The following is a 144179-nucleotide window of genomic DNA, read 5'->3' on the forward strand; positions in this document are numbered from 1 at the left end:
TTTTTAAGGCTGTCGAGCTACTTTTCGTACAATACACATGCTTCAGCAGAGCAAAAGGGACGGTTACCAACCCTTTTAAAACACTTTGTTATACCTCGAAACAGACAATTCGCTTGTCGTGTACAAAAGTAGAAACAATGAAGACCTTAACAGGAGGCCATGTAGTTAGAACCTGATAGAAACATTGTCAATTCAAAGCACCTGACAAATGAGTTCAGTCTTCGCTCACACAGGAATGGAACTTATTTATTGCAGGCATACACGATGCTTCTACATTAATAAATATGTTGTCATTTGTGTAAATAGTGTTTTATAGTTTGTGGCTTCACGTGTCTGGAGCCACGCGACTATCAAATGGTGCTTGCCATTAGAAGGGTCTGGAAACCATAAATACGAGGTGCTAGAAAATGTTACAAGCAGTGCTGCTTGATGCGGAATTTGCCGAAAAGAATAATAGTTCTGCACGGGCCTACGTACATCCACGAGGATCCATGGTAAAATAAACATCATCCATCTAGAAATCACTGTTAAAGCTATGGAAGCAGTAGCAGACGAGCACGAATGCGTGCGTGCACGAATGCGTTTTCGTATGCACGCACGACTGCCAGCTGTTCTGTGTGGCCTGCTCCAACAAGATTACCGCCAAATGCCATTTCATGAAGATGGCATGCGGCTGGGGCACAAGGAACGAAACTAAGGCAGGTTACCCAGGTGGAAATTTTAATCAGTTAAACTTTTTTCAGCAGGTTTACGGAACATTTTACAGTTGGTTTCAATTGGAACCAACTGGGAAATATTTTGATGAACCTATAACTTACTCCGTACACTTTCCGAAATGTGGTGCCATCTGGTCAACTGCCACTTTAACAGCCAAAGTCATCAACAAGCTGTCCCGATAAAATGGCAGAAAATAGGAAAAAGGTTGCTTCGATATTTTCGGCTGACGTGGTTGGTATTGTGTAGGTGCAGGTGCACTGTTCACCACAGCCAACTGACGAGGTCATCTAATGTTGACACGTGTGTGTTCTACTCAAAACTGAAATGGATTCGAAAGCAAACAGAATCTGAAAGCAAAACCACAGCGTATTTCAGGCCCCTTTTCTGTAAAATAGGGCATTTTTAGGAACCGACGTCGGAAAAGGCATTTATAGGCATTAACGCTCAAAATAGGCATTTATAGGCACTATAAAAAGAGTATTAAACATATTGTCAACACCTAATTTGTGCTCATATGTAAAAATGGTGCTCCTCAGAAGCGTTGAAAAAAATAGGCATTTGCCTAAAATCCAGTCTCTAGTTATAACTAAACTATGGAAACCAGGGCAACCGAATTTCTCAATTCAAATGCGTTCATCGCTCCCGGTGACTTGCAACCATTTCAAAATGACCCATTCCCATTACCCGAAGCTTTTGTTTTCATTTAAACTTCGAAAAAATAATTATGAAAATGCGAAATTAATAAGGCGTAACCATCAGCCAGCTCCGAGTCATGCGAGTTGCTTTCACCATTTCTTCAGGCAAAAATTTTAGAAAAGTAATGTGACGATTGTCATGGCAGTAAAATATTGTTCGAAGTTAAAATCCTGGCTAAAGAGCATGGAGGTACGGCGTAATTCCGAATATCTTAGCAGAAGCACGTCTTATTAAGCTCAGTGACCTTCCAGCTTTAGCAGCGCTAATGTTCCAGCAAAGCGACTGAAGTTAATTGCACCGTTAGGACTGCCGGCTAAATGAGTCTTCCTTTCGCGGATTGCGCTATCCGCAGCTAATGAAAGTGTCAAGATGCGCTCAGCTACAATGACAGTGCCACTGTCAAGTTCGAGGCAACTGTCACCAAACATGGGATTTCTATGAACTTGCGCACTTCCCGGAAAAAAAACTGTCTGAAAAAAGCGCAAAAGGCAAGGCAAAACGGCGGACAGCGGATACTCTCTTGCAAGAACTGTTAGGTGATTATACGCGTTCAGAGAATTTCGAGGTTTAATCTCGACCTTACTAACTGCGGCCAAGGAATTTGCCGGGACTGCATACTGTAATTAATTTCCTGACTTAAAAGAAATAAAGGTCGCTGCTCGTTCATTACTAAAGGGATGTGCTGTACACATTGCAACCTGCATTGGATCGGAATTATTGCCAGAGAAATGCGAATGCGAAAACTCAGCAGTTGCTTCACACACTGTGATTTGACCTGCGGCTGTACACGCGCATTAGGAGCTTGCAAAGTCCACTGAACGAAGTTGAACACTGACCCAGTGCAAAAAAAAAAAAAACGTAAAACTAAGTTTGTTTGATATCAACTCAGAAGAAACCAAATATAATCTCACCATAGTAAAAATTCCACAGCAGCGGCCAGAATTGGTTCCCGTGGCCTTAGAATGCAGCCGAACGCCAAAGCCACAGAGCCACCGTGAAGAGTCAACGAATCTGATTAGGAATGCCCACCAGAGACAAGTGTAGGAGCTAAAAATCTGTATACGCAGACATAGTCTTTTTCCGCCGCCTCTCTAAACATACGAGGACTTCACATCAACAGGTATGAGGCAGGCTTCCTCGAATGTCTCCCAATCACTACTTTTTTCCAAGTGGACAGAGCAGTGCGTGCTCTAGTGGTTAAGCCTAGAGGTTGTGCCTTGTCGTTTCGCCTGTAATTATAGTAGGTGCAGTGATACGTCTTATTTAAGGATGACCCACTTAAAACCCTGCAGTTGCACTTCCACAAGGCGGTTCCAGGAGGAAAGGAGGGATAACTGTCGCTATCGTTTTATCGCCTCGCAGCAAGGCCGAAGATTCAGGAATATTTTGCTGCTTTCTTCCATGAAGGAATGCACCCGTCAAGTTGAGTTGTCTCGAGGACCTTCTCTGGCAGGTTGTGACTAAAACCGCTAAAACGCGCAGTGGTTTCCGACGTATGAGAGGAGAGGCAAGCAGAGTCTGAAGACAGTCTCCGGTTAAAGCAGATTTTTTTTTTTAATCAGTGGCTTCCACGAACATCGTGGGAAGTAACTTTCGATGCTTAAAAGCTCCTTCATTTCCGGTTGCCAAGATAAAGCACCGCAGGATTTTCGCAATCTCATAGGCTCCGGTAGATTTTGCGCGGTTTAATCTCGTCTGAGCGTTTTCTTGCTGTTTCCTGCGTTTTATGCTGTCATGGCAGTGTCGTTAGAAGATTACCGTAGTTACGCAAAACATTTGCGCAGTCGCCGTCCGCCGCCACAAAGAGCACTTCCAGACGTGGTTTCCACTCCACAATTCTGGAGCGATTTCTTCGACAGGTAGCCCTCTGGAATGGGCTTTACAACAACCTCAACTTGAGAAAAAAATATTCTTGAAATGTTTCCACACGGGTTGGATTCTTTTCCTGTCTATACGAAAACCTTGTGAGCTAAGCGATTCAACCCAGCTTTTCTCCCGCTGACTGTCAAGGTTAGTTTAATCTAGCCTCTTGGCCACATACAAAGAAGAGGTCAAAAACCCGTACAGTCGGTTAAACACTGCGTTTCTTGTAATCGTGGAAGCCCATTTTTAATGGGTTCAAATTCACGCGAATAGACTGGCGCACACAGATCTCTTAACTTCCCGTTTCGGTCTATACTCCACTCAGTATGTAGACAGAAAGTGAGAAAAGTACCGAGCAAGAGAGCGAAGGAAGAAAAAGAAGGGCCAGGGAGGCTAAAAAGATTTCGAGAAAAGAGGCACAAAACTCTGCTTACTCCGTCTGAAGGCGTGCGCTGCAGTGTTGGAATGGAATGGAATAAAATTGAAATGAAGCTTTCCGTTTTAATTTTTACTTTTAAGCAACCAAACCGGTCTCTTGGTTGCCTGAAGTGTTTTAAATTTTATGCGGCTGTAGCGAAATTATAGTATCTGACAGCAAAGCCGCCGTTGATGTAATATTCATGCCTGGAGTACAATACAGAGCGCTATGAACTCAAAACTTCTGACTACATCTAGCTACGGCAGGCTTACATTAAGATAAATACGTAGGAAGGGTAGTGAAGAGTTAGAGAAGCGTCACGTCGGCGCGAGGAAACGCGCCAAAACGCTGGTAACGCCTTCCGCCTCAGAAGTTGACTATAATAGGCAAGAAACGACTACAACTTCAACTTTCTGGCACTCAAAGCCGTCGGGCTGAATACGAGGTGTTTTATGGCCGCTTCTTTCGTTGATTGGGTAAACCTGGAAAGATTGCCTCACGAGCTTTTCTCTGGGCAACAGACTAAGTAACCCACGCAGTATATGACGGTAGGTGTCCCGGCCCTTTCATTTCCTTCCGAACAAACCCAGAAACTCTGGCTGAAGTTGAAGTAAAATGATGCGAACTGTTTAGAAGGCTACGGAAAAATTCACAGCGACACCGATTTTCTTATGTGTTCGCAACGTGATAGCATTAGAAGCTATTTATGCCTTTACTATAGGTGACGCCACTTCCTGTCTGGTAACGTCACTTGCTTCTAGGCAACTGGCTATTCTTATGATCAACGACACAATTTTTTCCCGATGAAGCTTTAATTGCTGTCGCAATAAACGACGCAACAGCTCACAATGGAGCGCTGCTAACATATGATTCACTGCATGTCTAACCAAGTGCCCAAAGTGCATGATTTGCTGTCGTTGGTGAAGGTCCCCGTGAGACCTTAACCCTGCAAACGGAAGACAATACGGGAAAGATTGAAGGCGTAATGACCGTTTCTACATTCTCTGTGTACACGCATACTCGCTGGCAGACCAGTGGTTTCAAAATTAAACCGAAGTGGGACGCGAATTAGGGTCGGGGACAGGACGTGCAACCTTTTCGCACTTTGGCAGTCCATGATGTACAAACAGACATTCTTCGCCGGAGTGGATATTATTCAGCTTGTTCTCTCTCGACGCGACCACATCTTCGCGCGACCGCCATCAACAAGGCCCCCGTGTGTCGTTCTCACGCTGCTTCGACACTAATCAAGAACCTCAGGAACGCGGTCAGGGCGACGTGAATTGGTCGCAAGGGTGCCCGAACGGGGGTCCACGCAAATAAGTCAAATGTTTTCGATTGTTCTCGCTACGTTCCGTAGCGTTAAGCGTTGTTCGCGTGTCAGCGCGCGAACCGGATACCGCAAATTTACCGTCGACCCAGTGACCCGGTTGCGGCGGCGCACAACGCGCGCGCCCACGGGTTCTCGGGCGTTGCGCATACTAAGATGCCTCCCTTGCCTCCTTCGGCCCGTCCCCAAAGTTCCTGAGCGTCTCGTGCGATGAAGACCTAGCCGTGCCACGAACGCTGGAGAAGCGTGGTAAGCCGAGCCAAGCATGGCGAGGTCGATGGAAAATCCCTCCTGACCCGATGCTGTTGCAAGGCTACGGTTATTTTTTAGGAAGCTGTCAAAAGCTTTCCAGTTACGGCGGTCGGAAAGGGTCAGGCTACATGTAGGCACACACAGGCTGTCACTTCTCCGTCACTCTGCCTCGTCTTGATTCATTCTTCATTCAAAACATCGCGTTCTTTTTCCTACCAGCTATATATAGGCTCAGTTCGTTGCTTCACTCGTTGCTCATGACGTGAATGCACATGTGGGTGCTGCTGACAGCCCCTGCTTGATGATATCGGAGATGATAAACGACTCTTGCCTGGTTTTGTCCTGTTCAGACTGCGCCAGTGCTTTTGCCTGATTAGTCCTAATTCATAAAGCTCGGAAAATTCCGTGTCCACCCCAAGGCGGCCACGGTACGCTCTGACATGCAGAATTAGGCCGGTGTGCTTTTGTTGCTGCATTCACACGGACAATCCGTGAGCAGTCAGAGCCATTTTCAAGGCTCTCGTTGCCTCAGAGTGGACGGATTGGTTGTCATTGGACTTTTGACGCGTAAGCTCTGTTCTCCGGGAGATGATGCATTGTGATGAACGTGACGTTACTGCAGTGAAGCAAACGCAAATGTTAGCTTTGCGTGTCCTATTTGTTGCACGGGAAAAATTTCCAAGCAGTGACAGGATCAGTCGAAATAGGTCGCGAAGCAGAGGTCTGTGTGCGGTAAGAAACCAATTGCAGCCAACATCAACCTGAGGACATTGGATTGTGAGAACATAACATAAAAATATCAGATAAGAAATCCTACATTCGTACCTTGCTACCCCTTCTACTCTCAGCCCTCACCCCTATCACCGGTCCTTCCCCTAGGAGGGAAGGAACCATTCAACCTCTGGCAATGATGAACGCATTGCCCAGAAGAAGAAAAGACCTCTTTTCGGACTGTGTGATAGTGAACTTAGGCTCTCCCCACTCCGCCGACCCTGTTCCTTTCTGTGTCTTATATTACATGCGTTAAACAAAACTAAACAGCGTTGTGCTTTTTTCAATAACATCAACAGCCGCATAAAATATTAAAATTTAGATTTTGGTTTCAATACAGCCCCGCCGCGGTGGCTCAGTGGTTACGGCGCTCGTCTGCTGGCCCGAAAGACGCGGGTTCAATGCCGGCCGCAGCGGCCGAATTTCGGTAGAGGCGAAATTCTAGAGGCCCGTGTACTGTGCGATGTAAGTTTACGTTAAAGAACCCCGGGTGGTCGAAATTTCTGGAGCCCTTCCCTACGGTGTCCCTCATAGCCTGAGTTGCTTTGGGACGTTAAACCTCAATAAACCAAACCAAACCAATACTGTTCTTTTCAGCTTTCTTTTCGAACTGTCCTTAAACTTCAGCGTTAAACTGCTAGCCGAAGCTTGGAGGACTAGTTTTTTCCATGGCTGTGAGGTTACAGCGCCTGTCAGGACGTGCACAGCTAGAAAGAAAATATGCTTTAAAAGCATACTTATTCTCGCAAATCACGACTGCACGTAGCGAGAATTCCTGGACTGCTCTTCATGATACTATGAAATTATATTGAACTGATGGAGCAAATTTCTGCGCAATCTGCCGGATGCCAGGCTTCCGTCTACTATTCCTATGGTTACTTTTCGGCACTCGATGGCTTTTGCACATGTCCATTTCTTTCTGGGTGCTATACGGGCCGGACTTCTTTATAGAAACAAAGATTATTCTCCTTTGCCATTGATTCCCGTTAACGCTGAATGCGGCTGACTTGATTTCGAAATGGTGCCAGTTGAGGTCCACTCCGCTTCTGTGAAGCTGGTGGAACTGAGAGTGCAAAAATTTCGAGTCTGAAAAGCTGAGTGTGTAAGAGGCAACAATCTTCGAGAGGAGAGGAACGAGTTAGAGGTTTGATAGAGTGAACTCGGATAAACACGCTATTATTCTCGCCTAATTACATACGTCCTCGTCACGTGAATTGTTTTTTCTTGTCACTTCCAGTAAACGTAACTCATCGCTCATCTCCTCAGGATCGCCGATGGGTTCCCATGTGCCCCACATATAATCCTGGTATGCGGCCACATGACGCGCAACATAAATCCGAGTACGTGGCCTTCCTTACAGCGCGCCTTCGTAGAAATGGGGCCGCATGCCTGGATAATACTCGCCCTGAGGGAAAAACTGTGCTGGCTAAAGCACAGCTGTTTGACCGTTTAGTTAATTACTCTTTCCTCCTGTTTTTCTTTTAAACGCTGATTAGTAGCATGCCAGAACAAGAATGAAGTGTCAAACATGAAAGTCATGTGTCATGTGTGTCATGCGTCATGTGTGTGTCATGATATAAATGTCTTGTGTCATTCATGTGTCAAACATGAAATGATCGCTTTTCTCCCTTTTCATTTTCGTTTTCAGTTCTTTTCTGAACGTTTCCGCTTTCCTGCACAAAAACAAAACGAAAATAATATATAATAAATAGCCAGGCGGGACGTTACAACGGCGTGCGCTGCTAGCGTCCCTTATCTCAGGAATGTAAAGACCACTGGCGCGTGTCAACACAGTGATTAGTACGCGTGTGCATTCCGTACTTTCATGACACTGATTTCAGGTCGAATAAATGACTGTGAATAATGAAGTCCGCGAAAGCTGTATACATCTTAAACAACTGTGACATGAGTTCCAGCAAGCCTTCGATACATGTTCGAGAGCACAGGCTGTTTTATCCTGCGTTCATCTTAGGTGTTTTAGCATGCCAAAGTGTGGTGGACAGCTTCGAGATCATGTACGAGGTCTGTTAGAAAAGTATCCGACTTTATGTTTTTTTGCGAACACCTGATGGATATGAAACAAGCGCGCTTGCATCAGCCGACCTTGAACCTTCGTGCGCATGTACGAATTTTTTCCCGCCTGCCAATAGCGTCAGTCGCTGGGACACAGCGTTTGAGTGAGGCTGTGCGCAGTGCTCTCGTCGGTTTTTTTATTGCAAGGAAAATGGCGGAGTGACAGGAGCAGCGCTACTGCATCAAATTTTGCCATAAACTGAGCGACAGCCAAGTGGAAACCATTCTGAATATTTAGACGACTTTCGGTGACGATGCTAGGAGCAGCACGCAGGTTAAGCAGTGGTACAATTGGTTTAAAGATGGCCGCACATTGGCGGAGAGCGAACCATGCTCCGATCGGCCAAAACATGCCCAAATGACCAGGTCATTGCCGAAGTGAACGCTGTGGTGATGCGGGACCGTCATGTGACTATCTGAGAAATTGCGGAAGAGGTGGGCATGAGCAATTTTTCTGCACATTCCATTATCACAGAAGATTTGGCCATGGAGAGAGCTGCGGCGAAATTCGTGCCGAAGCTGCTCACGGTGGAGCAAAAGCAGCTTGGTGTTGAAGTCTCACAGGACATGTTGGATTCCACAAACAGTGACCCCGACTTCATCAGCACCATAATCACTGGTGACGAGTCTTGCGTGTACGGGTACGGCTCGGAAACCAAACACCAGTCGTCACAGTGGAAGCATTCCACGTCACCAAGACCAAAGAAGGCCCGCCAAGTGCGCAGCAATGTGAAAGTGATGCTGACTGCTTTCTTTGACTCCCTCTGTGAGGCACACCACGAGTACGCACCCAACAGGGTCAAACAATGACCAAAGAGTACTACAGGGATGTCCTCCGTCGCCCACGTGATGCTGTGCGGCGCAAGAATCCGGAGCTGAGGTCAACAGGAAAGTGGCGCATCCATCACGACAATGCTCCTGCTCATTCCTTGCACTTGATTCAGGTTTTTTAGGCGAGAAACTAGACTCCTGTAGTTCAACAGGCCCCTTACTCTCCTGATATTGCCCCCTGCGACTTCTGGCTGTTTCCCAATACCAAGAGGTCATTGAAAGGAGCGCGATTTCAGACAAGAGAGGGCATTATGGCTGCAACGACAGCTCAGCTAAACTCCTTTCCGAAAGGGGCCTTTTCGGAATACTTCCAACAATGGCAACACCACTGGGATAAGTGTGTGGAGTCCCAAGTAGTCTACTTTGAAGGTGACTAGGTTTGCAACGCTCCAGTTATGCCAGATTTTTTTCTTCGGCCAAAGGTCGGATACTTTTCTAACAGACCTCGTATTGTGGTTTTGTGTGTGGTATATCGAACTTACGTGCCTACGTATGTGTATACATGCATGTGTTTTGTTCTCTGTGTTTTATTATCGTTGTTTTTGTGTTTTGGAGCGTTACAGTATCAAACATTAAAGTCATGAGCTTAGTAACTCATAACTACCAGTACCCATTCAATGCATCAGAGTGTCGAGACACCTATAACTCTTTTTACCCCCCCCCCCCCCCCCCCCCCCCATCTTTTTTTGGTGTACCAAGCGGCCTCTGGTAGGCTTCGAAAAGTCTGAGCGTTTCTTTGTCCGATATATTTACACTTGAAGTCACCCAGCCCGACCCAAGAAAGCTCTTTCAAATGCCGGAAATTAAAAACAGCCCTCCGGCGCGCGGGAAATCGAGCGCAGGTATTTTATCTTCACTCGACACTAAGGTGCATCGGTTCTTTCTTTCGTCCGTTTCATTTCACCTCGACATCTTTCTCCATTGCTCTAAGCCATAGGTGTGCACGACTTGCTCCATATACGGCGTCAACCCGCGAACGGTAGCAGTTCTGTACAGGGGAAATGATGCTAGCAGCTACCGAATTTGTCCTGAAGCTGCCCGCAAAGTGGTTTTACTGTGACCCACATCTCGCTGGAAGAATCTTCCTTATTGCGGAAGCTCGAATAATGGCAAACTGGGGCAGGATGCCGCAAATGACGGCACGTATGTCCCCGTCACGTCTTCCTTTTTTTCCTTTTTTTTCTTCGCGTGCCTCCTTTCCCAATATTTGGTTGGTAATGCTTTCCTACTCTGTTCCGGTGTTTCCTTCTCCTTCGGCCTCCCGTAGGTCTCTAATGTATAGCGTGCGTCCCTTCTGTCATCAGAACTCTCCCCGCATTACCCTCACCCCAGCGACGCTTCTTAAGGCGGTAAAAGCACGTGGACTGGAGAATAATGCCAGTATTTTTCGACAGGGAAGAGTGACGAGTCTAAGAAAATCAAGGCTGGCGTGACCCGAATTACGCTCTCTTTAAAGGCAGCGAAAAGTAGGGCGCTCTTTCACTCACCGAGATAAAATTCAAACATTGATTGATTGCCCCCCCAGAACGGTACAAAAATGCGAGTCCAAAAGCCCCAGATAAGAGCAAAACGGAGTTATAACGTAAGTTCACCAATCGTAGGAAATGTTCCTGCCATAATAATTGCCTGAATGGAAACAAAGCGAATAAGCAATATCCTTATTTCCAAAGCACGGAGGCATTCGTTGTGCAGATGACGACCACCCGCAACTAATTACCCTAAATCAGCGCTTGATTACAATTAGTTGATTATCCTAAATCAGAGTTCTCGTAGTGCAGCACCAGCAGTCAGAGGAGTTGTCACTTTCCGCTCTGCATATTTTCTCTCTTCACTGCCGAAAACTTTTTCATACCGACTTAAAAAATAAGGCTCGACTCCTTAGGATGAGTTCCGCTAGGAAAAGTTACTCGAGTACGTGAATCAGAATTTTCGTACAAATATTCTTCACTCGGAGGGCGTCATATCACGAAATGCTTTGAGGATTCATATCCTGACCTGGGATATTTATCACAATCGTTATTACTTTCAGCTCGAGTCCTAGTGTGAACTCTACGCGGCCAAAATAAAACAGGCATTTCATTCTGCTTGATTACTTGTGCTCGCCAAGGAGGCGGAAACTTGGAGGATAACGGAATGGCTTAAGATGGCAATGATGACGACGCAGCGAGCTTTGGAAATAGAAATCTTTAAGTAACGTTAGGAGACATTTAGAGAGCAGAATGCAATGGAGAAAGCACGTGAGATAATGATATGCGAAGTCAAATCGTGAAAGAAAAACAGATAATGAGAAGGTAAGCAATGCGGAGATCAGTTAAATGACAGAATGCTTAGGTTAGCGCTTTGAATTACGGGAAGAGGCAAACGTTGCAGGAGGCTGCATGGATTAGCAGGAGAGCGGATGAGGTTAGAAATTTTGCAACGGTAAGATGGGCGCAGTTGTCACAAGACAGGATGTATTGAAGGGCACTGACAAAGACATTTGTTCTGCAGTGGATGTAAGCGGGTTGCTGCGGCTGCTGATGATGATCATGGCGATGGCTACCGGTGGTTACTTGATTCCTTTAAAGAATCTGCGATCAATGTCGAGCCTTTTCACGTCAAATAGCAGATACGTAGGAAGGACAGATTCAGAGCACTTGGATGTCTTCAAAGGATGTACGGTCTTCTTCAAAGGTCACCACGCCTCATGGTTTGTTTCTCAACAACATAATGAAGCACCTCTGTTACCCCTCAAGCTCTAAATCTCTGTATAGTAAGGATAATCCTTCTCTTTACCATTCGAGAGCTTCTCGTGTATACGGAAGCCGTAGGGGCTCCACTATACGAATTATAAGCAAACCCTGCAGCCTGGTTATCTTTGGTAAAGACGTTAGCTAATCCTAAGCTAACAGCAACAATAAGAAGTCCCAAGAACTTGCGTGCCGTCCATCTAAATTGTATTAGAAGGTACAGGAAATAAAAAAACGAGGTAGCACATTTTATGTGGAACCGCGAAGTAGGTCAACCACGCCGCGTAAGGGGCGGCAGCCATCGTGAAATAAAGCGGAATGTCCACAACAGTTGTGCACTGCTTTAAGGTGGTCTCCAAGCAAAAAACCTTGATGTGAAGTGCATCGGCCTTTACTCGACACCGATGCATAGCGCCTGAAATGGCTGGTGGCTGTTTTACCCATGTGCCAAGTCAGACCACACCAGTAGTGTTTTTTATCGCTTTGTTTCGCTTTCATCTTTTCCGGTCCTCTGTCATTACCGTCGTTAGTCACGGGATAAGTCACTGGAAAGACGCGACCAATGACTAAGCCCAAAATGCGAAAGAGGAACAAAACACTACAAAATACGGCTGCCGTTCTGCAATGCGTCCGTGTTTCGTTTTGTTCTGATTTTCAGCTAACTGAAAGAGTAAATGTCACTTGCCAAAATACGCATATCTTGAAGCGTACAAAAGTTGGCTTTGAGGGACGAAGAACGGAAGCATAACCACAGTGCACGTGAGGGTACGACCAAATAGAGTCCCATAATCAGACACCACGCTATGAAAAGAAAGGAAGGGGCATGCTCTTCCGCTTGGCATCAGAAGCGTCTAAAACGCAACAGAAGAGGCTCAGCGCGTTAAGAAAATCTGCTTTCAGTCTCATGATTTGTTTTCAGAAGGCAGGCGTGACCTTGAGCACTGTTCTCATGGGGCACATGGTTAGTTGACAATGCGGTGTTTGGAGATCCCTTTTATTAATTTTTTTGTCTTCTTTCTTTTTACCTTGTCCAGAAACAGTGCATCTACGCAAATGGTTAAAAAAAATGTGTCAATTTGATAACTCTGCCATTTTAGGAATCAATTGCGAGCGTCGCAATTCCTTGGTTTTCCCCTCAGCCAGAAGTGTCTGAATTTCACACTTCTTGTGGTCGAAACAATGTACTAGCTGGGCCTACAAAACATTCTATGAAGGATACAGAGAAAATATTAAAAAGAAAGAGAGAGAAAAATAACTTTTTTCTCTTCTAACACGTACTAACACTGTAGTGCTACGCAGGTTTCGAAACTGCGCTCTATCGAAACAGGTTCACTTTGTAAGCGCATGGATGATCGCGAACGTTCGTCCCGAAGCGGTTGCGAAAGTCGGCAGAAAGAACACGAGGCGTATGGGTGCTGCGCGCATCACGTACGCTGTGAAGCAGCGTGTGTTGTCCACGTGCGCCGAAAACCGACGTGAGTTTTACACGGGGCTACAAAACGTGACGACCAGAGCCGGCCTTTTCCGCTCGTAGAGTATGAACAGCCGAAGACTAACCGGAGAAGGAATAAAATACGTGAAGGTCGAGAAAAAAAAAAGATTCTTGCGCATAAAAGAGCTATCTTTAGTAAAAACGTACATGACCGAGAAAAAGAAACTAAAACTTTGCCGGCACTGTCTGAAAGGGTTGTCGGTATTGTTGTTCAAGCCCTGAAAACAGAACACATGACGGTGTTTACAGTGTTAGATTGCTTGAAAGGAAGCCCAGACAGAGGCTCTTAACATGTCGCCAGAAAGTGAGTTTCCTGATATTAGATACACCGAAGAGCCAAGCTTTCCTTCAGTAATGTCAGCAAGGCGGTTTTAATTTTGGGGGCTTCAGTGCTCTTCTGCTGCTTCATACAAGAAAGTTACACGTATTCGCGTGGTGGTTAAAAAAGTAACAAAGAAACAAAGTTGACAAGTATAAAGTGACTCTGCCGACTTACTACATTGTTCGCGTAGGAGAAAAAACTGTTGAGATAACCTTATAAGGTGAGAAAACGAAAAAGGCCGCGTTCGCTGCTGCTTTTTTTTTCCCCCAAGTGTCAGCCCTGGATTAGAAAGGGAGATGCGGTGTACTGTGAGGCAAGTTGTGACGTCGCGTCTTTGTAGCGTTTTCGTGGAGTTCTGAAGACCCATGACGGTCGTTCACTCCAAGCACGCGCTAACTGCAGCTAATGGCAGAAAAAATTTATCATCTATAACATAGAGGTAAAACGAAAAAACGTCCGCAGCACAGTTGCACATATCAGGCTGGAAACTAGGCTCAGTTGCACATTTAAGAAAATAAGTAGTTTGGAAGGAAGTCGCACTGAAATGCGCGAAATGATATCAAATGTTGCGAGCGGAAATCGCCAGTGAGAGATTATGCCTATAAAAAATTAACCCTAAGGGTTCTCTTAGGAGCCAATGCAGTGGTCGGAGGTGGAGCTTATGTACGCTAATACATACTGGGCTATGAGGCTCTGGTGTGTTGTTCTTGCATTTCTTTATTTATTCAAATTTCAGACACCGGGTAAATAAAGCACACACGCGTGGAAACGAAGGATCTCTGCAAAGCAAAGTGTTCTAATTTATTAGGATGTTTAGCACATTACCGAGAAATCAGGCCGCCACCATTTTCATAATCGAGCATTTTCGAAGAAGCAGAGTGCTCTTAGATTCAAAGCGTGTTTATATTAAACATTTCCCACCCTTCTTTTCTTCGTTCGCGAATAAAAAAGCTTGCTGTCCAATCGTGAGTCATCAAACCACATTTATCAAGAAAATAGCAGACCGTTCTGAACTGCTTCTGAGATTACTTTTTATTATGCTTTTGCGATGTTTCAGGCAAAGAGCAGGTGATTATTAATTTCTAATTGGCAATGGCGAGTTTACTTGCGCTCTCGTTATGGTAAAATATATTGATGATAACTGTACTAGATATCCACAGTACAATTTGCGCCCTCTTTGTAAACTTCTGTGTTATTGAAATTCTTGTTGAAATGTTTTCCGGAGGGGGGTACTACACTGATATGACTGCTCCAATTTCAACTCAGTCCCTGCAATCATTTACTGACATCTCCTAAAGGAATCCGCATTATTCCTCTTAAAACTTTGCTCATTGCATGTGAATACGAAGAAAATATTGTTCCAATTGTATTTCTTATCATGGCTTACAGCTATTTGCTTGTTATAAGTCTTTCAACTAATGATTGTTACACACCTAAGGTGGCTTAATACCAGGTGTGAAAGTCTACATATATTGATGTAGGTTTTCTCCTGTGAGAAAAACCGAAGCAATTGGAACTAGTCTTTAACGGCGCTCGTGCACGAATAGTGCAGTTTAAGCTGATTGTTTTTTTGTTTAGCACAGAAGGTCACTATTTTTATGGCATCATTTAGCACCCAAACCAAGAAAATGCCATATACGCAGTTGATAAGATTAGTTAATCGAAAATATTATCCACTTCCCGCGTAATGTCTTGTGAAATTTTACAAGGCACGACCTTCTGGACATTTCCAATAGAACATTCCTCTTGAGAGTAACAGGGAATGACGTCGGGTTCCGACCATAAAAGGAGTAACTTCTATTCCGAACCAAGCTGCATTACTCTTCTCTGATCTGTCATCTCTTATTTAGCAGTGATTACAAAAGGTTAAAGCGCACTTCATGAGCAAGGAAATGATATCTTTTTAACATTATCAGTGAAGGCACCGGAGCAATGAAAAGGACACCGACCTTCATGTTGAGTACGCAGAAATTGCTGGCGCGTGAACAAAAGATAAGGAAACGAGGGATAGAAGGGTTCGTAGGTTAAACACGCAATAATGCAGCGACGGCACCGCCCTGTCGTCCCTGTCAGTTTAATTACCGGCACTCTTCAGTGTGCAATGAAGGGAGCACTTTGCGCTCATTATCGTCTATCCCAATAGGGGCTTATCACGTGGCCTCAGTAGGTGTCAGGGAGTGTCATGAGCAGCCGGGCTTAAAATTTACTCTGAGAGGGATGTCAACGGCGCTCGAAGAGGTGGCGTTCCGGGGTTTGCTGCCTGTTCGCAGGAAGCGGACGTCGTGAGCAAACAACAGACTTCTTCCCGTACCTCATCGGGAGGTAGAATGAGCTGACAATATAGCGTTTGCCGACCGTGGTCTTTGAACTCCTGCGTGATCGGGGCTGTGTCAAAGACCGCCATATGACGCACTGCTGTTTGAAGTCTGTTCGAGGGAGAGAAGTTTCTCTTCCTTTCCCTTCGTTTACCATCACCTCCCGAGTGCTACCGTTCGTGAGTTCCATATCGCTTGCTGCTAGTTAGAAAAAAAAAGCAGGTAGAAAATAGTAATTAGGCGAATTCTGCTGACTGAGCCGCTGTCTAGAGGAAATACGAAAACTACCGAAAAAATTTCCGGACAAAATGACATACTGCTTTTTCTTTTTCTTTCAGACACAGCATGTTAATTTCTCGTACGCTATCCGGCTTCCAATTGCAAATCAACGTTTAGGAAAATATTTGGGATAAGTTGTAAACTGTGGGGTTTAACGCCCCGTAGCGACGAGTGCACTATGAGGGACGCCGTAGTGGAGGGCTCCGGATTAATTTGGACCACATGGGATTCTGTATTGCGCGCCAACATTCCGCAGCACACTGGGGTCTTTAAACGTCCATGTCGAAACAAAAAAATTATCCGGCGTCGATGTTGGCGACCGTTTGAGGGCTCGCAACCGGAGCGGCCAGAGCAATTCCGGCAACCTAGTTGGACGACCTTGGTCACGTGACCTTGTGATGTCATCACAAACTGCCGAGCAAACTGACTTACATGGCAGGTGGCGGTTAAATTAATGATTGGTAGCGAGAGGTTGTTCGGGAATAAAAACCTGGGTCTCACATCCACCATCGGTGCAAGCACCTTTCAACGCACGGCACATCGCTTAACCGCTGCAGCACTGTGCCAGGAGTGGTATGGGGACTGCGAGGGATCTACGAATGTAAAGTAGAGAATGACCTATTCTGCATATATGAACATTAAGCCATAAAAGCTATCGCGTCATACCCTTAAGGCGGAGCTTATCTCCTTCAGTTTTTATATTTCATCTCCACCGGAATACGGCCGACGCAGCCGGAATCGAACCAGCCACCTTGGGATCAGCCGGTGACGCAAAAGCCACTGGGGCACTGTGGTTTATAAAACCATGTAAATTTAGGCTCGTAATTCACTTCAAATTTTTTCCTGCGTTAAATTTCGGTTGTACTTACTAAAAGGCCTCCGTTTTAGGGAGTGTTACATATGATGCCTGATTACAGCTGAAAAATACAGGAGACCCTAATTCCATTATGTGTTGTGAACGTGACAGCATTAGAAACCATTGATGCCTTTGCCAGAAGCGATTGGTGCGCTTGTGAGACCCAGGTCGCTCCTTCTGAGCGGTGCTCTTCCTGTCAGCCCCCTGCCACCTGCCACGGTTGGCAGGTGAAGAGTTCACAGAGGAGTGCCTGGTATGATGACGTCATCGCCAGGCTGGTGATGTGGCGTCCCCCCAACCAATGAGATTTCTATTATATGGGGGATTACTGATGACATCACTGCCCACCAGCGAATAAGGATTTTTCCGAACGAACCCAGACGGTTATCGACGGATTTTACTTCGGTAAGGTTCCTACGCTATCCCATCATAAAAAAAACAAACAGTGATGGTTATTTAATATTAAAGATAATCAGTTAAGCATTCTTGGAAAGCAGATGATGAAGCAATGACAAAGGTGCCACATCGTAGGCCATTTCAGCTGTAGCTCTTTGAGAAAAGAACAAAGATGAAAACGTGGTAGTGTGCGATGGTGGAAGGGCATAGAGTTTCTTACTATTACCTAGAGGGAAAGCTGGCAGCCCGTCTATGGGAGTTTGCATGGAGACCCCTCGTGACCACTTCAGCCACCATGGCCGCTCAAAGCATCATGGGGCGGTGAGCTACTGACTGCAGAACTAAAACTTTTGGCCAAAAAATAATGCAAAAATAAACGCTATTCGATAATCAAGAATGTCCTAACGTTCAATATCATGTCAGTAAATTGCAACAAACGAGCAGAAAAGCATTTAAGTGCAAAGTTTGCCCAAAATAAGGGATGGCTAGCTCTCCTATTGGTCAATTAATGAACACTACAAAAACTAATATTTCGTAATTAATAGGCGCACTTTTAAAAGTAAATATGTTTTCAAAAAAAAAATGTTGTTGCTTAAACACTATAAGAGGTTTTTAAAAGCATTTCAGAAAAGTGAAACCTTTTATTGGCGTCGTGTGTCTACGCGTTTTCACTACTATGGGTTTTGCACACTGCGTTCGCACGAAAGTCGTCTGCGCACACACGAACAGCGTTTTCGGAATGAAACATCTTAGAGTGCCACTTCGTGTTCCCGAGAAAGTACGACTGACCCGCAACAAGTAGCTCACCTCCCCATGATGCTTTGAGCGTCCATGGTGGCTGAAGTGCAGCGCCGCCAGCTTTCCCTCTAGGTAATAGTAAGAAACTATGTGGAAGGGGAAACTGAAGTGCATTCTAACTAATGTGAGCGGTGTCCACTTTTTATTCTTCTTCCTCTTCTACTTCACCCCGGTAAACATGGCACATACCTATGCACGGGGATGGGCCTCTTTTAGCCTTTGCAAGTGGTTTTCTTTTTCTTCGCCTCTTTCTATTATTAGCGCTTTCAGGATTCATCTATCTTTCCTATACAAAATATTATTTTTTTTCAGGGATAATATTCCAGCTTTCAAGAAAGTAAATCTTAAGTTTTCCAACTGAAGACAGCAATGCTTTGTTTTACGGGCACATTAAAAATTCTCTAAAAACGGGCAAGATGTTACAAAACTGAATTATAAAAAGCAGGGCTTATGAAATCAGCACCCTAGGTATTGTGGAATTATTTTGTGCTTCAAAGATGCGCATGATGCAAGAAATAAAGTATAAAAACCAACGTCAGCACTGGTGGCAAAGTTTGTCAAGAGTAAAGACTGACGAAAATCGTGCTATCAGGCCAACTGTTTTGCAAATTATTTTTTCTTGAATTCAAATCTGGCATTGAAAAGTACCCTAATTTAAAGGTGAGGGTTGCCAAATTCTCCTTACATGAACAAATAAAACCTAGACATAACGCACAATGAGAAAAAGCTGCTAACTCGCAATGAACAGGGTTGTGTAGAAAGTGCTTAAAGGCTAAACTAGAGGGAAGGTTTGGCATGCTGCAGGGTCACTTGCAGTATCGCAGATGTGCAGCAATGTGACAGAGCATTTGCACCATACAGAGAACCTAGAGACTTGTGCAGGGCGAGTAATCTAGCGCCACACATTAACTGAGGCCTGCAGAAATGTAGATTTGCCGTAATAGCGGCTTGAGCATGCTGGTTATCCATTTGGAAACGAACAGCGCAGAATGAAGGGGCATCGACAGGAGACGTCTCAGCTGCCTCAATGATCCCTGACTTTGTCCGATGGAACCTGCTGGGTAAATAGAGAGAATAGCTCGTCCGCGAGATAATCGAGGTCACTGAGATAGCTAAGCAGCGTCATCAGTGTGTCAGCAGGCCGTTCGTGTCGTTAACGAAGATAGAATGTGATCTCTTCAAAGTTTTTTCTGATTTCTGATAGTAGAAAACTTCCTGTGTCGCTCCCCTTGGTCACCGAGACGCGGCTGTGACGCGTGTTGCTTTTTTGCCTGTAGGTAGATAGTATAAAAAGCCTCAGCTTTTTTCCGGACATACATTGTTCAAAGACTGCGCTTGTCTCCTGTCTCTTCGCTCTGAGCGCTGTTCACTTCCGAAAACAATTATAGAGCCAGAAAGAAACGCCCCCGAATTTAGAAAATCAATGCTAATGTCCTGCTTGTGAAGCAGATGGAATCCATCACTGAGCCTTCTTCTCGCGGAACAGATGAATAAGCAATCCTAAAGAAAAGTAGACAGGAATAAAACATTCCACCCGGGAAACAAGAGCACAATATGAATGGAGTTTTTATCACTCATTCCGAAGAAGGTTAAGCCAAAGAAAAAGTGTCAATTCGCTTTGGAAAAAAAAAAAATAACACGTTGAAGCATGTATTTCAGGTGCAGACAGTAAAAATACAAAGCCCTCATAAATCCATTCTGTAAACATGATTCCAAAACCAGTTCATTCCACGTCGTTGTTCTTTACTACGTCTGCTTCTCATACAAACGAAACACGGAATGTATTAGCCTGTATCGCTTTCAGACTGCAACGTGGCCCTTCGTCTATTAGTAAATTCGCTAATCTCGGGAAAGCCAATCCCCGGTACTGCTTGGCACAGAAAGGGCATGACATGCAGCCTCGTAAAAAATACAAGAAAAAAACAAAACAATACAAAGGAAGTCACAAACATCGCCACCACCGATGGTAAGCAAATCTACCCCGAGCAGAGAGTGCACTGCCCGTTGATCCAGGGTAGGAGACCGATTGATTAGCAGGGCCGTTACACGTGGTCCGTGTTATGCGAGGGCAACGGGGATAATGTCTGAGCCGTGGAAAGCTCTTTTCGCTTGCAATGAAGCACAGAAACGAAAGAACGCCGGGATACCGACCTAGAGCGGTCGTTTTTTTTTTTGTTTACTTTCTTTTTATTTGTGTTGAGTTAATTGATCACCGCCGCACATGAGCGAAGGATATGACCGGTCGGACAGCACGCCGTGTTCTCGCACATATTGCACAGAAGCAGCATCGTAATACAAAACATTGCAGCTCACCCTCCTCTACACAATCTTCGTTAAGGGGAGGCCGTATTTCGTGTCATGACCTGTTTTGGTTCTACAACTACACTTATCTACTTCCTTTTTTACGTTATAGTTGCTGTTGTAGTCGGATACAACTTAAGACTGCAGTGAAGCTCCGCCCACATTCAGCCTCCACGCACAGAATTCCTCCACGACAAAAAGTTATCCGTTTCTTAAACGTTTCTTGCAACCTAAACGGGAAGCTTATCTAAAGAAAAAAATTATGAGCTCTAGAATTTTGATACGTGGATTGTTTGATATAGTGAAATAATAAAAAGCTGATAACGTTTACTGTTGCGATTGGCCAGCGTAGTAATACCGGACGCCGTGGACCGTGGCCGAGTGCTAGCAACTGCTGTTTTTTTTTTTTTTAAGTTGTATCCCACAATAGTTTTGACCTTGCGAAACCATGCATTTAAAACAAAAAAGGATGGACGCTGTCAGGCTTAGTTATTGTGGCTCTGGTACAGAAACGTATGACTTTTATCAATAGTATTCGTCCTTTTCATTTTTATGTTTTATTTAAATAAAATAAAAGTAAATCAGAAGCAGGGTTCAATTTAATCAGAAAGATAGCCAAAAAACGAAACTTCTTCAACACTAATTTGAACGCGCTTTCCGAAAGGTATCGACAGATTACAGTAGCAATCACGATTGCAAGATTGCATGAAACACTGAAATACGGAAGTCGAGCGGCGCATTGTCGCTCTTATCAACGCGCTGTCAATGGGCACCAAGGCGAGGCCACGTCGAAAGACGAACGCGGCTATGCGGAAAGTAAAAGCAGGGCAAGCAACTTTGTCACAAATGCATCTAGTGGCTAAAAAATGCCTTCTCTCTGCAGAGCCTGCACAGTGCAAACGGAATTGTCCTTGCAGTCCTGGAACAAATAAGTAACGACAGGAAACGTCACTTACTGTTTGCGTGCGGACACCAGGAGGGATTTCAAGTTGTTCTCGCCCTGTTGCCTTGTTTGGTTGCATACGGTGAACGATGAGCGGAAACTCTGGGCAATCGCCGAAGAAGAGAAAAGCACGAGGACAGGAACTAGGCACAAGGAAGTAGCACCTGTCCTTGGGCTTCTTTTCTTTTATGCGTACCATATTGCAATCTTTCAGTTCAGCCCTTGGGCGCGGCCGGGCAGCCACCAAACCACGTGACGTGACGTCACCAAACCACGTGAAAAAAGGAAAAAAGAAGAAAAACAAAAAAGAAAGAAAAGAAAGAAAAAAAACAAAAAGAAAAGAAAAAGAAAAAAAAGGACGCCTGAGCATGGTGGCGGTTGCCACCGCCCCGTTTCAAAGGGGGCGCTCCTATCCATCCATACATCCATCCATACGTCACGGAGGAAAAGCTGCTGAGAAAATCGAGTGCCGCCAACCAATACCTCGCGCAAAAAGACCGCGCAATATGCAACGCATTCTTGGCTTAACCAAGCTAAGCCTGGGCATTTTTTTGTGGATTGTGTAGCTCTTGCGCTCATTGTTCACGATACGAACACGTTTAGGTTTAGGGTTATGGGAGTTTAACGTCCCAATGTGAACTGCGGGTATAAGGGACGCCGTAGTGAAGGGCTCTGGAAGTTTCAACCACCTGGGGTTCTTTAAAGGGACTATGAAACAAATTAATTGAGATTACGTAAAGATAGGCAATCCATCACTCGTCACCCCAGCGAAAGAATTTTCGAGCTAGCATGAATAACAACGAAGTTATAGACGATTAAAAATCACGCTCCTCCTCTCCCCCCTCAACTCATACACGCGGAGCACCAAGAAAAAATAAAGAAAACAGCTCCGGGACTGGGCTCCGCCCATGAATACGTCATTCGCTGACGTTCGGTTTACGACTTCCGGTTGTCGCACTCCCGAGGAGCAGCGTGCGTCGGCAGCGTCTCTCCGGTCTCGGCGCTTTCTTTGCTCCCGAACTCCCGGCAGAAAGAGGCGGCAGAGGTAAATTGGAAACATATGCGTGAAGGCAATGCCCTGGCCCGCGCTTGCCCGAGGGGGTCGCGCGGCGCCTCGAGCAGACGATTTTCACCGCTACCGGAAGTGTGCCCGTGACGTCGTAGCTGCCGCGGCTCGAGCGAATGACAGCGTGTGGTGGCCTACCGACGTCATGGGACTAGTGACGTCTGTTTTCCCTGTTTTGGTTTCAAAATCGCTCCCTACGAAGACACCAAACGGCCCGCGAATTTTAAAAAACGCGATTTTTAAAAAGCCATAATAAATTGCCGGCTCAGTTCCAAAGACTCATACTTGGTGTCAGTGCTTCTGAGCATAACTTCTAACATTTGCAAGCGGCTTCTAATTCTTTTCATGGTCCCTTTAACGTGCACTGAAATCGCACAGTACACGGGCCTCTGGAATTTAGCCTCCATCGAAACGCAACCACCGCGGCCGGGATCGAACCCGCGTCTATTGGGGCAGCTGCCGAGTGCCGTAACCACTGAGCCGTTGCGGCGGCACCATAAGGATATCTTGCCCAGCGAGCCCCTACCGATGTTTTATTGTTTCGTTACGTTTGTGCGTTAAAGTCTACATCTTTATTCATTGCAAAAATTCAGTATAAAAACAACGGAAATTTTTCTGCGGTCACAACAGATTTTTCGACATGTGTTTGCTAATAAATTTGTAGCAACAACAAAAAGTTATTTTTCTAACATAAAATGGCTGAGTAGTTACTACAGAAAAGTATCACACGACAACAGACTAGAAAAAGAGTACCGCTGGAAAACTACAGCACTACAGTATTTTGTTGAAAAATACTAGAACGGAAAGTTTTCCGTCGTGAAAAAACATTTAGCCTCACTTATAACACTAGCCGCCGCGGTGGCTCAGTTGTTATAGCGCCCGACTGCTGACACGAAACTCGCGGCTTCGATCCCGTCCGTGGTGGTCGAATATCGATGGAGACGAAATTCTAGAGACCTGTGTACTGTGCGATGTCAGTGCACTTTAAAGAACCCCTGGTGGTCGAAATTTCCAGAGTCCTTCATTACGGCGTCCCTCGTAGCCTGGGCCGTTCTGGGATGTTAAACCCCCTAATAAACTAAAAAATTGTAGCACTATTCTTTGATTTTTTCCACTTCGAAAACATCAAATAAAACAGTATGTAATCTATAATGGCTTGCATCTGCAGCCGCTTGAATTTTTTATTTATTACACATATTATAAAGCCTCTATAAAGTGTCGTCGTCATTTTCAGATCAGGTAGAAGGAAAAATTTCTTACAAAGAAGAATTCAGCGCTTGTAATTAAAACATATGTTGCAAGGAAAAACACTACTGCGCTTGCTTGGCGAGTTGGTGATTAATGATGGTAAAACAGCGGTTAAAAAATACGGGAGAAAAAAAGAACACATGACAACAAGAGCATTGACGGTCAACTGTTTGTTTCTTGCCATTGCCACGTATATATGCATACAGGAACCGCCAGCAGAAAATGCAAAGGGGCAATCAGGTCAACTGATACACACTGATAAATCTCAGCCCTTCCCTGGTTGCCAACTATGTAGAAAGCAGAGCTCTTCCTCACAGTGTCAGTGACGCCACGCTCACACACCTGTTGCCTGCATTTGCATTCTTCATAGCCTCGATAATTTCCAATAGCTGCTTGCCGTTGCAGCGGTTAGATTTGTGGAGCATTTTTTATCATCATTAATAACGCCTATGAAGATGTTTACAGCGACGCTGCAAATGTGGTTGACATCTTCAAACAGCCTTTAACCGCATTATTTTGACGCTTGAGCTTCCTGGCAAGAATTATATTAAGTTCTTAGATCTGAGACTTAAATTTCATGACAACCGCATCCTTTTGGGCTATGCACCTCGCGACAAAAAAAGGCCTTTCTACCGGCGTTATTCTAAGGTGGTCAAGAAAAGCATTATCAAGCACTGCCTGAGAAATTCGCTAAAACATTCATCCATGCACATGATTCAAGAAAGCTTAGCATTAGAGATTAGACGACTGTCTAATTCTGGGTACCCTGGGTAACTAATGCATGCTGCTAAATGTATGCTGCAAAAAAAATGAAAAAAGAAAGCATGGTGATCAGAGAAGTAGGAAGATACCTGGGGACAGCAGTATCGTCGGAAAGTAGCTGTCATTCCTTACAATCACCAGACCCCCTCAACCAAACGAAAATTGGAAAACTAGCAAGCGTTGAACTGGTGTTTTCGGCGCCCGTCATACTGTCTATGCTTTTGAAAAAAAAAAAAAAAAAGGGAAATCCGTGCTGTAACCAAGAAAAAAAAGTGTGCAAAATTGATCATGATGAACGATTTGTCACTTGGGATAAGGGTGCTGTTCACCGCATACCGTTATTTTCTGGTCACGAGTATAGTAGGCAGAGAGGCAAATGCATAAACAGCAGGTTAAAACAACGTGACTGCAATGTTAATGAGAACAAACAGGGCCACCCAAGCCTGCACTGCCGAAGTCAATGTGTCCCCTCGTTTGTAAGCTATTATTACAGCTTATGTTGCGCAAAGAATTGTACGTTGAGGACGCAGGAGCTGTAATACGAAACCGCTTCTATTGTTCGTCGCAGACGCCTTCCCTCTCCTACTGGTCGCCAGCTGGCGGCGACCAATAGGAGCGGGGCTTTTAGAGTGACCTTAACTGCACAGCGGTATCGTAATACGACTCCAGTTGACGAATGAGCCCGGTTGAAAATTGCCTACGCTTACGCTATGGGCCGAAAGTTGCGAACCTTGCGATAGCGATAACAACTTGGCGATAACTTAGTGACAGGGGACTCAAGGCGTCGAATGGCGTTTGTATAAATCACACTGGTTGCCGTTTTAGGTAGACGTGCATTGACTCGTGACAGCCAAGCACTGCAGCTCTGTAGCTTCGCTCTACCCAAGACCAGCTAGCCAAATCATTTGGCTTCCAAGTGTGCGAACTGAGGACCGCCGTTAATGCTCACCGGTACAAGCGGATGCAGAGCAACCACGACAAGACACAGCGCCATAACAGCCCCATGAAAACGACGGCCAGGCATCAACTGCTTGAGATTTGCGGCCAAGAGCGACATCTGTATAACTTCCTACCATCTGCCATTATAGGTAGGCATTATTATTTAATTCAATGTATTTGAACGTTGTGGCTACCACTCTCAGCTATTTTTACCCTATCTTTACTCAAATCGCTAGAGACCAGTGTACGTATAGTTCACGCCTCCCTAAGATTCACGCGTCCCTAATTTTGGCCCTAAAATCGACGACGTATTGACATTGTTAAAAAGAAAAGAAACGGCACGCTTAAATAACAACGTCTTTAAGAAAAATCATACAATGAGTCCACTACATAAATTCTCGTACCTTCTCTACTGGACAAAATTTCAACATTGCACTGGAGCTCAAGAACGGCTTTGAACGCCGTGACAGAAACTGTCTTGTTCGCGAGGCCCAAACAGCGTGCACGTGCTGGCCAAATGATCATTAATAAGACTTACGCCCTCCCTTGCCGCTACTCGCTGTCACTCAACCGCAGAAAAAATTGCGCGGTTGCTTCGAAGGAGGTCATGCATAAAGGGTGTTTCGCCTTCACTTTACTTCACGCGGTTATCCTCGGCGCTGTAGCTCAAAAATTTTGACCATATCGACGATTTACGTGCACTGCATTGGTTGCTTTGCCTGCAAGCTTATCCAAAGCACCTGCATTTTGGCGCGATGTAGCCAGAATTTCTTGCACAACAGCGCCGAGGGTAACCACTGCTTCGAAATTTTGAAAACTTATATAGATATTACTCACGGTGGGCTACACGAATCTTAATAATGAAGGAGCCAAACACAAACAGTTGAAAGTTAACTACTCAGTATTCGTTACCAGCCTGATAATTAGCAAGTGTTAGCTGTACTGTGATGCATTATACCGCTGACAATGTTATACAAAAAAAAAGCTCTCTCCTAACTATAAAACTACAAACACTCTTAGGTGGAACACTCTCGCTGCAAAAACAAGGGTAAATGACATTCCTGCCCTCCCAAGAGAAAGTGGGCGCTGTCATTGCACAAGCACGTCTCAATGTCTGTATCAATCAAGGGATGCCTCTTTAGATAGAGCGGCCGTCTGGTATATCATTATTTTTTTTTTACGATCCTCTTTGTTGAGTAGAACAACGTATATCAGCATATGTCAGTCTGCCCGACTAATCGGCGCTCTCCAGCTAAGGTTATTTGGTTACAGACTTGATTCTGTTTGGTTTCTGAAGAGATAAGATATGGTCGACAAAAGGCTTATTCTTGCGATACTTTTTTTTTGTTTTGCCAAGCAGCAATATTGCAATCCTCTTTAAATTCCGGGCTTTAACGCGCTTACGGGAGAAGGCGCTTCCGTTGGAGAAACATTCCCGCAGGTAGATGAAGTCGGAGAACATCTTCGGTGGTATCGGCATTTCTCGGCCACGGCAACCGAATTTCGGTGAAAGCGTAATGTACAATTTTCTCGTGTGCTGTGTAATGTCAGTGCACACGTTAAAGAACCCCAGATGGTCTAAACTGCCCCGTAGCCCTCCACTACGGCGTCCCTTATAACGGATATGTTGCTCCAGAATTTCAAACCCCGAATACCGCACTCTTTGGAAGGAAAACCACCGAAGATAAACCCGCGTTACAGGGCAACCACCCGGATAAGGGCACGTTACCATAAAAATATTGCTTTTACTCGCATAATGAATTCCCTTGCCTAATCAACGTGTCCCGTCTACTATTCACTAAAACAGGGAACTTGAACTCAAAAGCGCACCTCCCGAAGAGTCTTTTTTTTTTTCTGACCAAAAAGTACGTACTTTATACGATGAATTTTATATTCACCACATATAAAACTCAATTCACAGTTGAATGTTTGGCATACGACTAAAATGAAGTAGTAGTAGTAAGTGGTTGTTTTAATGACATAATAAATGGAAGAACAAGATTTTTGCTTGCCCCGGCATCTGCTATCACTGCTTGAAGCTCCTGAAGCTGGGACAGCGGAAATAAAGGATAACAGGCAGTGTGTAGAAGTGAAAAGAAAGGAGTGAGGGGATAGCAGAAAGAAAAGGGGGAGAGATTACAATGAACAAGGATATGTAAAAAATCAATACGAAAACAACACTACCCTGCAGCACGCGTGAGAAGCTGTCATGTGATGAAATCACTGACATCTAAGCACAGCCCAACTCGTGTCGCTAGTGCAACGCATGCAACGGCGCCAGTAGTTAGTGTACGCGAGCCATGGTCGAGCCCCCTGCATCATCACGCAACGCGACAGTAGCTCGCGCACAGACGACCTCGCGTGTTTCGCCGCGCCGTCGAGGTCTGTCAGCGCGAGCGTAGCTCGCTCGGCGGCTGAAAGACCTCGAGGCCCGAAGCCCCGTCGGGGCCGGGGCTGATGTGGTCCGGCGAGTTGCGTCGGCCCGTAGCTGGCGACAGCGAGCGGCTAATGAGAGACAAGCACGCCCTTGAGAGAAGAAACGCTTCGCTCTGCGGAGCCATAATGTGTGTGGCCTTTGCGTTTGCGTTTCGCGTTGTTCTATTCAGTATATCTTTTCCCCGAAACAGAGCCGGCATCCATTATACCGAGAGGACTAAGGGGAGAATAGGGATAGAGAGAGAAAGAGGTCGCTGGGAAAGACAGCCTTGCTGGAGCTCCGCTCCCTATTCTTTTTGTATGTACTCATACGAATAGCTAGATAGCATGCTGCGAATGCAATGCAAGAAGTAAGATATTGTTTCTCCTACCTTTGTCGCAGTGATGCAAGGAACAGGGATAATGGCGTTCCTATGTTACCGCGATAGATATGTCAGAGATTTCGTGATGGCAAAGAGTTTCGCAGTCAGTTCAGCGCGTCATATCGAAAAATTTATTTTCCTCTTGTAGCGAAGGAGAATGTTGGTTAGTTTTGGTTAGGTCAGGATACGCCTGGTCAAGCTAGCTTATGTTAGTTTCTTGTTGGTCCGGAAGCAACTGCATAGAAACAGCTGTAGGGGGTGGGTGTTCGCTGCAGGCTCTTCATCGCATTCAAGAAGCGTAGGAAGTCCGAAAAAACTTTTTGCGTGCGCTTTGGCGGAATTACTCAGTGAGCCATTTTCTACATGCGCAACACAGAGCAAGTCACTAGGAGCTTGTGTGCACTTCAGGACATCAGAGGAAACTAAAATACAAACGAAACAAAACCGAAGACATGTAGCTGCATCTTCGCTCACTGTTCTGGACCGGCGCTAGCAAGCAGGAACTCCTCTATGGGGGAATATTGCTACATTCAGTCACAAGTACAAACTTTTGCATCAGTTATTCGACTGATGTCCAAGTCAAACTCCTATGTGCGATACGTTTGCAGATTTTGAAGCCGTTTTGTATGACACAGCGCTATCCAGACTAAAATGGTTGTACCAGGATCTTTATTTTCTTAACGTCACATGCTAACATACTGTGCATAAGTTCTTTCCTCCCTATATGTGGGCCCTTCGCAGTGGGTACAGACTTCCTTTTCTTCTTCCCAAGACTTCTTGGATGCCCGACAAAAGTACGTTGGCTGAATAGACTTCCCTGTATACCCTCTCTTTTTATCTATCCCCTAGTTTCGAACACAGTCGGCAGGTGCTAAGGACAATCGCTTTTAAGATCTCTGGGGCACAAACGCAGACGGTTGTAGCTTTCAAAGCACATATCGACTCACATAAAAAATTTCGGTGCATTACTCCTACGGAAGCCCTCGCTTATGCCCTTAGCATTTAAGAAGGACCAGTAAAGAGTAGTTCGATAATACCTAGTTAAAAATAGGCAAAAGTAGCAAAAGCTCAGGCGGCTCCAGCCTGAAAGGGATCAAAGAATCCAGAGGCAGTTAATTACCTTTTCGTCGCTTGTGCCAAGCAACTGGACAGGGTTCACTCGATTACTTACCGATTGAAAAATGGAGTTACCATTCGGGCCAATTGAAAGCCATTAGTGAAAGTACTAAACCCTTCAGCATTGTGTTCAAGCATCATTAGTGAAAATATAAAATATAAACACGCAGTACCCACCCAATAGAAGAAGCAGCAACAAGAAACGAGATCTTGCAATATTGCGGCAGAACTTACGACAAGGAAATGTTAAGTTTGGTAAGAAAGTTTCGTTTCCTGTGCAATGCCAGTTAATGAGAAACAGAACCTTATTTCGATGTGAATTATATTTTCAGGCTGGGGTTTTAGCTCAACGCATCCTACTAGGCTTTCGTGCCATAGAGCCTGTGCTTATCAGCAGAATGCGCTAACCTCATTTCCCGTTCAATTTTCCTGATGTCTGTAATTTTCGTTTGCCGCGCGTTTTCCTCTGTGTATTTCCCTCTTAATATATTCCGTTGTATATGGTGAGCTATGCGTGTGTGATCAGATGTGTCTACTCTCATCGCAAGGTGAAGCTCAATTCACAAAATATATCAACTTCTAAGCCCGGGACCCTACGCCTGCAGAGTCCATGAATCCATCTGAAGATGCATGTGAGGATGCATTTTCTTTTGTCTACAACCCGAGTGAAAGGGAATATCTCTTAGTTTCGAAATTGAATAATCTACTGCCTCGGAAACCTTGGGCGCTTTGGTTTGATTTAGAGGTGGTTTAATGCCCCAAAGCGACTAAGGCTATGAGGGACGCCGTAGTGAAGGGCGACCATCTGGGGTTCTTTAACATGCACTGACATCGCACAGTACACGGGCCTCTAGCATTTCGCTCCATCGAAGTGCGACCGCTTCGGTCGGGATCGAGCCCGCGTCTTTCGTGTCAGCAGCCGAGTGCCATAACTACAGATCCACCGCGGCAGCTTTCAGCGCTTTCCGTAAAAAATAAAATAACATAAAATGTCCTGCTCTATTCGGTCTGGTTTATCAACACGAATTGAGTAAGCGAACATGCGTGTGCGCAAAAGCATTCCAAGAACAATAGACGGCTGAAAACAGTACCAACCAGGAACTCTGGAGAGCGCACATGCATGGAAAGATTAACGGAGAGTGAAAAACCCAGGTTCTCCACAGGGAAGCGCAGCTGTTCTCTCCTGTGTCCGAGAGATGGCGGCAGCCTACGGGCGGAACCGCCACCAGCGCCGGCGGACCCGGGACGCGTTGCCGTGGCAACGGACCGGTGTCCGATGCAGCCCGGGACGGGAGAGGGTTCGACGCCTATAAGACGTCCACTCATGAGCCGAACACGTTGCCATTCGCGCTGAGGCTGAGCATCGCGAAGGCGTGCTCATGGAGCTCCCGCAGCCTGCCTGTCGGACGCTGTGGGAACTCGGAGCCGATTCCCGTGCGTCAACGCACGTCCAAGCCAAGGCGGACCGCCGGATGGCTTTTCTCCAACAACCCGGTGGTTTATAACTTGAACTGGACGTCGCCTCTAGGAAGTCTCGGAAGAAAGCGTCGTGTTTTCGAACTGTGCCATCGCATCGACACAGTCATCTGGATGCGGTTTCGACAAGCCAGCCACAACCCCGACATCGCTTCCTCGTTGTCTACAAAGACAGTGCAACGTCTTCTTCCAAGTCGACGAAAGTCACCGTCCGTGCAGCCGCTGTAGCTTCTCACCGGTGAAACTTGCGACGCGAGATTTTGCAAACGTGTCGTCGTCGGGGGCCAAGGGACTGCCAACTTGTTGAACTTCGGCTGTGACCGGGTGTCGAAACGCGGGGGGACTGCCGAATAGTGCCTGCATCAAACCATCGGTTGTTTCACGTCTTTGCGAAATCGTCGCAATCAAAGGATATATTTCCAAAGCGCACGCTTTTGCGGTGTTCGTCGTTTTTCGAGTTGTGGCATCCGGCGCATTGGACTTCGTCGGTGTTTGAAAAGCTGTGATATCCGTTATAGGACTGAGACGTTGAGTTTTCCATTAACTTGCCCGCTTGTTTTCGACTGACAAGATCTGCGCCGGTTCTAAGAGCATCAGAGGTAAGAGAATGTTTCTGCATTCCTTAAAAATTTCGCGTGTACATTCAAAAGTTTTTAAATGATTTGCAAAATTACGCAATATTTCAGGTCACTACTTTTCACTCAAGAAGAAAAAAAGAAAAGCCGTAGTTTGGAGCCCGTTATAGATCAAACGTTTTTGTCTTAAAATGTCGCAGCATGGTGTAATTGCTGAAGGCCCATAATTCATTTGCGATTGCACTAAAAAAGAGGCAATGTTTTGCTAGAGTAGCACAAAAATATTTATCCTCAAGTTTTAGGGTTCGAATTCGAATGCGCTGATAACATCAAAAAAAATTACGAAACTACTTCAATCGCAAGACAGCCAAGGTATACTCTGCTGTATTTTTGCCAAAATAAGCAAGTTCGGGAACCTATGATAGAAGAAAAGAATTCTCAGTTATTTCTATTCTTGATGCAGCCTGTAAAGCAGACTTCGTCTGCGCGAGGTTTGCATTTATGGAGCAGTCTTTACAATAAAGAAGCACTCCCTGCTGCGTTTTTTTTTTTCCGTCTTTAGGCAATACTACTATTTTTTCAGGCCTGTTTGGATAGTCTTTCCGATAAACATTCGTAAGCAAAGTTTTATTTTTTCCTTTTTAATTCTCTTCAAGGGGGGCAGCATTTTGTCGTTGTTCACGCACGCAATCACGAGACGGCAAGCCGACGTCGTGTTTTATGGGCTGTCTCAAAAACTGTTTTTTTTTTCTAGAATAACCATATATATTGTAACCTTTGTTCCTTGCTCGTTTCGTCAAATGAAAATGTTATTTTCCTGACGCTAGAGCGAAATCTGTTAGAGCATATCACTTTCAGATCTTCAACGTAACCCTTGATTGCGGTAGTGATCTACTTTCGCGGACCTAGTTCCCAGGAATGTAATTTTTCTGTCTTCCTAAGTGCCAGATGTGCTTTAATGAAATTGAATAATGCATTAGCAATGCCACTAATTCCAAGCGCAATAAAAAGAATAAATTTTTGATGCAATCGCTGCAAAGGACAGTGAGACAAGCGATGAGACAGGCTCTCTCTTGGACGAGAAATACTATTGATTCGGTTGGGCCACTGCAAAAAAAAAAAACTGCTTTCGAACATAACCGCTAGTAATATTTCTTCTTTCACCGGATTCATTAAGGTTTTACCTTGTTAACGCGCATCAATTTTAATTTATAAATGAACCAGCACTGTCACACGCATCTAGCTTTTGGAGTGCAGAAACCTTGCGAATGCTCTTTACTCGAAAGATCTAAAAAAAAAAAAAAACTCAAAACTTACTGAAAAACTATTTTTTTTTCTTTTCTGCAAAGAGTGCGCCGACTTCACCTTCAAAGACTTTCGTGCCCTTGTCCACCTCAGCGAACTTCTGCGGTGTTTTTTGGAGTATTCGCTAGTCTTTTTTTTTTTAGACTCACTACTTCTGGCTACTCCAGTTTCCATCCACAGGCTTCCTTGAATTCCCGTATAATTCACTAGCGTATTCAGTCCATCATTTCCTAGAAACAATCAAATCGAAAGCGAACAGCGGCGTTTCGCAATGATGATCAATACGCAGCTGTAAATTTGTCCGCAGACCTAGTCCTCTAAAGTTTCGATTCGGGACCAGTGTGCACGCTATTGGCATTGCAGTTTATAGGCAGTCTCAAAACCCCGCCCCTTCCCGCAGAGAGGTTTCGATCCTCCAATATGCTTCTGTTTTATTTGTAAGAAGTCCGTATAGGTACATTGAATGAGGTATTGGAGAATCTGCAACAAACTGCAATAAAAATTTCGACTCCACCATAGCTAAAGAGAAAGAAAAAAATCACATCTGCAGGTAGAGCCAAGAGCTAAACTCTCAACGCTATATTAGAATAAGCGAAACTGTATTGACTCAGTAACTAGCACGTGATAGTTAGCATATGCTCTCGCTGTTGAAATAGCGTACGGTTCCCGCTGAAGATTGAAGAAAACACTCAAAACTCTTACGAGAAAGAAAATATTCATCACTGTGAGCACGCAGTCTGTTAAAACAATGATGGCGTGATTTAGCTCTAAATTCAAGCATTTTTATTCAAAGTTTTGCTTGTGGTTGAAAAGTAGGCATCAATATGTCTCTTGTAGCTTTCCGTTTTTAACCTTTATAAACTGGACTGTTGAGTAATTTTGCGTCTCAAAAATTTAGGACATCTCTCTGTCGTTTTGGTCGCACAAAAATGACTACGACAGTAATGACCGCCGATTCAGGGCTACGCGATTTTATGCTCCCTATTTTACGCAATCAATGCATGATGTATGGGAAAGATTTGCAATGATCGCTCGAGCTACCTCTTTTCTCTGGCTGTCTCCCCTTTATTCATTTTCCTAGTGCGATCGCTTTGCCAGTGAGTTTTGATTTTTTTCTGTGATATCATTTCACGCTCAACAAAGAATCAGGAATGGTTGTTTTTTTCGTTGAAACGGGCCGCGAGTTTCGGCACCTCTTGAGCAATGAGGCATTGATGTCTGCATAATCTTGGAACGGCAGGCATGAACTTGATTTCGCAATAGTTTTCGGAAGGGGTGAAGGAACGCGAACGAATTGCGGTGAAAAAAAAGGAAAGACTCTGGGAATAAAATACAAAAAGCGAGACGCTCAGTTTATGGTTCGCGGAACACGGGAACATTTTCCGCAGCTTTCAATTCTGGGCAAGAGGGCATAGATACTTACTCTATCTCTAAGTGTCCGGCTCCGCAACGTTTGCGGATGCTATTTGGTAGTTCTTTTTTTTTTAACAATAAGATTTGCAATAAAATAAAACAAACTATAAAATAAGGCCACAGTGGTGGCTCAGTGGTTTAGGCTCTCGGCGGCTGACCCGAATGACGTGGATTGGATCGCGGCCGCGGCGGTGGAATGTCGATGGAGGCGAAATTCTAGAGGCCCGTGCACTGTGCTATGTCAGTGCACGTTGCGATGTCAGTGCACGTTAAATAAACCCAGTTGGTCGAAATTTCCGGAGCCCTTTACTGCGGCGTCCCTCATAGCCTGAGTCGCTTTGAGACGTTAATCCGCAAACACCATAAAACCATGCTATGAAATAAAAAATCGCAAACATAAAATAAGCTTTTATGCAAGACATCGTGCAGGCAGACCCAAAAATACAGAATGACATCAGAACACCAGTTGCATGACAGAGTAGAATCCAGAAAAAAAGTTATTCCAAGAGGTGAGCGCTCATAAGTAACATTCAGAATAAAAAATTAATTTTCTCCTGCTCTTATATAGTTATGCATGAAGTATGCACCAGCACAATAAGGCGAAATCAATACAAGAACTGATTCGAAAAAGTAAATAAAAATTTATTGCCCGCATAGATTGAAACTACCAAAAAAGCTTGAGAGGATCTCGCTGCCTTTCACAATTTGTTCACAAAAGCTCACAGCTACTTTCCAGGTGGCGCTCAACGTCCAAATATCCAGCTTTCTCGGGCAAAAATATTGAAAGTTTGAAAATTGTGAAACACTGTTATCGAAATACCGAAGACAATGGTTCGTTTCATTGTTCTGAAATGTAGCAAAATCTTTCTTTTACAGTGTTTCCATCGATCACATAAAAGGGTTAAGACCGCCATACAAAACCAAAGTAATTACTCCATTATTACAAAACCAATGGGGAACGCTTTTGACGACAGAAAAAACGTGAATAGCAAGAAAAATACAAGACTGCCGTCGGGCGATTTAAGGATATATTGATTACTATGGTGAAATCTTACATTATATGAAGAAATTGCGTTCATATAACGTTTCCCACTCAAAAATGCTTTTGTCCAGAACTGCTTGTTATGATACTTTTTCCCTGACTGTCGCGGTGACTGCGTAAACTCATGAGTGCGTAGCTGGCGGCCGGCTGGCTTTGCCATAACGGGCATATTCTTTACAAAAGGACGAAATTTATCCTCTTGTTTTTCTTTTCTGTGTGCGCGAGTGCACATTTTTTGTGTGCGTGTTTTTTTTTTTTTTACTTTCTGGTGGTTTAACTGCTGCTCCCGTAGCGGCTGGGAAACAAGACGCGACCGTGAAATGAATAATACCGCTGCATGGACGATGTCCGGTCCGGCGAGCGTTTACAATATGCAACGACCGGCTGTCGAGCGGGCCACGGCGGCGCCCAGTGAATTATTTAATGCCTCGGTACTCGCTTGCGACGAGTGCGCCCGCCGTGTAATTGTCGCGAAAGGGCTGTTGTTGCAGGTGCTGCTGCTGTGTCGTTGTCAGAGCCGTTGCCGTTGCAAGCTCCTAAACCATTCATGTTTCTCGACGCCCAACACTTATTTGTCTAGCGGGGGCAGACGTCGTCCACAAGAGTACTAAAAAGATATTGCCACCCCTGAAACTGCGCACTGGGTCCGAGCTCGCGCTGCATTTTTTGTCCTACTTGACACCCTTTTGATCTGCAGTGGAAGCGTCAACACAGGTAGCTTTTCATATTACATTAAGTGCGCAATAACATTCAAAGCAAAATATCTAAATTATTCAATTAAAGTTTATTTACATCTATACATGTACAGATCACGGGAGTGCAGACAAAAAGCCAAATAAATTCGGCTTGGCAGGGTCTGTAACCCCTACAGAAATGGCACTATGCAGAATAAAGAGAAGACAGAGATACAATAATGGATAGATGAAAAAAAAAGCATTGGCGAACGTTCTATAACCGAAATACATGCGGGTAAAAAATATCAATAATAGGATGCTGCAAAGAATTAAATTACAGAAAGCGTATAGTATAAAATGATACAAATAAAACTGGTTTTAAATCACTTGTATAAATAATAAGTTACTTATATGCAAAGAAAATTCGTTACGCATTCATGGCATCAGTGTATACTATACCAAAGCAAACATGATTGTAATGAAAGTTGTGAAGGAGGCAGCATAGATGCCAGCAAGTCTATGACCCATCAGTCATCATGTAGATATAAAGAAACATTTCAGCAATTTATTGCACAATGCAGAAAAAAAAACACTGCAAAAAAAGTCCAAATTCGGCGGCTTAGGAAAGCGTTATAAGTATCATATGATCAGTTGGTTTGCATGAAGTGGATCGTCATGTGACGTGACTCAACATCTCAACGATATGCTGCACCTTTGAGATGAACCTGCGTTAGCAGCGAGCGGTTGTGAAACCGACTTGTTTCCAAATTCGGCAGGCGTTGTCGCTAACCGCTTCCTCTACGGGGACCCCAGAAATAGCTCTCGGTTCTATACAGGTACATCACAAGAATTACCAACCACCGCCCTATTCTTTTTAAAGAAAATTACGTTAGCTGCATCGCCTAGTTACACAACTATAGTCCCGTGAGGAGAAAGCCGAAGCGCGCAGCCAAAGGTACAGCTCACAGGTAATGTATAGCACCGCTATCAACTAAATTCGTACCTTTCATGCTTTATTTTTTTCTTGTCTTTCTATTGAAGGACGTCACTGACTCCAACCGCAAAAATAAGTAAAGAGAAACGATAAAAAAAAAGTAAGCTGCTATCGTTGAGAAACGCTACTGCGTTCGATCAGATTGGCTGATTATATTCCTTTTGTTATACTGGGAAAGCCACCTGCCAGACATATTGATGTTTGGCGCCAGACGAGTGCTTTACGAAGAGTTGACCCTGAACCGACTGACCTCAAACCCAATGACGCCCCGCGAATGTATTCGGAGCAGTGGCGACACGAACGTGACGGGACTGCGGAGGTGATGCCTTGATGGGCGATGGGCGTCAGCTTCGCGTACGCCCCGTCTGATGGCAAATGATTTCACCCCAACTCCTTTTACGGCTATCGGTTTCTGTTGAAAAAAACGCAAAACAAAACAAGGCATGCCAAACAATCAAAATTATGTGCATAGGGGATGTAGGCAGTTTGGAATGGTTTTCCAGAAAAAGAGAAGATAAAACAAGCCTAAATATTTAGAAAGTGCAGTTGAAAGCAGTTGTGTCTGCCATGTTAGGCAACAATCTTCTGAACTTGCCCGGAATGCTTTTATTCGTGAGTAACAAAAACAATAAAACTTACCAGTGCTTACTTTTCATGGGCAAGACGCAAAATGCAGCAAGAATTGTTTTCGCTGCTGCTGTTGTTGTTGGCATTTCTTTTCTTTGGGCTGCACGAGAGGCTGTAGTTGCAACTTAAGAGACAACGCTGTGGCCGTTGTGCCACGGAACTGCGTGTTCTTGCCCTGCTTAAATATTCCCCCACCAAATATGGCGTCGAACATGCCGTCACTATTCACGTGACGTGTCACATGACCTAAACCAAAAAGGGCAATGCTGACCCAGTTTTAACAGGTCCTAGAAACAGTTTGCCTGGTAAAACATGTGAAAGATTCCTTTAGGTACCAAGTTCCACCAGCAGGCTATTTGGTGCATAACGCGTCCACCACTCTCTAATTGTCATGGTGCTCATTACATGGGTACTGCGGAGTCTGTACGGTTATTTGATATCCGTTGTTTCTTCATCTGCCCTCGCCAACGTCCGTATCTAGCCTATAACTTTAACGTAGCCAGCCGTTTTCAGCGTTTGTTTCCTGCTGCCACCTTGCTTCACTTTTTCGTACAAAAGTCGGCTCCAACTAGAGAAGGAGCCGTCTGGGAGGAAAAATAACTCGCGAATACGCTTCTAATTTTTTTTTGCTCACAAATATCTTGTTTATCGCACTAGTACAGGCTTGCTTCAAAAATGAGTGAGAATCGTTCTTACGTTGCTACAATGCGCTTAAACACAGTTATTTCTCTTCTCCTTAAGCTTCATTTTATATGTCAAAATAATTATTCGCGTTATATTTATTAAAAAGTTCATTTATAGTTAGAAAAATCACTAGTCGGCAATCGACAAAAAAAAATAATCCTTACCTAAGGGCTCAATAAGGATTTATACGTACAGACAATGACGAATTTCTAGAAAGCGTGCGCAGTATGGAGAAAAGATAGGCGCACTGTTAGTCTTAAGCGTCCGGCGAGTGCTATTCAAGAAAGCAGATTTTTTAAAGGAATGTAAGCGAAGATGGCACAAAATAATGGCAAAAGATTTTTTTCTTCTTATTTCGTAAAGAACCTTTATAGAACACAGCTGGCTATAGATATGCCTGCCACGTGATGCACGATACAAAGAAAAAAAGTATTCTTATGAAGAAGATGAAACTGAAGCCAAAAGTTAGCCACGTCCCACGCTGTGGAATTCGGAGCTACCCCCCCCCCCCCCCCCCCCCCATCTCTCCCCCCTTTTTGCGACCAACCAGACTAATGACGGTGACTTTTTCTGGGTGGGTGGAAATAGGTGGGCTTAAAACATAAAAACTTCGTGATCTCGCAGCAGTTTTAAGGATCAAATGGTGCTTAGAAACTCAAAAAGATTTTATTTACTAGAAGCTTCATGCCACTAAGTGCCCGAATACTACCCACTCACTTTTAAAGCTCCTTACGAAGAATTGCTTCGCGGCTTTTTCTTACATGGCTTTTCGTGCTTTTTTCCCACGGCGTGAAGGCCACTTGTTTCATCTAAAAGTTGCTCCTCTTCAGTGAACCTTCCTCGAACTGAGGCTTATCCATTCAGTGGAAAACTTGACGTTCGTTCAAGAAACAGGATTTCGTAAAAAAATTGACAAATCTACACGACGAGATAATTTTTTAGACTTGTTTTTGTTGGAACACTAGGATCGAAAGGCTCTAACACTAGGTGTAGTTTTAGAGCGTTAGCAACATTGGTATCACTCAAGGTCGCGTTAGTATGAGACACAGGGTCATTCAAGTGGGACCAGTGGTTGGTACAATTGGTACACAGATTGTGAACCACCTAATTGGCGTAGAATGTTCGGACAGGTAGGAAACGATTCAGCGTGTTACGGAACTTAATATTATTAACGAATCAAAGTGTATCATAGGGAGTCGCACCGACGACTTTTGGTTCCCCAAACCATGGCTACTTGAAACTTCAAACTTTCATTACGGCCAAACTAATTGACGTAGGACATTCGAAGTAGTGTCAAGTGCTTTTTTTGCGCTTTATACGTTGGCATAAAAAAATTATATATCCGGATATAACGAATAGTTTGTACCCGGCATAGCGAAGATGGTTAATGAAGCGATATTTGTTCGATATTGTTAACGCTTGATACTCAAGCGCTTCCTCGGCGTTTCCGAACACTTTTTGCTTTCCTATGCTTTATTGCACACATGAGTATTAACGCCACTCTAGCAGAGTTCTGTGCTCAACCGACTCAAAAAGCCTTAGAGCCACCATTGATTTTTGTTAGCCGACAAGGCCGCATGGTATCCAACATCCAGCCATAAATGCAAAATCGAGCAAGCACCACTTTCAATACAGTTTCTTATTTTCTTGAATGGTTTGGTTTGGTTTATTGGGGTTTAACGTCTCAAAGCGACTCAGGCTATGAGGGACACCGTAGTGAAGGCCTCCTGAAATTTCGACCACCTGGGGTTCTTTTCTTTAACATGCACTCACATCGCACAGTCCACGGGTCTCTGGAATTTCGCCTCCATCGAAATTCAGCCCCCGCGGCCGGGTCAAATCCGCGTCTTTCGGGTCAGCAGCCGAGCGCCGTAACCACTGAGCCACCACGGCGGGCGTTCTTAAAAGGATTTCTTTCTTTAGTGAAGATAAGATAAATACTTAGCAGTAGACAATAGGGTGCTTTTCTTTGAGCCTCCCTCGCACACAGAAAGGCAAGACTGAGAAACGACGAAGAATTCATGTGGGCCGTGGTCTTAGCAAACACAGAGCATGTGTCGGGCAAAGAAGAAGCCCGCTCGCTGTGATCGCAAAGTAATTGCCCTTCATTGATGTTTCTTTGAGAAGGTTTTCTCAAATCCATAGTATTCCGTTAGCCTTGCGCAAGAAGTTTAATTCAGTCGAGTTTCTGCCAAATACTTATAACCCGTTATAATCTTTTCCTTTTCGAGGTAAATTTTCTTCATTTTCTAAAGTAGAGTCGCTTACTGCAATTTTTTTTAGTTTTGTTTTTTCACTGTACAAAAGAGGACTGGCTTAGGTTCACATCGGCAGTATAGAGGGAGACAGTTTGATGACGTCAAACATTCTTTGCTTATCTTCTGCCTGTAGGCTCATTAAGAGCAATACTATTCTGAAGAAATATTACAAGCACGTTTAGAAAAAAGAATTTTGCCCTAAAAATGTGAATACATGAAATTCACGTTGCAAACTGGGGCAATTAAAAAGCGCTGGCACCCCCGCTTGCACACACGTAGCGAGTAGAGCACCACTCACAGTACCAACAGTCGTCACACCAAAGGTTTTGAATTTCTGCACAACTTCAAAACACAAAATGATCCTGATGAGTGCGTTGTTAAAGTAAAGCGGGCAAATTAAATGAGAGTGCAGCAGGTTGACATTAACTTTAAAATTAAGAAATATTATGAGGAGTTCTTGAGGAACAGTAAAGAACTCCTGCAAACTTCATAACACCGTCAAATGCCTTGAGATCGCGAGACACATGAGCACGTTTGTACCTACCATAAGCAGAGGGTTTTAAGGAAAGGGCATCCATTTGTATGACGAATAAACATGGCTATATGTGTTTTCTCCCTTAATATCCCGCCGAAACTGATCCCCATTCTCCATTATACACAAAACTCCTGATCACTCAGCTTGCCGGCAATTATCAAAATCAGTTAAACTTGGATGTCATCCAACATGATCCGAAAAAAAGACAGACGTGCGAATGTTACGTAAATTTTGTTTTAGAATGGTGGACAAATATGCTCAAACATTATACAACCTGTATAATGCGTTATTGCTATCACTCCAGCATCACCCACTTTCCAACTCGGTAGGCTCTGTTTCTTAACGAGCTTTATTTCCCGAGCATCTGCGCTGTCATCTCAACCGCGCATTCTCGTTACCGCTACGCCACTACGGCCATTTCCACTGAAGCTCCGCCTCATTACACACCGTCATTGGCAGGAAGCCGACATGCAACGAAAAAAAAACAACGGCAACGACGAGTCGGCTCCTTTGCACGGCTGCGTTCCATGCGTGTTTTGCTACCACTAGCCCCCCCCCCCCCCCCCCCTTTTCGCTCGCCGCTCACAGGCGAGACAAAGCCAGCAGCGCAGCAGGGGGTCGTTGACGTTATAAGCCTCGCCTGGGGTGTGCCACTGGTGATTACAACACGCTGCGTTACGCCTTCACTCGCATTTGTTTCGTGGTTTGTTTGTTCTTTGCATTTGGCACTCACAACGCAGTCCCGGCTTGTCTGTGCCAGCTGATCGCTCCTGTTACCACGGGCCGCTAGGGAACGCGGCGAGAGCGGTGCGCAGACAAAACAGACGAGCGTTCATTACCACGCCTGCTTTATCCGCTCCCTAGCCGCAAACTCCTTTTTTTTCTCTCCCTCTCTTTGTTCGTGCTTGTCGGAGCATACCTTTAGGCACCTGATCCCTGGTCCCTTTTTTGACAGTGCTGATAGCTTTGTTTGCACAGCACTAGCCTTTATCATTATTATCGCTGTTTCAGTCTTCGTGTATTTCCTTTTATCTCCGCAATGTATCTAGAGTGCCTGCAGGGACCTGATGACTGGTTGATTTTCTCGCCTTGTTTATTTTCAGCCCTCTTATTCGCTCTTCTCGCTTATGGGGTCTTTATTTTGCCCTTCATCGAAGCACGTAAGAAATGCGCAGTGCAAAGGAAATTATTGCTCTTGTCTGACTTCGTTACCGATTGCGGTGACTGGAACCGCGATGAAGCGGCAAGGGACACGTTAAGAAAGCCGGGTGAACATTGATCTTTTGTTACCTCGACGGCATTGATCTTGCAAAGGGGCATCGATTTGGTCAGTTGCAAGTTGTGGCTTGTGCAGTATTGTTTTTTTTTTTCATTCGTTGAACAATTCTTGTTTTCAGTTCTTCATTGGCAAGCTTCGGTGAGGACGCGGTACAACTGCGGACAGCTCCTTCCTCGGGGGTAAACTTTGGGAAAAAATATTTTTTTTTTACAGCGGTAACTTTCCCAAAACATAGGCCCCCGTTGGCGTACATGTTCACTAAGAGAGATAGGTGAGGGCAAAATCACCCCTCCTCTCTCATCAATAGGGAGCAGGCTGCAAGAAAGGAGGGATGACGGGGTAGCCCTGACAGAAAATTGCATAGGCTCCTCCGCGTCATTTCGAACGCAGGCGACGGTGAAGCGGCACCATCGAGAAGCATAAACTTCAGAACAGCCATTTGCTGTACATTTACATTTGTTTGCTTTTTTTACTTGATCCTCTCGCTGCGTTTATTCCTATCTCCTGTCTGTGCATAAACAGTCGCCCTTATCGCTCCCCGAAGTCCAAAACCAAGGTGTCTTGTTCAAGTGTCGATGGTCACTATTTTCTTTCTCCCAAGGCAAGTGCGCGAATTGCATGCGACCATACAGAGCACACGCATGCTGTATCTCCGCGAAGTTTTTCTTTATTTCGGTTTTGTTTTCGAGCCTGCCTACTTCACTCTATAGTGTTACGCTAATTGCGGTTTCCAGCTCCATTAATCGGGTGTACTCATGGTGCAACGCCGTAACAACGTTTACGTTTGCTCTAATGCCGTAAAGACTGATAAACCATCTCGGTAAATTCAGTACCTGAGTACATGGAGTTCAACGTCTTGACGCTGCACTTTGAATAAATGAGATGCTGTAGTCGAAGGCTTGTGATTGATTTTGAGAGACAGAAGTTGTTGTTTTTTTTCGTCTGTACCGATATCGCACAGCACATGAGCGTTATCGAATTTCGCCTTCACTGAAAATCGGCCGTCGTGGCAGCAGGAATTCGACCCCAGAAACTTAGCCTGAGCAGCTTAAGGCCAAAGGCACTGAGCCATCGCAGCAGGAACCTCGTTTATGCTGTCAATACAATTTGCCACTGTCAGTCGCTTCTGCCTGTTGTCTAGCTAGACCGACTGTTACGCCTGCTCAATTGCATTTCTCGACACGCCATTTTGGCGATAGTAACGCCTCGTTTCCTAAACATCACTCAGGCCTACCCTGCCTGTAACTGGGGAATCCGTGCGAAGGAAACGGAAATTCTCAATTTTGTGGGCGAAAGCGAGAGATGCGCGCACACACCGTCGTTGCCTGCCTGCCTTCGATCGTTTTCGTCGACGTCGTGCTCGTATATTAGACGCGAGCTGCGCGGCCTCGGAGCGACGGGAACTGAATATGGCCGGGCGAATTTTTTTTCCCGTTGTTGTGCATCGATCAAATTCATTGCGCGAGCTACGGCGGGCGCCTTATTTTAAACGAAGCGATGAGGGCCGGAGATTGGCGTGCGGGTTGTCGAGCTGCACTGGAGCGATCGATTGGCCCTGGCGTGATCCTTACAATCCATCAGGCATTGTCTCGCATGAGGCCCTGCAATGCCAGGGGCGATTTCTTCTTCGAGGAACGCCCTTGGAAAACGCACAGACCCCCCTCGGGTCTCTCTACTTTTATACCCTGTCATTCGTCTCGGCAGATCAAACAAACGTAGAATGCATTTTTGTTTAGTCGTGTGTCGCGCGTACTTTTTTACATTTTCTGTGCTTCGCGTCTTCTCCCCATTTTCGGCGACCTTTATAGAAGTTTACAGAAATGCTCTCGGTATGGCTTTCCTCTGGTGCTTTCGAACATTTGTCGTTCCTGTATCTTCCGCTAAACCTGCGTATTCAATGTGCTCAATAATAAAATATGCAGCTGCCTTGTGAACAAAGCGCCAAGCTTCATGCTATGGCAAAAATCGCGACTGCTTTTGTGTTGTATCTTTTCTTGCATTGCTGGTTTGAGCTGGCAAGTGTTCCTGACAGGCAGTAATTAAGAAATCAAACTAGGGCGTCGGTGCAGAAGGGGCAGAAGGATAATCCGTTCGATCAGCTCGGAAACCTGCCGAGCTCGATGGGCAGCACGTCACATGACGTTAGCAGCTTGTTTACGTTTGCGCGCCAAACGGATTTTCTGAGGCCGGCCGGCGCTTGCGGCAGTCACTGACCTCGCTGCCTATGACTGCTGCAAAACACCCGGGGTGTTGACACCGCGTAAACCTCACACAACCTGTCGGGGAGCACCTTCCCTTCTGTCTCCTCCTGTACTTCTATACCTTCACTACCCAAGAGAAGGTAACCAGCGAGAACCTATAACAATTTTCTTTCTGACCGCCCTTTTCCTATTCTTCATTCTGTTCCATCACCATCTGTTGGTCATCACCATGATCATCACCAGCCTAACTACGCCCACTTAAGGGCAAAGGCCTCTCTCATATCTTATAATCAACCCTGTCCTTTGCCAGATTAGGTCACCGTATCCCCGCAAACTACTTATTCTCGTCCGCACATATAACTTTCTACCGTCCCTTGCTACGCTTGCCTTCTCTTGGAATCCACTCAGTTACGTTTAAGAACCAGCGGTTATCTTTCCTTCGGGCTACATGCTCTGCCCAAGCCCATTTCTTCCTCTTGATTTCGACTGGGTTGTCATAAAGCCGCGTTTGTTCCCTCACCCACTGTGCCCCCTTCTGATCTCTTAACGTTACATTTATCATTTTTCTTTCGATTTCTCGCTGCGTTGTCGTTAACTTAAGCTGTACCATCTTTGTTAGCCTGCACATTTCTGCCCCATAGGTGAGTACCGGTAAGATACAGCTGTTGTATACTTTTCTCCTGAGCGATATCGGTAAACTGCCATTGATGATCTGAGAGAACCTGCCATATGCGCTCCACCTATTTGTGGAACAAGTAAAATGTAATTTGCCATAAATCTGAAAATGAGCTCTGGCTGTGCTCGCAAGCACGGCGCTGCTAGCAAACAAGCTTCGAAAGTGTTGTATATTACCGAAGCAAAACGTACGGCTGCCAAGGGCAAAGTGGAAGCACATGGCCGTGCCTTTCTATGTCTAGCTTGTCAAAAAGGAGGCTGGCATGTTTAGTCATTCCTATGAAGCCACATTTCTGGCCTGTCAGACGAAAACCAGCCATTGTGCATGGAGCTCATGGCTGGCATGGGAGGGAGGAAGGAAGAGATAAAAAGAGTGGGAAGGGGGGGGGGGGGGGGGGGGTACGACCAGAGCCTTAATTGGGGGGGGGGGGGGCACTGACGTCATGGTCTCTCTGGCGTGACGTGCAGAGCGTCCTTTGCAGTCAAAGTTACTATACGGCAGTCCCTGTATAGAGTTTTGTTGCCTGGGCATCACCTCGCGTAACAATATTTTTACAAGGTCAAGCAAGTTCAATCATAACTTCATAGTTGTAAATTCAGATGCTTGAGAAAAAGTAGCAATAACTACATTTTTGGCTGAAAGGTAGCAATTATTGTTTGGCCTGAAACTAGCTTTCGTCACGGGCCTGCAGACTGCAAGTCTAAGGGACTTCAAGGCTTTGTGGTGCGTAACAAAATTACAAAAAGAGAAATAATTATTGAAGTGAAGAAACGAACCGACCCCTTCACTCTGATAACCCTCACTTTCTTTGAACTCTCTCAGATCGCAGTAACGATGCAGACATCTTTATTTTTGCCTATTTGAAAGAGGCATTTTGGTTATTGAGTAATAATTTTTGAAGAAACTAACCTTAATCTTAGTCTGCATTCTTGATTTTACCAAAAGGCCAATAAAAAATTCCTAGAATATGCTTAACGCGTTGATTCGCTATCATTCAGAGCACACGCAGACCCAGTTTATGAGCGGATAGAATTATTCAGTGACGCCACCAAAACTTCAGACGCGTTCATAAAATTTAGCAGTTATAATACGAAATTTTTTGCACCATCGAGCACGAAAGGAGTTGGGACCACACATCTGAAGGAATGGAGAAAAAACGTACCATGCAATTTTCATTCCCTTTTGTTTCTTCCTGGGGCGTGCACCGCTAGGCTAAATCATCCCTACCCCTGACGGCGATGTTCCTTAGTTTTGTGTTGTATTTATAAATTTACAAAATCATATATGAGACACTAGCTGGCCGAAGGGCTCCGCTGTTTCGTAACCAGTCTGCGGGATTTCACACCGGCGCCACGGGGTTTTAGCGCGTCTGCGCAGAACCCCAGTGCCATTAAAATCTTACTCCGGGAGCAACTGCAGCCAAGCTAGTAGTTTCTACGAAACGCCGAAGACGGTTCGATAACTGCTCGCCATCACTTGGCTGTCTCGAGGACGCGCTGTCTGCTCTTTGCAGTTGCCCCGCATCCAATAATTTGATTTCTGGCTGGCCTTAGGAGCACGACTTTGGTCCGCTGCGCCCCGAAGGCGCGTTTAACGCGCTTTTCGTTCTTGCGCAAACGGTCCGCCATGAGTGCCGAGAACGGTTCTAATAAGGAGAAAAACAGAAAATTTGGGGATTCCCCGCAGCTACATGAGAGGTGTCTTGGATGCCGTTCGCTCTTACAAAAGCGCGTGCCTGTTCGACCATGGACAAACTGCGTGGGAAGGACACGAACGGCCAGACATTGCAGAACAAGAAATTATGTGTCCATAGCAACGACAGCCATGTTTTTGTGTGAGTGTTGAATCGACGTGCGGTTTAGATCAGAGTTGCAAAATATGAAGCAGATATATGCTTCATACTTTGCGTGTCGCGAAATGAATTCATCATGGGCATCTTTAACTCTGCATTTTGTGATTAGTTCTTCTATGTAATAAATGTTTCCTCTAGCTTGGAACCTTGAAATACGTTACGAATTCTTCCGTCTTCAACGCTCGCGATTAAGATTGCGAGCTTATATATTGTCACGTTGTAGTAACGGCAGTCCAGCGGTCAGGAAGACACCAGAAATACTTGCAAACGAAGCTCTTTATTTGGGCTGACTTGCGCCCGCAAAAGAACTGACTCACTCGGTGGCGGCGTAAGCAACAAGCGTGCTCGTCAATCGTCGAACTACGAATGCCCGCCGCTCGCGGCATCGCTCAATTTAAAGCCGGCAAAGAAACTTCCAGATAGCAGGACAAGATCATCTACAGTAATCTGGAAAAACCTAGATGCAGCCTTTCATGGCTGCGATCAATCGAGATTAGACTGGTCGCTTCTCGCGTCACGAACAAAAATGATAACAGCCCTTTCCTGCAGCCTTGAGCGTGAACGAACAAACACTACAATGATACGTGGCAATATGAAGGTTTCATTCAGTCTGGGCGATTATGGTTTGCTTACACAGTCTTATGAATATTGTTACAAACGAATCAAATCCTGCAATCTGTGAGCCAACCTCAAATCCTTACCTTTCTTTAAGCAAATAAACTAGGCATATTTAAAATAATGCATAGGATTCTAACCGCTTAGCAACAGCCTTGATTACGAAGGGCCATAGTTAAGGCAACCTGGACTAATTTCACAAAAAACAACCCCTAGTCAGTTAGCGAGAACGCCTCAAATAGCTACCAGTGGAGGGCAAGTTCCTAATAGAGACCCCAGCAACAAACGGTTTATCTTTTAGTCTCTTCTTCGAAGTCCTCAGCGCTCTCAGTGTGATGCTTCACCGCACTTCGAGTGTGTTTATTTGAGTCACTGCTTCGAGCATATATTGAAGGCAGCCGTCCGGCACTGTTTAGTCGTGCTCTTGGCTCCCGTTTTTCTCAGCGTGGAAAGGGGGGAGGTTTGAGCGTCTAGGATTCTTTCTTTGGGTTGCTCGAACAGCACTGACGTTTAAGAAACACGTCACGCGCGCAAACAGCGCGAATTAATCCCTTGAAAAACAGAAAGATGTTGCAGTAACAAAGGAAAGAAAAAAAAAAACGTCTGGTGGCGCCTCTGGTGGTAGTTCCCCGTCCCTGAATTCCTCGTGCACATTGCACCGGCGAATTCGGCCGCGTCGGGTCACGCTTTGTTTATACGTGCTGTGCCAGACTGAACGAAGTGAAGAAAGTGAGACTCTCTCGACTGCCGGACGCAGGTTGTGCGCCTCCCACAAGCGCCCCTTCGTATCCAGCTCCCCCACTCCTCATCGGCTGCCCCTGCTGAAAGCATGCGCCATCCAAGAATAGAACCCGTAGCTGGTGCGGCCGGCCCCGTGCCCTCTTGCCTGTCCGGCAGCGGTTTCTCGGAATCAGCCTGCCCCCTGGTGGGAGGTAGCCCTGTTTTACGGAAGAGCAGTGAAATCGCTACCGAAACAAAGGAAAGGCGCTTCAGAAAAAGCCGCTTTGGGCCTTCACCACCCTGTAGAAATATGTTTATGACCAATTCACGAATGGCAAATCTAGAAGAATAACTAGAATAATAATAATGATAAGAACTATAACTAAAACTATAATAATAATAATTTGAAAAATAAGAATGGGGTGGAGCGCATTTGGAAGGTTCTCTCCGATAATGGATGGCGGTTTACCAATATCCCTCGAGAGAAAAGTATACAGTAGCTGTATCTTACCGGTACTCACCTATGGGGCAGAAACGTGGAGGCTAACGAAGGGGGTTGAGCGTAACTTAAGGACAACGCAGCGAGCTAGGAAAGATAAGTGATAGGCGTAACGTGAATAGACCGAAAGCGGGCAGAGTGCGTGTGGGAATAAACGCGGGTTAATGGTTGGTTGGTTTATGGGGTTTAACGTCCCAAAGCGACTAAGGCTATGAGAGACGCCGTAGTGGAGGGCTCCGGAAATTTCGACCACCTGGGGTTCTTCAACGTGCACTGACATCGCACAGTACACGGGCCTCTAGAATTTCTCCTCCACAGAAATTCAGCCGCCGCGGCCGGGATCGAACCCGCGTCTTTCGGGTCAGCAGCCGAGCACCATAACCACTGAGCGACCACGGCGACGGGTTAATGATATCCTAGTCGAAATCAAGGGGAAGAAATGGACTTGGGCAGAGCATGTAATGCGGAGGTAGGATAAATGCCGGTACTGAAGGGTAACGGAGTGTATTCCAAGATTCGGAAAACGTAGCAAGGGGCGGTAGAAAGTTAGCTGGGTGGACGAGAATAAGACGTTTGCGGGGATACGGTGGCCGCAGCTGGCAAAGGACATGATTAATTGGAGAGTCATGGCAGAGGCGTTTGCTCCGCATCAGGCGTAGTCTGGTTGATGACGATGACGCGTATTCCTTCGTTTTGTCACGATCATCGCAATTTCTTTTAATCTTTTGCCTTCCCCCGGCATTGTCTTCTGTTTATTCTCTATGTTTCCTCTATTACTCTTTTTTTTTTACTCTCTCCCTTTCTAACAACAGAAAGGCTGCAAGTGTAAAGGGGCGCGCTGTTGCTCTTGGGTTCTTTCAAGCAGAACACTCAGAAGATCACACTACTAATTGCAAGCTGATTAACTGTGCTGCCATAGGATAACTATGGCTTCAAAGGAGCAGCGCGACGCCTGACCTATTTCATTAATCTCGCTCGTGTCGAGACCTACTTTGATAAGCGCCGTTGTCGAGGCTGGTACTCGAGGCCGCCCGATGACCGACTGTTATCTTTCGTCCTATCGCGCGGTGATGACGAACATGCGACGACGAGAAATAATAGATTGCCACCTTCCGACTCACTGTTAGGCTACCAGCATGTAATCTTTATAGTGGGGTTCGCTTTCCAATCTAGGAAATATAAATGAGCGGGCATTAGCATGCGAGACTGAAGAAAAACTGTTCCGACGCATTTCTTCGTAACCTCACTCCCTGAGGGACCGGTTTTCATAGTTGGAAAAGGCATTGCAAAGTCATATAGCATCGGGATAAGAAATATAAAATAATGAACAACCTGGTTAACTGTAGAACGCATGACATATTTATTTAAAAAAGGCGCAGCTAATGCGTATGCCTAATCAGGCTTGGTTAGGTACTATCCGCTGCAATCCATTCACTAATACCTACAGAAAACTCGAAAATTGTCATTACAGTGTGCCAAATAATTTTGAACGCTTGCCTAAAATGGTTGCACCTATATCTCTTTAGCTCTGCTCGATTCACATCTAGTTCTTTCAATGAGAACCACCTCCGGTCGCAGGGGGGGGGGGGGGGGGGGCGGACTCAATTTGCATTCCTAGCAGGAAGAGATTGTTAAGCGGAAAGGCTAGACGTGACAACATGACGGGTGCACCTTTGAACGATGGGCAAGCTAGGACTCGGCCCTGGGTGGAAGCACCATGCGAGACAGCGAAGGTCGACATTTTACCCCTTCAGTTACGCACTCTCGCTCACTGGCCTTTGTATATGTGCGAACCACTCTATTGGGAGACTAGTGCGGACAGAGTGAGTGGAGCAATGGCCCACTTTTTCCGCGTGCGCTGCCACCTTGACCCTCCCCTCACGACCACCCCGGTCGTTAGAGCCCCACCGAGCCGAGACAGATGGCCCGTGGTCGCTCTCGGACGGGAGGCTCGAGGGAGAGGGCGCCGTCCATCGAACGCACCTCACGAGAAGCCGAACAGTGATAGTTCGTTTCTGTTCGAAAACTGATCGACCAATCATTTTGCTTCTTTTTTGCTTGATCGCCTTCTTTTGTTTTTTTCAATGACGTTTTATTATTCCCAATGCCTCTGTCTGGTACTGCGATGAGGGCGCGTCGAGTAGAAAAAGATTCTCTCTTCCTTGGGTGGCACACGGTTCATTGCTTAATTGGGTGAAAAGCGTCGATAGATTCTGAAAGACAAGTAGGTGTAACTATTTATAAGTGATAACTGAAACAGAAGTAAAAGGTCTTTCATGATGCAGTGGGCTTACTGAGCATGTCTCTACGATACCCGTTGAAGACTGAATTATTGTTAACGGTCTCTCTAGGCAAAACAATATACTCCCCACGACGGTACTAACAGGGCCTGGCTGCTAGCAATTCGAATAATTTTATTAAATCCCAAAGAACTGCGTAATCTAGTACATTAAAGTTACCAACTTTCAGTTCGTTTGTTCCTTGGAGATTATTTGTTGTAAAGTTATCTTACACCCTCCAAACAGTTGAATACATATTTTTGCATAGAGTCATTTGAAACAACCATATAACGACTTCTGTAATTAAGCACACAGAAGTGGCCTATCTTTAGGCGAAAATTCGTGTTTATCTTCAATTAACAATCAACGAACTTTTTGACTGAAAGCTTTGCTGCTACCAGGGTTACACTTCAGCAACACATCTACCAATTTTTCAGAGTTTGGAACCAAATATGGGTCATTAATATGTAGGCCGGACAAGAACTTTACTAGATAGCTCGAGATGGCATGTTGCCATGTGTTTCTTTCTGTAACAATCACACGGAAAGGGATATCTGGCTTGTGCGTTTTCGCCGAAAAGAACATATCTAAATGAGTTCTTTTCGCATTCGTGACTGCTGTGGCAAGTCTGTGCAGGTTCATGCCCAGTGCGCCCAGTGCGTGCCTGAACAGACTCGCCTCAGGTGTGTAGAGGAATGTGTCGACGTGATTGCAAGAACTGACCCGGGGACACGACCTTGTAAGTCTGATCCAAGCTATGGCTTAGCTAACTTCCTTGTCAATTCCGGGCTACGGTTACTTCTGTCGGATAAAGAAGGCTTCTTCGTTGTTATTCCCGAGAGCATGCATGCAGTCAAAGGACAGGAGGCGATCGTAAAGAATTTCAACGCTGTAGACGTGAAAGCCTCGAAGGTTAAAAAGCAAGCTATTGAGCTACTTAAAGGCATGAACCTGCACAGACTTGCCACAGCAGTCACGAATGCGAAAAGAACTCATTTAGATATGTTCTTTTCGGCGAAAACGCACAAGCCAGATATCCCTTTTCGTGTGATTGTTACAGAAAGAAACACATGGCAACATGCCATCTCGAGCTATCTAGTAAAGTTCTTGTCCGGCCTACATATTAATGGCCCATATTTGGTTCCAAACTCTGAAAAATTGGTAGATGTGTTGCTGAACTTTTTGACGAACCTCTCATTAACTAACATTATACGGAGACAGTTCGCCTGGGAACTCTGGTCTACTTCCAGACGGCGTGCTTTGCTCCCAAAAGAAAAAAGAGCTACTCAAATTTCTGCCGCTTCGTTTTGTTACATAACCACTCTTTTCTATCCCACTTTAATTGGAAGCGCGCTCCGCTGAGGCATACAGACCGTTTAACCTCCTGACCATACAGTTACTGGAGACAGTAAGCCTAGTCTCGCTTAACAATTGAGCCTAGCCTACTTCAGTCTGTCGGCATCAGAATCCCGAGGCCAATCAGCCGATCCATGTAATTGCGGGGCTCGTACTGAAGACAGCTGTGGGAGTACACCGAAAGACAAGAAGAGAATGCCAGGTTGCGACACGTTCAGCGTCGCGACGGAAGACAATGCCCGACGCTGAGGCAGAGGGATTTCTTCGAACCAGAGCATGGAGACACGAAGACGCCTGGAAGGCCTACCAAACAAAACCACCGGGCTCACTTGAATGCGAGGGTGCCATAGAAAGCAGCATTGATGTGTAGTAGCTCCTTAGAGTGTCGCGGCAAGGCTGGTATCCTTGGCTTTTCATGCGAATGGCCGACTGAGAGCGAACGATAATTGGATATGCCTGAGGCTCGTCTTAAAGAGAAAGAAGACCTCAATTAGACCAACGGAGCGTTCGGTATCCACGAGGAGATTGGGTCCTTTGATACGTGCTGTCTTAGTTGTCCGAGTAATCGTAGGTTTTCCAGTCGAACTCGAAGAAATACCATCTTGATTGGGTAGTTGAGGCCGAGTAGCGTGCCAAGTTAGTCTTGAGATTAAAGGTTAAGTGGATTCACAAGAATTCTAACTATGTTCAACGAGACAACGACCTAAAACAGTGGCACAATTGCTTTTAAGTGCCTTAAAAAGAAGAACAAATGTTTTCCCCCAAAAGGGTCACCTAAAGGCATTACCCACAGCTCAAAAATATTTAAAAATTTTAACTGGAGGAGCATGTCACCAAACAGCACTTCCAAATCACGTGAAATTAAACTTAGTCAAATCAAATTAAAAAGTGTATTACGCACGAAGGAACACACTGTATTCATCTTAAATATGAAAAAGAAGTCAGGGTAATAAGGGAAGAAGAGCCTTCATGATCTAAAAAACACGGAGTATTTTGGTATTAAAAACATGCAAATGCGAACAACAACTATTAACTAAAAAAGTTCACAGTTCACAAGAGGAAAAAATAACATGTATAAACATGTTTTTATGAAGTATAATAAAAATACACTAAGTGAAAAAAAAAGTTATACATTGCACACTTTGAAATCAGTAATTTATGTCACCAATGAAATACGTTCATTTTTACATCAGGAATTCACAAGGGTTACGTTTGCAAGTACGAAAGCCGGTTGATTACTTAATGCTTAAAACACAATTTCCGCAATCGCTCTGAACTGCAAAGGACTTTGAGGCATGAATAAAACACCAGCTAGTGCCGACGCTGCAACCTGAAATAATCCAATTTCTCACTGTGGACTAGTGTGGAGTAGTCTATGAAGTAGTCCATAGAACAGCATAATCAAATAACAGAAAAGAGAACAACTTTTATTCAACTGCGCTCAACAAGAGCTTATGTCGAGCCACGTTTCCTCTTTTTTAAGTCGCATGCGTACAAGGAAAGACGTCCACTTATAGCAGGTTCCGGGTCTAGGCCGTGCAAGATGTCTGAGAGGTGCCTCTCTTCCTTCCTATCCTTGTCTTGGCAAGATGAATTAGTTAGCAAGAGCTCACCTCACAATTCTGTTAACCACGCTCAGTGATAAGTTTTTTTTATTAAGTTCTTTGTTTTTCTTCTCATTTTTGTCTCCCTCTTTTTCGCACGTCTGCCGGAAAACTACCACTTCACGACATGTACAGCCAAAGCCTCTCGAAGTGTTCGATAGTACTTATGTTCCTGGTTATGGTACGATGGTTAGATACGGAAGAAACAAAACCTCCTTCAGAGAAGAGAAGTTCAATAAAGATGCGGCGCACTGGGCTCGCCACGTGACAAGTGGCGTCTCCAGAGACTGTCCCCTTCTTTTTCTGCCGTAACGCAGGCCACCTTCCCCTTTTGGTTTGCTGGGGAGCAGAAAAAATACAAAAACAAAACGCTGATAAAAAACAAAACAAATAAGACAGGCAAGGGCTTATCATAGGCGCTAGAATGTGAGGCATGCCATAGGTAGGGACGGGCATCCGGACATAGTGGAGCGGGCGGCCGAAATCAATTGCTTTACTCAGTGCCTGTGTCGCGAAGAAGGGGCGTCGAGAAAGAAGTTTCTCTGCAGAAGCTCGATAGCGGACCCGAAGACCCGGAGAGCGACACCTTCGATGAGCGAAGGCGGACCCAACGAGCCAAGCGAGCTTTGGCTCGCTCGCCTGCGGAGTACTGCGCCATCCTGCACGGGGCAGAAGACCGGAACAAACCGAGACAGTGGCTGGAAGGACAATACAAAGAGGAGATTATTGATTTCGACGTGGAGCAAGACGGAGGAAATTGAATGCCGGCCACGCGCCTAGAATTGTTGGACCAACACTCCGAGGAGAATGGACCAATTCTTCTGGGCTCAATATCATTTTCTTTTCCTCCACAGTGCACACCTGTCTGTTTAAAACAAAGGGCACAATCACAGACGACAAATAAGAAGCAGAAGTGACTCAACGGAGATTTCAGCTATGGGCAGGAGAGAGTCTCGGCGGCGGTTTTCTCTGGCAGCAATTTTCACTTTTCCTCCTAACGTGCAATTTCTTCTGGAAATGAGGAAGAAAACAAACAAAGAACAATAAGCGGGTGAGGGCTTCCAGCATGGGCACCCACCAAAGTGCACTCCTAGGTGCTTCTGCTCTGGATGTTAGCTTATAGATCCTCCTCAGGCAAAGCGAGAACCATTGGACGTGACGGAAAAAGATGAAACAAACAGAAGGTGGACCTACAACAACAACCTCAGTAAGGTAGAAGAGTCCCTGAGAGAACCCAGCCGCCTCTCCCGGCTGCCTAGGTGAAACGAAGAGAAGATGGGTATCGCTACATGACACGAAGCGACAGCAGAGACCAGATCATGTCCAGAGGAAAGAGTTCGAAAGAGAGAGAGTGTGTGTGAGAGAGGACATTGATGGAGATACGGCGAAGAAGCTCAGAGCGCGGCGGCGCAAACAAGCGAAACACCAAGTTCACGGACGCCAACACTAGAGGGCGACTTCCGCGTACTCTGACAGCAGCGCCTGAGTAGAGTGAAAATGACATCACGCCGTTCATCCTTGCTGCGCTGTCAACTTGCCTCTTTTCCTCTCGCCTCCTCCGCATTGGCGGCGCTCTGAAACGTGGTGGCGGCTTGTCGAAAAAGCTGAGTTTCATCTCAGATAACGTGACCCGCTGAAAGGACTTTTCGAGGGTTTCAAAAATGAACGCATCCCGCTTTCGGCTTTTTTTTTGTTTGTTTTGACATAAAGGCGCCTAAAGTGGCCTTCTAGAACACGACAGGGCCTAAATGAGAAGCCGAACAGTTGTCCGCTTTTATTTTTGCTTTGAAGTCGTCGCCAATGCCTTCTTCCTTCTGCGTGCCCTACATTCTCAGCTGCGCGCTTTGAAAGCACTTTGTGTCAAAGCAAGGAAAATGGGAAAGACTTGGCGCTTCCAGGAATGCAGCAAAATAAAATTGTTTTAAACTCGAAAAAATATTGCAAATGCTGGTGTGTGGAAAGCCAGTAAAAAAGAAAGACATTCCAGATCATTACGAGCGTACAATTTTTTTCTTTCCAATGATTTAAGAAAGCACCATAGAATTGAAATCAAAAAGAGCAAGCAATTTCTGAAAATTCCTGGCTCTCTCAGAAAGCCAAGTGCGCGCTTCGAAGGAAAGAATTTTGCAGTGATTGCGTTCATGGCTCTAGCAATACAGGCATTCTTTAACGGCAGCTATGGGCGGCAATGGTGTTTTCAGTGAAGCGAAATTCCCACTCAGCAGGTGCTTTCTTACATGCGTGTGTTGGCATTTTACGACACTAAATCGCGTTCCACGGGTGGGCGGTGATGTTGCATTGCTAGCCATTGGTTTTATGAACAGCAGGGAAGAAAATGGACAAAATCCATTTATCAATGCACTGTCTGCGGGGTAGTACATCAGAACACAGCTACGAAGTGCTAACTAGCAGGCTGGTTAACTAATATTGAATAGTTAGCATTTTAACTGTTACTTTTAGGCTCCTTAATTACCAGGAGGTGTGTAGCACACCGTTAGTAATACCCAAATCAGTTTCTAGAACTTCTAAAACGCGGTTACCGTCGGCGCTGAAGCCCACGAGATATGGGCTGTTTCGACGAATTACGTGCACTGGTGAGGCTGCTTTGCCTGCAAGCTTCTCGAAAGCGCATGTAATTTGGCGTGATTCAGAAAAAATTTGTTGAGCCACAGCGCCGACGGTAACCACGCTATCGAAATTCTTAAACAGTTCTGGATATCAGTTACGGTGCGCTGCACACCTCTCAGTAATTAAAGAGCCTAACAGTGGTAGTTAATAAGTTCACCATTCAATATTAGTTAACCAGCCTGCAAGTGAGCACCTCTTAGCTACACTCGGATGTACTACTCACCGCTGACAATGCTGTGCCAAAAAAAAAACGCCCTCATAACTCCGAAAGCCTATGACTAAAAATTGTGTGAAATCTTAGGTGAAACACACAGCATGCACAAAATCCGTCAGCGCTTGAGTTTCTGAAAGCATTAAATAAATATTGTGTCAATGCTTCAGCAACCTTTTATCGTTAGCCTCGCTTTGTTCCTTGAAAGATCTCCTTTTTCGATTAATAGTCGAAAAACAGGGGAGGGGGGGGGGGGGGGGGGGGGGGACGTTTTGGTAAAGTTCTAGGCAGCGAGGGTTTAACAGAACAGTTTCCTGCAACCTTCCCGTCAAAGATTCAAACATGCTGTTTGACATGCATTCGGACCAGTTAAAACAAACCACCCTCCAAATCCGCACATGGCCGAGCTAGTCTAACACACTGACTAATAAACAAAGGATAGTAAGGAGAACATTTTTATAAAGTAAAAGTTAGATTTCAACGTTCACCCGTCTCAACTACAATCTTTTTTTACAGATACGCAGGCTTTCGGAGAAAAACGGCCAAACGTAAGCCTAAAAGAAGTCATTCAGCACATAGAAGTAAAACTGCTTTTACGTGTGATACGTTCAACGACAGAAAAAGGCATCATCTTTTTTAGTTTTATTTTTGGCTCAGCAGTGCGGCCTTTCAACGATTCTTTGGCCTTCTTTGTTTCGACCGAGCGTTTGCATCCGAGTGCAATATGTGGGGCGCAGAATTGGCGGCCTCGCATTCGCGAAATTGGCCTATGCTTCCCCCGAGATTCCAGCGCCTTCCTCTCAAAGGCATATAGAGAAGACGGCGCCAACCAAACTAAGAAAGCAAGCCAAGCTACACGGCATCGCGCAATCTCCCAGTGGCCCATTCTGCCTCGCCTAGTTTGGTTATGCGTTGTCAGCATGAAGAAAGCCTAAGCAGTAAAAGTAGCTTCGCGAATCCCGGCCACTGGCGCTTCGCCGGCATTCACGTCGCAGCGAAACTCCCATTCAAGGAGATGCGATCGTTCGCGCATTCGGTTTCACTATCAGGAAAGAAGCTTTGTTCATATGACTGTCCAATGCTTCCATCTGATGATAGGTGTTTCAATAAATGAGAAAATCAGTGAATCAATAACTTAATTCTACGAGCACTAGACAAGTTACGAGCAAGCATTGCTTAGAAATGCAACAAATGCGGAAATTGTTGCTAGGTTCCTTTTTCTTTAACTTCCGAACCTTTTATCCTCCTATAAAGTAATGAAGCCACTTCATGATTTAAATCTTGCAGGCCTAGTTGAACTCATGGCGCGCAACAATTACTTGACATGGAACTGTTAAGCAGTCTCACTTATCGCCAACGCTCAGAGGTCTCTTATTTGCATTAGCAAAAAGATGAGATGAAAGGAGGTGCAAGAAGAGATATATATATATATATATATATATATATATATATATATGTTTGTGTGTGTGTGCGTGTGTGTACGTTGCGAGAGCATGAAGTGTTTTACTCCTTAAAAAAGTATATAGTGAAGTAAACGCTTTGTTAAAGGAAGCATATTCATTTGTCTGGACCTTGACAATTTGATCGGAGGACCAATTTCTTCAAGAGTAATATATATATATATATATATATATATATATATATATATATATATATATATATATATATATATTACTCTTGAAGAAATTGGTAATTGGAAGAAATATATATATATATACTATGTCTTCAATGAAAATAAACCCAGGTGGACTAGAAATCCGACTCACCGCCACGGCATAAAGTTGAGACCGACCGCAAACTAAATAATGAATAAAAATACTCTGCCACGAGCCCTGCGAAATGGTATCCATCTTTTTTCGCAAGCTATTATTTGATGCTGTTATATCTGTCGCAGAGGAAATGCAGGCACGGATCGCGCATTCCTAGGATAAATACCGTCTGCCACGTGTTCAGCTAATTATGCAAATGTCTTGTGGAAGCAGTGCACTTTAAATACCTGAGTGGTGATCCAGCCTCGTCTGTGCGAGCAGCGCTGTTATTCCCTCTTCAAATGAACAGCGAACTGGCGGTGCTCCGGTTAGATTTTCATCCTGCCTTCGGAATTAAAATAGAAATATGAGTACGGTCCGCACGAAGTTTGTGTACGACTCACTTGATAGCTCGGGGCAAAAATAATGGATCGTTTATTAGCTTCGCTTCGAAACAAGCCGTTTGAAAACACTCCAGCTCACCGGCGTCATTCTGCAAAAGTATTACTGTTCCATGGTTCGGAAAGAGAAGCTTTACTTCGACAATAGAACCTGTACTGTTTTAGTGTAAGGGCTTTTTGTTGAAAAATTGTGAGAGCCCTTTGATTTCTGTCACATAAAAGTTCTCGAAAGTAACATCTTTTGTCCAGAGCAGAGGGCCACCACGTTTTATTAAACAACGTTTGCTAATTACAAAAAAACCTATTCTTTGATATTTGGATATATACACCAATCACACCAAAATGAAATGTTCCGCAGTATTCTAAATCGCAGATTATGAAACTCTTTGTTTTTGCTGTGCTTATCACTACTAAGGTGTTCATTTATCTTTGGTTTACCTTTAACTTTACCATTACGAAAACCATATCAGTACCTTCCCCTTGTAGTTCTCCATCTATCATTAACTGCGCTGTGCACCACATTGCATATCTTCAACTACAACTAATAACACGTGCTGGGCAAGGAAAGGTGTCTGTTCAAATCCAATTACTATGGTTCAGCAAGAACTCAGCCTGGACCAACTCGCCCTTGAGTTCGTGCTTTCAGCATGGGCGGTCCTTGAGCGCGAAAAGTAAAAAGTAGCAAGAAAACCTTCACCACCTCCTGCAAGAATTATGGAAGATAAGAAGGTGTTTCATGTAGAGTTGAAATATGCTCCTTTTATTTCCGTGGCGGCGCTTCTCGTTTTCACACATTCCTCTGCCTGGCTTATCCTACGAAAGCACGCTGCGAATAAGGCCTTTCATATGTTATTTATTCTTTCTCTTTTTCTTTGCTGAGGGAAGGCAGGACATACAATAATTGAGATAGCGCAGGAGCTTGTTTTTTCTACTGAGATCGCCATAAAATAAGATATCCACTTGCTCTTCTGAAGATATCAATATGAAAGAAGAAGCAAGCGTTCATGATGAACAGAAGACATATTCATAGTCGACAAGAAAAACGGAAATGTTTCTCGCACGAGTCTTGGCACAGTCCCGGCAGCCCGCTGAGTAGGATTCAGCGAAAATTTCCAGAATTGGGAGCTACGATACAGAGTAGCAGGGCGATGGCTTCTAACGCTCAGCTGAAAGCGTCAGGCCTTGTGTGGATTCCCAAAATTTTAGAAAGCTATTTGGGATGGCTTGCTGTTTTTGTGTGCTCGTCGTCACGTTTCAGCTCCCTTAAGCTCAGAGCAGCCCCGATAGCTGAAGCCAGGAAAGTAAAAAGAAAAAAGAAACAAAACAATACAGCTAATGATGCCGAAAATCAATCGTGAAGGCGCTCTTTTAGTGATTTCGTGAGCTGTGCGAATGGGGTTTGGCGAAAAAGCGAGGCCCTAGTGAACTGGGGAAAGCAATCAGGTTGGGTGTATGCATGATCTTTTTTTTTCCGCATCATCCGCGCTTTTTGTTCAGAGTTAAAGGAACAATTCAGGAAAATGAAATCTGACGTTTCGCGAAGATAATGATACAGTATAACAATGACTGGAAGGCACCTAGGCTTGATTGGTCCTTCCCGGAAATCAGTAGTATTTGTCGTGGGAAGCGTGCTCGACAGCTATGCGTGATGCGGAATTAAACTTTTTGAACGGTCTGATCTTTTGATGGTCATGGCGGCAACGAAAAGCAAATAGCCGCTAAAAGCACTGCGTGGAATTTAATTCAGGATAACTACCTTTAAGAGGTGCATTATAATATTGGCCTTGTTGTCCCGTGTTGTAGTACGGTGATGCTGACAAAAGAAACATGACGCCTGTTTAGAAGATTTCATTGGAAAGGGGGAAGAACATATTTTCTTTATTACTGATTTCTGAAAGCCGGTGGTAAATATAAAGTCGCGCTGTTATATTTAAAAGCTGTGTTGTACATTGGTTTCGCCTGGAGGCCAATCCCTCGTATCAAAGCCAAACATTGATCAGCTTCGGTGTCCTCAGTTATTGAAAGTATCTTAGTATTTGGTTCTAAAATTGTATACGGGGGAGGCATACAGGCTAGTTTAGTGGTTACCGCAATAATTGCTCTTCTCGATGGTATGGTAAAACAACAGAAAAGAGACAACCCATGAACCACAACAACTGTGTTTTATGTCCTTCTAAATGCGTCTGAATCGCGAATGGCGGTGCAGATGTCCTGCCGTAAGGTTTGTCCAAGCCACTTTCAGATGCATCGCAGAGAACCTTTTCCCTGTCCTAAACGTATCCAAAGCTAGGGCTTATTCTGAATGCATTAGAGCTGTCTGGCATGCAAAAAGCGGCGCCTCGGGATGCTATCAATTAGGCGGGGGACCTTTCCCCAGGGCTCTATTTCGGCTCTCACGGCCTTGGCCGCCGAACTCGTGATTTAGTGCCCGGCTTTTCGGACGTACAACGTGAAAAAATATATATATATAAAATGAGGCTTTGACTTTCGTTGAAAACCAAGTGAGTCGGCCTTCGCTCATGACTATTTCTTATGCGGAAAAACGGGGATTTCGTACAAAGCGAGGACATGACCTCTTTTCCTTCCTGCCTGTTTTGGCACATTAGTCAATGGGGTGTTTAGATTCTATGGGGCACCTTCAAGCCGGAGAAAAGCTTTCTCTTAATCTATGAATGAGGCCAAGGACTCCTCCTAAAGAATACACTGTGACACCTTGGAGAGGATTTTATTTCCAAACATTGCAAGCCCGAACAACTGGTCTTACTTGCCTATAGCTATAGATAATGGCAGCACTCTTATCTGTCTCCTCGGAACCTAGTACTCAAACTGACAACTCAATAATATGGGCTAAGTGTTTACGAAGATTGACATTGGCCCCAATGAAAGACAATAAAGGGGGCCAAACATGGAGAACGACCAAACTAAATGACACGAGTAAAGTTGCAAATGACCTATAGGTAACTGTGGCCATGGCTCAAGACCTGCTTCAAGTTAATTTTTCATCGTCTATTATTATATTCAGCTTCTCATCACGCAATTTTCTGCAGCTGCTATATATTCAAGAGGTGTTTACTGATGCTCTTCAATCTGGGGCACATTACCATTTTTCCCATTCTTATCTCAGTGTGGGCGTCTTTTTGTGAGAAAAAAAGAAAAATCACTTAATCAGAGAACAGCACACGACGCGTCTGCGATAAATTTTTCGCCTTCCCGACACACACAGCCGCACAACCCGACACAACCCGCACAACGCGCACAGCCCGACACCTTATCTCTTTCTTTTGTGTTCATCTCCCAGCTAGCAGATAATATGCCGTGGCTTGACACGCCATCATATTTCCCTTCGGCGCCGCTTTCAATAGGTGGCGACCAAGGCCCGCGGCGGTGGTTTCGTTCCTGTCAGGCTCCCGCGTCGACGTTATTACGCGTCCTGACGTACACGCTCGAGTCTACGCTGCTCCTGAGAAGTTAGCTGCAGCGTCGTGGAAGCAGGCTCTGCTTCTTATGTAAGCTAGACTAAAGAGAAGCTCCAACTCCGTTCCCTTCCGATGCGTATTACGGTATATTTTCAAGACCGCTGTCCTGACAGCATGATGAGCGCGCGGATAAATCTTTATTCTTTGATGAAAATTTCTATTCCTTTCAACTTCTCTAGCTGGGAGGCAAGTAAATGTCAAACAGAGATGTAAACAGCACCGCTGGCTTCGCGGCGGTCGAATTTTTCGCGTCATTGCAAGCCCTCGTTAGTTCTGCTTTACTGCAGGCAACTATCAGGGCAGGTTCTGGATCGCTTTCGCTTGTCAAGAAAACCGGGCGCCAGGAAGGCAAATAAAATAAATGGGATGTGCACAGACAGGGTTGCGTTGCGAAACGCGGGAAAAGGCTGCGTGGGAAAAAAAAGGAAGAAATGTTGTGGAGGCGGTCTCGGGGAAACTTAAATCTCACCGCGTCGCTTTCGTTCAAAAGATTTTTATGGTGAGAAGCAGGAGACCTTTCGCTCTGCTTGCGGGAGCGGCGCATGCTTTTAGCAAAGGAAACATACGTGTTCACATGCAGTACTGTTCTCTGTCGAGCGCGAAGCGTGTTTTTTTTTTTCCCCCTGAAGTTGCTGTTGGAGGTGACGAATAATGGAAAAAACGCTTAGTGAGGATGGCAGTACCGGAGCGACACTTTGTTTTAAAGATAAACAGAGCACCATTTTCCCCCTTCTCCCCCGATTTTTCATTATTTCTCGTTTCTTTAGCGTATCCATGGTTTTGACAAAACAAATTAAAGAGGTGTTTATGACAGGAATTGAGTCTCAGCAACTTTTAGGTCATAGTCATCTGCAGCCAATACACTTAAGACGTGATAGGAGTAAGGTCTCCGTCCTTAAAATACTCCGACTGTGTCCAATTAAGAGCTGGGTAACTAGTTGTATTTTTTAAAAATATATTCACATAGTCAAAGCCAATGTTTACTCAGAAAGTAGTTCAAGAATTACCATGCAGTGTAGAAGAAAGAAATACAGTGTAGTAGTGGCATAAATATTCGAGTTAGATGAATTTGTTGCAATTCTGGGCCTTAAAACACATTTGTTCTCTCAACAAATTAAGTTACATTTTTTTTTGTTGCACTGGACAGGAACGGAAACCTAAACTTGGACTTTAAAAATTGAAGCTCCAAATTCCCACGATACAGGAAAGAGCCTGAAATATAAACAAGTAGTACCCCTAAGCTCCACAATCAGCATCTTACTCTTGCTAAAAATGGTTTTAATTCATAGCTTAGCGCAATATCAGCTCTCCTCAGCTAACCGCATCGTACCTCATCTCGGAGACACTATTCAATTTCACACTTTCACGCAATTTAGGATCAGTGATTCCTTTTACGAATTGAAACATATCAGCGGTTCGAGAACACTAAACACCAAGTAACATAAAAAAAAATAAAGCAAAGAATGTACTGCTAATCTCCAAGCAACCAACACTAGGTTCCTGAGCATCCCGCAACACCACTGCGCCAAGCAACTGCCTTACTTCGCTTGTTATGGATATACGTCGCTCCCTTCGTCCGCTCGCTATGCATAGCCGCCTTACCGCGGTTTCCTCACGAATCCCTGACCTTCGACGTTGAAGCTATAGCCACACGGTCCAAGCAAAACCCGAAGCAAAGCTTACCCGCACGTGGCAATAAGGAAAGGACGGGGAGGGGGACCCAGAAAGGCCTCCACCACGTCTAGAGCGGCGCCTTCCGGCGCTAAAGCAAAATATTTACCCTCCAGCTGTTGCTCCGCTGTGGGGCGCTGCTCGCCGGATAGTGGCTTACGGAGGACGCCAGAAGGGCTCGGTCTTATAAAGCGCCCCATTAAACGCGCCGCATCGCGCGCACGTACATACAAAAAAAATTAAGGGAAACGACGACGGAGGATAAGGGTAGGAATTAATGCAAGAGAGAGTGGCAAGTCTCGTCGTTCGCTCGCGCTAGTTGTGTTTGCCGAAGCTTGCCATGTGGGCGTTGCTAGGGGCGAGGAACAGTTTGTTTATTGCTTCCCCGCTGAGTGCCGCGCAGGAGAAGGAGGCGGCGAAAATTATATGACTTGGTAGGGACCGGCAGGCAAACTGTGTCTGTGGCATCGAGCACGTTATTATGTAAACAAGAGCGACGGAAAACCGGCGAAAGGGATGAGAAATTGCCTTACATTGAAGATAAGAAGGATTACATGCGCAGAGACAGACGCGGTAGCTCCGGTCCTTGGGGTGCATAGGCTCTTTCTTTATAGGCATAGCAGCGAATGAGGGAGTGACAGAGCGCGGCGTTACGAACAGTGTGCGGTCCTCGCCTTTTGCGTTAACGCCTACAAAAAGCTTCGTTGGCTTATAGAGACATAGAGTATGAAAAGCGACCCTCGTCGAAGGCCATCGTGAGTTCCCCCATGTTTGTTTCCTCTACGTCCTTGATGCCAACATAGTACCCCCCTCCAGCAAGCCTGTTCTCTTCTTCACTTCTTTTCCACAATCAGGACCGGCCGTGCGCCGAGCCTCGGACCTCGGCCCTAGTGACACCGACTATTCCTCATTCTGAAGGCCACCTGAGGATTAGCGTTTTGACCAGAGCCCGGCTCGCGTCATGGATTTGTGTGTATACCCAGAAGCTCCCGGAGATTCGGGTTGTGCTTTGGATAGCGGCCGACGGCTTCTCCTCCGACTATGCTTTCTTTTTCGTACTCCGATTTGGTTGTTTCCCTTTTACGAGAGTATTTTTATATTCTCTCGCCCTCGCGTTTTCGGGCTCGCGTGTTTTGGTTGCTTCCGGAACGACGGACTCGCTTTCTCGAAGGTCGCCTGCTTAGAACGCTGATAGCGAGGCATTAATCTTGGCGCGTTCTCGGAGCCGTGTCTTTGAGGCGATCGACGAGGGGGCGCCATTTATTTCGCCGCGCTGTTTATTTGTGTCACCGTTATATGCTGCCTTAACTGATAATACGAAGACGGATCAGAACAACACGCCTCAATTAATACACATATTAAACCACAGCGCATGGTATGTAATGCATGTACCGTAATCGTGAAAAGATTTGATTTGCTTGGCACAATGCAATGTCAAGGTTATCACCGAAAGAGCTAACAAGTGAAGGGCTTTTGTTTTGGGCAATGTATGCTGAATGAGTGGCATCCAGTTATCTTCTAATGGAGGTTGCGTAGAAATCAGTGCAGGTGACTTTGTGGCTAGAGTCGTCTACACTGCGCAAATAAAATAGACGTTTGTATAGCTTTAGAGCTCAGGCAAAAAAAAAAAAAAAGAAGGCATGTGTATGCCTTCATGTTAGTTGGAATAAAGACTGCCATATTTTACGTTGAATTTTACATCCGAATTTCCTCACTGCTGTACATGCTTCACTATAGTTCCAAATGAGGTGATGCGAATGAATTGAAAACAAACCATCCTTTTTACCCCACCAGTACCAAAGTCTTCGGCTTTATGTCTAAGGCGGCTGAAAAAACACGTTCAATTTGTCGCACAACAATGTCTCGTGGTTATCAAGGTGAATCTTGTGATATTCATGCGGGCAAAGAATTAGCGCCTTCTTTTCTTAACTGAAACCGCAGGCTCCCATTGTAAGCCTCTGGACGCATTGTCTGGAAGAAAGCATGAGCGAGTCTTCTTTGCAAAAGGCGTTAATCAGTAACCCATTCAGGCGCTAAAACATTAAATTACTGCGTTCCAGGAGGAGTCATTCTATGACGCCTTCGGGGACTTAATTTTTACCTCAACGTGTTTTAATACGATGACCCATAGCTTACAGACCAGGCAGGAATTATGGTCGGTAATCTTGTTAAAAATGCGCACACACAACACTGCAGTGTGCCCCAAGTTAATATATACAAAGAGTACAGGGAAGAAATGGCCGGCTGCCATTTTAGCCTGCTGGTTCTTCACTCTGCGTGTTCTGAGGCGCAAAATGCCCGTTATTGGATAATTTCATTCAGGCATGGCACATACCGACGACTGGTAAGCAGCTCGGCTCTCTGTTCTGCGTTTGATCTGATCTTACCTATCTTTGATTGGTAACGCTGCCATTTATTGCCTATTGGCCCCTTGCATGTATGAGAAACACGGCGGTCGTCATTACCGGTAAATATTTTCATATTCTTAAGATCAAGAGAAAATTTGCTCCGGTTATATAATTCAAACTTGCCGCACGCTGTGAGAACATCATTTTCAGACACGCAAGGCCGCGAAAATTAACCTTTGCTTTTCCATTTGCTTTTTTTTTTGGAACCCACATACACGAACCTTTGGGGTGAAAGAAAAATGGCCTCAGCGACTTTTTTTTCTACCACGTGGTGTGTAATGTGATTTAGATATGTGCACCTAATAAAGCCAGAAGTCACGCATAAATCAATCGATTGGCTTTATTGAAATCCATTCTTAAGTTCACGAAATGGAGGACAGCAAATTAGAAGTAAAATCGTGAGCTCTTTTACCCTTTAATTCAAGGAAGCAGTTTCTTAGCTCTATGTCAATTTACCGGGCCTTCATTTTATACGAACGTGCTAATGCGATAGATTTTATAATTCCTCCCATAACTGGAGCTAAATTTGCGTGTTTTCTGTCTTGTTACTTTTACAGGTGAACCCAGCAGCAGATCGAGACGTGGCATAGTGTTTTCTGACGCCGGCCTCTTGCGTTCCTGATCCGGAGAGGCCATGGAGCTGCACGTTGACGGAGATCTGCAGGTGATCCCACGTGTAGGACCACTCGGCACCAACCTCACTGCCCGGAGCCAAGCTCCTGCCTTCCCTAGCTCCATTCTCCTGGACGAATCATCAGGCACCTTACGCTTCGTGCCCTCCGCTGATGCCGATGCCGCTGCTTCGGCCTCCGAACCTGGTGGACATGACGACCAGTCCTCCTCTTTCAACTACATCTCACTCGAAGTGCACTACGTCCTCTTGCTCATCATTATGGTATCGAGCGTTGCCGTCAACGGTCTTGTGTTTGTGCTCTTCTACCAGAGGCCATCTGTGCGCATGACGTCCAACAAATTTGTCCTCAACATGGCCATCGTGCACCTCCTTCAAACATTCATCGTGCTCCCGTTCGTCTTCGTGTCCGTCATGTTCCAGGAATGGATATTCGGCGACGTGTGGTGCAAAATACACGGCACCGTGTCCGTGTGCCTTACCATGGCAAACGTCTTCTCCATCCTGCTTATAGCCGTGGACCGAAACTGTGCCGTAAATAGCCCGCTTCACTACTCCATGACCATTACGAAAAAGCGAACGAGCGGCCTCATAGTGTCTACCTGGGCCTTCGCTGTGATCGTCTCGCTGCCCCCGCTGGTAGGCGTGTCGGACGTCCAGTTCCAGGAGAGCTGGGCAATGTGCACTGTCACGTGGTACGACACCAACCTACTCACCATAGCCTACTCGTGTGTCCTGTGTGTGGTGGGCTTCCTTCTGCCCTTTGTCCGGATAACGTGGATCTACGCGTCCATGTTCCGGGCGGCTCGCAGGAACAGTGCCCGTGCCCGCCTCCACAACATCAACACCAGCAGCAGTGAGATGAGCCCACCCTCGTCTGCTGGACCAGAAGGCGGGGGACATCCGCCTCTCTACTTGCACCGGAGAGTGGCTTGGTCTAAACGGACATCTTCGCTTAGTCAAGCATCTTCGCTCTTTGGCGACGAGTGGAAGGCTGTGCGAACGGGCGTCTTGGTCGTGGTGTCCTTCACCGCCTGCTTCCTTCCATTCTTTTCCATGACTCTCGTGGAGCCCCATGCGCGGACGCGCAACACTGCGCTGCGCAACCTTCCGGCCATCTCGATGTTATTCCTTTACTGTTCTTCGCTCATCAGTCCTTATCTTTACGTAATCAGGAACAAGGCAATGCGCAAGCATGTTCGCAAGATGTTCACCTGCCTGAAGCGCAAGCCCAGCTTCTTCTCTCCGCGCGGCTACCATTACAGTCACCAGAGCCCACCTCAGGAGCGGAAGTGCTCCGACGACTTGAGAGTGCCTGGAAGCACCGTTTCCTTGCGCTCCGGTGGCAGCGTCGACTACCAGCGGCCTCTGGTGACGCACTCCCTGTACCAGAACAAGTCGGGAGACTGGAAGATCGTTAGCGTCACAACAGACCCAAGGCGGTCCCCAACCCGACGGTCATCTCTGATCATGCAGCAGCCACTGTGCGTAGATGAGATGGCGCAGCAGCAGCAGCATCAGCTACAGCAGCAGTCATACTACCAGCATAAATGTGGACCAGGCCTTCGTGGCGCCGCCATTAGGAACGGCTTCTACCGAAGGGCGTCCCTGGATAGCTCGAAGATCATGTGCGCGCGGTTCCCAAGCGCACTCGAGCGAGACCCCGACATCACATCTGTGAAGTCGACCGCTGGATCTGCCGGTGACCGCAGCATGTCATTTCGCATTCGCGGCCGCTTCGCCAACAGGGAGGAATCGACCGAGACTTGTGACACGTCATGCCACAGCAGCTATGGCCAGGAAGACTGGGGTCGTCACTTCATCGATTCGTCGCAACACCGGCGGGCTAGCAATGCTAGGCGCGAGTCTCAGAGTAGCGTGTCGGCTTTGGTCGGAGCCGTTGAGATCTACCAAGCTTCACCTGCAGCAGCCAGCATTGCTCAGATACACCACTACGGCAGCATGTCCTGCGCTTCTCCGGCCTCATCAACGAGCGGGTACCCGTGCCGACCTATGCTGAAGCGGGGCCGATCCTTTGCCTATGACGAGCACGAGATGAGCGTGGCCTTTCCTCCGCAAAGGATTTCCCAGTCCGGAGGGCTCAGGAAGTCCCACTTTGCTGTGGCAAGGAACTCTCCCAAGCATGGCTCCAGCGATACCACTACGACCACGCTGGAGTCGCTGACGTCGACCGAGTCACAAGACCTGCCCATTATCACATCTCCGCGCTCGATGTCACCCACTTCGACGGCAGCGTATCACTACCCGCCCGCACATATGATGCACCAACCACACCATCACCAGCACTCAGCGCCGCACAGTTGCACTTCCACACCCCTACCTGTCAGCATTATCGCACAGCAACAGCAGCACACTCAGTTGCCTCACGAGTGTCAGGATCGAAGGGACTCTGGCTTTGAGGACACTATGCTGGGGAAGTGTGACATCTGCGACACAATTGTGAACGAAAGCGGTTCTATCAAGGCTGTGAAGTTTATAGAGCACGTATAACAACTGCAGAAGTGCTGAGAGGTCTTGTTCGAACGTTGCCTCTTCTGCTACCTTCCTTATGCCTGAGAACTAGAACTCGATCAGTGCGCGGGCGCGTTTCGACTTCCTTCAGTGTCTCCGCGGCGCGCACCAGGCCTATCATGAATGCGCCAAACACTTGAATGAGCTGTTTTATTAACTGAGTGCATTTCAGAGTATCTGCCTGTATATGCGTGAGATTAGGTGATGTTTCTGGAAGTTTGCGAACTACGCTACAAAGCAGGCTGATGGGTTTCACGATGTGAAAAAAGCCTTCTATGTGCCCTGAATTGGTGAGTGCGGCCTGAATAAGGCTCTAAAATTTTAGAGGCGTTGCCAGTAAATATAATCGCAGTTGATTGAACTAATTAAAGAAAATAAAACATGTGTAACGTACGGCCTTAGGACCAAGTGGGAGGTTGCGTGGGACGACATGCTTTATATAATTTCGAATTCGAATAGAGCCCACCGCCGACGTGGAAAAATTTTGAGACCATCTCGCATTTCACTGACAGGTATTGAGCAGTGCAAAGAGAGCACAATATTCGCTTCCAGATGAGAATGTGCGATTAATTATTGTCAACACCCGAAGACGTTTGTTCGAATGGCATCAGTGTTTTTGTGTCGGTGCGCAGAACTTTCGGAAACCACGGCTGTGCACATAAAGACTTTGATCAAGCAAACTACAGACCTTCATCAAGACGCAAGATGTGTAATTACGCGATATTGCTTTTCTTTTACTTTGGAACTCATATTAAAAGTGCCGTGTACACTATCTCAGAGCGTCCAGGTGAGGAAGCCTTCATAAAATCAACATGGCATCTTCGGGAAAGACAATTGCGCTCCTGTGCTGCATTTCAAGAGATGATGATGTGCCTAATGCGTCGCATGGAAATGTGCTGGTATTTATGTGAATGTTGGACCATTGTGCAAAGAAGTTTATGAACGTTGTTGTGATCAAGTAAACTATATGTTATTACATATTGTGTAAAGCATAATTATAAATCTACTTATATAAAACGACCTGCCGTGATATTTTCTCGCTAGAATATTGCTGCTATTAGAGAATTTACCTATACTACGCGTTACTCATTGCCAAAAAATCTACGACAGAAAATATCAAATCCACTAGTTTTCTGGCACTTTTCTATAATATTTGAAACTATAAGAGGTATGTTTAAATGCATTGTGTTTTTTTTTGCGTTTGATCTTACCTAGCACTGAATGCAGATTTTAATTTGCTGGTTTTGAGAAGCTGCTGCTGTAACTGCCCTGAAATTAGTGTGAAACATTCAGAGGTTCCATGGTCGTGAAGTTTCGTTTTCTTGCAAAAATTAAGAGTTGTAATATGTTCTCAATAAGGAAGAGATGTCATTTAACTAAGCGAAGTTGACAGTAGCTCATATTTAGAGTTCTTAGCAATTGGCTAGCGCGGAGCTCGTCAAGGTATTATTGCGGCATTTTCGTATTCTCTACTCCGCGTAACAGTTTCTCGGTTTTATGCTTCAGATGATGGAGTTTAGCGCTGTCTTAAACTTCACTAGCATTTTGTCTACAGATTGTCCCCGATAAACCAATAAGGAGCCATCGAAGCGTTTCTTAGGTTTGCTGAAGCTATTATGGCTTGTGGTAGGAAAGCTGCTCGCAGAAACTTGAAGAACAATCAAAATCGTTAATTTTTATTTTGTGGAGCTTTGCTTGCCCATAGGAAAGATCGCCGGATAACATCTCTGAAGCATCTCCGAAGTCGACTGCAAATTTCTTTTTTGGTTCTCTTCTGTAATAATAATTACTTACCCTGCCCCTTTCTAAAAACGCAAGCTTGAAAAAAGTAAAAACAATAAATTACAACTTCACTGAACACCAAAAACCTACAATCATCGCATAAATTGTTGTGTTTAGTCTCGTTACAACCTTATGCAAGGCTGACCTTTCGCAAAGTTCTTGGGTTAACGTACAGGGGTAGGTTGAAGGCCAACAGGGTGATACATTATTTATTTTACAGATGTCGTCTATCCCCCGAGGTTGTTATGAATGAATGAGAAGTTGGCTTCACCTCTTTATAGCTCACCAGCTATGTAATGTTCATAGTATCTCGTTTTGGTTTCGGCAACCTTTGTCTTTCGTGGCATTCCACTGCGGCTGTCTTAAGCTACGCTGTTTTCTAGCACCTGCGATTGTACATAACGCGTGATAGCGTGTAGTCTTTTCTTGGTATAATGTTAGGTGTCGTATTGTTGCTGTGGCTGTGTGATTTCTTTTTTGTGCTTGTATATATATATATATATATGTCTTGCTTAAGGTGTTCTCAGTTCACAATGAAAATTCTGATAGCAGTTTTGTGTATATGTCTTCGTGGTGTAGTTGCTTGTGGACTCTTGTCATTATCTTTACCTTCCGGCCCACGCAGAGTAGTGCTGTGATGTGTACCATGCTTTTGTGCAGTAGTTTTTGTCACTCTTGTTTAAGCCAGTGCTGAAATACCTTGGTTAACTTTGAGTGTTGTGGTGTAAACGAACAACAGTTATTTCCTTTTGCACTCCGAAAGCACTATCTTTTTTTTTGTCTCGTGACAAAGTGCATATGTGCGCACAAAAAATTGCAATTTCTACCTGTATGTAAACGCTCTTAATGTTTACGACATAACTTTCTGGAAGCGGTAAAGTCCCAATAATGAAGTCTCATGAAAGCAGCATAATTTCTCGAAAATATTAAAAGGCTGCTAATCAAAATAATAAGAAAAATATTTAAAGCTAGATTGATGCCCTAAATTAATTGACTTTCCAAAAACACGTTGAATTGCCGGAAGCAAAGCCATTTTTAATACCGCTTTGTCTCTGCGGAAAAGGATAAAAAAGAAACAAGAAACGAAAATCTAAATTTAACAATCATGAAATAACAAGAAATTACGCACTTCTTTAGCACTTTTTTGAGCAAGAACCAAGCGAAAATGAAATCGCGCTTATTTATGTCCTCAAATATCCCGATAGCCTTGGCAGTCCTGACTGAATTCGTATCTTCTTGCTATTCCACCGAATGCATGAGCCGGGATCTTCATAATGAAAATCTCTAAAAAAATTTCAAGATTAAGAAAGGCTGATTCCTGCTCCATAGCCGAAAAGCAGTGTTCTTGAAAGCAGAGATTCATAAGCTCTACCGTGGTTCTCAGCCCGTCTACAAAAAGAAAGTCGATAACAGCTTTCTTTTCCGAAAGTAAAGTACAAGGATAGAAAGCATAACAAAAACCGCCACGTAACTGCATAGAAATATAGAATGTGAAGTTCCGTTTAAAGAAGCCTTTACTGAATATCACACTCGACGTAATGTTCAATACTATGTTCCCGACTTAAGGTTTGTTACGGTAGAAAGTTGCCGGAAAATAAAAATAACTTGTTCGAGATTAAGTTCAGTGCTAATTACTGCCGAGGAACAGGTTAAGGACATATATGCACAAAATATCCTTTTTTCGAATTCCGCCAGGGCATACGCAAAAATGTTCTTATGCGTTATTTATTGACGTTAAGTCAAGAAAACAGCCGAAAAGGAACGGAGCAGTCTATTTTTCACTTAACGGAAGAATTTAATATGACAGTCAGTAATGAGACAAATGATTTCGGAGTTTTAACATATTTCGTAACAAGTTCCATTTCGAAACAGGTAGAAGTTAGAATACATCCACAATGTGTAAGCGTTAGTGAAACAAAATGTGGCTCAGGGATTTAAAAGGAGATCGCGAAAATCTTGAGTCCAAAAGTTATCGATTGCGATTAGCGAGAAAAGCTAAAGGCAAATTTCTGAAAATAATCAAAGCGTACAAAACACTAGAAAATCGGTGAAAATTGAGATTGCGGTACAGACAGACCAAATACGGCGAGAGTAAAAACGCTTCCTTTTTGTGTGTGAAAAAGCGTCGACTGTACGAAGAAGGGGCCAAATTCGCCACTCACTGCCGAAGTGTTCACGAGCTTTGAGCCTTTCATTCATTTCCGCGTTACCGTGTTTACACTATAATAACCGCCCCTTTTCTCTGTAGTGACGCACAATTTTTTGTGATGCATGTTGTCTTGCACGGGGTTCTCTACACGTGATATGGCACCGGTAAGATAATATACGAGCACGACATACGGAATGTAGGACTAACGTCCCAGTCGAAGCACTGCGGACAGAACTCACTCGTTTTCTCGAGCACCAAGACCGTCGATGCTAATGTCAGTTTCTAATTGTATAGGGCGTGAGCCCGCTCACATACAGAGAAATTTTTCGAAATTTCAGGCTCATGATTCGCATTAGAATTCAGGACAAAATGTTTCCACACGGAGCCTGAGATTACATAAAACAGGTATGAATAGCCATATTTTTGGAGGGCTTATGTCACTATGAAAGCTGCGTTTAAAAATTACACCGGTTTTCAATCAGGCACAAAAATTGACAGTAGCTGCACCTCTAGTTCTCATTCACCGGAAGGTCTAGCCACTACGTCATTTTCTAAAGTGAGGAGGTATAGAGGAATAATGCTTATAAAAGTAAATTTATCATAAACGCAGAGGTTGACAGCGGTTTGCATGGTGTTGAAGCGGCCAATGAAAATACGTCAAACGTATGATGTGATAAGAGAGCTTGTTTATGAACAGAGTTGCCACATAAAGCTTTGCTCCCATTTTATGTTCGTTGTAACGTTCGTTTTACTCACAAGAACTAACTTAGACGCTATATCTTAAACATTAATTACCAATAAAGCGAAGGCGCCAGGCAGAAGCAGTCGTAGTCCACGTGGCCCTAACAAATAAAAGATGTTTTAAGACTCTCAAATAAACACGTCTGACAATCTGGTCATGCCGAAAGGAAATATTTACAAATCCTATATTTATAGGCCACTGTTTAAGACAATGCAAAGCTTAACGAAATCGGTCTCTTTAGGATTGTACAGCAGCAATGAAAATTCCTATTTCACTACAGAGCGAGACCTGAGTAGTTTTGGTGTAACACGAGTAGTACACAAATTTCGTTGAGTTAGATTTTTTTAAATGTACGTGATCATCAAAAAATAATGATCGACTTGGAAGTAGCTTTAGATCTTCATAACGTTTTTGTGTACACATTATTTGTTTCATCATTTTTTCTGTTGTGTGTGTACATGTTGCAGAGATTTTTTGTGGCATTCGTGGAGTCGCTCATATAAGAGACATGGATTGTATATCGCTTTTTGCGCGTTGGACTGTGAACGGATTTATGACAGATGGTGCCAGTAGCATATTTACAGTTTACACACATGCCATGTGTTTTTTGAAGTTTTAACAACACAATAAAGCTATTTGTTTTCAACGTTTGACCAATCTGTGTGCTTGCCTCAAACTTTTAATGTGTCCCTTTTTCAATATTTTTTTCTCAATGTCAAGCGCACGCCATCTGTTTGCAGTGCGACATTTGGTCGCTCGGCACAGAATATTGAGTTGATCAGATGGCGCTGGCAGTGTGGCAGTCAGTGTATTGTGTATGCTCTTTCATCTTTCTTCTAAAGGAAATTTGTCTTTCACTCAGTAAGTAGAGAATAAGTGATGAAAAAATAAATCTCAGTAGCCATGAAGAAAAAAAAAACAAGATAAAGCAAAGTGCGGAGGACGGCTCTACAGCTTAAACTGCAGTTGAAGCCTAAGTAATGTGAACACACAAAATAAAGCTTAAGTTGCAATAAAGAAAACATCCCGCACTTAATTTCTTATTTTTCGAGGGAATGAATTCTAATATATGAACTGGGTGATGGTGAAGGTGTAAAACCTTGCTTGGGGCCTAATATAGCGAAGTTCGTGCCGTCCGGGAGGGGCCCTTCAGTGGCTTCCGTCAGCCTGGACTGGTTTACCACCTTGCTCGCTCTGGTCATCCGGGGTCATAACTGGAGAGTACGGCATCCCATTTGGGGGGGGGGGGGGGGGGGGCTGGACTCCAGTCGAACATATACGCCCTGTTTCCTGTCCTCATCAGAAGTGCGTCATCTGGCGGCAGGAGCCGCATCACATGACTGCATAGGACATATCCCCGAGAGCGCCTATTCCCCAGCACCTCGTGGTCCTTATGGTCAGTGCTCACGGCCAGTAATAAAACGCCATAATTCGAGGCCATGAGATACTACTCTCGGCGCGATGACGGCTTCGACGGAAATGCGCCTACCACAGAGAATTTCCGGCGTAACGCTGTTAAAATCTAGGCGCGGGTGAACAAATTTACTATAAGCACAGCAATTTATTCCCTAACAAAGACTAGTGAAAATATTAACATTTTCACATTGTTGCTGCATATATAACATATATGCACATACGAGAAAACCTAGTTGTATTCTCTGAAATGCTCGTCAAGGAAGTATGGAATACGGTGGACCCAAATGAACACACAAGCACTTGCACAGAAATGTAGACAATGCGTGCAACACAAGGTAAGCTTCATGCTGAAAATAAATAAGCGCAAGCCGCTTGAAGGGACATGAAAGTGAGGAGCTATTGCTTTATCCTGTACTTGCATTAGCGTCCTCTTCTGAAATATAAGCCACTTTCTCGCTGCTCGAATTAGCGGATGTCTAACTTTGCTTTCGCAAGCAAAGCAGCGTCTGGCGGATTGTACAGTCGTCCACACACGCGAGCTCTACTCTGCATTGGTGACAATCACCACTGCCTGACGAGCCTTATGCAGTTCTTAAAGAGTCGTGGAGTGAAATCCTTATATTAACTTTCACTTCACTTCACTTCATTTTCCCTTCAGATATTACAAACGTTTTCAAAAACTGCTAGACCAATAGTCGAAGCTAGTATAGGTCCAATGTACACATTTGTTATTACAGCAACAGAAGACACGAACATGAAACTCGGTTATAAATGATCAGTGAACAAAGTAATATTGAGCAACACTCAACACCAGTCATAAAAAGATTAACAAACATAACGCCCAATCTTGATCACCTCCAACCAAAAAATTAAATTAAATTAAATCATGGGAGTATGAATGCACGATAAGGTCGTGTTTAGAGCCATAGGGCACTTGTAAATTAGAAACCTGTACTCCGTCGTGCACTGCTTGAGCGCTCAAGACAGGTCTGTAGAGGACTGTACAAGTTTGAAAGGTACGATCTGCGAAAAAAAATCAGCAGTAATGTTTTGTCGGAAGTGTATGGTAGTGCTGTAGAGAACTTATTAGATTATTCTCTGGCTTCGAATAAGTACTCTAAATTTGCTCACGAATATACTTTCCTTAAGAGGATTGAAAATGGAAAAGTTTGTCAGGGCAATGCACAGTGAAATGTGAACAAAGCGACAGAGTAAAACATTGCGTTACTAAGGGCATTTTTGTGGTGATTGAGTACTCTTTGGTAAACCTTGAAGCATGGTCCAAAACACCACTTTAGTGACTTGTAAGCTTCAATAAAAGCGTAATAAAAAATCTTTACAGAATATAAAAATCTGAAATAAGTAACTTTCTTTTACGGTATTCACTCTCAGTGTCAAAGCAAGAAAGGTGTAGGTGGGAACGGTCACTAAGATGATTAAAGAAATTAGATTAGTAACTGAACAAGTACTCAAATAAAGGCGGCTTTAATTTCAAAGTTAATAAATCACTTGAATCTATGATAATCAATAGCTAATGATTGATTTACAAGAACCCGCCATTACCTCGAATATGAAAAATGAAGTTCATGAAAAATCTTATCCGGGTAAACGAGCATCATGAGGAGTGGTAAACAATTGTCTGGTGGTAGCACTGCCAGGTACGAATTATTGTGCGCGAGCACAGTTTTTTGCTGGCGGACATCAACTTCACGTACCTGAAAGCGCAGTTTATGTATCCACTGACCAATAGGGAGCCAGTTATGCGCGTCTTCAACTTTTCCATCATCTATGCCAATTTATTCAATGTACGCCTGCGGCCTATACTCCAGTGCCTTGTTTCTGCAGCAGTGTCGTCAATGCCAACGCGGTTTGCCCCATTGCCGTTTTTCTACCAGAACGTTGCCCACGCCAACGCATGCAGCGCACATCTTTCTGTCACTACCACCACGTAGCTCAAAGCGCAAATGCTAGTTTGTTAGTAGTATTAGTTGATGATAGCAGTATTAGTTGATAGGTGAGGGTGTGTTGCAGTTTACCACGAAGTGTGATCGGCTGAGGCGATAGCCTAGTGCGTTCGTGTTGTGCGCGTGGCCAGCGATACAGATTTGTTCTCGTCGCCGTGGGTTCGAGACCCAGTTGTGGCAATATTTACTTTATGTATTTAAAAATTTTTATATTTATGGTTTGCCGAAAGTAACGCTCAAGATCAGGCATCGCACAAATCGGTGAGCCAATTTTACCTCGTGAAGCATTGCTTTCGCACTAAAATATGCCCGACTATTTATCGTGGTTAGGCCAAATGCAAACTACGTGCGCTAGCAATTCGGTTTTCACTTCAGTTTCGATTTCGGTTCGATGACCGGTTTAAGAGAGCAATAGGGCAGCTGTCTGCTCTGGATCCAATGCGTACAGATGGAAGTTGCTGATGACGACGACATCCTAAGCGCTGCTCGAGAGAGTGGCCGTTAAACACGCGATATTTTCGGCTGCCGCGATGAAGTAGTTATCTAATGCAGTGACCAGCGAAGCGGATATGTTCGCGCCGCCGCGTGATCGAAACGCACTTGCGGCCGTGCAGTAATTTTCAATAAAGTGTTTTGCATAGTTGGCACTATAGTCGGCAGATTGCCACCTGCCCACCGCGATAGGTGGGCCACTGTCAGAGGTTTCTGACAAACAAACATCTGTGAAATATAAAATTGGGGTTGTAAAGCTAACAGTCTAATAAAGTGTTTAGAAGGTAGAAAATAATCTTTCGTGGAATGAAACTGATAGCAGGTCGGGGGTATGATTTCTTGGTGCCATGCTTTCGATTTTTTTCCTCACTGGCGCTCAAGCTAAAGCGCAAGATATTTAATAGATTATAATAATGACTGTTATTCTCTGGAAGTCAAGTTACACAATATTACTGCATGTAGGTGGCTTTAAAAGTTTAGTGTTTTGCTGAATACATGCCACATTTCCTAAACTCATGCAAAAAATAACGTGGAAGATGCAATAAAATTCAACTCCTTCCGCCGATCATGCTTTCGGCGACATTTCTGATGGGATTTATGAAGAAATGCGAATGTAGAGATAGGTGAAAAAACGCATTAATTCTGAAGCAATTTCTTTTGTAGAGTGAATCGCAGGTCATAAAGAAATGGCCTCCGTAAATCATTTTACATTTATTATTCTCAATTTTCCTGCGCTATAAACAGAAAAAAACTTCAGACTGCATAATAGTCTCTACAGGGCTTTGTTAGTTAAGCATGTCTAAAAAAATTACTGGTCAAGAAACCTACTTTGTGAAACGTATGACAGGTGCGTGTATAAGTCACAGCCATGAGTGACTTTTAGTGGTCGTGCTGAAGAAATAAACCGCCTGTTGAATAAACACTTCCGGAACTATTTATCGAAAAATAGGAGTAGCGCTTATTGCTCGGAATAACTTCCACTTAAATATTCCAATAATTTCCTTATGTTCACCGGCGTTACTGTTCTTCGGTTTCAAGCGGGAATCACGCTCACGGTGTGCATTCCGCTACCCGTATATATGTTTATTTTATTCTTCAAGCAAACAAGACAGTGTTATTAATCGTATGCAAGAGAAACTAAGCATGCTTCGCTGACGTAAGAAGGAAAATATGCACAGGATAGAGAAAGGTTAAGGAGAGATAAAAGAGAGGGTTTGCAGCTATATATCCTGAACATAAACGTGCGAAGAAGATGGGAGGCAAAATGAAGACTCGCTGAAAGGGCAACAGCACGAGAGGCTAGTGCGCCACAAGCTACACCAGTTAGAGGAAAAGAAAGTTCTCCAAAGGATTCCGAAGCAGGAGTTTTTGGAGCTCTCGCTTGCAGCGTGAAAGGCTGGAAGATGCCGCAGCAAAGTATCGCTTTGGCACAACTCGAGAAGCTCACACGCACTTCAGCCACTAGAAACAAGTTACAAGCAACAAACTCGCTTTCATTTCGTCCGCACCAGCACGGTTAGTAAGAACATATAAAGAACATGTTCCTAAAAACGGTTACGGGTCGCTCACGAATCGTTCGCAGCAATGTTATCGTCGAAACGTGTTATGGGTATATTGTACAAAATGAGACGCACGTTGAGATATAGGCTGTGCGTTTTCTCAGAGAGCGGAGATTTACATTTTTAAAAGTGCAAGCGAGCAAGAAGAAGAAAAAAAAAGACATCGCAATGCGCGATAGTCTAGGAGGTGCTTTCATACTTCTCTGACATTTAAATATTTGTTGTTTTATTTTTATTTTTACCACTTTTCTTGGGGTCTTGAGGTTCAGCTAGTGTCCAGCGTCCCAACTGAACCTGTCGGCCGGAGGCTGCACCTGTTGAAGATGTCTCACATTTCCTTTGCAACAGGCACGAACAGTGAGCATTTCTCTTCACATTTTCATACCTGGATGTCGTGTCTATTAGCGCAGTAGTTTTAAAACATATTGGTTTATTGGTTTATAAGCGTTTCGCGTTCCAAAGCGACTAAAGCTATGAGGGACGCCTTAGTGAAGGGCCCCCGAAATTTCGACCACTCGGGGTTTTTTAGCATGCGCTGACATCGCACAGTACACGGGCCTCTAGAATTTCGATGGAGGCGAAATTCTAAAGGCCCGTGTAACAAAATCTTAGTAATAGCTACGTCTGATAGCAGTCGCTATGCGACTTCTCCTACCGGCAAGAACTGCTTCTAGCAGGTTCCGCTACCCTTCGTACAGGCCATATGGATAAACTCTTGGTCGGAACAGAAAAGCCTCTAAATATAACATCAGCCGAAATGGCACCTGCTCTGGCAATAAGTGCCATCTACGCGTAATACTTTTGTGAAAATTGTGAACAAAAAGTTATCAGAGAATGACACAACCTAGTCGAAGTGCGTAGTTGTTTAATGCCTACCGCTTTTTCCCAGATTAGAGTTTGTCTCCCCGCCTGGCACCACCACAGTGTAGTCATAAACACAGCGTAGTCAAAATCAGCACTGCAACTAACGCAATTACTCTAAATGCCGTCGAGGCAATGGAAAGAGAAAGCAACTTGAATAGTGTCCATAACATAAGAGTAGCGCAAAACCTGGACGACGGACACAAGGGGAGAGAACACACACCAACAACACAGGCGCTAACCTCTGACTGACGAAGAAAACCAAACCCAACCAAGTGAATGGAACCTGAGCAAAAGTAGCGCATGCGCTGACCTAAGATAAAAAATCGAAAAAAAGGTGCGAAATATGCGATAAAAAATGTGAGATTACGGATGTTTTGAACCCAAGAAGGCCAGCTCTCGTTTAGACAAGGAAATGGACGGAGTACTAACGCAGTTATCTTGTAAGGCAGCAATCTGTGCAGCTTCCACAATTTCGCGAGTTAGCTTATCTCTACTCTTAGCAACGACTGAGCATTTGTCCAAAAAAGGCACGCACTTGCAATCTTTGCAGTGCAAAGCTAGATTCCTGCCGGTATAAGTCTTCATGTTATTATTGTGCTCTCGAAGCCTATCGTTCAGGCACCTACTGGATTGCCCAATATACTGCTTGCCACAGGAGAGCGGAATGTTGTACACAATGCCCTCAGTACATTTAACAAATCTTTTCCTGTGGCGGATGGTACACTGCTGCCTTTGGGAGCTATGTGCGGAGGGCACGGACCTTTTGCATAACACACTGAGCTTTTCTGAAGCTGAAAACACCACGCCAGCGTTTGCCTTTTTCCCTATTTTCTTGAGATTGTGCGCGAGACAATGCCCGTAAGGAATGGCAGCCACCTTGACTCTCGTTTCTTCTGTAGTGTTAGGTTCTTTCCGGAGCTTCTTTTTCAGGAGGTTTTCGGCGACTGAACCCACGAAATCTTTAGGCTACCCTGCTTCGAGGAACCTCGCGAGTTGTTCATGAAAGCTAGATGCGGATTGATGGGGGCATGACTTTTCAAAGGCGTTTTCCATGCAGAGGTTAATAATGCCTCGTTTCACGAGTTTAGAATGAGCTGATGTGTAAGGTAGAAGCGGTTTGTTGGCGCGAGGTGAATAGCACCAGCAAGCGTGGTTGTCCATGAATTTAAGCCGAATATCGATAAACCTTATCTGTGAGTCAGTAGGCATTTCGCTAGTCAATAGTAGCGGGTTAAAACGCCCTTGTACAATGGTCAAAATGCCTGAAGTAACGGCCTCGAGGTTCGAAGGTGTGCTGTTAACAAGGAAGAGAAAATCATCAACAAATCTGAAGATTCTAACCACACAAGAATTAGCAAGTCGGTCTTGGAGGATCCTGTCAAGGTGTGCAAGGTATAGGTTACTAAGTGCGGGGGCCAGGCAGGACCCAATGCATAATCCCTGCTTTTGAATGAACGGAACGTCTTGAAAATTTATGAAGGTGGAGCGCAGAAAAAACAACAGCAATTCTAAAAAACTATCAACAGACAGCCGTGATTCATTTCGAAATGACACCGCACCGTAATGAAGGATCGATTCTTCAACTATGGTAAGTAGGTTATCATGAGGCAAGGAGTAATACAAAGCTTTAACGTCAATGGAGAAGCCGAGAAGGCTCTTGTCGGACAACAATTTCACAGCATTAACAACTTGTTCTGAATTTCTTACAACAAACGGGTCACTGACAGGCAAAATATTAAGTTTTTCTTGGAGAAGAAACGAGAGGCAAGGTGGCTGTGATTCCTTACGTCCATTGTCTCGCGCACAATCTTAAGAAAATAGGGAAAAAGGCAAACGTTCGCGTGGTGTTTTTAGCTCCACAAAAGCTCAGTGTGTTATGCAAAAGGTCCGTGCCCTCCGCACATAGCTCCCAAAAGCAGCAGTGTACCATCCGCCACAAGAAAAGATTTGTTAAATGTACTGAGGGCATTGTGTACAACATTCCGCTCTCCTGTGGCAAGCACTATATTGGGCAATCCAGTAGGTGCCTGAACGATAGGCTTCGAGAGCACAGTAATAACATGAAGACTTATACCGGCAGCAATCTAGCTTTGCACTGCAAAGATTGCAAGTGCGTGCCTTTTTTGGACAAATACTCAGTCGTTGCTAAGAGTAGAGATAAGCTAACTCGCGAAATTGTGGAAGCTGCACAGATTGCTGCCTTACAAGATAACTGCGTTAGTACTCCGTCCATTTCCTTGTCTAAACGAGAGCTGGCCTTCTTGGGTTCAAAACATCCGTGATCTCACATTTTTTATCGCATTTTTCGCACCTTTTTTTTCGATTTTTTATCTTAGGTCAGCGCATGCGCTACTTTTGCTCAGGTTCCGTTCACTTGGTTGGGTTTGGTTTTCTTCGTCAGTCGGAAGTTAGCGCCTGTGTTGTTGGTGTGTGTTCACTCCCCTTGTGTCCTTCGTCCTGGTTTTGCGCTACTCTTATGTTATGGACCAATAACGACATGCCCAAATTTCCACCCTGTTGAATAGTGTCTCGCAGCGGCTACGCTAATAACTTACGTAACCTAAGGAGCGCCCGACTTTATTGTATTATGGCTGACGCCTCAAGATCATTTCATTAAAATGGAATACGTAGTGTTAAGGACTAAGTTGAAATAAAAAAAATAGGGTATATAATAGTAAAATCAATGGCGATACGCAGAGAAAACAGGTAAAATGAAAAGAAGAGGACGACATCGCCTGCAGCGCCCTCTAAGCTAAACGAACGGGCCGCATTGTCATTCTTTCGACCTTCGGCTTTACTTACGGGAATGTCTTCGAGGTATCTTGGCTTTTACTTAATAGTCTCTAGCTTTTTCTGAAGTTCTTGAGAGTGGTTTCTTCTCTTGTTTTCGTGGGTCGTATTCAGAATTGCAGCGCGTTTTGTCTTCGTAAATCTCGTTTTTTATTCTGTTCGTAAAACTGTGTCCCATTTCTTCCATCCTCTGCTTCATCGCGCATCTCTTTTTTCCCCTTCGGTGCACAACCACCACCGAGAGGACCTGGCAACAGCATCAAACCCGACACCCCGACAGGCGCCCACACTTGCCGCGGTCGGAATATGGACACCATCACCACTCTTCGGCGCGAGATAACGTCCTCGTGGTCCCGTGATGAGTACCACGCCTCGCGAGAGGAGCGGTGCGAAGCCGTTAAATGCGACATAAATCAAGTGTTCGCCCCAGTTCTTCTGGAACGCACGGATATTATTGATCACCCCCCCGGTCGGTCGTGCCTTTGCTGCTGCCCAGCGTGCCAGAGAGTTCAGCCGGGCGGGTGTTGCTTCTTTCGTGGCTTCACATCATGTCTTGGCCGACCTACATTCGTGGCACGTGCAAAAATCCTTCTCCGGTCAGGCCCCGTCGTCCACTAGCAACAATGACAACGCCCTTCACCCTCCTCCCCCTGCCTCTATTCATATTTCCTTCGCCCCACTTTCCTGATAGTACTTTTCATCGAGAAAACTTAACGCTTTTGAGGGACAGGGCGAAAAAAAAAAAAAGAAAACAGGTCCCGTGGGTAGATGTAAAGTGTGTACTGAAAAGATGGAAATGTAGTACAGGCCTAAGTGGTCGTAGACGGTTTGTTTCTGGGGCGCTAGAGAGCCTCCTGTTGCTGCTGCTGCTGCTGCTGCGGCTCCTGATTGAGCGTTGTGTGTTGAACAGTTTTGTATCGTGTAGTGGGGGCGCCGCTCGTAAAACCATCGCTGCATGGGACGCGCCCGGCGACACCGCGGGCGAAGTACCTCATCGTGCGACGCTGGGAATTGCGTGTAGGCGGATGTGTGTACCACATCGATCGACGTAAAGCGCGCGGCTCAAGTGGAACATGAAAATGGCCGTAAGTAGGGCACCATAAATGACCGGGATTTTTTCGTTCTATTTTTTTTTCTAAGGTTGCCTCACTTATTTAAATAACATGGAGCTCGCTTATGCAGGATTAAGAGTGCGTTACGTTTCTTTTTTTCTTCCGCTAGCAGGCAAATTTAAATCTTTCTTTGTACGAAGTCTAGAGATGTATGACAACGTAAACTTCAAAAAGTGACACTTTACCATACAAGACCCATAATGCTTCCCTATCCAAGAGCGTCATCTTGGTTATTTGCGCTATGATGCATGCCGAGGTAAATAGCCTCGATAAAGGAGCACTATATGCATTTGCAAAAAAAAAAAGAAACATTTTGTTAAGTTCTAACTTGTGTACTAAACTTCTAAAGAATTGAGAACCGGAGGAGAACATCGGGTTAGCAGAGCATCTGGTGGTAGACCAGTCGTTAAGATCTTTGCGGACGCTTCCCCTGACCCACGCTTTCGTGTTTTCTCGACTTTGCATGCAGCAACGTGCGGTTAGTGCGCTGTTGCGTATTTTGGAACGGCAGGGGTTTTCATTCAGGAATACGAGCTCCAAATTATTGTAAATACAATCCACCATGAACTCTCCTCTAAGCCGAGCAAGATATCTTAACCGCAAGTTTACTCCGTGAACGGGTTCTTGTTCAAGAGCACTCACAAAGACTACACCACACGGACATCGTAAAAAGTGTATCATTCAAAACTGCCAATACATCTACGAGGCAGCGCCACTTTCCCATCCCACTTCCTTTGCCCCACCCAGCAGGATCTACCCCTATAATAGACAGGTTGCTGAGAAAAATCCACTTCTATACGCTCCGAACCCGGTGCGGCCTTCATCTCTACGGCTACCGCTCGTGACCCTGTTTCCCTAACTGTGCCTAACACCGCGCTGCTCTCGAATCCTACCTGTTTCCCTGCTCCCTAGTCTCTTTGTCCATCCAGCTCCCCCAAGTCCCCTCTCCCCACCGACTCACCCTCGGCCTCTCAAATTGCACCGGCGAACAATACCCACGATATCATTGGTGCCCAAGTGATAGGATCCGAATGAAGCTCTCTCACTCTCTTTGTACACCACTAAGCTATGGAAGCAAAAACTTCTATTGTACAGTTTTTATTACCGCTAAGAATATATAAAAAAAGAACAGAGGCACTAGAATAAGACGAGAAAAAAAAGTCAAAGCGGTATTGTCTATTTTGTTGCTGCTATTTGGCACTTACATCACATTTCTTACACAGCAGGTTGCTACAGTAAGGCTCCTGGCGGCGAGTTGCAAAATCATTCAGCACTGAACCCTCTCCTGTATGCCTCATTCACAGAGGCCATGAATTTTGCACGCCAGAGATACTTCTTCTGATTGAAAAGAGAATTTATTTTCTTTTACACTCGGTTCTTCTTGCAGAGTACCCGCACTTTCATTGCTTGCTCCTTTCATGAGCTCGCAAAGCTTTCTACGAGTGCCCGTCAGGTAACGCCGTTGTTGCGAATAAATATTTAAACTGAGCAGATGTTACCCATGCAGCACAGGGTCTCAATTTGTGGCTGCTGCCAGCTCGGTGTACAAAGAACTATAGGCAGACACAACTGATGAATAAAGCCGCAAATCTCCTGTGAACAAGGACCTCCAGCTCCAACGGCGCTCCGTTCCATCTGTTTCTCTTTCCTAGTCTCTTGCTGATCGTGCGGTTACAATATTCACTCATGGGCGTTGACGGTCAGTCGCCTGACACTTGCCAGCCACCTCCAAGACGCCATGGTTGGTATAAGGCGGCCTAACTCGACGCTATGGCAGAGAAGCTCAGTGCCATCCCATGGAGGGTTTTTCTTTGAGAGGAATTTGCTACGTACATCTTCGATTCTGTCCGAAGAAAAGTTTTTCATATTTTTTTTTTTAATTTTATATGCGAGTGGGCACTGGCACCGTGTATCGAAAAAGACAGCTCTAAACGTTGATTTGGTACCGACGAAACAAAAATCGGTTATCGTTGAAGGTATTTGTTTATATATTTATATCTAATAGTGCCACTCTGCTAAGAAATTTAACCCAGGGCAATGAATACATTTTTTCCTAGGTCACAAATGCGATTTAGAGACACAGATTTTGCTTTATTTATTTATTTACAGATACTGCAATCCATAAGAGATTTTAGCAGGGTGGGAATATAACGCAAACGTAATCAAAGGCAACACAACAAAGGGAAGGCAAAGTACACTGCCAGGTGCAACAACAAACTCCATAACAATCGCCATTTTTAACACAATGCACTATGCTCGGCATAATGCTCGCAAGCTATCGACAGTGCACATGCAGCTCTAAACTCGTGTTAGGAGACGGCCATCTAGCCGCGGAATTGCTTTGCCAGGATTCAGAGGGAAAGGAAATCCTGCAGGATAGGTTGAGAATCTGGAACCAATACTGAGCGGAACTCTTTCGCCGTTACTGTCACCTACGCTGCGTAGTAGCACGGCATGCTTCAACCGAAGCCTGCTTAACCATGGAAACTTCCTGCTTGAGAAGAGAGCATAAAAACACTCTGAGTGCGTGGGATACCACGACCAGTTACGAGTCAAAATGGCTGAAGTGAAGCAGGAGCAGGGGAACACTGAGTGAAAAGTACCAGAAAATTTCAAAATTAAATCACAATTTCCATGTCAGTGGAGGAGCCGAGTACTGCTATTGGTCAATAATATCCGTTACCTTGATTTTTGGTCCTATGAAACATAGACGAGTTGTAGTACAGCAGTTGGTGTTTATCTGAAGAAGCCACCCGAGATAGGCTTAGAGTAGGAGATGAGTGTCTGTCTTTCGGAGTGTATTAATTGGCTTTTTTTGTACTCTCCAGCGTTGAGCTCAAACCTTTATTTTTTCTTTTGTTGAAAACTAAAAGGTAACATGAAATTATTTTGACACAGTTGAATACATTTTATTTAAAATACCTGTTTTCGCAAGACTTACATGAGCCACATTAGTTTACTAGTCCTTGATTTTTGAACAAGTGTTTATCTTGTGAATGCTTCAGCTATAGTCACAACACTGCGTCAAAAAGCTCTCCATAACTGTAAGTAATCGTTCATCTTAATACAGCGCGATACACAGGACGAGAGAAAGAAACAAGAGACGACACGAGCGCAATCTAACAACTGAGTTTTATTTCTAGAAGGGTTACTTATATACGCACCAAACACAACGATAAAACACAGACACATCGCGATAGCCCTCACAAACCCGTACACGCATGTAGCGGACTGCAAAAACCGCCTCATCCCAACAAAGCCATTCAGCATCTTAGCACATGACAAGACCCTGCAATCAACCTGTCGCCACACATTCCCCCAGAGCTCAGTTGTTAGATTGCGCTCGTGTCGTCTCTTGTTTCTTTCTCTCGTCCTGTGTATCGCGCTGTATTAAGATGAATCCGTTCCAACTTGCCCAGTTTTCTGTTCTAAGTAATCGTTGTTTGCTAATGTCAAAAAGTGTAAAGATTGATTAACTCCATGCACAATTTTCCGAGGGAAGCAAGATGTTACCCTTCCAACGAGGCCGTTTAATGTCGTGCGTATCTGTCCAAAAGGGCAATATTAAATTTCTTGCTTTCCTGGAAGCAACGCAACTCGCATGGGACGCATCCGATGGAGCTTGTTTGGAGAACAACTTCCAGAAAGAACAAGGAAGCTGTGAGGCAAGTCAGCTGCGTCACAACAAAAGCAAGAAGAAAAATAGTATTATCGATCGAAACTCGAGGAACGAAGGAGAGAAAATGAAGGAGAAGTGAAAACAAAAATAACAGTGCATAGAAACTGTTGAGCAGAAGTGAAATGACCGGAAGAAGCTTTTTTAGCGAGGCGTGAGCAGCATCTAAGCGCCACTCACACTTTCGTCAAGATATGAGCTGCCTTTCCTGGAAACAATAATCGCTCTAGTAAGTTTTCAATAAAAATTCATGTTCGAGTTGCCTGTACTCTGCGTGCTTACATGTAAAATGTATTCGGCTTTGTTAAACTTTTTTTTTTGTTTTCGGTAGTGTTGTGCGCTGTGGACTCGGTTGCTTTCAACAGGCTTATGTGGCAATATTGTTACAACTATTGCTCGATGTATGAAGTCTTTCTCACGCTTCTCAACGTACTGGCCTTCCAGAGAGCTATTTCTTAATGCTGACCCTTGACTCCCTTCCTCTTCCTGACATCCGAGAGAAGATCGAGTAGGCAGCGGACTGAATATCGGCGGGTCGGTGGCCATAAGTCTACACTAATAACCAAGAGATGGAAACAGATGTTTTTGTAAAGCATGCTCGCCACTTCCGACAGAAGGCTGATGGTTGTCAGGTTTCCCGGTGTCTCACTGCCTCGGCGGTGCGTCGGCGGTGTTGCTCTGGTGCGCTCGTTTAATATAAAGAAAGTGCAGCTTCACCTACTACCAAAGGCGGGCAGCCAAGTGCCGGTATATTTAGAGTGCTGCGCATGCAATAACTTTTTTGTCTCCCTGGAACTTGAGAAATTAGTACTACGCCTGCCTGTAACCTATACGCTGTCTTTTACAGGTCGTGGAAAACTTAATGCTTCTCATATACTTACCTGAGATCAAAAGTGGTGACCGCGGCATTGCAGACTTTCAGGGCACACCAGGAAGTCGAACCGCGCGCGTGACGGCCCTCAACGACCTCTATGGCTCTCGCTACGGAGTCTTCTACACGGATGCGGCTGGCCCACACCACGGGGGATGGTATACAGCTGCAGAAATCCATCAAAATACGTAAGTTCAGACACATATTTTCCGTGCCCCCAACATTACACACGCGGAGGAGGACGCCATAGCAATCGCCACTGCAGAACCAGGCTTCCGCGTTATCATTACCGACTCCCGGGAAGCTTGTCGAAATATACAAGGACGTATATCTCAACGCGCCGGCAAAATTTTACATAGATCACTAGGGCCGCCCGGTATGCGATCACCGGGATCGCTCGAACACACGTGTCGTCATCTGGACTCCAGCACATGCGGGACTAGACGGAAACGAGGCAGCAGACGGCTCAGCCCGCGCGCTCAACCCCCGAACATCGCCTCGACACTCGCCGCCTGAGGTATCAGAACCTAATCCGGCTATCCCCTACGCAGAAAACTGGCAGTGGCCTAGCTCGGCTATGCCAGGATATGCGCAGCGAAACCTAAGTAGACTTGTCGCCGTCTATAGTGCCGCCTCAGCTGTGGTTGCGCGGCATGCGACCTCTCCTTTACAATCCTCCGACATGTTATCAGGCATGCGAAACAGCTGGCGAAGCGAGCGGAGGCGTGCACAACGACGAGGCAAGCGGTGTGACGTCATACCAAACGGCAGCGGCAGCTCCGGGGCGAGGCGCGCGGTGTGACGTCATGCCTGATGGCGCGGCGAGCGCGCGGCATCCGCCAGGTTCGGCGGTTGCTAGGCAACGGCTCAAGGTCGGTCTCTGTGCCTCCTCGGAGCACCGCCACAGCCATATCGCAAGTTCGTGGCCCATCTTGGTGGTTGTGGTGAAAACTTTATTTGAAACTGGGGAGTTTGGGACACGTAGGTCCTTGGGCCCCCGCACGCCCCACTGCACTGCATGTCCCGGAGGCTCATGACGCTGGCAGCCCGGCATACGGCGATGGCTTGTTTGGCCGGGTCCTCGGAGCGCAGTAGGGTCTCTCGCTACAAAATTATTCAATTTTTTCGAACACAGCATAGCCGCTTTCATCACCCTGCGAAAGGGCTAACCAAAGACGAGAAGCGTTGGCTTCTTCGCTTATATTCCACCACTTTATATGCCCGGCAGTGCTGCAAAATTTTAATCCGGCTTTTGACGAGGAGTGCCGCATCGTGGATGCGCGTTCTCGGACGTGTACCACATTGTGTGGGCATGCCCCTCTAGCATTCCTTACCCTCCTTTCACCTCACCGACCCGAGATAGCTGGGAGGCTGCCCAGCGCGGCTGCTCTACGTCAGAGAGCCGAAAAAGCCCTCACCGCTAGGGCCTGAGCTGCCGCGGAAGCCATAGGAGGGACCTCTCCTAGAATTTGTAAGGGGCTGGCCCTAAAAGCCAGTCCCCTCTCTCTCCTGCAAATAACCCTAAATAAATGTTTTCCACTGCTACCACCACTTCCTTTCCTTAAAATGATCGGAGTGTATATGTTGTCTACACCAATGCCAATGAACATAATGAAAGCCGACGGCCTACGGCTTCAGCACCGTGTTTTTGGCACAACTTTGTCAAATCCTGCAGACCACATTTCTCTCTCATCGCCCCACGCCCGATTCAGGCGTGCACTGACCAAGGAAGTCAGTTATGCGACCTACCTTTCATTAAAATGGCACAGCGTACTCAATTCCAACATATGCAGCGCACATTTGTCACTACCACCACGTAGCTTAAAGCACTACTGAGGTGTCCGCTGTTCCATGAGGGCAGTTATGCGCCTTTCCTTTGTTTTAGAAGCTACCGCTCCGTTGGTTTCGCAGTCTAAAGCGTGACTAAGGTGTCCACTGCTATTTACAACGGACAACGGCAACGGCGACGCCATGAAACGCAGACACGGGCGCCTAAGGGCTGCGCTGTAACATGCTCCCCTGATTTCCGTGCGAGCCTAATACCACTGAGATATGTGAGAAAGTTAGTGCGTATTGTCCTTTCGTCAAATACAATTTTCATTCCGGCCCCTCTTTCTCTTTCTTCTTTCACTCCCACTTCCTCCCTTCCTGTAAGGTGCGGTTCGAGTGTATACCGAGATGACAGATAATTACTGCACCATTTCCTTTCCTCAAAAAGGGGCCTTCGACAACGTATCCCACGCAGCAATCATGGAAGGCATCAACGCCACTAACTGCGGAAAGAAAACACACGACTACGTGAGAAGCTTCCTCACAAACAGAACTGCAACGGTGGGTTTGGGAGACCTACGAAGCGAGGTCTTTCAAACATCATGCAGGGGAACTCCACAAGGCTCAGTGATATCACCAGTGCTCTTCAACATATCAATGTTCATCCTAGCCAAAGAGCTCAGCCAGATACTAGGGATCAGACACGCAATGTATGCGGACGACATCACCATATGGACCAGCTAAGGCTCGTTAGGAAGCAAACAAGAAAGTCTACAAGCGGCAGCCACCTGCATTGAGGAATACATGAAGAAGAGGGGACTAAGGTGTTCCACCGAAAAGTCCGAACTTCTCAGAGTAGGAAGGCACCCTACAGAGGCTAACCTCGAGGTGAAACTAGAAGGAAAGAACATAACGGAACAAAGAATGATAAGAATAGTCGGTATGTGACTGCAAGGTAGCAGGAAATGCAGCCACACACTCAGCCTGCTACGCAAAGCGGCGGAGCAAGTAGGCCGAATGATAAATAGAGTAGCCAGCAAAAGGCATGGCATGAAGGAAGAAGACACAATCAGACTGGTGAACAGCCTGATAGTCAGTCGAATAACATACTCACTACCATACCACGTAACCATCAAAGCTGAAAGAGAGCAAGCAGAAGCTATCCTTCGCAAAGCATACAAGATAGCCTTATATCTACCAAGGAACACGTCCAACGAGAAGCTAATGCAACCAGGACTTAACAACACTTTTGAAGAGCTGAGTGAATGCCAAATAAAGGCACAACTTCGAAGACTCAGCGACACAAGAACCGGAAGAGCACTTCTGACTAGGTTGGGTCGGGAGACGGAGAACCATCAGAACAACAGGGCAAACATACCAGACGCACTAAGAAGAAACATAAGCGTACAACCCATCCCCCGCAACATGGACCCAAACCTCCATGCCAGCAGGAGGAGAGCCAGGGCAGGACACTATATATGAAAAAACAATAGGGCACAGGGACAGCACGGTATACACCGACGCCTCCCCGTACTATGGTGAACGAGGAAATAACATGGTGGCGGTAGTCGTCAACCACCAGGGAGAACACATAACGAGCCTCACGGCCAGGGCATCAAATGTAGCAGAGGCGGAGGAGATAGCGATAGCCCTAGCAATGAGGGAGGGGGATAGAAAGGGGAGACCCCTGAATATCCTAACAGACTCACAAGAAGCGTGTCGAAACTACACAAAAGGAAGGGTAGGCAAAATGACACTCAGGATCCTCAGCGAGGGGACACCCTCGGGGAGGAGAGAGAAACATAACATAATTTGGATACCAGGCCACGCGGGGGTCTGGGGCAACGAAAGGGTGGACGAACTAGCTCGAGGGCTTACTATCCGAGCTGGGGGGTCACAAGCCCCGGAGGAGCTCTGGACTAGCCTAAGGGCTGGGTACCCTGAAACACTAAGTTTATACAGGGGGCTAAGATACAAATACCCCCCACCACACAAAGAGCTAAGCAAGGAAGAAGCCGCAAAATTGCGGAAGCTACAGACAGGCTCCTTCCCCAACTTATATATACTAAGCAAGATGTTCCCGACACAGTACCGCGCCACATGCCCTTGGTGCGAAGCGAGGCCAACACTATACCACATAACGTGGGAATGCGATAGAAACATATCGTTCCACAAACACGACACACCAAGTGCGGAGCAATGGGAGAGCCGGCTCACCAGTTGCGGCTCACCAGCACACGCAAGCGAGGTGGCCAGACTCAGTGGAGCCCTGGACTAGGGGACCACCCAAGGCTAAGGAGGCAACCTCAAGACTTCAAGACTTGAAGACGACCTCCACTGCAAGCTACATCTTAGAAATCAATAAAGTTTCTACTCTACTCTCCTCAAAAAGCATTGCGTTCAAAGGGCAAGGCATCGCGTCGAACGGGTGGCGGAGTTCCGTGGACTCCCTGGCCGCGCTACAACACGCTGTCGCGTTCCACTCCTAAAGGGGAAGCTTAAGCGTCAATAATTAGCAGTTAATGAGTAAGTAGTCATTAATCAATAATTAGCCATTAACACTAATTTGTCATTACTTAGCAATTAGTCATTAATTATGTGTGACGTCAACCAGTGGTGATATCACCAGTACCACAGAGGCATTCAAAAGGGTGCGGAAAATACTTTAGCCTCTACGCACTTTAGGACGCAGCTATTATTCAACCGCAGAATAGATGTTTTGTGCCCGACAATAACCAAAGAAGCCACCCCTTCCCGGCATTGCCCTGCTAGATGAAGGGCTATTTAGAAACTCGTGCAAAAGGTTCTTCGCCTATTTCTTTGAGTTAATTTTGAGAAACTCTCTGGTTTCGATAAACCTCAAAATCATTCTTACGCTGCATGGTTGACCTTCCGCATTATTCGGCAATAGTTAGTTACTCGCTCTTGCAGTCTTTCCGCAGACCGTTGAATGCAATGCAGATAAGTGGCGAAGCGACAGAAAGAGACATGACACGGCGCCGCGTTATGCATAGTTTGCTTTCCTCCTCTCCTGCTCTGCATCGAAGGCCCTCAAGTCTTCCCCAAATCCAATGAACCTATCACGGCGCCAAGTACGAAATCAGCCAAAACTGAACTTGTTATGAACGCAAGCTGACGTCCATCCAGACGTACATTCTTTGCCAAAAGTAGCCGGGCAACAGTAGTTCCTTTCTTAGGAGGACAGATCTTTGGGCTAGTTGGTTCATAGCTGACATGTACAAGCGCAAGTCCAAGTCCCTTTCTCTGTGCGTGTTTTTTTGAGCTTGTACGTCTCTGTTTCTTTCTTAACCACGTAGCGAAGCACTTATGGCAGCCCTTAAGCTCTGAATATGTGTAGAGTAAGGTGAACCCTTGTCCTCACGTTTTGACACCTTTCGGTCTTTAGGTGGGCCGTAAAGGATCCGTTAAACGGTTCAGAAGCAAAAACCAGCTGCTCGGTTACTTTTGGTAAAGCGGGTACATGAACTTTCCGGATGCACGCAGCTTTTCACAGCGCTATCTGAACAACAGTGGCGAGGCGGCTTTCATACCCTCGCCTCTCCTACTGCTATGTTTCGCCTTTGATGGCTCGTGGGTGCTGTAGTCGTTGTCCTAGCGTTCAACGTGCGCCGCGCACACTGGCCATGTCTGAGCTTCCTCCTTGCAACTCCAGGCGCTGTGGAGATCCTAAGTTACTTAAGAACGGACTTGGAACTTGCCTGATTGAGTATCCTGATTGAGCTAAACTTCTGCGGGTCCTCATTTCTTTGTTTCTTTAGTATCAATTTCTTTTTCTGACACACTGGGCAGTACCTACATTCATAACTTTACTGAGTATGACAGTAGAATATGTACGGCTTAAGGGTCCCAAAGCTTCAGATGGGCGCCAAGGGACGCTGCAGTGGAAGGCTCCGCATGAACTTCAGCCACATGGCAATTCTTAATTTGCACTGACATTGCACAGCACATCGACGTCTATACAGTTTGCCCTCGTAGATACTCAGCGGCCTCATCCAAGAGTTGATCCCGCTACGTTGGGCTGAACGGCTGTACGCTGTACTCACAAAGCAACCTCAGCAGACAACTTTTCTGGGCGAATTTTCTTCTACACGGGTTTTACTGACACCTTAATTCTATTAATACCTTGTCCCCTTTTCGAAACACGCCCTGGCGGGGTTAATTAACAACAAACTATCTCAAGCCTCCAAACAGGCAGATCTGAAGGTAAAATACTGACATTAAAATTTTGTTTCTCGCGGAAAGAGTGATCAAAACACTGAATTTGTGAAGACGCTCCATATTTTTACCTATAAAATTTTTCGTCCAGTTCAACCCAAAATTATTTACAAAATTCCCAGAAGGGCCAGATACAGAAGCACTCCCAACGCAACGAAAATCGTAGCGCTAAACAAACTGCTGCTTCGCAAGAGCTCTCCAAAGCGAGCGCTTTACCCGCAACCGGTTTTCAGCCAGCTTTCACCTCCAATTTCGCTTCCCCGGCCTGTCACGTACAGCGCCACCTTAATTGCACGGCACGTTCCGTCTTGTACCGTAACTCGACAAGCTAGCTGAAGCTCAGGCGCATAATCAAGTTCTTCACGCTAACGAGTTTATCCGTGAGTGAGGTTAGGCTGTTTGGCACAATAACACGCATCAAAAAGAAATAAAACCTCACCAAAGAAGCAGAAAGAATGTTAGTATGAGAAGCGGCTCATGCTCGTTTCCAAGTATTGCGTACAAAGTGGCTCGCGGTAAATAACTTAAATTCAAACAAGAAACTTGTTTGCGCACTCTATGAACCCTGCAGCAGTTAATACAGCATCAGCTAAAGGAAAAAAAACAGCATCAAGAAACAAACAGCTGCGCAATCTAAAGGACCGAGAAGGCTTTTCATACCACCCGTCATATTCTATTGTCCCTAAACGTTTTTGACGGTGCGACGACAGAATTATTTGTTACCTGTGCATGAAAAAATGATTGGCAGGCTCATTAAAAATGAATTAGTGAGGCCAGCTTCTACAAGTCTGAGGAGAGCTGTTTACGCAAGAGTAAATCTTGACCGGAGCAGACTCCTGAGGTCTACAGTCTAGATTGCCTCGTGCTATGCTTCAGTTGCTGTGATTTTTCGCAGGTTGAGGTTTAAGTAGTTGCCCAGAATAGTAACAAAACAGGTTGTTAGGTGCAAAAGTAGTATGTTTTATTTCTGGTATGGTTTTCAGTTCATTTTTACTGTGCATGTGGTCTAAGAGCTCCCGACTGCAGAAGTAATCACTATTAAAGAATTTAACCCTTAAAGAACCAAGCACCAAGAATTGCTAAATGTCCCCAGTTGGTACCCCTTCCGCAATGTTGAATTTAAGTGCAAAACGGTTGGTTGGTTGGCTAATTGGGGATTAACGTCGCAAAGCGACTCAGGCTATGAGGGACGCCGTAGTGAAGGGCTCCGGATAATTTCGACGACCACCTGGGGTTCTTTAACGTGCACTGACATCGCACAGTACACGGGCCTCTAGAATTTCACCTCCATCGAAATTCGGCCGCCGCGGCCGGGATCGAACCCGCGTCCTTCGGGCCAGCAGCCGAGCGCCGTAACCACTCAGCCACCGCGGCGGGGTTTAAGTGCAAAACGATCGGGATAGGATGCCCTCAGGGATAGTAATATAGTTTAATGCAAGATATTAAATCTTGCTTAAATATTGGAATCTTATAAGAATCAACCCATTGCTCCTATTTTTCTTGCTTATATGCTTAACAGATTTTTGTTTGAATACAGCCAAATAGGACTGAACACAAATGAGCTGCGGGAGACCTGCATGGCCAATAAACTAATTTGGAAACTCTCATTGCCCCACACTATGAATTTTCAAATTCGCGTGACGATTATTTTTTACATTGCTGATTGAGTGCGTACACCCCTGACGTAGTACAAAAAACAGAAAACGCACTCTCTTTCATGCAATTAAACCTAAATTCGTACACACAAACGCATAGAAGGTTGCGTATGTTCATGCGTGAAGCAGATTTTTGAACCCACTTGTCTAACACTAGATCCGTAAGATGTGTACTTTGATAAAACAATGAAGAGAATAATGAAAAGTGAAGTGTTAGGATTTCGCTAGAGTCGTAAAGGAGAATTACAGAGCCACTGCTACGAAACAGAAGCTTATTAGGAGCCTCTTCAAACGGGACGGCAAAACTTGTATTGAAGTTCCCGTAAACGCTTAATGAAGAAAAACTAAATCACAATATGGACAGTCAGCGCTAAGCATCTGTGATCTCTGTTAAACTCAGAAAAAGATGAGGATGGCCTGCAGCCTCATGTTTGCTCTCGAGGGCTCTGTGATACAGATGCACTAACGCTCTCATCACATTTGACGACTGTGCGCCCGTCGGATTGTACGCGTTAAAAGTGGTGTAGGCGCTGGGATACTTGAGGTGCTGGGTTTGCAGAATGAATAAGTGTGCATTCTAAAAAATTTATAATACATTTACAAGATAAATAATTATACGTATAAATACGTCAGCTACGCCCCAGGAAAAATTCCGCTTGAAACTGTTTTTTAATGAAAACTTGAGGAATAAAACTGCATGGCTTTCAAAAGCGCGGCTGTGCTTGAAAAGAAACAAACTCAAGCTTCTTATTTATTGTCTCTGTTAATTTCATTCGTATCACCCACCGGTGATACAATGGACACTAGCTTTCCTCTGGCCTGGTGCTGGGTTTCTTTAGGGGGCTTGGGAAATTGTTCTTCGACCCCACCTTGAAAAGAAGAAAAATATCGTATGCCATGGTGCACTTTGGCCCTAGATGCCCTTGCGCCATAAAAAAAAACACACACAATCATCATCTTCCTCTTCTTCACGTGTCACTACGAATTAAAACGTTACACCCGGGCGACTTCCCCGCATTACAGAAAAATTTACACGTCAAACTTGTTGCTGGGATAGTTGCTGCATTATCCTCGGTAGAGGTTAGCGCAACAAAAAACAATGCCGTCCTGCTTTCCTTCCACGTGATTATTTTAATGTTGCGTTAATGTTCACCGAATAACAAAAAATGGGAATGAGAGTCGTATACGAGGATATCTAGTTCAAGCAGGTGCTTTTCTCAATCCAGTTAGCCGCGCAGTTTGCAGCGTAGGATAGTACGCCGTTGAAGTAGGCGTGTTAAGACATGGCTTATGTTAAACAGAAGAAAGGGGTGCCGTACAGTTACCGCGATCTTTGCTGGCCAAGAAGGTAAGGACGAGAAACAGCTGTATTCTAAGCGCACGCGAAAACTGCTGTCCAGCCAATTCGTTAGTCATAATTCTAGAAATGGAGCAGGGAACAAGAACGGGCAAGAAGCAGACGAAAAAGAGTGGGCGTTTTTTGTTTTGTTTTTTTTCACTGAGAAGCCGGCTTTAAAAGAACATCTCACCTGACGTAGAACTTCAGCATGTGCTGAAGTCGGCGTAAGAAATAAGAATAACATGCACTTAGGTACCTCCTGACCGGCAGTTGACTGGCAGGAAACCAACAGGAGAAAAAGCCTATAATGCGAACAGAAGCATTCAGAGAACCCAGAATGGCAACCAGACGATCGGACAAGGCCGTGTTATTTCCATCTATGCTCCTCACGCTACTCGACCGGCGATCGATACGCACTCGCCACAAGGTCCCTCAACACGCAGGAAGAAAACAATTCTCGTTAGGCATTCGATTCGGCTACCTATTACAGGCGGCTGTTCACGTAACGGAAATCTGTTCACTTGATGTGCCTCTACGTGACAGCTCTGTTAGCAAGTATGGCCGCTGATGAAGTTGAAATGCGATGCCGGAGTAGAATCCCGAAAATGCTGCACAGGTGTCGGCCATACACAATGGGCGTATTGAGTGATGAGAAGGATAAAAGGAGCAGGTGTTTCAAACACCGATTCGGCGCAGCTTATTTTTTGATATAATAAGCGTAAGGTTAAAATACAGGAAAAGCGCAGAGTGGGTCGGGCATAAAACACCGGTTAATGACACCTTAGTAAAAATCAAGAGGAAGAAATGGGCTTGGGAAGGGCCTGTAATGCGAAGGCAAGATACCCGATGGCCCTTAAGGGTAAGCGATTGGATTCCATTGCAAGGGAAGGAAAGCGTAGCAAGAGGTGGCAGAAAGTTATAGATTGGCGGGTGAGGTTACGAAGTTTGCGAGGATAGAGTGGTCGTATATAAAGCGAAATGAAAAATAGACGAATTTATATATATTTCCGTCTTCATACATTTCAGCATCTAAACTATACTTGCCCTATGCGTACGCTTCCTTGCTATGTGAAGTTTATTACAGGCATAAAGTCCTGAATAGTATGCTGCCACATCATCTACTTATGCACACTGCGCTCTTCTTCAATAGTCAATACCGGAGAGTGCGCCGTTTTTCTGGTCACGTTTTTCAGCAAACTGAACACATGCATGTTAAGCTTTCTGTCTTGTAAATTTAGTATATAGCTTCACAGATCTGTGTACCTTTGCCAAGTTTTCGCACCAAGTTACAGTGTCGCATCCTAGCCTTTTATTGGCTTTGAACTTAAGCTCCATGCCCGCGTGGCTTTTCTGACAAACATTCAGGCTATCTTGTGTCAAGTTTTGTTGTATTGTGTAGCTCTCCTTGACTGTCCTATTTACCGACAACAAAAACAAAAAGAGATTCAAAGGAAACATAAACAAGCGAAAAAGTACCGACTGAGACAGGGCAGTTTATATTAACTCCATATGCCTAAGATCGCTCTACTACGTAGATATTTTACTTGAAGACTTTTTAGAAGCTCTTGCAGCGTGGAAAGCACTCAACAGGCTTTCTGGAATTTAAGCTGTCTTCAAGCAAGTTCTTGCACTTTGCTTTTGTATTCTTTTGAAGTCTTCCCCCTCGTGCACGTTTTATCGCGGCAGGATCTTATGTTTCCAGGACTTTCTCATCCACTTATAATCCCCCTAAGTCGTTTTACGATAGAATGGGCTTCTGCTTGAGGAAAAAGAAAGTTAGAAGTAACAAGAAAATACACCTTAACCTTACAGCCTTCACCCAGGGGTGCAGAGAAGATAGCAGCAAACTTAAAAAAAAAAACTCTTTCTTGCGGATAACACCATAAACAAATGCTCAGAACAAGGTCGTGACTGCAAGATAGCGTGGCAGCAAAATCTCCGTGGTCGGAGGGACCGGAAATTCAAGTCATGCGAGGAAATTCACTGCCGCTTCTGCCCGCTACGGTCGCTGGCGCCAAGCCGGAGACTCTATAGGGCGGCGACAGGTTGTCTTGTGTCCGCCCTCCGGAAATTAACCCTCGGTCGGACACACAGAGAAGGCTTCTCATATATCAACAGGGATTGCTAGCGCTCACCTAATCTCACGAAGGATCATACGCTATCGCGTGTACGTACAAATGCACGCACGAAAACAGTGTGCAGTGTGCGGGGGCTGCTAGCTTTATGTAATACCCGCGTAATCAGATCTTAGCCTTTTGCCAGAATTTTCAGGCCTTAGCAGCAGTTGTAAGGCTCGCTTTTTATCTTTGTAGTTGATTTTCGTTCGTATAGAAAACAATTAGTTTCGCTTGTTTTCATTGCTTCACAGTGAATGCAGTGTGAGAGCACTCTATGCGTTAATATTTAGATAGCTGTGCATTGCGTATCTAGTAATATAAAGGAGATGACAAGATGTGTTGAGGGGCGCAGTGGAGAGGGCAGCTACAAATTCTGGAAGCCAGAAATAGCTTCCCGGGGTTTAACAAAGCAGCTCAGGTTTTTTTTTTTTTTCAGATATCTTGATATATTGATAGACGTTGTTTCACGTTTACAATACACGTAAAACAAGGTACGGATAATGCGCTACTTGACTATTTTGCGCATTTCAATATAAAACAGAATCTGAAGACTTACGCGATGTCGCTCATTGCAGTAAATAGCGATAGAAGGCCCGTCCTTTACCTTATGCGTCGAGGTTTTCAGCGAAACGCGCGAAGGTCTCGAGCCGGCAAATATATAGTCTTTCTGTAGCGTAAACCTACAGATAAATCAGGATTTAAGAGCCGGGTAAACCTAGCGCTCTATTCAGCTTACCTCATCATCATCATCACACTAAGTACGTCTACTTCAGGAGAGACGCCTCTCCTTTTGAGTTGCATTTTACCTTGCCCTGCATCACCCCACACAGCCTTATTCCTGCAAACTTCGTAATCGCCCAAAAAAGGAAGTAACGAACGCGAACAAGACGAGCACAGAGAAGGAAGGCAGACAAAAGCAGCATGCCGATACCGAACCTAATACACGCCAATGTTCTTGTAGCCCGGCGTTGCTCTGAGCCCATGTGCAGAACTACTTATTCCTTCATGTTAGCCACAGATATCTAATTCCCATTTCTTCAATGCCCGTGTGACTTCGAAGTCACTCCGGAGTTTTCTCCTGAAAACTGATTAGGTGCACTAATTAGCGTAGAGCAAATCAGTATACTAATACCGCTCACTAGTGCACGTGTCTTACGCTCACGCAGAGAGCGCGGCTAACACTCTGCTAATAGGGCAGTCCAGCCGAAGCGGCAAAGCTCTAAGAGCCACATAAGCGAGTCTAACTTCACGCGACTATGTCTATTCCTTCCCCCTCCCCCCACTCCACTCATTCGATCCACCGCCATACACGCCGACACCGTTTCTGCCCCAGGAAGCCACTGAAGGAACATGATTGGCCCAGAGGTCGTAATATGGAGATCGTGTCCCAGTTACACGTATTCAGGATTCGAAGCCGAACAAAGTCTCTACGGGCAACGACACCGGGCGTGACTGCATGAATGGTCCTCAGTGGCTGTGCATTCTGCGGCGCTATTGAGACAGCATTAGTGAAAACATTTGTAGGGCACTGAGTTGTGACCCACTGTTCGTAGCGTAGAGACCTCTTGTTCGGTTTCAAAGGCCTTTTATCAAAAGTAAGACCGTTGTGCGAACTCAGTGTCTGAGCTGTTATGCGCTTTCAACCCGAGGTTTGGGCGATTTGATGGCGCGAGTATGAGAGCACAATGCCCATTCGAGACAGCCCGTCCACAGTGGGTGTCGTCAGGGGAACTCGATGTGTCCCTTGAACGCTTTGTATTGTCCTTGACTTGTCTTTTTTTCTTTGAAGGTGGCCTAGGCACTATGCTTTATTTTCTTTGAAAACTCCTCCCCAGCACAATAACGACCGTGCACAAAATGTCACATTTGTTGAAAACTGCAGAGAGACACTGAAAGCCAGAAAGTGTGGCTTTTAAAGTGCTGCATTTTTTTTCTCGGCTACTGAAACGTACCGAAGCACTCTCCGCCCTACTTTTTCTGCTCTGTAAAAAGCAAAAAAAAACAAGCCTTACTTCGGTGAATTTGGCGATCAATTGAAAACCTTCGTTCTAGACAATAAATCTAATCATATTGGCTCTTCATGCCACGCTGGAATCCTCTTGCGTACTTTACTACTCCCTAAACTTTATTTAATTTCATTTCATTTATTTTCCTTAAAGGCCCGGTGAGGGGCATTACATAAGGGGTGGGTACAATATTCGTTGGCGGCAAGTGTTAACACGATGACAAATGAGCATGAAGATTATCAGCGAAGGTCGCGGAGCACATGATGGCTGCAATGTCGCTGGGAAGGCCGTTCCAGTCCACAATGGTACGGGGGAAAAATGAGGCTGCAAAAGTAATCGTGCGGGAACGTGGTCGAGAAACTTGGAAAGGATGAGAAGTGCGATGAGATATGCGGGTTGGCGGGACGATGTAGGGTGCGCAGGAAAGTGAACTGTGGTAGAATTTGTAGAATAAGCAAAGGCTGGCGATGCGACGGCGAACTGAGAGGAGTGATAACCCGGATTTATCTTTCAACCCTGACACACTGATGTCGTAGGAATATGAAGAATGAATGAATCTGGCTGCTCTGTTTTGTACTGCTTCAAGTGCGTTGATAAGGTAAGCATGATGCGGGCTCCAAATAGGTGAGGCATATTCTAATTTTGATCTGACAAGTGTTTTGTATGCTAATAATTTTACATGATCGGGGGCATGGCGGAGATGACGTCGTAAAAAACCTAGTGTTCTATTAGCAGATGAGATAATATTAGTGATGTGGGCACTCCAGGACAAGTCGTTACACAAGGTGACACCTAAATACTTATACGATAGACAAGTCTGTACAGGGACGTTACAAATTACATACGGGAAATCAAGCGGATTATGGCGGCGGTGAAAAGACATACGTTTACACTTATGAGGGTTAAGTTCCATTAACCAAACGTCACACCATTCCTGATTGCGGTTAAGGTCTTCCTGGAGACAATTTTGATCATTAATGGTAGTAACTGAGCGGTAAATGACGCAGTCATCTGCGAACATGCGAATTTTAGCATTGATGTTGCCTGGCAGGTCATTAATATAAATTAAAAACAGAAGTGGACCGAGTACAGAGCCTTGAGGGACACCAGATGTTACAGGAATGGAGTCGTCAAATCAGCTGTCTTTTTGGCCAGGGGCATTGAGCATTGAGTTATCAGCTAGAATCTCCTTGTAATAGACTGGTGAAGGACAATTTCAGTGTCAACTTTGAGGCAGGGTACACTTTTAGAACGCATATTATAGGGTGCCCACTTTTTTAAGTCGTATTCAGCGATACTCCAGCGCAAATATGTCACATTACTGTTCTTCAATAAATGTTTACTTTTTTCTTCGTCCCTGCTCAATTACTTTGTCGCATTGCTTTCACGGCAGTGTACGTTCGTCCTCTCCCACCGATAAAGCTGCTTTACTCTGAAACCATAATCGGGAGCTAGATATAGCTAACAAGGAACTGGTTCCGCCTCTACAGGGCCCATATTTTAAGGGGCCAATATTTTAGTCCAACTTAAATGGGAAAAGCGGAACATGGTGGCATGATGCAGATTAATTAGCACACATAGGTAATACTCTATTCGGCATCTGTTAGTTTTGGTTTATTGGTTTATTGGGGTTTAACGTCCCAAAGCGACTCAGGCTATGAGGGACGCCGTAGTGACGGGCTCCAGAAATTTCGGCCACCTGGGTTTCTTCAACGTACTTCAGTAGAGTTAGTTCTTGGGCTAGTTTGTATTCTTGATTTAAACTCATAGTTTTTCAGCGCAACGGGACAAGGCCAAAAAAAAAAAAAAAGAAGCAGGAAGAGAAGAAGGACGAACACAGCGCTGTGTTCGTCCTTCTTCTGTTCCTGCTTCTTTCCTTTGGCCGTGTGCGTTGCGCTGAAAAACTGACTTCTTTAACGTGCACTCACATCGCACAGTACACGGGCCTCTAGAATATCGCCTCCATCGAAATTTGACCGCCGCGGCCGGGATCGAACACACGTCTATGGGGCCAGCAGCCGAGCACCGTAACCACTGAGCCACAGCGGCGGGTGACATCTGCTAGTTCAACACCATGTGACCCAAAGGCTCAACTTTCAACCAGAGCGCGAGTCAAGCTCATCGATTACTCTGATAACCATATCCTGCTGGTTCACTATAACCAGAATGACAGTTTTGCTTTATGAAGAACAATCACATATTGTTCAAACATTACAGGACCCACGTATCGTCCCAGTCACCAACAGTTCGTGTTTGCTGCGGTACAAGATGCGATAGTCTTTCCACTAAGCAAACAGCAACTTATCAGGAACACAAAGTTAAACAGCGCCGCTAGCCTAGTTGCACAAGTCCGCCACGTCCTTACGCAGTCAATCTATGTTTGCATTCAATAAACCAAATACAGACAAATGTTTTCTTGCTATACATAATTCCATTATCACAGCCTAAAATAATTTTTTAACCGTTCTAGCAAAGTTTAATGCTGTAAATTATTGGCAGTAGGCACGCTGAGAGCCATCTTTCTAAAGCAATGAAGACTTTTACTTGGCTCACGTGACAAAAGTTGTAACAGAAGTTGTCAGTAACAGCTTATAACTTGAAGATTTTTTTTCTTCTTAATCTTATATGCATCCAAGGAAAATAGAGCCACTAGTTGTTCTCTACTTCAGTTTCTGCTGAGTCACCTCAATTATCAACTGGAAGGCCTGCTTCACTGCAGTGCAAGAAAGGCGCATAAACTAGAGCAAAAAGACGAAGGACCAAAAGAGAAGTTGGAAGAAGATAGGTTAGTCTTTAACGCAGCATGATACAATGTAGTCTGAATGAGTGAAAGCTGCATTTATGGCCAGAGAAAGGAAAGGACTGGGTCCGATGTACAAGAAATATTAACTGCATGCTAGACCGTTAAGGTGGGTGGTCTGCCTGTGTTGAGCAACTCGTATTTATGATACTAAATGTACTACACGCCATGTGTAGTTCATGTCACTCCATCTTGTTATTATGTTTGTAAATTGTTTCATGCCTCACTCTGTGAGTAGTATTTCAGTGTCTTTTATGCACATATATGATCTTTTTCTGTACATTTATTTTCTTCTTTCTTGTTTGCTTGTCCTGGCTAAGATAACGCACTGATGATGATAATGTACTGGCGTATAAAGGTGATGTTTTCCTCAATAAATTACGTTGGTAGTAGGCGCTCTTTCTGTTTCTGTGTCTTCCTGTGTTTGTTCCTTTGCGCCATTCAAACTATTTTATGATGAACCAACTAGCCCAACAGCAAGAACTTCTGCACCCAGCCTGCAGCTGCGCATTACGAACTGCCTAAATTAGGTTTAAGCAATGGCGCTCTTAGCAAACCTACAAACGTTTACAGACCGGTATGTGCACGAACAGGAAAACATCATCGCCTGTTAAGAACACGATTCAGAATGTCCTTGACATGTTATTGCATTAATAGAGCAAAAAATTAGGCTGTGCCCACTGGCTGATAAAGTTAAAAAGGCGGAACTTCTCAATTATGACCATGTAGCGGAAGTTGTTAGCTATGCGAATAAGTTTTGTCTCATAATTAAGCACTCGACGGGAACGAGGGCTGTGCATGGCACATCTCGAAGCAAGAGAATGGTTTATCCCTTGCAGCAAAGCAAAACGCAATTGCTTCTTGTTATTACTTTTTCGGCTCCCATAGAAGCAGGGATATAAATGCGTAAAATATTTATAACCACTGCTTGTCGACTGATACAGAGGAACATGAATTACGTTTTTTCATCATATTCTATTTCGTTAAAGCACTGCAGCTTTAATAATGTGGCTTCAATCTCGGCTGTTGGAAGCAAACAGGGATTTCATAAATATTTAAGTGCCAATCTATTTGTCGTTAGCGATGATTTTTCTACTGCATTACGCTGCTAAAGAATCTCTTCCTAAGTAACAGTGTCTCTTCGACTCACGACCCTTCTCGAATTTAATTCAAATATTTCAATCACTTTCGCGCTGATCGCGTGGCCCGGCCAGTGTGTTAGACTGAAAATTTACATTAAGAGAGCTCTATTCGCCGGTAAGAATTATAATTGCTGAAACAATAGAAAACACGCTATTGCAACGTGAAATGTGCAGTCCATTGCGAAATGACCTAGAAAGCCATTATCCTGCAATGAAAACTCATTTTACCTTTAAATAAAAGGTAATGTGTGTGCTCACAGTAGTCACCTAGGTTTTATTGCGCTAATTCAGGCACCTAGTTCAATGGTAAGGGAACAAACGCAGGGACCAGACAAACGGAACATTGAAAGACACACACAGACAGAGACAGGAACTGTCTCTTCCGTCTCGTCCCTGCGCTGGTCCCGCATCAAGCAAAAGAACCAACTATCCAGCGAACTCGCTCTTGTAATCCTAGTTCAATGTTAGCGGATTAAAACTGATTTGAGTATATACGACATTATCATGCCTACACTGAATACCGCTATTTCGTTGAAATTCGGAGGGAACCTAGTTTGCGGCACTTATTTTGCGCTGCCCTCTTTCACCTTGTTTTACTCTTTCCTTCCAGGTTTGGTTATCGTGAACATCCAAAGTGAGGCATTTACGAGGCCATATCTTTCCTCGTAACGCTTCCTCCCCCCTTCTTATTTCATCCATTGAAAACCCAGTGGTGGCTGGCTCAATGGTGACCGCGTTCGGCTGCGCAGCCCAAGGACTCAGGATGAAATACCACCCACGGTGACCACACTTCTATGGAAGCGAAACGCTAAAGAAGCCCGTGTACTGTGACTGCACGGCAAAGAGGTTGAAATAATCCGGAGTCATGCACCGCAGAGCCTCCTTTTCTTCCTACTTTCTCTATCCTAAATTCATTCCTTCGTGGCGGGATTGAGCTCCCCATCGAGAATGATACAGCTACTGCGCTTTCCTTTTCACGAAATAAATTTGTTATTTATTCCTGTCCTTCAGTTTAATAGGAAAAGCCAGTTTCACAGGCCAAAACGAACGCCCTGAGTACGTGGGAAACCTCACATCTGCTTTTACTTCAGCGCGTCTCTGGGGTTCCAGCGTTCCCAATGCCGAACGGCATCAGCCTTTCGAGTGTCTCTGCTTTTCGAGTGTCTCCTTCTTTGGCCGCGGCCAAGGCTAAATGCGGTAGAACTTGTCACTGTTCCAAGGCTTCTCTGTTGTAGCGTGAAGTGGCTCTTCGGACGGATGCTTTCAGAGACAAGAAGTTCGCCGAAGCCCAACAGATACATTTTTCCCGCGAAAGGCGGCGGGCGGAAGTGGAACTGTCTCGGTCCCGCATCCCGGGCTTTATCGATCGGCCCGGCCGGCCAGGTGCGAGCGCAGAAAACGCACCGGCGGCGACGGCGGCGGGCGCGGCTGCGTCGCAGGTCACTAGCACACGCGCGGTGTCCCGGCGCCCTGAGCAAACAACGAATGCAGAGCCGACAAAACGCAACACACAGCCGACGCGACCTGCTTCTGCATGCTCGCCGTGTTCATGCGGTATTTGTTGTGTCGGGTTGCACGAAGTGTTTGCCTTCGAGAAGCACTCGTTATACAACCTTGCGCGCGACGCGCACTTCCTATGCAAACTAGGAGGCACGCGCAAATGAAGCAAGCAGTTATTTACTTTTTTTTTTAACGAAGAGCGCATTAGAACCTCCATGGGACCAAAATTTCTCGTCGGTCAAAAAACTCGCCCATTGGCTGCACGGAAGCGAAGTCACCAGACCGGAGTATTCTCAGCGGCGGAAGTGAGGTGACGTCAGAAAGACCGCAATTGACGCCACTTCCTGTAAGGGCATCAGCAACTGCTAGTGGTATCGCACTGTCATTACACATTGTTAAAAATGTGTCCCTGTGAATTTCTTTTTATTTTATCCCCAAGCAACGAATCTAAAGGAACTACAAGACCACTTTTCGCAAATGCTTCTGATTGTTCTATTGATAATCTGGAGTAGCCTATCAGCCTTCTTAACTGAAATGTAGTTTTCATTTGGGTGATGCTGTAACTAGAGGTAATATTAGTTTCGTATTGATAGAGTTGGCATATTCTTGGAGGGACCCTTGATAGAGGCGCTTTCTTATCGCCGCTGTAGCGGCGTCGACCTAATAAGCTCTTATTCTTGTTCACAAACAACTTTCGTTCGCGTCTGGTTACGCCTGTGAAATGCTGGTAGTTTTAGCAAAACAGACAGCTCTGCACAGAAATTGTCGTTATAGCCGGAATCGCTCTACATGTCACGTACTCCACACGGCAGCCAGATTGCCTCAGTCGTTCTCGCCTGGCGCCAGACTCATGCACTTTTCTTAGGAAAAGCTGATTTTTATCTAAACCCTTCATAGGATTCCACATCCCCCATCACAGCCGTATTTTGGTACTGACTGCATCTGCACTTCTTTCTACTAGTTTTCTTCAACATTTTCTGCCATAAACATGAAATTCCAATGAGTTATTTCACATTGGCGAACCCTCAGAACTCTCTAACATAGCGTCAGTTTTCACTGAGCAGAAAACAGTTAATGAATAATATATTTATAGGAGACCATACTTTTATTCAAGGTGCGCAGCGGCAAGGCTAACAACACAGTGAACATGCTGATGCAAGCACTAGCCGTGGTTTGAAAGCTTTCTTCTGCTGCAGTGCTGTTCATGATGATCGGGTTAGTAGCTCCAAGTCGGAAAATTCTAGCAAGCACAAGGTAGTGCTAACGTCACACTGAGGCGATCGTTAGCCGAGGATTATGGCGGAACACATGGCTTCCTGTCATATCTTGTCTCGACGTGCTGCAGTCGTTACTAGCACTACCTCACGAGATCTAGCCGGATCGCCGAGTTTGTGTGAAGCTTCACCTTGAGGGTGACCTTGGCCAAAACATAAATAAATAAACGAATTAAATGAACCGCGGCGCCGCAAACACATCAGCGTCACTGGCCACTGCACTAGACCGCAGCTGTAGCGCCTCGTGTTAAACAGCAACGCACTCTCGCACTACAGTGAACAATATTCTAGTGCACTGTACTCGCACTGTGCACTGCACATCGTCGTCTTCTTCAACTAATACTGCTACCGAACTAATATACACACTCTCTCATTGCGCATTGCACATCGCCGTCTGCATCAACTAATACTACTATCGAACTAATATCGCACGTCTACTCGGTTTAACTTCGTTAAAACCTTACCACTTTGTTTAGGTTAACTTACGTAGCGTATCAGGCATGTAGATCAAACAAATGGACAGCGTACCGCAAAAAAGAGGGTACCGACGCTGCAGGGAACCGACGAATACGAATTCTGGCACTATCCGCAAGTGTTGGTTCCTGCTCTGCTTCCCTCGCCCCACTTTTTGAATGTGAGTTATCGAGTTGTGGTATCAGGTTAAGGCGCTTAGCGAAACACCATCTGACCAGCGGCACTGCACTGTGTGAAACTCTAGCTGAAATAAGGACGTTGCCATCAGGCGTGTACTATCTGAACACCGCGAGCGCACAAAAATGAGCCGACGCTGAGGGAGCGATCGAATATCGGGCGTTAACACACCTAACATAGGTCGCCGCTTCGAATCCCTGCGAAATCTTACGCCACCACCCCGAACACACTGCGAAAAATGGTTGAGCCGCATTGTTTGAAGTTTGAAGCTTTTTCATTGGTTTCGTTATGCAGGTAACAAACGCGCAACAAAGCAGGAGCAAAAGGCGTAGCCTGACAAGGGCTCCTGCCATATATCGAGCAGTAACGGCAGAGAGGATGCGGTTTCACACATGTCAAGATTCGTAGAGGTGGAATTCAGGTACGTAGGTCGCCGCCTCGAATCCCTGCCGCGAGCTAAGCTCTAACTTAAATGTAAGTTTATGCTGCACGACACGCTGAATCGTATTACATCTTCCGGAACATTCTGCGGCAAATGATTGACCTACAACTTTTTGCGGGAATGTCTGGACTAAGCGGCCCGTCTTTGTCTCCTGCCAGACAGTAAGTATATACGGGATCGACAGAGTTAAGTTTCCAGTTGTGATGTTCGGGCATCATACTGTCGTCTGTTATTATTTTATTCCATAATGCAACCACCCTGGTTGCCATGGTAACTATTGGGTTACGATTTGCGTTTGAACGTATAACGCTGAGGCTCGAAACGCGAGAAGTAGAGAAGTAGAGCTTGACGCTCTAAAGACAAACAAGCCAAGACATCTCCGCCTCAACGCTGACGCACGAAGTCTCTGCGGGAGCCCGTATTTCGTGTCGGCAGCTGGGCGCAGGTGTGAAACGCGGTTCATGAAACTCAACCGTCCGGGCGCGGTGAAGTCAGCGCCATGGAGCTGGAACCCTTCATTCGTCGCGTGGGTGGGACGCGCCTGCGGCGCATCCTACACCTCCTCCTCTCCAGAAAGGAGCCGAGCCCATTTCGACAGAACCCGTGGGCGTTTGTTGTCCAGGCTTTGGGTGGGCTTTGGAGCCGAGGCGTTTATATCCGGGCAGTGTTTACGATTGGCGGCTCTCTGTAAGCTCTCCCTCGGTGGTTTCTCTCCGCCTTCTTCACTGAGTGCACATTCTTGTAATGAGATCATTGCGCGAAGAGAACGTTATATTTTTGAACGGAGGTTAGTTGGCAGCTACACTTCTGGTCCAGGTAGCTTAGTGCTTAGGGGTAGGACACCCTCAGTACGCGCAAACAAAGTTAGCAGTCCTGAGCCGGTTTAAACTTCCTACTTAACCCGAGAAGAGACATTTTGACGAAAGTATAAGACATAGAACACAAAAGTTACATGCTTATTCTTGCTATTATTCATTCATCCGTTGGGTTCGCCTTTTCCGGAGTTTCTGACAAAGCGCGAGAAACAAGGCCTTGGCATCGGACTAGTTAGTGATACATAATAGCTTGCTTAGCGCTTTAGGCCGAGGTGTAGAATGGCGACGACAGAATCTCCGGAAAGTAGAAACACCAAGCCATAAACTGCGTTTTTTTTTCAAACATTATCGAGTTGTTTTCACGGAGAAAGTAAAGATTTTTCTACGAAAAATTTTCTCAAAGTTTAATTTCATCATCATGGGAACTTCACTTGCACTCAGACAAGATCGCATGTCCCTGAAATTATGATGAGTGATTCATTCCATGCAGGACTGCTTGGATGAATCTAGTTAAAGGTGGATCCTTACAAAATAGCAGTTCAAGACGGTTATAGCTTTACATTAGACGTTTCTTTGTCGCCGTACGAAAGAAACACATATGAGATAGGCAAGAATAGAGATGTTGTTGCTCGTCTTTCTCGCCGAGGTAGGGGACGTAAAACTGAATTTTTCTAAAAAAACTTTATGCATTGAAGCTCTCATTTTCATTTTTAGTCTGATACCTTTAAGTTATTAATCTGAGATTCAAGAATTTTTGTTTTAACACACCGGGTACCTTTGCACCACTAAGTGTGCATGAATGATTCCGTGGCATTGAGAATTTGAATGCGTCAGTAAATTATCAAAGGCCCTAATCCGGCGAGTGAGCGACAGCTTTCAGCTCAGTGTAAGTTTAATGATTCTGTTTAACTGTTTATCACTAACAAAGCTTAAAATCACGGCACTCGTGGCCCGCTATGGCTTCCATCACCGCAGGCTTTGGCTCTCATGATTCATGGTATCCCCTCTGAGAACTTGTTTTATCCATGAAGTAAGCTGCCCCAGCGCGTGAGTATATCAATGATGGATGATCGCCCGGACCTGCGGGGTCGCCGCGGCCTGAAAGAATGAACACGCGTGCGTTTTGTGTAAGCAGATCCGCACGTGCCAGAGACGATGCCCTCAACCAAGCCGTCCTTCGTACCAGGGGGGTCTGAGAGGATTACGTATACTGAAGGACTCGAGCATGACTTGGCTTCGGGGAGAGGACGAACTGTTTGTTTACCATGATGCGGTTTTCGGCGGCCGTCACGTGTTGGAATTCCACCCGAGGAATTTATCCCAGGAACGGACTACAGCAAGAAACGTTTTGAGTGCTGGTAATCACTTCGTGTATCCTTTATTTCTTTGGTGGATACGGAGACAGGAGACGTAAATAAGTTTACTCAGTGCTAAATTAAAACAAAATTTTCTCAGTGCCAACGCTCCCTGATCTTTTTGTATCCGCCCTAGGTTGGCAGAGGTGCACTGAAAACAATACCACAAATGCTTCTTTATAAAAATATCGGAAGGGCATTTGTGCAGCGTCGGGTACGTGATGTTGACATTAACTTTCACTGACTTGACCACCCCACCGCAATAACAACTACTTTTACAGTGGGGAACAGGACAGAAGTTATTAAGAATTCCCGCAGATGAGCGGACTTAAATTTTCATAGCTGCAAACGACGATCTGTTTGCAACTCAAGATATTGAAGTTTCCATACATAACGGCGTAAGCTACAAGTGTACCGCCTAATGGCGAGCAAAGTCAAGCGGCCTCTTTTAGAAAGAAAGAATAGAAGGATTTATGCCGTGAAGCTGCGGTTCTGAAATTAAACTTGCTTAGAGTGAAAGGTAAAGGAGAGAAACACACGAAAAATTTATGCGGTTCGCAGCTGCGCCATTCTGTCACCACTACCGATTTAATAGGCTATATGTTACTGGCGTAGCTTGTGCCAGGTCTAGTGGGCATAGAAATGAAGCCATAGAAGACGTGTTTCGTACTCTGCCGGAGGAGCAGGCTGCAGCTGTTGATATAAAATTTGACGCCGAAGTCTCAACACTGTTCTCTCGGCATATTGGTTCGTTGTACTGTCGCTTATCAAAATGCGCAATTGCATTGATAATGAAGCCGAAAGCGCGAGGTGCTCCTTTGTCGTTGAGCAGAAACCTTGCTGTATCTCTTGGTACGGCAGGAAATTGTTGAAGGTTATCAGATGTCGACGGCCGCTATCCCCGCCTCGATATGCTCTCACACTTTTTACCTGCACGCTGTTCTATTACACGCCGCAATGAGACCAGAATGTCCAAGTTCTAGAATTGCAATAAAACGCCTAGCGTGAAGTATAAAGCCGAACTAGGAGTTTTGCTTTCGTGAATATCGACATTTCTACCCTGTTTAAAGAGGCTTACATACAATGGTAAGTTTTATCGAGTCCATTACCTTTTTCGTGTCCTTCAATTGTCCTGGGCTGGCTCCGTCCGTCTCCTTCCGTCCGTCTCCTTAAATGCGTCACGCGTTCTTTTTTCTAACAGTTCCCCAAGATATCCGTGGCTCGCCAAACACCGAAACAAAAACACCGAAACAAAAAACAATAAAACAGGTCGCCAAACACCGAACAAAAAATTTGGTAGCTTACTGCACAAATGTGAACATCAATGACGATTCCATCAATATTTTGCGGACAACACTAACACAGGTGCGTAAAAATATTCGATTCACAGTTCTGCTTTCTTTTCTTCGAGCTACAGTCCTTCCACCTTCAATTCAATTCAATTTCTTTTCCAGTAAGGAAAGGTACGTGCGCTTCTTCGGTGCCTGTACACGTGACCTCCTACCTCCTCGCGAGGTGCTACTAAGTACAAGCTATGTTTCATTTCGTATGAACAACTCTTCGCACTTTCAGCCATGGCGTACAAACCATACAGGAGCTAGGCAACAAGGATGCGGTCACAGTGGACGGCTCTGTTTGCCCTTTCGCGGTGCGCTCAGCATCTGTCATTTATGGCCCACATCTGGCCGTGTGTGTGCGTGCTCTCCAAAGCCTTGCCAGTGGATGCTTGCTCGGTGAGTGTAGTCTCCGTGTCCCAGACGTCGCTGCCCGTCTTGGCAAACACTCTCCACCAACGAGGAATGAGCGGAAAAGCCGAGAGCTGGGGATTACGCGCCGGCGAAGGACACTGGTTGGAAGAGAGCGCGAGGCCCTCTGACTGACCTGACCATCCTCTCTTCCCGAAAGCCCTGTTTGCTAGACTCCGCGTGTCAAGCCCTAATTAGATGAGTATGGCTTCAGCCTTTGGAGGGCCCGACAACGAGCTAACTCACGATGGCAGTTCTAGGCTAACTTTGCTCGAGCCGTCGGTATCTTGATTGTGTGCGCATGCGTGTTTCTGCGTAGCAGAGTTCTGAGCTCTTAGATTCTTCGGTAGACATGGTGCCCGCTTATTCCGTGGATTTCGGCGGACATTACAGTGTGTTCGGTGTTTGACCAGCACTGCAGCCTTCCCTTGTTGAATTTGGCAGTTTGTAATATACTTCCACTGAATTGAAATGCGAAAAAAGGGAAACTGAAGCTGAGTGGTGGAAGTCCTGAGCGGTTTACTGGAAGCTGAGATTCCATCGCTGTTTGCCCATTAACGCGGTGCTTGCGCGGGACGACAACGCAAAAGTCAGTTTAATAAAGCGTGGTTTGGGGAAAAATGTCTGCGCCTCTGTGTGAGCTTGGTGCTTTAGTTTGGCGCCCGGAGCAATAATACAGTTAATCATTATATACGAATTTTTGCCACTAGAAGGTTCACATAATTTATTAAATAATAAATGGGTTCGCGTAACTAGTGGCTTCCTGTTAACATCGCTTTCACGTGCAAAGTTTGCGCCTAGTGACTGCCTGGTAACTTCGCTTTCACATGCAAACTTTGCGCTGCTAATACTTCATAACAACAGCGCATAGGCAGTCATTAGGTAGAACTAATTTTTTTATAAATTTAAAAATTTTATTTTGATGCAGGATGTACTTTTTCGTTGTGGGGGTAGTCGTTCGATGAGTTGAATGACTTTATTGCCTCCAGTGACGAAGGGACTGGGCTAAGATAGTGGTAGTTTGAAACACGCTGCCTTCACTTACCGCCCCATGAGAACGTGGGTGCTTTGTGCACCCACGTTGGGCTCTTGAGTTCGGCTTTTGAGTTTCGAGGCGCAGCACAAATATTGGTGTAAATTCATCAGACTAAGCTTAATCTAGGATTTGTTGATTTAATTTGCGTTACCTTCTATGAACGGATGTCAATACAGAGAGGTTTAAGGTTCCGTTCATGGGCAATACTTCCCTAAGACGAACACGAGAGAAAGTTATGTCGATCTCGCCAAGCTGCATAACCTCACCTCGACTGCGTATATTTTGGATGCCGGGGTAAGAGAGAGAGAGGGGGGGGGGGGTGATGAGATGGCTTGGAAAGGGCATTCATGCACGTGCTCTTGTTTGGATTTTAATTGTCCTGCGTGGGAATCTATCCATACAACACGAAGATTTTACGCCTCGTTTAATTTTTGCAGGAAGTTAGGTCATGGAGCATTTTGCATGTATAGTATCGCAGCGAACGATAGCGGTGCGCATACAAGGAAAAACAACATATGTTTTCATAGTGAACGCGTTGGAAAGAAACTGAAAATAGTGTAAGCAATTTCTTCGCCTTCTTCGTCGTCGCCTCTCTGGCTGCGACTTCATTCTCTTTCACCTGAAGATTCCCATCGTCATCGCTTGAGGCTGTTCGCTTGGAAGACGTCTCTGGCGAAAGGGCTAGAATAAACGTCTCCGTGAAGTCTTCCCTTACACGTACGTGGTGGAGGTGCTCCTTGGATTCCCCGTATCCTCTTTCCACGCTTCCCCCTGGAGCTGCGTTCCGGTCGCCGCTTGTGTACTCTGACCATCATGTCGCAAGAGGAGAACGCCGCCGGCCCAGGACCCTCCCGCTCGCCCTCTGCTGCCCCCGCAACTTGGACCGTGAGCAGCCGCCAACGCGACCCTCAGATGTTTGCTGGCCTCCGCGGCGACGACGTCGACGACTGGCTTGACCACTACGACCACGTGAGTTCTTTCAACCACTGGGACGACCCCCTTAAGCTGCTCAATGTGTCCTTTTATTTGACTGACGTCGCCCGCACATGGTTCTTGAATCATGAGACGGATATCCCAGACTGGACAAATTTTAAGCAGCAGTTGCGACAGATTTTTGGCTCTCCGGCTGTTCGCTCTGAAGTAGCCAAGAAGAAGCTCGCTGACCGCATCCAGCACCCTGCCGAGTCGTACACTTCTTACATAGAGGATGTACTTGCTCTCTGCCGGCGTGTCAATGCCACAATGACCGAATCTGACCGTGTTCGCCACGTCCTGAAGGGCATCGGCTCTATGGCGTTCAACGCCCTTGCCGTCCAAAACCCTACCTCCGTCGATGCCATCATAGAGACCTGCCAGCGCCTCGATCAGCTGCAATCCATCCGTTTGCAACCTGACCCGGCTGCCTCCCTTTTGCCCACCGACTCGGACCTGCGTAGCCTGATTCGAGCGCTCATTCGAGAAGAGCTTCTCACCTACAGTTCTTCGTGCCTGTCCGAACCTGCGCCTCCTGCTCCGTCATCTACCGGTGCTGGCCTCCGCAGCATGATTAAAGAAGAGCTGGCGTCGATCACCTGCTCTCTGGCACCCGACACTTCTGCTCCTCGCCCAAAACCCACGTACGCTCAGGTCACTGCCATGCCACCTGTCTATGGCCCGCCTCCGATGCCGGAGCCACCGCGTCACCATGTCACAGCTTTGGCCCCTCCAACCTCAACGCCCCCGTTCTACACGCCCTGGCGCCCCAACCGCCCGATTTGTTATTACTGCGACTTCCGGGGCCATACTTCCCGCTTCTGCCGTCGGCGCCTTCAGGATGAACGTCGCGGGTATGACGCCTTCGAAAATGCCTATGCACCTCGTGGTCCCTCTCATCAGCGCCGTTCCTTCACGGACTCTTCCGGACGTTCTTCGTCACCTTCCTCCAGTTCTGTTCCGCCTCGCGATTATCGACCCACCAGAGCTCGCTCCCCTTCGCCGTACCGCCGCTCTTCATCTCCACTCCGACCCGCTTCTACCGCCCCTGACCTTCGCTCGGAAAACTAGCTGGTGCAGTTTTTGGAGGGAAAGCTGCATGCTCTGGACACGGACAAATACCTCCGGAGCGCGCGTCCAATATGGTTTCAGTGTGGGTTGAAGGTTTAAGACTAGAGGCTTTGATAGACACGGGCGCTGCCGTTTCTGTTATTCATAGTGACTTATGTTCTCGCTTGCGGAAAGTAAAAACGCCGTACGATGGGCCTCCCCTGCGTGGAGCTAACGACGTCATCATTCGCCCATCCGCTAAGTGCACTGTCCGGGTTTCTATTGACGGTGTCCGTCACCATGTACAATTTGCCGTGCTCTCTCCTTGTGCTTACCTTATGATTTTTGGCTGGGATTTCTTGTCTTCCGTCAGTGCTTTTATTTCCTGCCGTGACCGCATCGTCCAAATGACCGAGAGCGACCCATCACCGGAAGTCCCCGAGCCCTGTCATCGCCTCATTGCCGCTGCAGATTCGGTTTTACCCGCTGGGAGTCAAAATCTTGTCACGCTTACTTCTGATACCATCGTTCATGGGGATGTGCTCATCGCCCCTTCTGATCGGCACCTCATCAGGGGACTTGCCTTGCCGCCTAGCCTGGTTCGGTTTGAAAATGGATCTGCCATCGTCGCTGCCGTGAACACTTCCTGTGAACCTCTCGTGTTACCCAAAGGCACTTCTTTTTCCTGCACGTTGGACATGCACCCGGTTTCCCTCGTCGTGCTTACAGCGCCCTCCTCCCAGGCGCACCCTTCAGCGGACGTTTCTCTCTCCATCCTTTCTGCCACCATCAATCCAGACCTCCCGGCGTCGCAACGGCAAGAGTTACTAGACTTGCTTCGCAAGCACCAAGACTCGTTTGATGTGAGTTCCGCTACCCTGGGCAAGACTTCTGTTGCCGAGCATCACATCGTTACCGAAGGTACCTCGGTTGTTCGCCGCCGCCCGTATCGCGTTTCTTTGTCTGAACGCAAAGTCATCGAAGACAATGTCAGTGATATGCTCCGCCGAGACATTATTCGCCCTTCTGCCAGTCCCTGGTCTTCCCCGGTGGTTTTGGTGAAGAAGAAGGATGGGTCAGTGCGATTTTGTGTTGATTACCGTGCACTTAACAAAATTACTCGTAAAGACGTTTACCCCATGCCCCGGATAGATGACTCTCTCGACTCTCTCCAGGGAGCTGAATACTTTTCCACCCTAGATCTCCGTTCTGGTTACTGGCAGATTCCCATGCATGAAGCAGACAAAGAAAAAACCGCGTTCGCTACTCCCGATGGCCTTTACGAGTTTAATGTTATGCCGTTTGGACTGTGTAATGCTCCTGCTACTTTTGAACGCAAGATTGATACAGTTCTTCGCGGCCTGAAATGGAAAACCTGCTTATGCTATCTGGACGACATTGTTATTTTCTCTTCAACTTTTCGTGACCACTTACGCCGCCTCGATGAAGTGCTCGCTTGCCTCGCTTCTGCTGGCCTTCAACTCAATACGAAAAAGTGCCACTTCGCCAGGAAAGAAATCACCATTCTGGGCCACCTCGTCAGCCGGGACGGCATTCGACCCGACCCTGATAAGCTTGCCGCTGTCCTAAACTTTGCCCGTCCCCAGCAGACTAAAGAACTGCGTAGTTTCCTCGGACTGTCCTCTTATTTTCGGCGTTTTATACGAAATTTCGCTACCATTGCCGCGCCATTGCATCAGCTCCTCACTGCTCACAGTGCTTTCGTTTGGACTGAGGAATGCGAAAGTGCTTTTCAAGCCTTGAAGCAAGCACTCACCTCCGACCCTGTCCTTGGCCACTTCGACGATACTGCTCCCACCATTCTACACACTGACGCTAGCGGCCACGGCCTTGGTGCTGTTCTCCTGCAACGTGATAGTGCTTTTCGTGAAAGAGTTACTGCGTTCGCCAGCCGCACTCTGACACTTGCGGAACGTAACTACACTATCACTGAGCAAGAATGTCTTGCCGTCGTTTGGGCAGTTCATAAATTCCGCCCCTATCTTTACGGCCGCCACTTCACGGTCGTCACAGACCATCATGCGCTATGCTGGTTGTCCAGCCTAAAAAATTTGACTGGCCGCCTTGGGCGCTGGGTTCTTCGTCTCCAAGAGTACAGTTTTGACGTCACCTACAAGGCCGGTCGAACGCACCGAGACGCCGATGCCCTTTCTCGTTGCCCGCTCCCGAAGTCTTCGTGTCGCTCTTCTGCCCCACCTTCCAACTGTCACAGCGACTCCTCATCGTCGCCGGCTCTTCTGCACGTCGCCGCCCTCCCCTGCTTCGCATCTGACGACTTAACCGCCCTTGTGTCGGATCAACGCAACGATGCTTATTGCCGCTCCATAATCGACCGTCTGTCGGGAACTTCCTACCCTTCTACCGCTCGGCTTCGTCGGCAGCTTCGGCAGTTCAAACTCGACAACGATGTGCTCTGCCGCTACGTTTACTGCCCTGATGGCACCCGCTGGGTTCCAGTGGTACCACGTACCCTTCGCTCCCGTGTTTTGGAGGCCCTCCACGATGACGCGACGGCCGGTCATTTAGGTTTTCACAAAACTTACGACCGCGTCAAGAGCCGTTTCTTTTGGCCTGGCCTTTCGTCAAGTGTCGCTAAATACGTCGCATCTTTCCCGCTGTGCCAGCGCCGAAAACAGCCAACTTCACCTCCTGCTGGACATCTGCAGCCTCTACCATGCCCCGCCACGCCGTTCGCCGTCGTCGGCATCGATTTGTACGGCCCGCTTCCTCTATCTACACGAGGTAATCGCTGGATAGTCACTGCCGTCGACCATCTGACACGCTACGCCGAAACCGCAGCCTTGCCTGATGGATCGGCGCCCGAAGTTGCTACATTCTTTCTACAATCCATCGTACTGCGCCACGGCGCCCCTCGGGTGCTTCTCAGTGACCGCGGCCGGACGTTCCTTTCGACCCTTCTTGCCGAAGTTCTGCAATCTTCTTCTACAGTTCACAAGATGACGTCCAGCTACCACCCCCAAACCAATGGTCTTACTGAGCGGTTCCATCGCACCCTGTCCGACATGATTGCTATGTACGTCGAACCTGACCACCGGAATTGGGACGCAGTCCTTCCCTTTGTCACTTTTGCCTACAATTCCGCCTTACAACGAACCACTGGTTACTCCCCGTTTTTCCTCGTTTACGGCCGTTCTCCCACTACCATTCTCGACGCCTCTTTCTTCTCGACGCCTGCGAACTCTTCACCGTCTGTCCCTGACCAGTTCCTCGCCCGCTTGGCCCGGTGCCGCCACCTTGCTCGCCTGAACACGGAAGCCTGCCAGGAAGATCGCAAGAGTAACTACGATACCACGCACCGCGTTGTCTCGTTCAACCCTGGAGACGAGGTCCTGCTTTCTACCCCTCTGCGGACGCCTGGTCTTTGCGACAAGTTCCAGCCTCGTTTCATTGGTCCCTACTTCGTGCTCGACCAAACTTCTCCAGTCAACTACCGCGTCACTCCTGTTGATCCTCCTCCGGACCGCCGCTACCGCGGGACTGAAATTGTACACGTTTCCCGTCTCAAGCCTTTCCTTCGCCGCTCTGCACCCGAATAATCGCGGCCAGGCTGGCCGCTTCGGCCCGCGGGGGAAGTTAGTGTAAGCAATTTCTTCGCCTTCTTCGTCGTCGCCTCTCTGGCTGCGACTTCATTCTCTTTCACCTGAAGATTCCCATCGTCATCGCTTGAGGCTGTTCGCTTGGAAGACGTCTCTGGCGAAAGGGCTAGAATAAACGTCTCCGTGAAGTCTTCCCTTACAATAGTCGTACCACTTGAGACACGTGTCAACGCTGCAGCAGAAGAGAAATTGCTTTCGATTCCACTCGGCTGCCAAAGTATACACGTGTCATTTGAAAAAAAACGAGAAAAACCTTTCCCTTCAGAACGCTCACAGTACGCGCTCCTGGGCGCATTATGCATTCGTTGGACAGTGGAAAGGACTTCTAGCTACGAAGTCGCATAATGCGGCTGTCATTACTTGCAAGCTGCCAGAATTGATGTCCTAGATGATCCCCATGGCAATAGCAGAGTAGCAAAATTATTTAACAAGGAAAGATTCAACTCCAGCTCAGAAAAAAAGCCTTCTGATCTGGAGCGTACTTCTTCAATATTTTTGTTGTAGAAATACGATGACGACGGAAAAAGTTTCGTCCGTCACTTGTCATCACGAGCAACGGTGAGTTGACGCGCGTCGTTAATCTTTCAAATATTCGAAAAATTTAAGTTTTGGAGCACGTCTAAGAGGAATAATGGTAGAGTACCATTCTTCTATACAAGCTTGGGATCCCATCCATGTGAATGGAATAGGTGACAAGCTTTTCCCGGTTCCCTTCATTCGTTGAATGTGGCAATGAACATATACGTATTTCTACATGAGAAAACCTCTGCACATACCTTTAACACCTCTGACTTTTGTTTTCTACACCGGCTATAAAGCAGGGCAAGGCTCGATATCATCATCATCATCATCACCATCCTGACTACGCTCACTGCATGGCAATGGTCTCCCTCATGCCTTTCCAATGAACCCTGTCTTTTCCAGCTGCGGCCACCGTCTTCCGCACACTTCTCAATCTCATCCACCCACCTAACTTTCTGCACCTCCTTGCTACGGTTGCCTTCCCATTTTACCTCTTGATTTCGACTAGGATGTCATTAACCCGCGTTTGTTCTCTAACCCACTCTGCCCGCTTCCGATCCTTTAAAGTTACCCCTATGATTTTTCTTGCCATAGCTCCCTGCGTTCATTTAACTTAAGCTAAATCCTTTTCGTTAGCCTCCACGTTCCTGTCCGATAGGTGAGTACCGCTAAGATACAGCTCTTGTATAATTTTCTCTTGAGGGATATTGGCAAACTGCCATTAATTTCATGATCTCAAAGAACCTTCCACGCGCGCTACACCCCATTCTTATTCTTCTAGTTATTTCCCTCTCATGATCCGGATCAGCCGTCACTACCTGCCCTAAGTGGACATATTCGCTTACCACTTTCAGAGGCGCAGTACCTGCTGTGAGCTGCTGTTCCCATGCTAGACTGTCGGACATTACCATGATCTTCTGCACCTTAATTTTGAGACCCAACGTACTGCTGCCTTACCAGAAGCATAAACTATTTATTCTTAGAAGCTCCACGTAGTCGAGGCCTCCCAGTAAAATCATTCTTGCCGTGTACCACTGCTTAGCTTAATGCCCAGTCTACCAGCCCCGAAACCAAATTCTTCTGCGTGGTCTTTGCTGGTGCGTGATCCGACGAGGTGTGTTATCAGCCTCCTTTTTACGTTAAGGCTGCATACCTCCGTTGAGGCTTAAAGTTCTCGGAAACTTCATATTCCGCCCGTCCTGCTTCACTGCTTTCACCCGTTGGAAACCTTAATTTTTATTTTCCTGCAACCTCTCACTCTTCTCGTGCGCTTCAGACATCCTCTCTGAACATACCAAACTCAAACTGACTAGTTCACGCATTCGTTATTCCATGCCGTTGTGCGGGTCTGTCTGCGCGAAAGGTCAAAGGGTGTGCTAGTCGCATGCAAAACAGGGAGTGAGCTCAGAAGTGCGGTGAGAGCATATCTCCATAACATTATCAGACGTCTGACGCTGCCTCTCGCATTGTTTGAGTGAGGCCTTTGCAGATGAAACTGAATCACGCAGAGTGCTTTGAAGCCATCGTTTCCACGAGAGGAATTGTCTCTCCCGGACGAAGAAAAGTACTGATGTTGAAGCGTTGATCAGCGGTCTGAGGCGCACCCTCAAGACTTGTCCACATTTATATTTTATGTTGTCGAGAATCACATCTTCCTGACCTTTCTCTACTGTGGATCCTTAGTTTACTGAACAGTTCAAACTTTGAAATATGGGGTTGAATGGCCCAAAACGACGCGTGGGCTATGAGGTGCACCGAGGTGGAGGGCTCCTGGTTAGTATAGGTCACCTGGGGTTCATTAATATGTGCGGACATCGCACAACACACGGGCGTTGATGTATTTCACGACTTGCGAAATAGGGGCGCAGCAGTCGGGATTGATTGAACACGTGACTTTGGGATGATCAGCCGAAAGCGAATGTCACTGCGCCCCCACGGCTGATGCTGTGCATTTCGTGTGTGCCGTTAGCATAGGAATTGGTCAGAATATACCGCAATGAAGAGCCCTAAAATGCATCTCATTCTAATATCAGTTATTTTGCCCCAGAACCGACCAGTCAAAGATTTTTGTATGCTGATGCTTGAGAGTTCGCATTCTAATATTTTGTAAATTACACATACTATAGGTGCTATCTATTCTCTGAACTCAAAAATATGCTTAATCGGTTTAGGTTTATGGGAGTTTAAGCTCCCAAAGCGACTCAGGCTATGATGGACGCCATAGTGAAGGGCTCAGGAAAATTCGACCACCTGGGGTTCTTTAACGTGCACTGATATCGCACAGTATACAGACCTCTAGAAATTCGCCTCCATCAAAATTCGACCGCCGAGGGCTGGGATCGAACCCGCGTCTTTAGGGTCAACAGCCGACTACCATATCGACTGATTAACCTCGTTGGCTATAAGTGGTTTTTCAAATGCACTTAGAAAAAGTTTTTGTGTCATAAAGATGTCCGACAAAGCGATTAGTCCGATATGACTATCCAAAAAGAATACAACTGCATGTTGAAAAGACAGCGTTGTAGTTGGTGCAGCGCCCTTGAAAGGCGTATCTTTTAAATTAAAGACTGCAACTTTCCCCTCACTCTAAGCTGATGTAGTCTTTCGTTTTTACGCCCGTAGCCTACATTTTTTAACGCAATAGCTCTAGAAGCGTCATGGGGCCAAAATGCGCCGTTGGTCATGAACCTCACCCATTGGCTGGGGCCAGTGACGTCACCTAACCGAATAATCACCACTGGCTGTATTGAGGTCAACTCCCCAGAGCAGAAGAGACTTCAATTAAGGTAAAGCCATCAACGGCTTTCAGTGCTGTCACATCACCAAATTACCGACATATAATGTAATTATGTGCCTCTGTGCATTTTCTTAGATAGTGCGAGGGTTATGCAAGCGGCTGCTTTATTTATAATACCAACCCCTTGAGGATTTTTATTATAGCACGGTTAATCACGAAGGCGGGAGTAATAAAAAATAGGAAACATCAAAGGAAAAAAAATTACTACTGCTGTTACTGCTATTATTATACAAAAGGCAAAACAAAAACGTGGTAACGTATAAAGGTTCACATAATCGTTTCGGAATTACTTTGAAAACCTAGCGTTGAAAGCAGTAAGGCACGTAGTGCTCAATTCTTTACACGATTTAGGGAAACCGAGAATCTGAACACGTGAAGACACTGTCAGTGTACCGCATCATTTCGAATGAGGCCACCTTATTGGGACGCTTAATAAGCATAAGACACTGACATAAGCATAAGACACAAATAAATATCCTGCCTTTTCCTCCCCTCTCCATTCATTACTGGACAAATATGTTATTCCCAACTACGCAAAAGCCTCTTGGGTAGCACGTTCAAAGCCGATTATATCTGAACACTTGGTTTTGCAGAGCAAAATCTTTTTAAACTGTATTTTAGCTTCTTTAACACATTACAAGCCTCACTGCAATGTCAAGCATGGAGCGATGGGCACTGCGCGATGGAGAGCCATGTAGCCCGCATAGCTGTGTATTGCTGACACTTCTGCTGTGAGAAAAGCTTTTCACACTTATCCATGACGACTGTCTTATTAAGAAAAATAAAAAAGTGGCAAACATATTACGACACTGAACATATAGTGAACCCGGGGCACTGAGATGCGACTTTAACAAATTTTGATAACTAAATAAATTGGTTTCTGAGGAAAGGCAATGGCGCAGTGCCTGTCTTACATCTTGGTGGACACCTGAAGCGCGCCGTAAGATAAGGGAATAACGCAAATATCATTTTTTTATATCACTAGCATACTATAATACTACATTACGCACTTCTGAAAGCAGGGGAAGAGCAAAGGCTTAAACTGTAGAAGTGGACAAAATCCTTTGTGCAATCCAACAGGATTGCGTTGCTTTGACTTATCTAGCCCATATCTTTATACGACTAACCAACTGAATGAACAACTGCCAAGCAGACGGACTTCTGTCGAACTCTTGAGTTCGCGAATTAAGGGTGAAAGCACACATTATGTAATATTTATGCAGGAGAAGACTACGAAAGAAGCAGAACTGTTCAAAGAGGATTGAAGGGAATGCATGCAGACCTTGTTTTTTGTATTAGCCGTGGCACGCGAGGGAGAAAGAGAGGGAGGAAAGAGGCTTTAAGTGAACACAGGAGAGGTTTGCATGGTTATTAGCCTAGCATGCTACTCCAGATACCCACATGAGATAACGCACATACCCTACCAGTAAGGGCTAAACTCCAGAAACACATTCCCAAAAAGCTGCAGACGCTACTATGGGCCCTACTTTTAGTGACTAAGGCGAAACGGCGCTTCTCGAACAAGGAGGACACCGACGGTCCTCCTTGTTCGAGAATGTTAACGACGTGGAACTGAAACATGCACTTTTTTTACTGTATGAAGCTACCAGCTAGGCGCTCTTTCTTCATTTTATTTCCGCTGGTAGTCTCAATTTTTCTCTCTAATTTTCCTAGTAGAAGCACGCGCAGTACAAAATAAGCTATTCTCTGCGTTCCCACAAAGTTCACCTTTATCCACCAGATATGTCGAAAGACCCCGAAACTCAGTGTGAAGAAAACGAAACTTCACCTATCTTGCGACGCCGCAGACTTGCAAATGGGTGAAAGTAATCTGCATGATGATGCGCTTTTTTTTATGACAGCAGATGCGCGGCTTATTTTTTTTTGTTCTTGTTGTTTTTTCCACAAGGTCGTCTACGCCGATGTATATTGCTTTGTGCAGAAGGTGCAGTGAAAGGCAGCGTGCAGGAGCCTGGAATTCTTCGGAGGAATAACGTTTTTCTCCGCCCAGGCAATGCATTTTGAATGCAGCCGCGTCGCCTGGCGCATAAAATGTTAAAAAAAATTATACGAGAAGTCTGGCCCATATGTCGCGCTGATTTTCTTCTTTTTAACGTTACCAGATAATTATCAGTATGCTCTCCATACAACCAACGTCTGGAAGGTAGACGCGCTTTTTTATGTGTTTTTTATTTGCGTTTGTATCTGTAATATACCATACAACAGGCGAAAATGACAAGCGAAGCCTCTTTAGGCGTAAATGTGGTGGTGAAGAATGCGGAGAAAGGTTGGCATTTCTAGACCTAATTCCTAAATCACAGCGCAAGTACCTAGTTCAATAGAACTGGTCCTAAGTTAGTCTTTACTTAATAAGGTACGGATAAATTTTTTGTTTCAGAGGCTTTCGTGAAGTAAGTTGAAATAGTTAAGGTATATTGCGTAACAGCGTACTTCATTGCAAGCGCATATATCGAGAAGCCTATATGCCTTGACTAGGTAAAAAAAATTCACTCAATTAATTACAAGACAACTCTGGGATCGTGAAATGCTCGTATATAGAGCAGTCAGGCATTCAAAACAGCACTGCTAGTGGCATTGTCGTATCTGTGTTATTTTCTTAGCTATATTTTGGTCCATAGAGGCTGCGCAAAGTGAAATTGCAATCTATGTATAGAAAACATAGCGCACTGCTTTCTAAGCCACTAGTGTGAACGTGTATCCCTGCTTCTTCTGCGAGAGAAAATATCGGTGCCGTGGCAATTGTCCCCATTGAAGATGAAAAAGAGTGAGTTATACAATGGACGGAATATCAATAATTTTTGAAAGGGCGCTGGTTCAGTTTATTGATTTTGAACCCGCCCGCTTTTGTGACGTGGCAATGAGGACGACATTGATATTGTTACTCAGCAGTACATTTTTTACATGGCTACCTCTACTTCTTAACCCATTAGGGACCAAGAAAAATCTAACAGAGGGATTTTCTTCATTTTTAGCACATAATACTCTCATATATAAAGAAAAAGAGATTGCTGAAATTTCGTCACGATTGCTTTATTCCTTCCAGAGGTTACACAGGTGTACTTTTTATAGTACACTGGGTCTTCCCCATAGCACATGTGGCTACTTCACTGCATTCCTATTGGTGGCGTGAATTTTGTTATTATGTCTGCGATTTTTACGCAGGGTGATATAACACTTCTTGCATGCCCTCATGAATATTTTCTGGCTATACTGGCACCGCAGTTATCCTACTTTGCACGGAAAGCTTTCTCCTTTTGAAAGAAGCATCAGATACGATTGAGCCAGATTGTCTGCAAACCGCTGGTTACTGCATGTCAAGGTGTAGATAATAATTAGTAACATTCTTACCAAAGCAAAAATAGTCAGAAGGCTCGTCTCTAGCAATATGGCAGATTGTTCAGGCTTTCAGAATTGCAAAGTTGAGCTTTGGTGTCAACAACCACTATCACTTTTTGTCCCTGATGCTGATATACTGGCAGTAGATGGCTTGATGCGAAAGGTCAACACCTGTCATACCACTGTTGTAAAAGGAAAGGAGTTTTGGGTTTAAAAAAATCTGTTTTTCTTGTGCTATAGGCAACCACCACTCTACAAAACATGTAGGCTCACTGCTGTTATAGTTGAAAGCCCTAGTTACTATACTGTTGATCGTAGACTTCAATAAAAGCGTGTAACCTATACTACTGAAGCAAGAATCGATGTTTCATGGCTGCTTCTATTTCATCGCTTTCTTTGGCCCGAGTGGACACTTCCTAAACCCGTTTTGGTAAACGATTCCTCTAGCCCTAAATTCCTCCTAGTGGAGCGTTACAAGAAAGTCTTGAGAGGTAAAAAAATTACAAAGAAAGATGAAATGGCCACTAAGCGTTGAAATCACCTCAGGTGACGACAGGACAACACTCGCTTCCAAAAGTTTCATTTCTGAACGCAAGTACTTTCCACAGAGGGTGTGAATGGCATAACAGTAACTGTCTGCTCTGCAGAACCTTCAGTTCTTATACCCAAACTTTATTACAACCAATTAAAATCATACCATACTCATACTCAAGACCGCTAGCGGCAAGTACAGCAGCCTCCGAGGCCTTGCTGAGCAGACAAAGTGATTTTTTCCGAAAAATTGGAAGGAACCATAAGATCTATGTACTGGAATAAATAGGCGCCGTTCTGCACACAGGAAGACCCAGTGTACTATAGAAAGTACAGCAGTATATAAATCATCACAGAGCAAAAAACGCCAAAGGTGCGGGACATTCAAAGCATCCGTTGTTTACTTTCGTCTTTCGTGCTGCTCTATACTTGAAACTAGCGTAATATGTACATAAATGCGGCCGTGAAAAAATTATAAGCAAGCAACTACCGGTGCAGTTCGTGGGAAACAAACATCCTGAAGTTTCACCGCGGAAAGCTGACATACTGAGCAGAGGAAGTGCGCCAAATTAGTTAAGGGTGGTTGGCCAATCCCCTGTTGACCAAAGCATGCCCTACTTGAAAATAAAATTCCAGTCTTTGGTGGTGAAATTATAAAAAAATTAACTGTACTTTTAAAAGTACGCTGGGCGCTAATGGGTTAATAGAAATGGCTGGCTGTTTAGCATCTCTAAGCACGAAATACTGCGCGAAAGCACAGTTTTTGGCAGGTGTGCACAACCACCACGCACCTGAAAGCGTGATTGAGGCGACCACTGACCCAGTGTGCCATTTACGCGTGTCTTCAACTTTTAGAGCGAAAAGCTCTACTCCTCCCATGCTGAGCCTGAAGGTCATCTGACCCTTAGATTTGACCTCTAACGAGAGGCGCGCCGCATGTGCGAAATCTCGCATGGCAAGTGCCTCGAACTTCTTCTTCATGGACGCCACAGCTGTGCGCTTGACACTCACGTCCGCCGCTGCGCTGGCTGCTGCTCAGCTGCTCCTCCTTGCCAGTTGTGGCATGTGAGGTGTCACGGGATTCGCTCCTGTGACTTGGCAGTCACGTCCGCCGCTGCGCTGGCCGCCACTCTGGACGTTCGCTCTTGCACTTCTGGCACGTGATCACGTGATTTGCTCTCGCTGAACTCTTGAAAAATAAAGATGAACCAAAGCTAAACCGTGTCTAACCATGCTTAACAGACCTTTCGCTATGCATTTCGTGGCTGAGCTTAGTTGGGCCACAGCCACTTGTTTTCATCGTCGAAGACACTTGACCCAATGTACACGGGTGGCCTATTCTCCGGTGCCGCGTTTCTGCAGCAGCGTTGTCAACGCCAACGCGTATTGCTCTGGTGCCTTGTTTCTGCCTCAACGTTGTAAACGCCAACGCATGCAGCGCACATCCCCCTGTCACTACTGCCACATTGCTGAAACAGCGAATATTAGTTTGATAGTAGTATAAGTATATGAAAAAGACGATGTGCAATGCACGAGAGTGTGTTGTAGTTTAACTCGAGGCACGTTCAGCTGCGGCGATAGCCTAAGGTTCTCGAGTAATGGCCTCCGAAGCTGGTCTGTTCGAGAAGCCGTGGGCTCGAATCTTAATCGCAGATATTTATTTGATTCATTTTTATTTACTTGCTGCGTTTGGCACACACATCGCAAACCAGAAACGCGGCCAACCCTCAAACGTCCCAAGGTCTTGGTCGGGGTTTACTCATCGAAATAGTGCTTTTAGGCTAATATGCGGCTGCTGTAGCCAAATAATGATTTCAGTTGGTATGCGCTCCGCAATGACGCGTTCCAACCAACAAAAAGGCCGACGCTCTTTAAGACGCCTCTCACAGCCTCTCTCTCTTTAAGACAATCCCATGCCGCAGTAGAATTGCAGGGATCAAGGGCGCGTAAAAGGTGGAGCTGTTCGAAGCTCGTCCTTCATCTAACATGCCCTTGAAAGTTATTCCTTGAGCCCATAAGCCTTTATTTGTTGTGTGAGAGCTTTGTGAGCAGGCTCTACGCAGTGACATTGCGATAGGTCCTGACTGTTTGCGGCGATGTACCTTTATTATGTTCTTAGGAAGATGATAAACTACTGCGCAAAAGGAATAAAAATTTTTATCTCTCTCCCCATTCCTCATTTCTGTGCTTTCAGTCGGCCGAAAACTTTAATTTTCTTGCAAAACGTCTCAAAGGAAGATTAGATACTTACTTTGATGCCACATCATGTAGAGGCTAAGAGAGCAGTTGCCTCACCTTGTAGCCTCCGCTCTCAATGCGCCGTAGTTTTCTCATCAAATGCCCCAAAGAAGAGATCCCGGTGTCCTTGGAAAGGTGAGAACCTTGCGGGAGCATCAGATTCAAGACGGCGGAATGTCTGGCCGCTATTGCAACAGCGTGGAGAGTTTCAGCCACAAGAAAGGCTTTGCGCAGCCATCTTATATTTCCTTTCTCAACTTTCCTACCGAGCCTGTGAACCTCGGCGAGTGGTATCCCGTTCTGTGGGTCACCAAAGGCGGCATGGATTGCACATACGGTTTCTACGCAGGGTGTCCGCAAACACTTCCTCTAGTAGATCCCACTCGGCCAGTTGGTTTGGTTTCGGTGCATGATCAAACGCAGTACAACAGAACGAGTTTTATGCCTCCTCTTGTTTGCTGCACCCGCTTTGTGCCACAGATCCAACTATTCCTACAGGGTGCTTGTGGTTTTTGCTCGTTTGTTTTTGTGCGGACGTGTGTAAACGCGCGCGTGTATATATGTGTGCGTGTGTGTGACTGTGTGCGTGTGTGCGCGCGTGAATTTTGTTCACATATTGTGGCATTTCTACGTAATAGTCAATATAGCCGAAAGTGTTTCCCACTGTTTTTCTATGGCAGTCTTAACTGGTCGATGCGAAGGATGGAAACACTCTAAAAGAAAGATATTGCTGAACATGATAAGAATAGATTATTACGTTCAATATTTTCATAACAGTACCTTACAATATTCAAATATTCAAACTTTTTGTCGAAAAATGTTGAATATGTATACCCGGACTTCACTTATAGTACCTCTTATCTATGAGAGTACGGATACGTCCAACTCGGCTCCCTGAGTTTACTATCCACACTCCTCCTCCTGGATAAATGTCATTACTTGAGCTTCCTGCAACACCTCTTTGATGACAACTTCAAATACGATCTTAAGCAGGCCTTACAGTTCTGCGCGTACGAGCTTTACCGTGTATGAAATGAGAATCATTCTCGCTTGATTTGGGTGTGTGCAGTGATAAAAGCAAAAAATTACTAAATGAAATTTGACTTTGGGCCTCTAAGAAAGAATACCTCTTCGGGGTACATCGAGGGAGAGTAAAAGCCGGTACTTCATCAGATTCTCGTGCGACGATAGCCTGCACGACCACCCATAGTATATAGGTAGTCACAAAATATGCCATATGACAAGTATTTGAATTAAAATCAAAGTGCCATTGTAGTTTTTGAAGATATCGACTACCTCTTAATTAAGTCTCCCAAAGGAAAGTTATATATTAGCAAACTTTATGATTAGCAGCAATAGCCGCCTCTTTTCTAAACTAATGCATCAGTTAAAGCTGGCTGGCACACGGAATTCGAGTAGAACGTCTATCGCAAAATTTCATACGGCTTTGTAGTATTAACGACAATTTTTCAGAGCCCCGTGGCTACCTAAGAAAAATGGAAGTGCTACAGAAACCCTAATCACTCTGAATTATGAGCATGAACATTGATACCCTTCTACTACTGATTCATAGAACTGCGTAACGCTAAAAAATCCTTTAGTACTTCCTTTAGTGAACGTACAACATCATCACGTTTATGAAGGGCACACTTTTTTATTCAAAAGAAAGCAGCGGCATTGAATGCACACATTGCCTCAGATACACCAGACCGCGTTATACTGTCGAAAATGCCCAAAAAAACTGCGAAAAAGTAAAGCGCCTGTCTGGAATACACTATTACGCTTTTTCGATGTTAAACATAAAATAACAAGATATATTCCCGAACATTAGTTGACTCCTAGCCAAACTATCTTGCGCTAACGCTTCCTTATGGCATGGCACTACGGACACAGGAATATATCTCCATGGTTAAGCATTCTTTCAGGGCAGTGGAGCTGTTATTCTGCCCTGCATTTGCCTGGTTGTGGCTGGTTCTGTCCCTGTATTCAGCTTAGAGATAACTTTCGTGACCCATAAAACTTACCGAAGAACACCGCAAAAATCAGTGACTAGAGACTATAGCGCCACCCTGCTGTAATCTTTCCAAACGCTAAAGCGCCTCCCCTAGCTACATCAGTCGAGCTTTGTCGTGCCGTCATGCGCTTCTCGCCAGCAATTCTGTCTTTGTTTATTTTTTGTCTCCATGATGGAGTGTGCTCAGTCGCCAGCATATATCCTCTAGCCTTTCTAATGCGATAGCAAGGGAAGAGCGCGTGAACGAGAAGAAATAACAAGCTAAGAAAGCCTCCGTTGGATCTATTATTTGTCTGCAACTGCTGTCCCCTTCCTGCGCTACTTTGTTGATGTGACATTAAAAATGCATGAAACGGATATGTTTCCTGTCGTGCAAGCCTATAGGTGTCAGAATAAAAAAAAAAAGTTGTTTAAAACGTTGTTGCGTAAGCATAATAGGGAAATTTCAGCGCGACGAGGAAAGCCATATTGCTTTCGTCGGTTCTGTATACACGTCTCTAGAGATGGTATCAATCTTCTCAGCTTCCTTAGGCGTGCTGTCAGTCAAAAAGCAAACTCTTTTATGTTGCGCAACATTTGCAAACAACGACGAAAGAAAAGACGCGACATGCACAGGATATGAGCGATCAGTCATGCGAATGTGATGGGAATTTTTTTGCTTGCGTTTTCTGCTGGCCTGCAAAAATTTTGAAAATTTTAAGCACCAACAACGCATAAAACAAGTCACGCTGAAATTTACCTTCTATTATAGCTAGTGTTTTTCAAGAAGCATCCCTTCTTGATCGATGTAAGCGAGTGCGGCTTGAAGTCTGTTTCTTAGAACTGAAAAGAAGCTGTCAGAAATGGCAAGTTTCATAAACGGCATAGGGGCTCATTTTCAAGCGACAACCCAATCTACAACGAGCTCTTTGCTGAGAACAGGCTACACGCAAAATTTTCATTTTCTAGCGTCATATTTAGAGCTTTCACTTATTTTCTTTACTGACTCATTACAAAGCTCTACGATGGCATAAAATGCACTGTTTTTTATTTATTTTTCAACTATGTACTATGGGCAATAATGTGGCCGACATAGCCTCATCCGCTTTTCTTATGCAGTTGACTCAAAATATATTTTTTCGCAGCATTATAGACATCGTTTAAGAAATTGCGCATCCCGCTCCAGGCCTCAAACCCTACTTTGCTTCTAGCCTTGTATTTGAATTTTCGCTTTTGGTTCTAAGCGTGTTGCGCCAGAAGTTTAGAAATTTCAACAAGTCAGGAGATGCGAAGGATAGGTTGACACCTTTTTCTTTTTCGATATGCCCTCTGTCATTTTTTTTTTCGTACCGTTCCTCCGTCTGACACGCAGCACAAGAAACTTCATATGATCACTTTTTGCGCAGTTGTGCTTGGGCGCTATTTTACATAATACAGAAGATTTAGTTCCCAGAACTTCAAAGGAAATTGCATGTGGAATTCCGCGGGGAATGGTGTCTTGAAAGCATGTTTATGTCTCTTGACTTACAAAAGAAGGTTTGTTTTGTGGAGGCTTATGGAGGTTTATGTTTCATGGAGGTCCAGATGAGCCTCCAGAGACTTCAACGCGTGGATGCACCATTTACCGGATCAAAGCTGTGAGACCTAGAAACAAGCACAAACAGCTGTTGCTGCTAGTAATGCTAGCTGCCTGTAAGATTCAAGTAGCATCGTTCATTTTCGTACGACTGAATTACCATTAACAAGCTGTCTGGGTGCGCAGCTGCTATTTCCAGATGAGGCTTTCTTAGGCGGCCTGGTCTTTCTATTATATAACCATCCTGGTTCCTGGGGAAGATCTGGAGCAGCATTCGAAGAAAAAAAATGTTTTGAAATCTGCACAGGCACATTTAACTATAACTGCACAGATGCATTGTTGACGCCGAAGGTTTTATACTTTTTACAGGATGAGGCTTAATAGGAGCTGAGAAGGTATAAGCTTTAGAGCTTGTTAATAAAATCTTATTACGATGTATTGACGAAAACGTCTTAACTTAGTGAATGTGTGTTTGAATTATCGAATTTAATATTAAAAAAAAGAACTGCCTTTTTCTTAGTTTCCACGAGCATTTAGCTTTCATAAAACACGAATGAATGGGTTGTACCTTTTCATTCAAAGCAGAATGTTTTTAAAAAGCACTACTGATTCGGCGTTGTTTTTAGTCCGATGGCATCTGCATCGAACTCAATTTGCGGACTCTTCACACTGCTGTTTTTGTCGGATACTGAGAATGTGGGCTATGAGATCGTGGTACTGCCTCTATGTACGCGCGAAAGGCTGGTGTTGGCCGCTTTATCGACGCGTTTCCAGAGCAGGCCACTTTCGGAGGGCCTTGTACCGATTCGTGTACTCGCTGCTTGTTCGAAGAGTTGCAAAAATCACTAGGCAACGCGGGTGTGCTTCTTCGTTTATTGCGAAACAAGTCTTGACTACCGGCTGCAATTAGGCGCGCTCCTGATGTGCTTGTAAACATCTGCTCGTCCCCCTTCGATCCACATCGCCATGTGCCGTAACCGTCTCACTTCCCTTCTTCCCCAGAGAAGATTACTAGGCTGTATGATGAGCTTTCATACCAACCACTTTGGCCTTCTCTCAAAATGAACATCCGTGTCTTGAGGTCCGGCGGCAGATGATGAAGTTGGTCCACGAACTCGTGTCTAGAGATTTCAAGTGAAATCTGGTTCCGCTTTTCGAGCGGGGCCTTTCGTTTTTGAGTAAAACCTGGTTTTGCTCGATTCTCGCACTTTGAACAGATATCTTAAATATTGATGTAAAGACGATTTGCAGCCAAAAATGTCTAGAGAACCCAGGTTCGGCGCACTATGCTGAAGGCACCTTCAAGAAGATTGACGGATATCAAGCGCTCATTCTAGCGCAATGTTTTCAGCTAACTAATAACCTTAAAGCACTTTTAACAGTTGCTGCTTATGGTACTGTTTAATTTCATGATATATTCGCAAAGCAAGTTTCAGAAGGAAGAGGCCAATATATGGCTACGGAACTTACGCCTTATCGGTTTTATTGTATCATGCGCTATCCACGTTAACGACGGCCTGCTCCAAGGCTCTTGCGCGCTTAAAATGGTCTACGCTGAATGAATGTTCTCGCTGTGTACAATACAAGGTAGGCCTTGCACGGACGTAGTGCGATGCGCTGCGCTAAAAAGGGCGATACACGCGATGGAAGAATTGAGAACGATTAGGAAAAAAACAGTAAGCATTCTGTAAACAGGTTTTAGTGCAACCTGCAATCTCCGTAATTTTTACCCCATAACGAGCCAAAAAGAAAGCATTCTATGCCCCGTACAAGAGCGAGTGCTTGTAGTGTTAAATATATCTTTATATTTACTTATTTCAAAACACCACAGACCAAAAAATGACCTAAAAAAAAAAACTGGAATCATCAAACTGTTTGCTGAGTGACCCATTTGGTATCCGAATTTCAGCCAGAAAAATAGCACCCGATTTTCGCCCATTTATTTCTGCTAAAAAACTTAAACCAGAAAATTAGGCGTCCTTTTGGCGAGTTCCGTTATATTGTGGTTCTGAGGGACATTGTAGTTTTGAATTCTTAGCTCCAATTTCGGCAAGAGAAGAAGAAAACCGGCATGATGTTGTGATTACACCAGAAATACTTCGCCACAAAAAACGGGGATGGAACGTGACAAATTCTTCGAATGTTCATCATTCGTGCAGCAACATTTTTGATATTAGCCGTGTATTACGGTTCTTTACTTTGCGCAACTATTGCCTTTCCAAAACACAAACTAATAGAACAAGCAAACATATTACAACTCGCACCTTACTCCTCCTTTCGACGCCTAACTTGTTTCGGAACGCAGAACAAAAAAAAAAAACACATACGTGATTTGGAAGGTTAGGCTAGCAGCCAGCTTATCCGCTTCCGAACTTCTGTCAGTAGAAAAAAGTGCACGTTCCCTGCCTGGGCATTTACCTGCCGCAGTCATGATTGAAACATACCACCTCCAGAGACAACCGAGGCGCGCGCCATGAATACTTGAACTCCTAATTCGCTTTGAGGCCTGCATTATTTATAAGCTTGAGTTAGCCTCGCTGCTGAATTTCGCGGAAAGGCGGTGCGATCATTGCAGGCAGTGCGGACTCACGGGAATAAACGGGTGTTCAAACCTCGGAACCGACCTAGAGTTTTTAGCGTGTTTGGTATTCCGTAATGTTAGAACTTCTTCATGAATTTTAGCTCCGGCTTAGAACAACACGGATTAATTTTGTATTTGCATGAGCTAAGAATAAGAATCTATAAATTTTAATAAAGCAAGCCGGAAGTCACGTATCGTTATGTCATCTAGCCAGCCAGCAGCAATAAAAGGAAGCTGCAGTTTTATGCGGTGGGTAGTTGTTTGGACTCGCTTCAGAAGCTTCTCTAATGTATAAAATTTTTAATCGGCTTCATCCTACCGGTACTGTATTTTCCTTGATGCGGCCTAACAGCGCCGAGGCACTGAAAATGCCTGCTAAATAATTAAGTTCCGTCCTCGTTCAGGAGACAGAGATACTTTTTTAACAAGCGCTATAGAGAAAGTAGCTGGTCGCAAGCAGTGCCCTGGAGCTGCATCATGAATACTAATCAATTTCACAATAAAAACTTATTTGCACCCAAATTAAAGGAAGTGGCCTGCATATTTAAGCATGAAGGGGATTATCAACCAAGTTGCCTTCAACAGAGGGTGTTCGGGTATTCAGTAGTCTGAAAAGCACACAAAATAAGGATGAAGAATATATACCAATAAACAATATAATTTTTTCGCAAAAAAAAAACATAAAGTAAGAGTACTCCCTCGAAATAATGCGCGGTAGATGAATGAAAAGGAAAGAAATATGAAACCGAAAAAGTCATAGAAATCACATGAGAAAACAGTTACCTCAGCTTATAGAGGCATAAAAAGTAGTACACAAACACTTTAACAGTGTTCTGTAGCATAAAACAAGCGGCTGGGGCCTGTTAGTGTCCGGGTATCAATAGCGTGTTCAACGAAATAGTCGGAAGAGTTTCGCAGTATATGATGTCTTTCCTATCTGGTGTTCGCTCCTGAGGAGACAGTGTCCCCTAAGTATCAAAATCAATGCATATGAAGACAACTTTTTCCTCCTTGTGTGTGATGCCACAAGGAATAAACACAAGACATAAGATGAGCTCTGGATTTCCTGGGTACTTTGGCGGTATTGCGATAGCCTATGCGACGTCCCCGGTAAATTTCATCCTAATTAGACCTCACTGTCAAAGTTGGTATTTCATTAGGGAGAATTATTGCACAATGTGCACACTATGCTGCTCAATCGCGCAATTCGGTGGGACCATACCGCACAAGCAGCTTGTTGTTGCACCTTCGGGAATGCCGCGCAGCAAGTAACTTGCGCTGCATACTATCCCTCTCCCGCTACACCAGTGCTACGAGTCCCGCCCTAGTGGAAGGTTTCGGAGTTATTTCTATCTCCTGCAGCGAAATATTTTGCATTAGACACATAATATGCAAAGAGAAAAAGGGAAATAATTTGCGATACCACACTATATTCCATCGACTACTCTTAATTGTTGCCTGAGGAGTGCGCCAAGCCCATTTCGGTGTTATGGCGTCGATGCACAGGTGTGAAAAAGCACTACTACCCCTCGTCATTCAGCGGTCAACCGTCCTCGCAATTGTTGGTTTCTGTAAAGAGTGCTTCACGCCTTGCAGTCAGTCGTTAGGTGAAGTAGTCGTACTGAAGACGATTCCTTAAAAAAATGGTGTGGATTTCGACGAGCTTGAAGGGATGGAATGTGCAAGCCCTGCGCGAGGTCTTTCTTTATGCTATCGCTTTAAATGTTGACATAGTCAAATAAGGCTGCGGTGGGTATCAGGCTTATCAGGTGATGACATCTACAATGGCGGTACATTTCCACCTTACAAATACTTGCTCGAAAGAAGAAAAACAACGCCATGGTAGGTAAAGCCGGCGTAACGTTCTTTGGCTATATGTGAGAATGGACAGCCCGGCGTGGGTGGGGGCAGTTCTAATGTACAACCTCATCGCCAATGATGTCATTTTAAGCTTAGCCGCATTATCTTCAGGTTCTGATTAGTAGCCAAAACAATGTCACCGCTTTCATCGCGCGATTACATCAGCATTACAAATGCTACCGTGAGAAAGGAGAACCTGGCACACTTTACATAAAACATAATGCATTCAGGTTCTTGGATCTGGTAAAGTTCTCTGAAAAATGGTTCAGATTCCTTTTGAAAACAATAAAACGCCTTCTCAGACATTAGTTCACAACACCGTCTCTTTTCTTACTGCATCGCTCTTCAACCCCTCTTCTTTCCCACCTTTCCCCATCTTTTCATGTGGGCCTCGCTGGAGTTGGTGCAACGAAACGATCAGTTTATTTTATCCGAGAAGCCACCCACTCGCTGAGCGGATAATATTGCGCTCAAAATGAAGGAATTTCTCCCACTCACAACCAATCTACAAGCACTGCAGTATAGTACTTTAAATTGTTTCCATTATGCTTACCAGATAAAAGGTCTTTTACGCAGGCATCAACTTGAGGCTCTGCATCGCGGTGCCTGAATCCTTCAGTATGTGTGAGGGCTTCCGCGCACGGTTGCAGAACGCTGCATCACACGCCACTAACGTCGTGTCTCTTCTAAGCTTGAAACTTGGCCGCGATTTATATTAGCTTTAAAGCAACAGCATGCAACAATTACAGCAACAAAATCAATATTCCCGCTATATATTTTACTAAATAACCTCTTTAATCGACATCTACAGCATGCAAAATAAGTCATTCGAAGTCTCTCATTGACTTCACCACATTGGCCTACTTTCTGAGGAATTACACAAATAATAAAAATAATAATAATGAGAATAAGCCTGAAATTAGCAGGTTCAAGTTATCATCAAGCAAAAATAAAAAGAATGAGTTAGTTCCTTCTCGATAACAGCCAGCGTTGTAATGGATTAAGACACAACCATTGCAGATAAATACATACAAAAAAATTTAATTTTCTCCTTTTTCCAGTTCTTTCCTTACTTGCATTCGCATGAGAATTGGACTGATATGCTGCAACAGGTTGCCGACAGAAGGAAGGTACGAGTTGTTTACCAAGAAGGCAGTAAAAGCGTCACAGCCAGTATTTTTACGATAAAGCTTTCTCAATTTCAGTACGGGGCTTTCAGTGAGTTCAGTGTACTCGGAATAATGTGTTTGTGGAGGTGCGTGTGTTTGTTTCCTTAATATTTTCCGGCACATCACGTGATCTTCAAAATTTCAGCAAATGGTAGTTCTCTACCAAACCTGAACTCCTTACTGCGTCAGTTAATCTGGGAACTTTGGAAGCAGTTGAACTAAATTCTTCGTTGCTTGTGCAAAACTTAATTATTACTCACTCTCTATAAAGTCCCTTGGTGCTGCGTTCCTTCAAAATACCACACAACTGCACACTCTTCCTGATATTGAAGTGTGAGCCAACTCCTAAATATATTAGGTACAAGGATTGCAAGTCCTCGGTTACTTTATCTTAAACCACACGAAACAAACTCAAGCACGCCACCACGAATCAGACTTCCCTGCACTAGGTTGCAAATAGGTCTCAATTCTGTTTGTAAACTGACATGTTGTAGGTTATCAGGCGAACAGACTTAACACAATGCCATGCGAACCATAGCCTCCTTTGACCGACTAATCATGAAATGGAGGCCGGAGAGCGGCACGTGTGGCCCGAAGTCTGCACCACATCATTATCAAAGGAGTGCATCGCCGCCGGCAGGCCAGGATCAATAGGCGGTCACAACAAGTACAGGCGACCCAGTGCGGTTGCCCATCTGCTTAGCAACATGATTACCGGTAATTAGAAAGGTTGAGTGAAAGGCGGCTTCTGCGGCAGGTTATCCGTTTGCATATGTCATCACGCCTGTGCTATGTTTCATCACTTAGGAGGCGCATGCAGGAGAATTACAAGGTGTCACCTTCCCCACTGTTCTCTTTATATAAAATGACCTTTGCATTCTTTAGAAGAGGGCGCGTTGTTTGCGGACAACAGCAGCTCCGTGTAAGAGACCCGAGTTTGGCTCACTTCTGTCCCTCGATTGTGTATGCCTCACTGACTAATGAGAAACTCGGAAACTTTCTGCAAGTTCCTCTCGCAAAAGTGCAGTTTTACCTGCGAGGTTTACGAGTAACCTTGAGTGAAGCTATTGTACCATACCGGCTTCTGCAAAAAAAAAGAGAAAAACATTGTAATATAAACTGCGCAATGCGTCATTCCCACGCTTGTTAAATATTTGTGCTGTTGAAAGGCGCTGCTATAGAGAAAGACGCATCAATTTAAAGTGACTGGTGCCCATGTATCTTATAAGCCAAGCAACCATGGGAAAGCATGGGCGTTCGGGTTTTGTCTGTTAACTGAAAGGTTTTCTTCGCTTTTTCCCAGCATGTGAGAATAACTTTTTCAAATGCTTTTTTTCTTCCCAACAGTTAAGTTGTGGTTCTTGTGCGCAGTGAAAAACCCTGTGAATAAACAACCGAGAAGGATCGGAGGAGAGTGGAGGTGCATGTCGTATGAATAAGGCACGCTGCGTTTAATGGGCAGCGTAGGGAAGCAGCTTTCGGTCATTGCAGCGAATAATGAGATTTTCCCCCAGACCACCTGCGTAGGCTAAATGATTACGGCTTAAAGGAAACGCGACGAAGTGAATGTACCTTACATTTGCGCGCCGTTTGTGAGCGATGCATGCTACCTAGGAAAATGTAACATGCCTTAAGATGCTCACGGCTTCACCGTGTGCGTGTTGCATGCCGACAATGAACGTGACACTCGCAAAGCTCCAGAAAGTTCAAGGGCAGCGTTTGCTCACAAGAATACGAGCTTTACACTGCGCTCCTAGCGTGCATGCGGCACAATCTTGGCGGACTTAGTCGATATCGGAGAAAGAGAAGTTTGCCTAGCTTACTAGGGATGATACTACGTCAGTCTTGCTCACCAAATGTTCTGGGTTCGAACCCCAAAACTCCCTGGAGCCAACAGGTTTTTGCATCGAGAAAAAACCAGGCCCTGGTCGGGTCGTTGGCTTAGAAAAGAGCAAAACACAAAGATTAATGGCTGCTCGGTGTACGAAGAATCTTCGCTTGGTGGGCTGAATGAACACGTGCAAGCCTATATGTCTTCAGTAAACTTCACACTTGATAGATGGAATGCAGTGCAAGGTATTTGAGAAAGGTCAAACAACTTATTATTGCGCGCATACCTTGAGATAATAAAGCTAGTGCGCTAAAAAAAAATGTTTGTCTCATGACGTCCACCATGTCTCAGGAATATGACTGTCACGGTAAACGAGCGCTGACGCTTTGCTTGTCATATATATAGAGTTAAAAGCAGATGTCTTAGAAGAGGATGTTAATCGTGCCGGGCGACCAGTGTCCTAACCTTTGTGATCGGATCTCTGTGTTTCATTCTTTTTGTATCATTGTTGTCTCCTCACCGATGTAGGCGCAGGGTGTTGGCGTGTGCTGCGCCACTACACGGGTAGAGCTATTTAGGACTGGCCGGTTTGCAAGGAAATGCGATAAAGCAAGCAGAAGTATACAGTACAGTACAGTAAGCCCGATGTAGCGTTTTTTCGCATGAATGACTTCGGGCAGGCTTTCATTGCAGTATTGTTATACTACTATGTCTGCATGCACGTCCTCCGTAGGTGCATTGAGGGCATTTTTCTTTTGATTCAATATGCGCTTCGTCGAACCCTTTTCGGATAGGAAGTGCGACACTGTCAAAAATAGAATCCAAAGCCGGTTGCCTCATTGCGCTAACGCTTTTCTCAGTGCAAGAGCTGTGGTGCGGGCAATCCTCGGCCGATGAAATGCCTTACTCAGCAGTGTTGATGTCATAGATATCGGTAAGGCATTCTGTCATTTTTCTCTATTTTGCTCAGCCTACTTTGTTTTACTTTCTTTTGTTTGTTTGTTTGTTTTACTCAGTCTACTTTGTTCAGCCGCGCGGAAAGCGAGCTGTCGAGATTGTTTTCCAATTGGTCATGTGATCCATGCGCGCCGAAGAAATGCAAGGCAAGATGGTGTGAAGTGAATCAAACATCTGCGAACAGTCCGGGATCCCCAGTGTCTGCTCCGCCGAATGGTGCATAGTGCTGAGCAGAGTTGTGAGTTCACATTTCTGGTAATGAATGTCGTTCCATGTGCAGTCATGTCTAAGAGACGCTGGTCCTTAAAAGTGGACTCGATGGCTTTCTTTTTTTTTTCAAGTCTGCATTATTTTGCTAGGTGCGCACTAAACAAAAAATGCATTTCATAGATGCACATCAAGAACCCCTGTGAAGCAATCTGTGGTTCGGAATATATGCCCCGAAAGTCTTGTTCGCTTTACAGATGCGTCTGGCTACATGCATTCTTTCTATGGAAGCGATGTGCTTCCACGCTCACAAGAAGAAAATAATAATAAAAAAATCGCGATTGTGCGAACAGTGCCGACCTTGACCTGTTCGCAAGCACGCACTTAAAAACAGTCGACACGAGGAAAGATGTAAAGCTATAACTATTGGTTGGGCGCATAGTTTTACTGCCGACTTTCTCCTCCTTACACAGATGCTTATGGATATTTTCTTCTCCTGCAGACTCTCAAGTTGTCATGAATGCGGCACAGGGGACCTTTCGCAATTTACCGATGCGCGGCGGTTTGTTCAGAATGTAACACAGAACAGCGCGGGAAACTATTACGATGCCTTTGTTTCGAAGCGCGACTCCTGTCGTTTAAGCAATTCGGCAATCAGAAACTCTTCCCATCGATTTCAGTCTGCACTTTTTCCTTCTCGGTTTCTTGCGGCCATCTTATTACAAAACCGTCTAGATAAACACAAACGAATGCAACAGGCGAAGATCGATATGTATGGAAAAGGCTAACACTGATGCGTCTGCGTGGTGAGGGTTCCTTTAGAAATACTGGGTTTACTTTTACGGAGCTGGATTCTTTTAGCTGCTAGTTGTCAGCGATAGGCTCCAGTCATGGCCTCGTGAACAAACGCTAAATGTTAAATAACGAATCAATGCAATGAAGCCCTAGAATTGGACAAGTGCCCGCTATCTTGTACCGTTACTAAATTCTTACGGCCACCTGTATTAAAACAGCGAGCTCCGCTATCTCCTTACTTGGTTTCTGGTTTCAATTCCCTTTTCTCAGCATGAAAATTTCTAGCACGTATTGTTGTGCGAGTTTGAAAGCTAGCTTAATTGCACAACTACACAAATGCACGTACAGGTGTCGCTAGCTGCTAGAAGGCTATAAAGCAAAAAAAAAAAAAAACTCTCAGGTCCTTTGCTGCATAACTCTAGTGGAGCAACACATAATGAAAAATGCCGTGTCACTAGATCTCTGGCGTCACGTGTGCAGGCACACGCCGAGGAATGCAGTCCTCACAAGCTAGAACATCGTTTATATACTTTTAGCCACGCCCACCGTGCTAGCACTACTGATTGGCCAGAAGCGCGAGAAGCTCGGCGTCGTTTTTGAACAAAAATGTTCAAACGGGGCCAACACTTGAGATACGTTGCTGGACCATGAGCAGGTGTAGTTCTGTGGGGTTAAAAGAAAGTTTTGCCCCGAAAAGGCTCTTAAATTCAAATGCATGGGGCACAAGAATGGATTGGTGTGAGCAGGTTTGGATGAAACGCTTTTGATACAGAACAGCTAATAAAATTTTAGTGACAAGTAAAAATGTAAGTATCATTTAGGCTATCAATATTTCGTGAAAAAGTGGATAAAGAGAATGGAAGTGTTCAACCGCATTGGTTCGATCATAAAAAATATGTGGCTCGGAAACCGTAGTAAGCTTTTGTAAGGCACACAGGAGCGCCTTTTTTAATTTTTTTTTATATTCTGTGAATGTTTCATAAATACGACTTTTGTCAACATCCCATAATAAATGGAAAAGTTTGCATGGTAATTTTAGCCGTTTAATCAGTCTGGCTGGCTTGGCTTCGAAAAGTTAGATGACACCTGCTTACACGAAAAAACAAAATTTTAGAGCTAAGATA

The 144179-nt window shown here is 45.3% G+C and overlaps 1 protein-coding gene across 1 annotated transcript; it reads left to right on the forward strand.

The window, feature by feature from the left end:
* The first annotated feature begins 30672 nt into the window (after positions 1-30672).
* On the forward strand, positions 30673-72922 carry LOC149364412 (uncharacterized). The gene is made up of 2 exons (XM_089570109.1): positions 30673-31386; positions 67076-72922. The coding sequence occupies exon 2, from the start codon at positions 67153-67155 to the stop codon at positions 69658-69660; it is 2508 nt and encodes an 835-aa protein (XP_089426235.1). The 5' UTR covers positions 30673-31386; positions 67076-67152; the 3' UTR covers positions 69661-72922.
* The last annotated feature ends 71257 nt before the right edge of the window (positions 72923-144179 follow it).

This window comes from Amblyomma mixtum, chromosome 2 (genome assembly GCF_055824585.1).
Source record: "Amblyomma mixtum isolate Tamu chromosome 2, ASM5582458v1, whole genome shotgun sequence".
NCBI lineage: Eukaryota > Metazoa > Arthropoda > Arachnida > Ixodida > Ixodidae > Amblyomma > Amblyomma mixtum.

Coding starts and splice junctions, on each gene's coding strand:
- LOC149364412 (XM_089570109.1), top strand. CDS start 67,153: ATGGAGCTGCACGTTGACGGAGATCTGCAGGTGATCCCACGTGTAGGA.